Source organism: Leptonotus elevatus, chromosome 10 (genome assembly GCF_054856555.1).
Source record: "Leptonotus elevatus isolate MCC_2025b chromosome 10, RoL_Lele_1.0, whole genome shotgun sequence".
NCBI lineage: Eukaryota > Metazoa > Chordata > Actinopteri > Syngnathiformes > Syngnathidae > Leptonotus > Leptonotus elevatus.
Genome location: NC_141248.1, coordinates 9,756,437 through 9,863,093, shown reverse-complemented (window position 1 = coordinate 9,863,093; position 106,657 = coordinate 9,756,437). Strand labels below are relative to the sequence as shown.

Here is a 106,657-nt window from a genome sequence, read left to right as displayed (position 1 = left end):
ACAACTTTGACCATTAACGTTACATCTTACATGTGTTATGTTGATTCAAGTCACCCGAGTCTTCCCACCCCCAAGTAAGGCCAGTATCCATAAAACAAAGTTTTACAATGTTGGTTTAAGAGGGAGAAATTTGCCAACACAACAAACAAAACAGATCAACCCTATTTTTTGAAAGACAAACACCAAACCTTACTCTTTGTTTCGTTTTTGGGCCAGTATGCGCCTACATCTGAGTGTCGATTGTCAAGAACATGTTGACAGCTAAGTACACGACACGCTGACTGAAATGACCTGGACAGCCCCCTTTTCATTCTGCTAAGTCATTAAGCCCACCCCCTCCACCTCATTACCTTCATAATGAAGCATTGTTCAGAAACAAAACTGAGGCCAAGAGTACAGCGAGGCACGTCCGTATTTTGGGACCAATCTGGGAATCCTCAGGGGATGAGAGAGAAGTAAAGCAGTACAAGTTGAAGAACTAAAGATCACAAGCGAACAGTGAGTTTATTACTTTACTAATAGTTATTTTATACTCCATGGAAAACTTGAAAAATTAAAGAAAAATAGCAGTTATATGCTAGTGTTTAATTTATTTTATGTATTGCCTGTTGATTAATATAATCTGTGTTGGAATGCTTATCATTTTACAGTGTGCAGACTTTATAGGATTAAAACCTGCCCTACTTTCCATGCAGTGTATTTTTGCACAAAAATTCCTTCGGAATTAACATGATACATTGCTGCAGATTGGTCATTGCCAGCTAGTGTTATGGAGCTGAGGTAAAAATTACGTAACAATATTAACAATATTTCTGGCTGTAATTGTCTTCAATGGCTCTCATTTACTTTGGAACGGTTAAAGATCTGTCTGCAAAATATTGGCTCATACACAACTCATATAAACACCATAACCACTTTGACCATCTGATGAGATCCAGTGCTATAAAATATGCAACAAAGTCGCAAACATGCACATGTCGCAGCTTTTTTGGGAATGTGTTGCAAGTGTCAAATTACAAACAAACATTGCAATTGGGGTTTGTAATACCTCCCTGACAGTATATGCCATTTATGTTCTTCTATTGGATCTCACTAGATTGTGAAGTTTGTGGGCAGGGGGCCGTTATTCTTCTGCTGGTCACAATATGTTCAGTGGGGGTATTAGTTATTGGTTGTGCCAGTAGAAGCTTGGCTTTTTTTTTCAAACAGCATTCACAGGTTCATGTCACGTTTAAAGTAAACATTCCTCTGGCCTTCTGACCAAACTGTTAAAAATGCCTCTTGGGCTCAACAATTACAACTAAAAAGTGACTGCTTTGAATATTTCTACAAGCAAACACTGTAAATGGAATTTTAAAAATGTAACATATAATAAAATGAAAGTTAATGGAACGTTGTACTTCAACGTTGCAATCTTGTTTTACAGGTATTGTTCCTTGTTTCACAATAAAACAATACAAACAGGTTGTTTTAAATACACATGAAGGAGGTCTCTCAAATAAAAAAGGAAACGCTTCGTAGTCATCGTCGGCTGACCTTTTCAGACCTCTGAGGAAGGAGATGAGATCAGTGGACCTGATTGATTTCCAGTGATCGGCAGATCAGGATCCCCCAAATTAAGGGAATTGGGGTCAATATTGATCCCAGCTGATCAATTGGTGCACCTTTTTAATTAAGCCTGATGCCACAGTAAACATCAAATAGCTAGAAATACTGCTAACGACTGCTGATAAAAGTTGTCAAACCCCACAGACCATTTGAACATTTTCAACATGGAGCAAACACAAATAAATGATCGCTTACCCAACTGTATGTAGTCAGTCTGGGATGGTATAGGTAAAATGCACGTGGTGCCGTAGGATGCAACTTTTTTTTTTTTTTTAATGGTCCTCTCACCCAGGGGTGGGCAACAGAAATGCTGTAAAGTGCCAACAGTTTTGATCAGTGCTACTCAGGGGCCACATAGGACCATGCACTTCCTAATAAGATGTATGACACAAATGCTACTTTAAATACGGACAAAATACGTACATATGTGCAAAATATGTATGGTTAATATATTTCATTTAAAAAAAAAATACATTTGATTGCATAAAAGAGCCAATATGAAGCTAACAACAACAATAAAAGGACTATTTTGCATTAAAAATAAATAAATTAATACAAATTCAGCGATGGCACAAAACTACTAAACAGCAAGCCAACATTAAGTGCAAATTAAGTCTGTGCATTTTTCCTCCCACAAAAATCAACTCACTCAAAATGTTAATGAATTATTATTGAAGTACTTTGTTTGTCCTGCATATCATTACAAATCTGCCCAAAAAATGATTAGGCATACTTACTGTATGTTGTAGTATAGCAATATAAGAGGCAACGTAAGTGCAACTAAGACATGTCTGCCATCTAGTGATGAATGGTGTTATTACAACCAAAAACTACCAAAGATGCATATTTGCAGTTCTGCACCCGCAAAATAATTAGCATTTTTTATTTTTCCTGTTTCTTTTTTTTTCTTGTTGCAGGATTTTTTTCTCCACTTTACCCCCAATTTGAGTGAAAACTTATACTGAATATTTATCAGGGTTTCCTGAAGATTTTCTGGAGTTTGTTAATTATTATTATTATTTTTTCCCCCATTTTTAAATTATTATTTTTTATTAATCAAGGGTCTGCTAGTTGCCCATCAGCCTCTATAGTTCAACGTTCAATGAGTCAAATAGATTTATTTAAACGAGGGAGGGGTGCATGACTTACTGGTGATTAAAATGTTTATTTGAAGTATGGAGATCTATTGATCATATCAGGAACATTTATAATGAAATTTTGAATTTAGTATTGATAAATTCAGAGCCTTCACTAGGGTTGGCAACTGAGAATTTTGTTGGGGTGGTGGCACCCACCCATTGCCACCCCGCATATCTGCCAGACACTGACACAAACTCAAGAAAGAAAAAACACACCCAGTCCAATTAGAATATTAACTCCTTTGTTATGCATGCAGGTGATCCCCAAGTTTGAGATGAGGGTGTCTTTGGCATCTTTGATGGCATCTGTTGCTTTATCCCTGGTCTTCCTGGATCCCTGCCCTGGCGCGGCAGCCCCCCTAGATGAATCAGATGATGGCCATTTTGACCTGGAGAACTATGACTTGAACAGTATAACAGACTGGGACAACATGGAACCCAACATTTATGGTGACAATTATGATTATGAGGACTTGGACCAAGAGGTAAGTGGATGGTATCAGTACAATAAATGATATTATTGACCAAGGGTGCAAGGCAAAGACGGGCCCAAAGGTCACGTATGACCAGCGGTGCGCCAAGCTTGCGAGATGCCCCTGGCGGAAGGCCATTCTTTTATGCTCCGAACAGCATTTTGTTGACAGGAGTTGGAGAGCAGAATTTTTTTTTAGCTTGATGCCACCTCTATCAAAAGAGAATAGCCCTTCTACATAACAAACAGGCAATATTTTCACTGGCAGAAACCCCCCCCCCCCCCCAATTGTTTTTTGTCAATAAGGGGTGCAGACCTAAGATTCATTTAGCTTTATGCCCCCTCGATCAAAAGTAGATGAACTTTCTACAAAGCTGACGAGTTCCATGGTCGTGGCCTTAGCAGATTGATATAACGTTTTGAATAAAAATACTATTTTAAGAAGTAGGGTAAGAAAAGTCAAGTCATACTGTATACAATGCACACTACAAGTACACTGGCCAAAGGCCTATATTCATTCATTCAGTGGCAAGTACAAATGAGTCGTGCACATTGCCCTACTTTAGGGTTTCCCAATTAGTTCTCACTGAGGGCCAAAATGATGTCAAGGTTGGTGAGGATATAGCCGTACCAGCTGTGCCTGAAGCAAGATACGCCCAGCTAGCCTTATCTAGCACCATCTGATCTATTCACAGCATACCCGTGGAAGACTCTTAGGGCTTTTACAAAGTTGCCAGTGAAATGATAAATGCACCGGATTTGACGAGGAGAGTTATTGGTGCACCTACGCAGAGGATTTTTGCTAACTTGCCAGGAAACAAAGATGCACATGCAACCGACTGTTGCCGCTTTGGACGTCACCCCACGAAGAAGGATATCACAATAATGATATGAAAATGTTTTTTTGTTCAAGATTTGCAAGGCTTTTTTTTTGTACACAGACTCCATAGTTTTAAGATGTGTTGCTCCAGTGAGCAACCAGCAAGTACTGTAATACAATAGTCAATCTGTGAGAGAATCATTGGGTACAAGAAAGTCATCTTAGCACCCTCAGTCGGAAGAGCTCTTATTTGTTTGAAATTATAGTAAGAAAGAAATTCAGTATAAACACAGTTTGCTAGTATTATTTAATCATACTAACAAATCAATGAACACAATTACACTTGACTTGCAGATTGAAGTCGAGACCGTAGCAGCGGACATCCACCAGTTAGGCAGCCAGCCAAGAGTTAACCACCATGAGGAAGAAGTGACTCTGTCTCCCTTGCCTCCATCTCCTGTAACACTGGACTTCAAAGGATCCGGCCTATTTGGACCAGAGACTGGACTGGGTTTGTAAAAATACTTTCACTTTGCTTATTTAAAGGTTTATTGCGGAGTTTAAACTGCTAATGTTAAATATTTTTCTACATCATGCATGCTCCACCAATGCCAAGATGAGTAGAAAGAGCCCTAACCTTTTAACTGTAACTGCGCCTTTCAGCTTGTATCTTCCCTTCAGTACAATTTCTTGAGGGTGCGGAGGGGTGGAGTGGTGGAGGGTGATGTCATGCTCGTCCCCACAGATATGTAGTGTTTTGTTAGCGTACAACACAATTGGGATGGAAACTGGGGGGAAAAAAAACAAGAAGAGGCTTCAAGTACAGCCAAAACTTCATCTCAGACTTCAAGAATTTTTTATTTTTTTTTAAACGGGGGAGCATATAAAACGGCAGATCGGAATGGATCACATCACATGTAAACAGGTGACCAGAGATCTTCATTCGGAATGACTAAAAAGTCTGCATGTAAATCCGGCTGTAGAGGCTGCAAGTTACACTTTAGGCAATGCATCTTTATTCAAATGCACTCACCCATAATTGATTTGATCGACTTGTCCTCTTCTAAAACAGTCTAAATATGTGCAGGAATGCCTACCTGCCTTCTGTGTGTATGTATCGGAGGGAGTGTATACTGTGATGACACAGGCCTGAAACAGATACCACCCCTGCCCAAGGACACCAGCCATTTTTACGGACGGTTCAACAGCATCCGACACATCAAGAACACTGACTTCATAAACCTGAGTGGGAAACAATTTGATAACAACCAAATCTATTGTCATTCTAATACAATTGCGCATATTAAAAAAAACAGTATTTTTATTGTATTGTTTTACAGGTAAACTTCAAACTATTGACCTGACTGGAAACCAGATTTCTGAAATGGATGAAGATGTATTTGGCTCGCTACAGCAGCTCCACGACTTGTTGTTAGCTGAGAACAACCTGCAGGCCTTGCCAGAACTACCAGTTACCTTGAAGCAAATCGATCTACGGAACAACAGACTGATCAGCCAAGGGATCCATTCAGAGTCCTTCAAGGTAGATACGAGGTTGAACAGCAGACACAGTCATGTCAAATGCAGCAGTTCATTACAAGATCAAACATTTTGACATAGTGACACAGTGTCTATACATAGTATTCACCGACGTCACGGGATCGCGACAACTTCCCAGCGGACTCAGCTCTGTTTGTTTTGTGTTTACACCGAATGTTCTTTTGTTTTTGACGAATGTCACCCCTAGCTTCCTCTAACCTTACTTGCGTAAGCAAGACGTTTGAGGAAGATTTAGCTTTACACTCTTTTCAGCGGTACACGTTGAAACGTTTGATAAGTGGAATTGATTGGATTACAAACATTTGCCGATAGTGCCCGGACAGGACTACATTGCAACGTATGCTCTGAGGTAAGATGGCTCTCAAAACACGGACATTCTTGCGTCTTCTGTACTTTTGGCATTTATAGGTTGCTATGTGCATGTATCAATTGTGAATTCGAGGTGAAGAATCTCAGCAAGTTAGCTAGTTCCCCGACCGCGCTAGCTATGCTATGCTATGCTATGCTATGCTATGCTATAGCTATGCTATAGCTATGCTATAGCTATGCTAGCATGTTACAACAAAAACTACAACAACAACATTGTTTATTCATCACTTATTTCCGTACACTTTAACAACAATTTCAACTTTTGGGCTGCTGGGAGAGGAAAATAAGAGACCTTAAGGAGGGTATTTGGAGAGATCTCAAAATCGAAGGTGTTGACCACCAGATCTATTTTTAGCCAGAGATAGCCACAGCTAGCAGCTCACATATATCACGATCGCATTATGGTATATATATTTTTTTTTACCATATTACAATGACACTTACCTTGATCAAAATGGTCAGAACACACTTTAGTAGACTTAGTCGGTTAGAAATCCTTTCGATGTATCTTTGCAATTCTGGACACCTCTTTGTCTGTTCCCGTTTGACATTCAATGGACCCATGAACGTCATACAGCACAATGTGGGGCAAATGACGTTGTGTGAATACAATCTCGAAGCTTCGTTTCACATCTTTGTCCGCATTGTGAAGTGGTTCGTGAAAATCCGGAATGAATGAACAAATGAATTAATCTAAGTAACTTGTAGTAAGCAACACGAGCATTTGCTTCCGTTGTCTCGCTGGCCGTTTGCCCCACCAAGGGCCTGCTGGGTCAATAGGTGGGGGTCGGTGACGTCATGTGAATACATTCTATTGACCCTTCAAGTGTGATGTCACGTTTGTGTGCCGCCCATCCTACAGGACAGGCCGCCAACGCAAGTAAATGAGAAATCAATTAGTGAGACGTAGAAAATAGGTCAAACAGCTTCTAAATCTGCCACAAATGTAATGGTAAACTTCTGCGCGGCTTACGATTGCTCTAATCGAGCAAACAGAGATAGGAAATCGTTCTTTCGTCAAGGGAATTAATTGGGTTAAGAGGGCCTTTTGGGTTCATTATGCCACTGAGGCAGAAGATGGTGTTTACGGTTTACTGTTAAAAAAAAATATACATATATATATATATATATATTATTATTATTATTATTAATAATAATTATTAAAAAAAATAATTTAACTAAAAAAGAAACAATTTTTTTTCTAAAACTGGGGGAGTGAGCAGAGTTTGTCCAAGTCGTTTGGTTTGATGTCAGACATTGTGGTGGTGGGGGTGGGGGAGACCCGTATTTGTTCACACAAATCCAAGTATAAAAGAACGACTCTCTCAAATCCTGCGTCCGTTATCCACTGCCAGGATATGTTTGCTTCTTATAGCCTTCATTTTTGTGGCATGGTAGGATAGCTTAGTTATCTCTCCTCTCACTGATTAGACGTCTTGTGAGACGCTAATTGTATTGATTTGTGTTGTAAGTGTAGAAAAAGGTTTTAGGTCCTGGGGGAATATCGCCGGGATTTTCGGGTTCAGAGACTTCGTAAGATGAGACCAGATATCGTGAACTACTGTTGTATTGCTGTTTTAAAAGTGTATTTTTCCTTTATACAGGATATGAGCCAGCTGGAATTCCTCTATCTATCTAATAATAATCTAGATTACGTTCCAACACCGCTGCCATTGAGTCTCAGAGTGTTACACCTGCAGGTAAGAACACAAATGGAAGTATCTGAAAGTATTTTGTACAAAAAAATATTTGTTTTTATACTCTTTGTTTTCCTCTAAGCTCCGTTTATCATGTACTCACTCTGAGTGACTGTTTTCAAGTGTTATTTTAAATAAATAAATAAATAAATAAATAAAAGTCTGACACAAGTCAGTACTTGTGTGACCTATGGTGGAAGAGATGTCAAGAGACGAGCTGTATTTGGCTAACTACTGCCACCTAGAGGCTTGGCATGCATCTCATTGTCCTGCCCAATTTGCGGAAGTGACATCGCCAGATGGAAGCGTACTCTGATTGGATAGGATTTGCGAAACTGTTGCCACCTTAAGGTCTGCCATTGTCATAAATGTACTTAAAAATGCATGAATGCAGTTAGCTGTGGATGTTTTCTTTTCTACAAATGTGGTGGTGTGGACAACTTTTTTTCTACACTGGGAGGACGGAAATATCCGTTTAAAAAAAATACCCTGCTACGTGTGTACATGGCCTAATTCCTCGTTTGTAAGGTGGCTGTTATTTTATCTATGAGCACGAAGAATAAGCACATTACTTATTACATCCATTCTGGTTTGTGCACACATGCATGTCATCCCCCTCCTTCCGGGCCTTTTGGAAGCAGACAATGGTTACCAGCTGGCCAAGTGGAGTACTGCGCACCTTTGGCGGTCGACGTGGGAGGAGTTCGACCACACCATGGAGAAACACTTTATAAGATACGGATTAGCAGACCTGGGCGGTGGTCCTCCTTTTTAAAAAGGGGGACTGCAGGGGTGTGTTCCAACTGCAGGTGGAGCATACCTCTCACTCCTCAGCCTCCCTGGTAAGGTCTTTTCAGGGAAACTGGAGAAGGGGGTCCTTTGGGAAGTTGAAGTTGTCTCGGATTTAGGTGTGATTTTTGTCCTTGCTCTGGAATAGTGGACCTGCTATAATGTCTCAGCAGTCTCCTCGAGAATGCATGGGAGTTTGCCCAACCAGCCTACAAGTGGTTTGTGGACTTGAAGAAGACATTTGACCGTGTCCCTTAGGGAGTTCTATGGAGGGTGCCCCAGGAGTATGGAGTACCAAAACCCTTGAGATGAGCTGTTGGATCCCTGTATGACCGGTGTCGCAGTTTGGTCCACATTACCGGCAGTAAATCGGATTATCTTCCATTTAGGGTTGGACTCCACCAAGACTACCTTTTTTTTAATCACCGATTGTGTTCATAGCTTTATTGACAGGTGCAGCCGAGTCGTTGATGTTTCTTGTTTCTTGCAGACGATGTGGTTCTGTTGGCTCTCGCTGGAGTCGTTCACAGTCGAGTTTGAAGTGACTGGGATGAGAATCAGATGAATAAATGTGTTGAGCAAGGTTGTAGCTATACGTATATTTTATTTCATGAAACCATGACTGGGGATGGTATGATAAACTATGACTTCCCAGCCGTGTTGTTTGCTTGCTATAGTCTGAAAATAATGGATAGAATTGACATTGATTTATCCCCTACAAATAGTTGGGGTTCCACTGGCACTGTCCAAGTTACATTAATTTAATAGTATGGTTGTTGGATTACATTAATAACTACATTTTTAAACGGGTAATAGAAACTGTATCAGAATACAATTTAAAAGTAAGCCTCGTAACCCTGCTTATATAGCATAATGTGACCATGTATTGATAGAAATTGTATTATACAATACATTCATACCGTCTTAAGTCTTCTTGATTTTTTTCTCTCAAAATACATCAAATTGATGCTTTTAACTCTTTGACTCCCAGCCATTTTTCACCGTTTCCCGGCTGTTTTACTGGATTTTGACTGATTTTGCAAGGCCCACAGAATATTGTGTTGTATTGCTATAAAAACATGGAACCTACCGAAAGAAAGATTAGAGTTTCTTCTTTCATCAGAAAAAAAATAATTTTTATTTGTTTCCGTTTTGTAGCATTTAGCATTAGAATATATCTAAGTATCATCATTATTCACAAATCTATTTAAAATTCTGAGGAACCGAGGGTTTTTTCAACAGTTCATTTCCTATGCTCTGCTGTCACCTGCTGACTGTTTGTGTAATATCTAACTATTTCTTTTCACCGTTCTTTGCAGTTGAGAGGCTGCATCACAGCCTTTTGATCCAGCATAAAAAAACCATTAAAAAAGTATTTTTGACACTTAAAACATTTAAAATAGAACATATTTATATGTTTTTGGCAGGAAATGAGTTAAGTATGATTTTTGTTGTCAAAGTTAAAGCGTTAAATAATTAATAAATCACAAAAAAATATCGCATTAATCATGTATTAACGCAGATTAATCACACTATTATTATTTTTTACCACAGATGATCCTTTAGCTCGACAGCGGATGGTTACGTTAAAAGTAGCACAGATTGTGTTTGAGCAATAAACATAACTACATCCATTTAAGTATTTAATAAATGTTTGTGTATGACATTCAGAATATTTGTTCATGTCAAACTGTTGGGGTAATTTTTTTTACCATTTGAAATTATGCAAGTATCTAACTGATTAGACAAATAGGAGGATGATCATGTGCAGTGGATCACATTTTTGAAGACGTCCTCATAACATTAAATGTTGGCAAAATTAAATAACAGGTGCTCTTTAAATTAGACATGTTGATAAAAGAAAGCTTTTTCATTAAGCGATTAATCGTGATGAATCACAATTCTAAGGTGTGATTAACCTGACTAAAAATTTTTTTTGCTTTAATCCATGCGGATCGACGATGACGAAAGGGTGTCCTGACTGTTGACGATTGCTGAATGACAGACGGTCAAAATTCATTGACGCGCCCAACTCTAGTAAAAATAATGTCTCTTTGTATATTTCAATTAGGGCAATAACATCCAATCCCTGCATGAAGACACCTTCTGTGACAGCCACGACCGTTACTTCATTCGGCGCAACCTGGAGGACATCCGCCTGGATGGCAATCCTTTGAACATAAATCTGTTTCCACAGGCTTATGTCTGTCTGCCACGCCTGCCTGTAGGAAGTCATTCATAGGTACTGTAAAAAGGAGAAAATGAATTGCTTTCATTTGTATGTGAATGTTGCTTTGTTTGTGAGTCCTAAATACCATATATAGTATAAATATAGGTATTTAAATTTGATATTGACGGACCACGTTTTTGCTGAAAACCTGTTGCAGCTGACGATGTGCCATGTGAGCGAAGTCCCTGGGCATTAGTGAAACCTTAACACACAAGTTCCCCCATTTTTTGTTGTGTATATATATATATATATATACATACACACACACACACACAATGCATATGGATGATTGTTTGAAGTGAATAAAGATGTCTTAACATTCAATTTGTCAGCTTGAGCATTTCTCTTTCGATATGTGAATTCATATAACGGCACACGATAATGCAAACAAGATGTATTACGTTTCTTTTGAATGCAGTTGTATTTAGAATCTATTTCAACGACACATTTCTAGCTCCTGAAATGCAGCCGTTTGAGTGTCACATTACTGAGCTGCAGCTGTCTGAAGACTAACACCTCTGGTGCAACCATCCAAGAGCCGTCCCTCAGAGCCGGGTCCGAGACAGGCTTAAAGTGTGTCGATGGCTCAGCTAAATGGCTAGCCTCATGTGTATGTGTAATTTGCACACTGCCCATTTACATTGCCTCCTTACAGACCCGACAAACCTAGTTGGTAAAACTATAGTTAGCAAACCAAATGGAAGATGGAGGACACAGCCTTGCCTTCGGTCTTTGTAATCGTAAAGATTGTTTTTTTTTTTAAATTAAGATATTTGATGGGGAAAATAATCAGACAGGTTTATATGGAGCCGTTATCCAATTAGAATGAATCAGAACGGAATGAAAATGGTCCATATAAACTCCTCAATCAGAATGTAAATCAAATAAAATCGTTAAAACTATCACAACTACTGTGCTAAATGACGAATGAACTCCATCTTGATAAATTACGTGATCGATGTCTACGTATCTCACGGCTCAACAGATTAACAGAGCGGAGCACGTAAATGGCAGATCAGAATGGATCACGTCTAAGGAGGACATATTTAAAAAAAATAATAAGTGTTCCTTCACTATAATGCGGTTAATTTTTCACGGCCTCGCTGTTTCTCTGATTTTTTGTGTGTGTGCAATTTTGCAGGCCTTTTTTTTTTTTTACAGTAATGTACCTATTTTATAAAATTTATGAACGTTTGAACATTGAGAATGTTTAAACAAGAGAGAAATGTGAGAACATGTAAATACCTAGATGAGAAAAGTGTATAAACTGTGTATTGAGGGGTTTTAGAACCTCAAAACATTTATAATAAATGTAAAACAAAGCTATAACTACTTCGCGAATTTCATTTATTGCGAGTATTTTTTGGAACCTAACCCCAGCAGAAAACGACCCCGTCGCGGCTCGAAGCGAAGCCTAAACAATAGTATAAATGACACGTGTTAAAACAGCTAAATAGACGCCAATGAGAACGAAAAAGTCCACGTTGTACTGGGAAAGCCTGCAGGTAAAAGAACGCCAGCGGTATGATGCAAAAATTGGACTGATCGCTATACATTGAAGAAAGAAGATCACGCCAGCCACCGGATTACATACATGGATACCGTGAACTACCTAATAAATGCGAAGAGTGCATAAACCTTTGAACAACTAAAAGCATTTCAATATGTGGATAGTAAAGCCAAAGCTACGTCGTAGCTAGCTTAGCTTATATGCACTTATGAAAACTATACAGTTGTGCTCATTAAAGTACGCTGGCATAATGTTTTTGCATGAGGATATGAATGATAACAGAAATGCCCTTTTTTCACTCTTGGTAAGTAGTTGTGTGAAGCTATTTATTGTAAGGGGGCACGGGGTATTGTTTGTTTACTACTGAGAGATTTAGCATGCAGGCGCTAGCCTGGACAGGAACGGACAATGTGCACAATGTAAACATCCTTAATAGGAGAAGAAACGTTAAAAGGAACCCAGACTGTAACTACAAGTTTGACTTATATTATTTATTTGGTTGTTTCTAACATGACTATGAGATTCATTTTTCAAAAATCATCACCAGTTCAAAACATTTTGTAGAAACTTAATTTGGATATTATTTATTTATTTACGTCGCAACGCATTCAGTGCATAGTGACGTAGAATGGCGGTGTTAATTTGTTGTTAATGTTAACAGCTGGTGCCTTAACAATAAGTGGGAGGGAATATGTTGTGTATTTTTGCTGACATCCCATGCAGTGCGCAGCGCCCCCTGGGTTATCTGTGTGTAATGACGTGATTACTCTTGGAAGTAAATATCATACTCCTCCACGAGGACTTAACAGGCAGCTGGCTCTCTGCCGAGCAATGTGAAACGCCTGTAAAGAAAGCCAGGTAAACCTCATAGCCTCGTTCGGTGCGCAGCGCCGACCGCACCGTGACTTCTGCTCGGAAAACCAAAACATATGGTGGCTGCACGACGCGTTGACGTCACACGGGAACTATCTATAGAGGAAATGTAACGTGTGATTGACGGTGTCGTGTTTGTTTTATTTTCCAGCTCTTACGGTGTAAGAGGTTAGACACTTCCAAACAATAACCTCCCTCCAGATTATATCTGCACATATGTCATGTCACCTCATGCGACCACTGCCAAGTTCATTGTCTATATTTATTCTCTTGACCAAGCAGCTGTTCAGTCGAGCAGTCCTCTACAAGTAGACGGGGCAGCTATTCCCCAGACACATAAAGATGAGTGGCAGCGCTGCATGAACTTGTGGAATATCACTTTTAGTTGGAAGTAAAAGCCAAATTGTTGCGATGGCAGACAGTAGCGGTCCACCTTTATCGTCCTTCATCATGGATGAAGAAACTCTGAAGAGAAAACAGAAGGAGAAGTTGAAGAAACTGATGGCCACGGGAGGCAACCCCAGGCCTGCTCGCTCTCTCCTCTTCTTGACTCTCAGGAATCCCTTCCGTCGGGCTTGCATCAGTATTGTGGAGTGGAAGTATCCTCACTGAAAGGCAAATGGATCAAGCAAATATGATGGCTCTCTAATTGCATAAGTATAATTGTGAAATGCATTTATTTCTCTTTAAATGGTAATCATTTATTTTTTTGTGTGAAAAGAGTTTGTGAGCAGGAATTTAAAAGAGTTACATTTCTGTTTAGAATACAATAATGAAGAGGAAAGGAAAAGATTACGGTTTGCATTTTCTTATAAATGACGTTCAGACCTTTTGAAATCATTATCCTACTGGCCATTTTTGCCAACTGTGTGGCCCTCGCTGTGTACTTACCCATGCCTGAGGAAGACAGCAACATCACCAACAGCAATCTGGTGCGTCAGCATGATTGCACGTATTTTTTTGTGTATGCTTGCTGCATGTTTACTACAATCTTGTGTTTTCAGTAGTTGGAAAAACGTCTCCCATTTTGCTTAGTCAGTTGGGATTTCATCTCTTACCTCTTACTTAACCCTGAACGCATCGTTAATTTACCTGATCATAATTCATTGGGCCGTTAAACTAGTGGTTCTATACATTGTCAAAGTTTATTATGTACAGGTGGCTTGGTGAGCATTCACATCAAGGAGTCAAACGTTTTCCTGCCAGTTTGCTATATAACTTGTACATTTATATTGTCAAGTGAAGGAACATCTTTATTCCCTACTCGTGGTGGGCGGATCGATCAAAATGTCGATATTATCGATACCAAAATAGTATGGATATCGGATTGATACAGGCACTGTAATATCGATCTAGTAGTTCAGTTTTAATTTGGCTCTTCTATGCACTGCTGCGGTTTGTTCAAATAATAACAGGCATGTCACAGTAGCCACAGGCAGATGTACCTCCCCCACCCCCCACGTGTTTTGCTCATGTGCGTCACGTGACTCATTTTTGTAGTAGATTCCATGAACACATACAGTATTATGCTTGATAAATATTTTTTTTTATATATATGTTTTATGTTTTATATTTGTTGTTGCATGATAATCTTTAACATCTTGTTTATTTAGGTTGAAATAGAATTGATGAAGGCAGAATTTTTCATTATTTTTGGGTATTTGTAGTTACTGAACAGTATATGATAAAGTATTTGTTTACATTTATTTTCCTATGATCACTGTGTGCACTCCGTAAGAAAGTAAAAAAAAAGAAATTTTTTGTTATAGTTGTAATGTTTCTGGGGAGAAAAAAACGTTGATATTTTGTATTTATCCATGAACTTTGTCCTAATTGTGTCGTTTGTTTAAAAAAGAAACAACACAATAACACTTTAAAAGTTTAAAAGTGATTGTGAATAAGCAATTCGATGATACAGCTACCTTATATAAAACAATAATTGGATACCATAATTTTCCAAAGGTATCAATATCAGTATCGGCGATACTGGCCCTGTATTTTCTTGGTATCGGATTGATACCAAAATTTGCAGTATCGCACTCCACTATTTCCTACATGTTGAAACAGAATGGCATATGCAGACTTGTATTATAACATCTAATAACTGTTGATGAATGAAACCATTCCATAAGCTAATAGAATTTGTAGATAAACGCTCCTCATTATTATAAGTATGCTATTATTCAGTTAATGATAGTGTAGTGTAGTGCTTCATTTCAATGGCAGCCGTGCAGGTACGCGAGGTTCACTTCTCACTCAATGACTCTGTATGTGCTTTGTCATTGATGTCCAATTACCTATGCGGGTCTGAAAAAGAAAAGCAAAACAAAAAATGAACGGCAGTATTTTTCAAACTATTTTATTTTGAACCATTAAATAAAATTCCATGGGTGGGCCACCTCACAGCGTAAAAGTTATGGGCGCTAATCTTGGCTCGGACCTGAGGCTCTTATGCTTAGTGTTTACATGTTCTCCATGCGCTTTTGTGGATACTCTCACATTTGCCTAAAGATATGAATGGTTGCCTGTCAGAATGGTTGTTGTTGGAATGTGCCCTGTGGCTGGTGATCATTCCAAGGGTTACGTCAGCTGGGATAGGCTTCAGCTTCCCCGTGACCCTGAATAGAAGATGAAAATGTATGACTAGGTGGATGACATTACATTACACTGAGTACAGAACATAACAGTAAGTCGTGACATACTATTTTCAAATTATCCCTTGGCCTTATACCATAAGATTATCAATATTGGCTACATGAGTAAACACCATTTACCATTTATAGTGTTTACTTCATCCGTGCCCTGTCTTTATAATATAGATTTATACATGACCATTTTCTTTTCTGTATTTATGAAATAAGACTTGTGGCAACAGCATTTTGCACTACCATTTTATGGAACAAAAACTCACTAGATGAGGCTAATAGAGTCTGAGGTCTTGTTAAGCATTGATCATTTCATAGTTTCCTAATGTCAATAAAGTGCTGAGGTATATCACGATATGGAATCATTTTGACATTGCTGTATGGTGACACTCCAATGGCTACTGTAAAACTGTTAATTAGAATACAACGTTATGCAGTTGTGTACTTCAATCATTTGTCTTTAAAATTGTTATATTTATAGTCGCAGTGGAGAATTGGTGTGGCACAAAATATTTTCTTCTTACTAGAGAGGGCGTAACAGAAAATAATTGAGAACCACAGTATCATACACAACCGACTAACTGTAAAGGATTTGCGAAAATAACTTTAAAACTAATGCTGTCAGATTGAAAGCAACTTTCCTTATGGGATTTACAACAAGCTGTTGAGAGAAAGACGTTACAAAGTGGCCTGTCATGCCCAATGGCCATTGATCCGTGGTTGGTTCGGATCAGGCCCCACGGTTCGGATCGGGCACAATCCGCGGATTGTTTTTTTGGGGGAAAAAAGCTAAACAAAGTGTGCATTCACAGTCGATACCATTCTGACATGTCAAGAATATGTATACTCAACGTAACGCACTAAGCATAATTTCAAAATAACGTTTACCAAATACAGTAATACATTGACGGCAATGTAAATAGCATTAGTACACTTTTACTTTGAAGTTGGCCCACGTCGTGGCGTGATGGCTAGCTTGACTTTCCTTTTAGACCGTTACTTTATCGTAGTTGATTGACATTGTAGTTGCCACCAACATCAACATAACACTATCCCGAACTTGTGTTCAATCGCTAATTTAGGACGCTCAGAAAGCGCTAATTAGTTACGCCGTCAATGTATGACCGGCAATTGACTTCCCTTTTTGACGTTTTGGTTTACATTATCAAAGTTTTTATTGAAATTGCATTTTATTTTTATACCAACATTATCATAATGCCATCCCGAAATTTTATTGCTAACCCTAAGAAACCGGTAGTTAATTACGGCGCCATTGTATGATACGGCACAAGTCTCCGACGTTAGTGGCTAACAGCTAGTGTTATCATTAGCAACGAGTGCCTGGCTGGCAACAGTAAATGAGTGACAGCTGTTACCTGCCTTAAATTGTACTTTGTCTTTTTCATTAAAAACAACAACAACGATAACTAGAACTTTGTCTCACTTATTGTTTGCTCATTAAATCAAATAAATAAATAAAATATGCTAAATGGCTATATTTGACATTTTGAGTTCAAAATGTCAAATATAGACATTTAAATGTTAGGAACACAACTTTAAAGGTGCCGAACGCAAGTTACTGAGTTTTTTTTAGATTTGCGACCCCTCTGGCGAAAAGCGGAATGGAATCCAGCAACGTGCACGCGCCAAGAGTGCCGAGACGTTAGTTAGTGGTAGTTTTATTGTGCATTGCTTATCATGAATAGACCCGATCGCATTTTCGTGACGAGGTCTTACCTTTTTAGCAAGAAGAAAGCAAGCTGTGGTTCCCCTTTTATCATCTTAGGTTTTTCCACCTACTCCAATATTAACGCTGCTCCAATATTGTTTTGCCCTTTTTGCCACACTAGACAGTGTTATCCTTTCCTGCTCGGTCTTCTGACCGTGCCCGGGGGACGCAGGGGCAGGGTCGATTTTTCCCTCGGTTAGAGTCACATCCGCAGGGGAGATTTTTCCCACAGTCAGAGTCACCTCCGTGCACAACTCCCGTCGCATGTCGCCAGACTTTCGGCCCGATGGTCAAACAAAAGGAGCCATCAGGAGACGGAGAGTCGCACTGCAGTTTTGATTTATTATTATTTTGACACACTTTTATATCCGCAATCACACACACATGTCCTTCCATGGACTCATCCACACACTCCCAAAAACTTCCGCCTACCCAAAGCTTCCACGGAGCGAGAGTGAGAGTTTGCACGTGCCTGACAGGGAGAAACCTTAAAGTTTCGGTCCCGAACCCCGGATCATTATTTCACTCTACAGGAAAATAGGGGAAACAGCCATTGTGCCACAGTAGTTCTTCCTGTCCATTATACAATTCTTAAAACACGTGTGGGTGAAAAATATGGTTATTTTAACACTCCAATTTGCGTCAATATTGTGACAGGCACCTTTAAGCCATTAATACCATGTTACTTTATGTATCGACTATGTATAAAATAAAAATATATATGCCTCATATTGCACTTAAAGTTGTGTTCCTAAATCCTAAATGGCCATATTAGACATTTTGAGTTTTTTTAATTTATTTTTATTTAATGGGCAAAAGTGTTTTACAAAATAAATGAAGACAACGTACAATTTTTCTTTCTTTATGTATTTATGTTTTTGCTTATTTGAAAAACGATTCGATCTGAACTGTGACTTTTGCGATTCGTTGCTGTCACTGGCAGTACTTAATCTCTCCTGTCCTGTTAATGGGGGCGCTAATCCCCTAAATGGCGGTAAAATAGGTGGAAGTAGTGGTGAAGAACTGGTGTCTCGACTGGTGTCTCGACACTATTGGTGAAGAAGAATACAAGCTTCCACTATCACTCGCATATCGTGATATATTGGAGGGAATTTTTCTGACAATATATAGAATATCGTAGATACCGTGTATCTGGATATTATTGTTATCGTGGGCCACATATCGTCATAGTATCGAATCGAGAGTTACCCGTATCGTCCTACCCCTAGTATCTGAGTATGTGATATGTTGATTGTGTATGTTATGTGCGTGCACAAGTTTGTCAAATCCAAATATTTATTATTAATCAAAACAAGCTGTTGTCATGAATCAAACAAAACTAGCGAATCATTAAAATCCCGAATCACTTTCCAACAATATACAATAATATTACAAGAATACTGTACATTTCCTGTGCAGGTGGTAGTGCTCACTAATCTCTCTCACTCAATGAGAGCAGACTTGGCCCAATTTCAACCAATTGTATTGTATTAATACACAGTATTCCAACAAAATGTGCAATTTAAATAAATAAATAATCAACTTGTTAGGGTGACGGGGACAAATAAAATGTTAAACATTACAAATCGAATACACCATGTTGGGTTTGAAAAAATAGGCTATGCATGACAAAAGTACAATCGGAGCTATACATTTTAAAATATAATGTGTGATTACATTTACTTTGATTCAGCAGCATCCAAGGACAAATATACAAGGACAGTGTTGGGCTCATGTTTTATCCCTGTGAAGGGCAGTGGGATAAGTCAGTGTGTTATGTATCTAAAATAGACTGGTATCATGCTAGCAGTGTAAAAGAAGAGATTGCATGCCTTCACTGTAATGCAAGAGGCCATAAAAACATTCCAATACAGTGTGGGTTTGTAAATGACATGAATACACAGGATCGAATACAATCAAGTTAGGAAAAATAAAACAAGTAGGGCACAGCAATGCACAATGTAAATAAACTCAGGAGCAGAGCAACCTTCAATGTAGTTCATGTGTATATATATTAGGGTGTCAGGTGATTAAAATTTGAAATCATACCTAATCGCACGGGGGGTTAAGGGGTTAAATCACAATTCATTTTATATCTGTTCTAAATGTACATAAAATATTTTTAAGTTTTCATGCTTAGATTTTAAACTAATAAAAATATGACTGCATCTTTTAGTCATTTCTACAATATATATATATATATATACATACACATATATATATATATATATATATATATATATATATATATATATATATATATATATATATATATATATATACATACACAGCAGGGGTCCTCAACCAGCGGGCTACGGACCGGTTCCGGGCTGCGGCTGGACAGGCAGTTGAAAGAAAAAAAAAAAACGTACTCTACTTCCGGTTAATTGAGAAGCCGAGGCTTAAAAATATATTTTTTTGAAAAGTGACCGGATTCTGTCTGTCGGACTCTTGACATATGTCAAAATACTAATTATCTCAGTCGCGTAGCGCTGATGCTATTCGACAAGTTAGCAAAATGAGTAAAAAACAGACATCTTTGGAAAGTTTCTTTGCAACGGAGAAAAGGACCAGTGATGAGACAACACATGAGCTTACGACCAAGAAGAAAAAGAAAGGTGCATGGACTTACAGCTACAGGTGATTCCCACGCGTGATGGCCCGCTCTGCGGCGAGAGGCTCTTAACTTAGCGTTATGGTGAGTGAGTTACTCATGGACTTTAGATTTGTTCTGTGGAGTCTTGTTATGTTGGCGCATTTAAGGATGGCGCTGCGAATATTGTTACATAAAAACGTGGCTTCACATTTATTGTTATATCTAAAAAATAGTTTTTGTGTTGCTCGTATCATTCATAAGCACTACCACAGTGACCTCACCATATTAAAGCGTTGTTGTTACCCTTGTTATGGTGTTTGTGCTCCTAGTATAAGTACATACAAATACATAGTAGATGTGCATTTGTTGTTGTAGCCGAATAGCTAAGCATTTTTTTTTATTAAACAAATACCTGTAGAGCTTTCAGGGTTGTAACTTTATTTTATTTGTTTATCTTCTAACCTTATTAACAATGTTCATGCTTTTTAAAAGCTGCATTATTTTGAGTCAAATGCTCGTGATTCTGTGAAGCTAGTCAAACACAGCAAAAAGAAAAATAATAAATAATAAAACGGAGGGGTCGGAGGGGATTGTATATTTCTCAAAATGCTCTCCGTTATCCTTGCTAATGTCCCCAGAATTATAGGAACATCACTGATTATGTTCATAAACATGGCACACAAAACAAACAAGTGAACTTACTTCTAAATGCCGTACAGAGCGGTACACAAAGCGGCAGTGGCAACCCGATAGAATCAAGCAAATGCTTATGTGGCCCAAAACGGCTTTCTTCTCTTCCACTCTCTGCTCAAAAGTTCCCTCACTCGATCTCCTCCCGAGATAGCAAGCGCGCGCAGGAAACAAACTGATTTACCGTAAAACTATTCAATGAATGGGAAACTAGCACCACCCATTGGCACAAACAGGCAATACATTGGTGAATTGTTGTTTAGTTACCTCTTTTTCACCTGGCTACATAATTGATTGCACACTTTACCTTAAACGTCGCAAAATAACATTACTAAATAAAACCAAGTTTGTGTACAGTATGTAGAGTACACAACCAATATATTTCTGAAATTCTGTTTTAAAGTTTGCCTTTTGTTTTGCATTGATCAATCTAATGGAGTTGAACTGATTGAATAACATCGAGTCCGGGGCTTCGGCCTTCCTGGGTGGAGTTTGCATGTTCTCCCTGTGCTTGCGTGGTTTTTCTCCGGGTACTCCGGTTCCTCCAACATTCCAAAGACATGCATGGCAGGTTAATTGAACACTCCAAATTGTCCATAGGTGTGATTGTGAGTGTGGATGGTTGTTCGTCTCAGTGTGCCCTGCGATTGGCTGGCAACCAGTTTAGGGTGTACCCCTGCCTACTGCCCGAAGCCAGCTGGGATAGGCTCCAGCGCCCCCCCCCCCCCCCCCCCCCCGCCCCCGAGACCTTTGTGAGGACAAGCGGTTAAGAAAATGGATGGATGATTGAATAACTCTCACAGTGCATGGACAGAGCACTGGTGTTTAGCAGACACTATAATGCTTTGAGTTTGAGGATGTGGTTGTTTTGATTTATGCATCGTTTAACTTTGTCATGGTTGTTGTCTTTGCAGGAAAGCCTGGAATACATTTTCCTCATCATCTTCTCTGTAGAATGTTTCCTGAAGATAATTGCCTACGGATTTCTTTTTCATGCAGATGCTTACTTAAGAAACTGCTGGAATATTTTAGACTTTGTTTGTGTATCAGTTGGGTAAGTTGGTATTTTTCCTGGGTCTACTTACAACAATATGAATAGCATCCTTTGGATTTTGCATTAAAAAAAAGAGTTTTTCCCATGTTGATTATTTTTGTTTGAAAACTGTGATGTAGTATATAATTTAATTAGGAGAATTGTGCTTTTTATTTGGTAGGTTTCCCTGCATAGGTTGAGGTGTATCGAAATGATCCCTTGATATTCCAATTGTTAACACGGTGTCAATCTATTTCACGTAACATTTGTTGCTATTTCAGACTCTTTACTGTGGCTGTGGATGCTATTAATCATATCAGTGGAGTGGAGCCCGTTGTTGGAGAAAAAGGTGGTGGTTTTGATATGAAAGCTCTGAGAGCTTTCAGAGTCCTTCGACCACTTAGGCTCGTGTCTGGAGTCCCAAGTAAGCAAACACTCTTTCAGAACAGAGTACTGTTGTTGTCGTCACAATGACAACAGCAGACAACATTTTTCCGCAGTTTTCAGAGCAGAGATTTTTAACCAACGCACATCTGAAATTCATGGAATGCCATTAAGTGGCCTACTTATCAGGTCATTATAATAGCCCAAAAAAAATAATAAAAATAAATAAATACAAAATTCCACATTAGTGCAATGTATATTGTTTTGTGTTTTGTGTAGTATGAGTCCATTGAAGGAACAGGAAGACCAACAGTTTCTGGATGAAGCGATTTTATGCTTAGCAGTCAGCATTATTATAGGAGACAGTGATGGACAACGTGAGAGTGCTTTCAGTAGCGACTAGAAAGAAGGAAATGTACAGTGAATAGTTTCCTGAAGGAGACGTTTCTTAGATTGGTTTTCTTGAAGATGGCATTTGTCTTAGTGGAGCAGTCGTTGACTGAATTTATGTACAGCGGTCCCTCACTACTTCACAGTTCACTTATTACGATTTGTATTCGGGTCCAAAATTCATACATTACGGGGTTTATCTTGGGTTGTAACTCGCTTTTGCACAGGTTTTTCATAGATTATGCACTACTTGATTGAGTAATCCAATTATATTAAATAGGTGTGAATAATGTAATTTATGTGTGTAGTTAGACATAAGTGGTTTGATGCTCCGAGTGTCCAAAGTTTTCTTTTTAAATTTATTTTTTCAGTTTCCTTTTTTACTTGCCACAAGGACACTGAGGGCCAACTCCACTAAGAATGCGCTGCGTCTGCTAAGAGTGCTAAATATTGCTACACAACTGCACCCGCAGCTTGCTCCGTGTTAACGTCCTATTCACTATTGCTCCAATTATATACCAGCGCAAACACGCCCAGTTTGACAGCTGAGAGCAAATTTGCGCCTAATTTACCACACATGGCAATGGCTTTGCGCCAAGAACACGGCAGTATAGTAACAGTTGCGAAAGGAGATGACATTATCAGAAAGTGAGGTTGGACCGAGGAGGTCCAAAAACGTTTTCCTCATTTAGCGCCATTAAGCTGTATTGAGCGGAGAGGACAACGACAACGTCATTTGTTCATTCATTTAATGTCCATAAAATACAAATTATTCGTGTGATCATCTTTTATATTTTCAGAGGTTGACGTGGGCATACAGTAGAGATGGATTTTCATATAGCATAAGGGAGTGTTAATGCATCTGTCACGTGAAAATAATTTCAAAATGACCCGGCTGGGGACTGAACCCTTGACCTCCCAGTCTCAGGGCCGGACACTCTATCAATAGGGGGGGGGGGGGGGGGTTGTAGCTGCATTGGTCTTCTCCATGACACTGACTACGTTTACATGCAGTCAATATTCGGGTTAAGGTCAGAATTCCGGTTTCTGAAACAATCGAGGTAACACGTTCACGTGGCGGACAGAGTTACTCCAGTTTACATGCTCATTTGTTTTGGATTGGAACACCTCGTTCGGACCGCGACGCACGGACAACGTAATTACGTAAAAAATTTCATTTCCGCTTTTAACTTACTATACGTTCAATAAAAAAACATATTTATGTCACTCTCCACGCTACATAAAGTAGTCAGTTTCCTCCTCGCTTCAGAAGTGTGGTTCTTTGCTGCAAGCGTCACGTTTGTTGACATCGGCTTGAGTATTTCCGGTGGGTTACACGCCAGAAGCACGGACTTATATACTTGTACTTATTGTATGTGCATATAGGCACAAACTGCCGTTTTCGCCGTAGAGACAGAAAAATAACGTGGAAACTGAGCGGAGAAATGAACGCATTCAAGGGAGGGTCCTTTACCGAGTAGGACGGCGCTGCGCATACAAGTCGTTATACAAAGACCGAGATTCCTTGCGAATACAAATAAGCGAAAAAGAGGAAAAGGAGACAAAAATGAGGTTGTGAGCATGCACATAACGAAAAGCAATGCCCCGCTGATTCGAGGTATTCCGATTGCGTTTATATGAACCAGTATTCCGATACCCAAGGGGCTTATTCGAGTTTTTAGATGGTGTTCACATGGCCTTTCAAAACCCGAATATTGCCAATTTTCGGATTTTATAAGGGTTATTTCCTGCATGTGAACGTAGTTACTGCTGCCATCATTTGAAATTCTGCAAGAGAGCCTTCCACAGAATTGAGGAAGCGCCAAGTTTACCTTTCATGCAGCTACGTTGTTTGCGTCACTCAAACGGCGTGTGGCTATTAGCGCTGGATTTTTAGTGAATTAGACGCTGTTCATCAATAAGTCTCATTTGCATAGAGGTGGGCAATTTCCGTGTATGCAAATGACCTCGTTTACGTACCCGCAAAAACTCCCGGTGCACCGGGGTGCAATCTGGTTGACAGCGCAGTTAGTACTGAATTTTTCGCATCTGCGCGTGCTTTGTGGATCACATGCTCCCCGATTGCTCCATTTATACCGGTTAGCGCCATGCAAAAGCTACATAAACCTTTAGTGGATCTGGCCCTGACTTTTCTGTACACGATTCTTAAGAAATTAGCTAAAGTCCAAACTCGCTCACTAACCATTGCACAACACTAAAATAAGTGTGAATGACTTTTTGTCTGGGCAGCAAAATTAGTTGATTGTAAAATGCATTTTGTTTCTCCTTAGGCCTGCAAGTGGTCATGAACTCCATCCTGAAGTCCATGCTGCCCTTGTTTCATATAACCCTACTGGTCTTTTTCATGGTTACCATCTACTCTATAATGGCTCTTGAGCTATTCAAATGTAAAATGCACAAAACCTGCTACTTCACAGGCACTGGTATGCTGTGGTTTTTTTTTTTTTCATTACAAACATACAGTGATGTCAGAGGTAGTTTTCTTGTATCTTGTGAATGTGCATAAAATCCACATACTTAGCTTTATAGGTATGCTCAGACTATTGCTTTTACCAAGTAAAATGATAATGTATAGAATGCCTGCTACCTTGACAAAGCTTTTTTTATTACAAATGAAAGTACTAACCTACAGTAAATCTTGCTGTCTTATCTATGCTCAGACATCATTGCTACAGTGGAGAATGAAAAGCCTGCCCCGTGTGCCCAAGCAGGGAATGGGCGTCGTTGCTCTATCAACGGCACCGAGTGTCGAGCCGGCTGGCCTGGCCCAAACCATGGCATCACTCACTTTGACAACTTGGGATTTTCCATGCTGACTGTGTACCAATGTATCACTACACAAGGGTGGACTGATGTCCTATACTGGGTAATATGTCATGGTCTTAAACAAGACTAGTCTGACGTTGTAGTGTGTATACTTTGTTCCATTTTTGTCTCAAATATGACACAAAGCAGGGATATGTAACATAAACACCAATAAACAGGTGAATGATGCGATTGGAATGGAATGGCCCTGGATCTTTTTCACCACACTCATCCTGGTCGGTTCCTACTTTGTGCTAAATCTGGTTCTTGGTGTACTTAGTGGGTAGGAACACATTTTGCCCTTCGAGTTTTTTTAATGATTATTATTCAGGACATTTTATATGTAATGATCTTCGTCTTCTTTATCACTAGTGAGTTCACCAAAGAACGAGAGAAGGCCAAGTCCCGAGGTGAGTTTCAGAAGTTGAGGGAGACCCAGCAGCTGGATGAAGACCTGAAGGGTTATATGGAGTGGATCACCCAGGCTGAAGTCATGGATAATGACCATGAAGGACAGAGTAAGGCCCACTAAACAAAGATGAACAATTCAATACTGTAAACAAATAATGGACACATACTAAACTTAAGTGAGCTAAACTACAATTTTTTTACTATATTAAAGCTGTATTGCATGTAGCTTCAGTCTGAGCTGTTGCTTTGATATGATGTAGTCCAGAGATCTACAAATACAATTTGGAGGGGTCCGGTTGACAAGGGAATTCTCAGGGTAATTGTTTTGTACGTTTAAGCTGCGTTGAATATATTTGGTTCGGGAATATATCCATTTACAAATATAAAAACAATTAAAGCCAATGCCATGCAACAATAATTGCTTAAAAAAATAACGTTGATCAGTTTGAACAATTATATATGGGGTGAAAAGAATTAGCAAAACATTTTATCCTGCTTTTCATTTACATTTTACAGAATGTCCCAACTTCATTGGAGTTGAGGTTTATCTCAATAAGAGTGAAATAAGATTCCAAAGGTGGCTCCTTAATGAATGAACTTTTCAAGATTCATAATTATGTCTTGTTGTTGCTATTAACAGATAAAAAAAAAATCTGTTAGGAATACATACCCTGTTGGAATACACAAACTGACGTTCGATGTTGGTACAAGATAATGAATTTGCAACTTCTTTGAAACCCTACCCTACTCAACAGAACCTGTTTTCAAATATATTTTTATACTCAGAAAGGAAGTTAATAGCTCTGGTGGTCACAGTAACCAACTACACTAACTGTATGGAAATGCATTATTCTATTCAGGTTTGCTCCCCGCTGAAAATGGAGGATCAGAGGCAGGAAGTGTCGGTAAAATGGATACAATGCAGTTGATAATGTATTACTAGTAAGTTTTGTTTTGTTTTTTATTCCCATCAGTGGCGGCTGGTGGAGTTTAGGTTTGAATTGTGTTATGGTTGAGGTTAGGGTAAGGAATAAGATAAGATAAGATACACCTTTATTTATCCCAGAGTGGAGAAATTCACAGCGTTACCAGCAGCAATACACATCACACATCATATATAAATAATATGTATCACAAAAAATACTCATGTAGCCAGAAAAACACAGTAGTGCAAATAGATGGCATCATCATCACATTTGTTACATTTGAAATGAAAACATCACAGAATAGAATAGAATAGAAGGTCCCTAAAAAGTATTTCGCACCCCGAAGGACCTCGGTCTACGTAGCAGGTATAGTCTACTCCAGTCCAGTCCAGGTTCCTATTAAGGTGAACACCCAAGTACTTGTAAGAGTCCACTATCTCAATGTCTACTCCCTGGATGTTCACCGGAAAGGGGGTGGGTTAAATAACCTTGAGTCAGGCGAAAATCCACCACCAGCGCCTTAGTTTTTCCTGCATTAATCCAGAGGTGATTTTCCTCACACCTGGCCACAAAGTTCTTGTTCAGTTCTCGGTACTCTGTCTCATCTCCGTTGTCGATGAGACCAACGATGGCAGCAGCTGACCACTGGTGTGTGATTGTGTGCGTGAATGGGTAAATGTGAGGCATTGTAACACTATATGGTGTAGATAAAAGCGCTATATAAAAAGCAGTCCATTTACCATTTTAACGTGAGTCTATGAGAAAACGTCTTAGTGGCCAAAATGGGAAATGCATCACAAAATGAGACAACAGATAAATCAAATGACAAATCATTTTACTCATTAACAGTATGCTATTTATCCTGCTTATCTAAAAAATAGATATCCGAATATATTTCCAAGTAGTCTTCTTATATTTCATTTATATTTTACATTTTTTGTTCATTCAACTAATTAGCAGGGGGTTGCCCTGGCGCTCTCTAATGACCAGCCACCACTGATTTCATACCTATTTTTTTTTTTTTTACTCCTTACTTACATTACAATTGAGTTACAATTTCTCTAAAAAGGTTTTTTCTCCTTCCCCTTCACACAGTAAACTGGCTCGCAAGTGGAACCGCTGGTTACGTCGTAAATGCCTAGTGTACGTTAAGTCCAAACTTTTCTACTGGTGGGTGATTATGCTCGTCTTCTTCAATACGCTAGCTATTGCAACAGAACATCACAAGCAGTCTGAAAGGCTTTCAAACTGGCAAGGTAAGACCGCTACTTCCTTAACATTTATGTACGCAGACAATGTGTTTCGTTCCAAAAACTGATATTTTCATTGTTGATTTAGATTGGATTAATTTCAACCATGGATTTTAACCCAAATATCTAATTGATTAATTCTTGTCATTCTTGTCTTCTAATGTTTTTCTTTTGGGCATTACCTATACTGTGGGCTGAAACGACATCCACAATGATCAGACAACGCCAATAATCTACTGCTGTCCATGTTTTCCCTGGAGATGTTTATGAAGATGTACGCTCTTGGCTTGTCTTCGTACTTCATGTCACTCTTTAATCGCTTCGACTGCTTTGTCGTGACCACTGGCATTATGGAGCTCATCCTCGTACAAATGGACATTATGTCAGTCATGGGCATCTCAGTGTTGCGCTGCATTCGTCTACTACGCTTGCTCAAAGTCACCAGGTAAATTATGTACAGTACTTTGCATTTGAGTAATTTTCACTTCACTGAAATGATTTCACATTTTACACATTACAGTACAGTACTTCCCGATTAGTTGATTGCAAAGGCACGAGTCTTTATGGACATGCACAAGATAATTGACAGAAAAAAACAATGGAAGTAGATTACTTTTAGTCAATTTAATTTGTGTCAGGTTAATAAACTCATTCACTCCCAGCCATTTTCACTAAAGCAACCCCCTTCGCTCCCGGCTGTTTGACTGGATTTTGACAGATTTTGCAAGGCTCACGGAATATTGTGTTCTATTGCTATAAAAACATGGAACCTACCAAAAGAAAAATTTAAGTCTCTTCTTTCATCAGGAAAAAAATATATATTTGTATCTGTTTACGTTTTGCAGCAATTAGCATTAGAATATAGCTAAGTTTCATCATTATTCACAAACCTGTTGAAAACACTGCTTGTTGCAAATGGCCCTGGACGATCTCTTATACTCTCCTGTCACCTGCTGGGCATTTTTTTTGTAATGACTACCATTGCTTTAAACGGCCTCTTCAGGTCAGAAACTGCATCAAAGCCTTATGTATACTCTAGCATAAAAAACAAAAACAAAAAATCGTTACGTTTTTGGAAGTGAAGGACAAAGTATTTAAAAAAACACATTTATACGTTTGGGGGTTTGAATGAGTTAAAATATTTGAATATATTTAATATTACTGGCCATAGACTTTTTATTTTAATCTAGATCAATATCACCTCAATTCTGGAGTTAATCTCGATTAATATAGATTAAAATGTTTCATTTGAATTTTGATGAAAGCAGCATGTGTTACCGAAATAATGGAACTGATAATATTTGATCAAACTCGAAGCACAGGGGTGGGGAGCAGGGTGGAATTTTCATTTTATTTCGTTTTGAGTTTTGTTTTTTAAATTTAGTTAGTTTTAATTAGTTTTCAGGGTGGTTCTGTTAGTTTTGATCAGTTATCGTTAAAAAAATGCTTTGTTTTAGTTTAGTTTTAGTTAGGTTCGGTATTAATGTTCTTTTTTTTAAATGTGTATTACTTGTGCGCAATATTCAATAAACACCATGGTAAAATGAAAAAAGTAACACATTTCTTAACTAGTGTTGCATTTCAGATGATTTACATGAAAAAGCAGGCGAGCCGAGCCATTGGAGCCAAAAGTCAAGCTCGCAAAATTGTCGCCTAGGGGTGACGTCATCTGAAGGTGATTTTCTATTGGCTGCAGTTAGACGACATCACTTCTGTGTGACACACTTTCAAACGTTTTTATTCCGTATAATATCGAAATAAATATACTTAAAATCAGATTTAAAATCATCCCCAAAGGCTCATGTATTAAATTGATTACCAAAGATTAAAACAAATGACTTTTTCGCTATAATTATACAATTTAGTTTCAGTTAGTTTTCGTTTTTTTCAAAAGCATTTTCCTTTTTATTTTATTTTGTTAACAAATTAAAAAAAAAATCTTTAGATTTTGTTAACTAAAATAACCTTGGTGGGGAGGCATCATGACTTCCCCGTGCGATCAGCGCCCACGATGGTGTACATGTTCTTGCTGAGCTTGCATGGGTTCTCATTGGGTACTCAGCCTAGTACAAAAACATGTGTTAGGTCAATTGAACTACAGAATATGGAAGTCATCAATCAGTAAACAATTTCCTGTCTCAAGCAAATACAATGAAATTTATAAGTGACTGCTTTTACCTGAATAACTGTGTTGTTGATCTGTGCTTGTATACTTTAGAAACTGGACCTCGCTCAGTAATCTGGTGGCTTCCCTCTTGAACTCAGTCCGTTCCATTGCCTGCTTGCTGCTGCTGCTATTCCTCTTCATTGTCATCTTCTCCCTGCTGGGTATGCAGGTATTTGGAGGAAAGTTCAACTTTTCGGACCAACCTAAACCGCGCAGCACTTTTGATAGCTTCCCTCAAGCCCTCATAACCGTTTTCCAGGTACATGAAGAATAGATTATGTTTTTGCATTTCATTTTTTGTGGGCTTTATGAGAATGGGAGTGATGTGGGTTCTCCTCTTTGTGCGAATCAGAAGCCTTGCTGCTGAGTCCTAACCTTGCTCTGCAAGATGAATTCTCGCAGTATTTGTGAGGTCACAAAATCCCGAGAATACATCTTGTACCGATTTTCACCGATCCGGACCAATTACAGGGCAACATTGTGTTTGGGATATGCAGCTGTGACAAAACCAGGAAGCGCGGACACCCGTGGGAAACAAACATGGACGAATAGACGTTGCAATTAATTCTGTTCTTGCAGAATTACTCACCGTTTCCTTGTTGAATGTTGAACAGTTAGAAGCGCTTTGTGCATTTTTTGCTGGTAAAGATGTTAGTGCTCCCCCTACGACGAGAACGAAGATGACATTTTAATCTGCGGCCGTCAAAACGATGTTAGGTAGACTGCACAAGATGCCGCATTGTCCAATCAGCTCTAAGTACCTCCTCTACAGAATGTCCCGCCTTTCCCCAGCAAATCACCGTGGAGCAGTCCCAGATTGATATTGTGGAGAACTCCCTTGAGTGAGTCACAATCTCAATCTGGCTATTGCCAGGTTAGCAGAGTTCTGGGCATATTGCAAACGGGTCAGCTACAAGCAGTTACTAATGAATTTATTAATGCTGTGTTCGAGACATGTCCTCATCAGAAATAACTCCCAGATTGCGCAGATTTGTTTTGGCTGAGGAGCTCAAGTCACCCAGGTAATGGTTGTTGTGTCTGAGATTTGGAATTTCGGTTGTGTAAGGCTTGGCTAAGCCCACATAATTTGTTGCCAGCCATCCGGTTAGGATCTGGGTGAAAAATGGGGGTGAAGTTTGAGGTTTTAAAACAAACAACAAAAACTCTGTTTATCTGCAGATGGGCTGGAAGTGCATTTGGGGTTCTTTGTTTAGAAAATTAATAAGTGGGGGAAGATGGCTAATGGTATTTAATGTAATGAGTTGATATGTAACAGGCCCGTTGCTGACCTTAGGCCAATGTTGTCATGGAGATCGATTCCCCTATTACTGATAAGGGTCATGGCCGCACGCTACTTACCGTTTCATTGATTACCACCCCTAACTGTGTTTCAGATTCTTACAGGTGAGGATTGGAATGCTGTCATGTATGATGGTATAATGGCACATGGGGGACCCAGCATGCCTGGAATTCTCGTCAGCATCTACTTCATCATCCTGTTTGTCTGTGGAAATTGTATCCTTTAAATTTGCTTACATGTATCTCATACATAATTATACAGCCAATCATGAATTTACTATGTTATATTCTTTGACTACAAAATTATTCAGTCATTCTTCTAAACGTCTTCCTGGCCATTGCAGTTGATAATTTGGCTGAGGCTGAGTCTTTAACTTTGGCACAGAAGGAGAAAACAGAGGATAATATGCGAAAGAAAGCTCTCAGGTCAATCTACCATAATGCATGCACAATAACTACAAAAGGGAACTGTTCAGCACATTCTTAAATCATTGCCATGACCAAAATTACAGTAAGTGCACAAACAACAAGACCAATGGAAAAATAAATACTTCATTATGTCGCAAAGCTTGACCAATGAGCTACTATTGTAGTACCACAAAGTGATGTACTGTAAAAGCCCTTACTCCAGACATGTTGCTTTGCTAAAACAGCTATGTCAAGTCAAGTTTATTTGTATAGCCCTTATCACAAATAATTCTCAAATAGCTTCGCAAGCCCACAGATAGCTATGATTAGCGACATCTACTGATTTCAAACCCCCCAACTATCCATTAATCCATTTTCTATACCTTTTTTACCTGGATGGCTTGTGAGTAACTGGGACCATTCCCAGTCGGGGTACACCCTGGGCCAAGGCGAATGCAGAGCACATAGAAACAAACACCCAAATTCACCATCACATTCACACCTATAGTAATTTAGAGTCTTAAATTGACAGAAGCATGCTTTTGATATGTAAAACCCTCCACAAAAGCACAGAGACAACATTTAAACTCCGGGCAGATTCAAATGTTGATCTGCTCTGTCTGTCTGTCAGATATGTTTATCCTAATGGGATATTAAAACTAGGAACGTAGGAAACTTAATACAGAGGCGCTTTAAGATTGGAATGAATTGATTTGCGTGATTTCCGATATCATGAGTCATCATTCAGCCGTTTCTATATAAATTGAAAGTGTATACTTGAGATACAAGCATTGTAAACTGGCAGTAAACTCAATTCACTTCACAAAAACAGCATTTTGGCAGATACATCTAGTGAAAGAAGAAAAAAAAAAAGAAGAAGAGGCTTGTTTTCAACACTCCCAGTTGAAGTTTTCTTTCAAACCAACCCCCCCAAACAAACCAAAAACACTCAGTTTAAGTTTATTGGTGTGCTAATGCTAGCGCTAATTAACATCTCTGTGTTGGTTTTACAGCCCTTAAGTTTAAGCAACTGGTATTACAGCATAAACAATACAGCAACACATGTAAACTGATAAGCAAAAAATACTCACATATTCTTTATGTTTATAAAATAAAATTTAAAAAAGACTAATATTGGTGCCATATTTAGGAGTAGACCGAACAACTGGGACCTTCATACACAGTACTCCATACCCATCCCTTATTATGTCCCTGGGTGGGCAAGGCAGGATCACCAGTGGCCATTCAATGTAATTAATAATGTCATTACTGTTTTTTTTTATTTAAAGTAGCCTACAATAATATAGAGTGCAATTATTATTATTTTTAAAAAAAAGTAACTTTTTTTTTTTTGCGGAGACTGGAACAGATTAATGGCATTTCTATTTCATTGGAGAAAATTATTTGAGATACGAGTGTTTTGTGTTATGAGCGTGGTCATTTAACAAATTGCACTTGTATATGCCACTGTACAGACACGTGATTTCACTCATCATAATTACATTATATGGCATTTGTCTAAGATGTAAGCAACTAACCAAATTAGCTAATCAGATTAATCTCCTGATTTATAGAGCCAATTTGCCCAACAAGACTTCTGAAGAAAAAGCTAATCTTGCAAAGAAACTAGCTGAGCAAAGAGCCAAGGGCGTTGAGGTCATGCCCACTACTGCTAGAGTAAGATTATGTATTTTATTTTATTATCAAACATGAAAATAAAATAAATGTATTTCACTGCTTTGTGCATTTAAACCAAATTCTTAACTTTCAGCTCAAAATTGATGAGTTTGAGTCAAATGTGAATGAAATTAAAGACCCCTTCCCTCCAGCTGACTTTCCTGGTAAACACAATGCTTTCTTTTGTCATTTTTTGTCATATCCCCCAAATTCTGAGCAGCACATGCTAATCCCTGTCTTCGCGTTGATTAGGTGATGATGAAGAAGAGGACCCTGAGATCCCAGAAAGCCCGAGACCTCGTCCAATGGCTGATCTTCAGTTAAAGGAAGAAGCAGTACCAATGCCAGAAGCCAGTTCATTTTTTATCTTTGGACCACAAAACAAGTATGATGTGTTGATTGCTGTTTTACGGAAATTACAAAAAATATATAATTTTAGACGGTACTTTTACAAATAGGGCTGAACGATAAATTGCATTTGCAATTAAATTACGGTTAGACGCGATTATGTAATCGTGAGAAGGTGTGATTTAAATGCACATTGAAACAGAGCAGAAGGATGGAAAGAGGGGGGAGCAGGAACGTCACCGCTGTAACTAAAGCTTGGCGCCATAAGTGCACGGAATTTTGGTGAATTTTTTTTTTGTCACATGGCATGAATGTCACATGAATGCACTCACTTTAGGGGAACGCCTTCCAGTATTTTTACTCATCATAGGGTTGTTTTGAGCTGTGTTAATGATTATTATTATTATTAATCACTAATAATAATAATGATGATGATAATTAAGATAATAATGATAATAATAACATTAATATTAATAATACATTGTATTTACAAGTGCAATTCAAGGCCGTCAAGGATGCTTATATATTAAAACTATAAAACAATATTATTACAAAATATGCAACATCATAGAAAAATTGATACAATGATTAGAGTGAGTAGGCGATCTTTCAGAAATTGGTTATAAGTGAATTTGAAGATAGGTAAACATTAAGTTTCAAAGCTGTCAGCATCATGGGGAGAAGAGTAACTGAATATATTATATGAATACACTTTTAACATTTTCGGGGAGATGTCAACAAGAAGTGAAATTATTAAGTTGAGAAAAGTTGTTTGGTGTAGTAAAGTCCACCTTTTGAGGTCCATTTGTAATCCGGTGTGTTCTGTGATCTTTCGTCAGTCCATAATTATTAACTGGGCTCTGCTTAAAGTGCCTACATAGAATATAATTGTTGTGAATATGTGGTTTTAGAAAAATCTCATTCCATAATGTTGAATCTGAGAATTTATCAAAGTCTTTATTTCTAAACCCCCTTTTTAGGTTCCGGAAACTCTGCCATCGCATCATAAATGCAACCACGTTCACCAACATCATCCTCCTTTTCATCCTTCTGTCATCCGTTTCTTTAGCAGCCGAGGATCCTATAGACCCAATGTCCTTCAGAAACCAGGTGAAGAATACTATGCATGTGTAGTCAATGAAAACAAGATAATTAAAAAAGTTTCATTCACACTTACAGTATAGAATAGCATAGAAGTTGCAATTCATGTGAATCTTAGGTGTTGGCGTATGCTGATATAGTCTTCACTTCAGTGTTTACAGCAGAGATCGTACTCAAGGTAAAGATCATCAAAATTCATTATTGTTGATATAACGTTTGGTTCAAAAGTGTTTAATTGCTCTTTCCCATCATTTGTTGGGCCCATTGCTTTTCAGATGACAACGTATGGTGCCTTTCTTCACAAAGGCTCTTTCTGCCGGAACTCATTTAACATTTTGGATTTACTGGTTGTCAGTGTATCCTTGCTCTCAATGGGAATGGAGTAAGTGGATTCCAAAAACTTCAATGACAATGACATGATGACATGATGGGAAAGGTGGGACCTTCTGACTGTGAAGCTGCTAATTACAATGATATATTTCTAGTTATGCATAAAGTGTATTTTGTACACAAAGCGATTCACATATTTAAAAATACAACATATAATGTAATGTACAGTGCGACAATTTTTTTTCTAAACTGAATGAATTGATAAAAAAAAAAAAATCTTTCAAAGACTTCAATTATAAGCACGGGGAAGGAGGGGTCAGGTTGTGGGGAGGGAAGCATAGTCTCGCTAAATACATAGTAGATTCCCCCAATCTGATGATAAATCAGTTGAAACTCCATTAGCACAAAACTTTTCCAAGATATGTACTCTAAAAATGTCAAAAAATGTATTGCGTACATTTTTTTAATCCACTTTTCAAGGATTAATATTTCTAAAACTCAAGTTTTGAACCTGTTCAACAGTATATTATGATCTACTGTATCAAAACAGAAACAGCAATACAGTGATTAAACATTGTATTTATTTATTTATTTATTTTTAAAGAGAAATAATTAGTCTGTCTACTCTAACATCACGAAGAGCTGTAATGCAGACCTTCAGTCACTACTCTGACTGATGAGAATTTTCACAATGAATTTGCTTATTTTATACCAAATTTTCAGGCGTCTCACTGGGCTTCTCTGAGAAGTCAGCATAGCATTTATCCACAAAAACAAATTGTTGTATTTAGTTAACAGGTTAATTGTTATATTTTAAGATGTAAATCTTTATTTTTGTAAAATTGAAAAATCATGGATAACAATAATAATAATACTCAATAAAATGTCATTTTTTTTCTTTTCAAGTTGCTCCTACATGTCTGTGTATTAACCATTACAGAAACATAAGTAAAGGTTGTTTGATTTTTCAACCTACCTAGATCCAGCGCCATCTCGGTAGTTAAGATTCTAAGGGTGTTGAGGGTACTTCGACCGCTGAGGGCCATCAATCGAGCAAAGGGTCTCAAGGTATGACATTTACTGTACAGTATATGACTGGATGGCAAAGTTAGTGTTCTGTGTTCATGTGTGTTTGAGGTACTGAGGAATTTGCTGTTTGATTTCCAGCACGTAGTCCAGTGTGTTTTTGTTGCTGTCAAGACCATTGGAAACATTGTGCTGGTTACTATGCTACTTGATTTCATGTTTGCCTGTATTGGAGTTCAGCTTTTCAAGGTAAGCATATAACAGGGAATAATACCATTCTTTAACTGTAGTTTTACGTGATTTGCTGTATGTCAAAACCAGACAGTATTGGTCAGTTGAAAATCCTTTGTACAATACTTTACCAGGGAAAGTTCTATTCCTGCACTGACCCAGACAAAATGACTGAAGAGGAATGCAAGTAAGCACATTGATGTTTGAAATAAATAAGCAATGATATAAAGATAAACAATGGTGAAATGAGATTTGCTTACTAAACGGAAGCATAACCTATCGATGCTTTGACATGCTATGAATGGTTGTCATAGTCAGAATTATTTCTCCACAGTTCAATGTACTGTATGTGTTTAGAATAATACTGCTGATTGATTATTTCATTTAACTGTCTCTTTCCCTTTAACTTTGTTACTCAGAGGTTGGTATATAAAGTATCAGGAAGGAGCACTTCATGAGATGGAGGTCCGTCAGAGGGAATGGACCAACTCAGAACTAAACTTTGATAACATCTTCAATGGCATGCTGGCACTCTTCACCATTTCTACATTTGAAGGATGGCCAAAGTGAGTCATGATCATAATCTGACAAGACTATGTTTAACATGAATAAACACATTTACTGATACACACAAAATACAGAAATAGTTATTCCAGAAATTGTGGATCAAAATTATTCATCATTGACAGACCTTGAAGTAATAGTTGTTCTTGATCGTAGGAGTGCAGGAGCTCTTTCTGAAACTCTTGGGCTAAGCAGGAGTGGCTTGACTTGCTGGCTCAAGCCACTTTCCCTTATTTGCCACTTAAATAAACCAACATGCATTTTCACAGTGCATAACTACACACAATAGACTTGAAGACCACCGCTTACTGCTCTGCTGGCTGCAATTTTGCCTCCTTCTTACTAAACATTATTTAAACCACTATCCATCCATTAAGTCAGTCAGTTGCAGGGCACATATTGCATGCAGTCAGGAGAATGTGCCGATATACCATCAGAGACATCTAAACCTTCACCTCCGTTTTTGTTTACAAAAAAATTACACGTCTTCTAACTTGAGAACATTTCATTCAGAGAGGTGCCAGCACCCAAGATTGCGTTACGCTCCCTGCACCAACAGTTAGACATGGTTCCAGTATTTGTAAAGTTTGGTCTACTTTCAGTCACCAAGTTTAAGACGCATCATTGGCCTGGTGGACTGTTCAGCATGGCGCAAAGCGATGCTTATGTAGGAAGAAAGATGAGGATACGCCAGATTTTAAGCTCAAACGTAGCTGTGGTGTCTATGAATATAGGGCCCAGGCAATTAATTGTAAGGATAGTTTGTTTGTCAATATTAGCAAAATATTGAGTTGAAATGCACATGGTTGGGAGTTTCTCACCACTTAAATAAACCAACATAGTTTTCTCTCTTTGTATGTACTGTATGTGTGTTTGTTTGTGTCTGCACTTTATTTTGCTTGTTTCCATTCAGGATCCTTCACAAAGCCATTGATTCAAATGTAGAGGATAAAGGACCAGTGTACAACAACCGAGTTGCCATCTCAATTTTCTTTATCATCTACCTCATCCTTATTGCCTTTTTCATGATGAATATATTTGTGGGTTTCGTCATCGTTACCTTCCAGGAACAAGGAGAGCAAGAGTACAAGGACTGTGAGCTGGACAAAAATCAGGTATGTTTAGCACATTAAAGTGTCACTAAATTAAATTTGTACTTCCAAATTGACGTTTGAACTGAATTTTTTTTATGTTTATCACAGACAAATTACATGACATGTAATTGTTTTTATGTGATGTTTTAACATTTATTATCTTTTAAACAGCAGCTTGTTTTAAGTATGTATAATTGTTAGAGGCTTAAAATAGGCTGTAAAATAATGCCAGGCAGTGAACTTATTAATTATGTTTATGTGGATTATGAACTTGTCCTGATCTTCTTCAAATTCTCCAGCGCCAATGTGTGCAGTATGCTCTTAAGGCCCGACCACTACGGTGTTATATTCCCAAGAACCCTTACCAATATCAAGTGTGGTACATCGTCACCTCCTGCTACTTTGAATACCTTATGTTTCTTCTTATAATGCTCAACACCATGTGTCTAGGAATGCAGGTATGTAAACAACACACATCATAGATTCGGAAACATGTTCCATTAATATATCTGCATTACTCCTATTGTATACACCATTTGCCTAAAAGCAGGAAAGTTTGGCGATCTATATGCAAGGGCCATTTACATTGGTCAGATTTCAATGACTGTGAGACCTAGAAGTGTGGACCCCCACTCCCATCAAAGGTGGGGTACATCGAGTCAGAGTGGACACTGGTCTATGCTCCATTGCCGAGGCGACTAACCAGTGCTGTGGCCGTAAGGCGTTTGGTGCCTATTGTGGCGGAAACTCCCGAACCTGTTGTTTTTTTTGCCAAAAAGGCTAGTGGGACTCCGGAGGCAGCTCATGGGTACTGGATGACCAAGTGAAACACACACAAAGGTTTTGGCGCAGCCATGTTCAGTGAGGTCGTGGGGAATGACTTCCAGCTGGCTTCTGGAAATTCTGGTCCACTATCCAGCGTCCCAGAACGGGGAAACAGTTTACCACTGAGTATGACCTTGGGACATTGTGAATCAGAGGAGAGAATACTTCAAAGATCCCCTCAACACCGACATGCCTTCCCATGAGGAAGCAGAGTCTTGGGTCTATGAGGCAGGTTTTCCTATTTCTGGGGTTGAGGTTACCGAGGTGGCTAAAAAGCTCCTGGGAGTGGATGAGATCCGCCCAGAGCTCCTAAGGGTCTGCATGTTACATGGTTTTCCTGGTTTACATGCCTCTCTCCTTTTTGATAAGGGTAAGGGTGGGTTCCAGCTACAGAGGGATCACACTCCTCAGCCTTCTGTCCCTGGTAAGGTCTATTCAGGGGTGCTAAAAAGGAGGGTCCATCCGGAAGTCGAATCTCAGATTCAGGAACAGCAGTGTGGATTTTGTCCTGGCCGCAGTACAGTGGACAAGCTCTACATCCTCGACGGGGTCAGACTGCATTGGACGTCACTCAACTAGTCTACATGTGCTTTGTGGAAAGGAGTTCGAGTATGTGGTACCAGACACCTTAGTACGGGCTTTTTGATTCCTGTATGACTGATGAGTTTGGTCTGCATTGCCGGCAGTAAGTTGGATATGTTTCCAATGAGGGTTGCACTCTGCCAAGGCTGCCTTTTGTCACCAATTCTGTTCATAACCTTTTTGGATAGAATTTCTAGTCACAGCTAAAGAGTTAAGGGGTCAGGTTTGGTGACCACAGAATTACGTCTCTGCTTTTTGCAGATTAGGTGGTTCTGTCAGATTCATCAAGCCTTAAACTCGCTGAAGCAGCTCACACCTGAGTGTGAAACAGCACCCCCAAATCTGAGATCATATGATATTCAGTCGGAAAAGGTTGGAGTGCCCTCTCCAGGTCAGGAATGAGATGCCACCCCAAGTAGACGAGTTCAACTTGATCAAACTACACTCCTCCCCTCTCTTATGGTCACGAGCTGTAGGTTGTGACCGAAAGAACAAGATACCGGATACACGCAGCCGGTCACCCAGGAGGAACTCAGACTCTAGCTGCTGCTCCTCCTAGAATAGAATTCCAAAGTCGTCATGTTGTATAAACGTTGAACCCCGCATAATCTTGGTTTGTCCTGCGTGAATTCACCTATCCACAGATTTTTTTTAGGGAGAACCTGTCCTTTGTTATTCATTGGAAAAGTGACTTATTTTTGGCTTCAGGCCAAAGCATCAACCTTTGGCACCATCTGGTGATATCTTGGTGACAGGGAAGTCTATTGAAGTGAGTTGAGGAGTTTCTTTTAAATTTGCTGTACTTAATTGGAAAATACAATCCTCGTCAAAGGGGCTCGTCAATTACTTGCGGATTTTTGCACTTTGCAGAACAACTTGGTTTCTTTCCCTCGCAAATAGCTGAGATTCATCGTACTGTATGAGAGCAAATAATTGTTATTCACCCCACACCTTAACTCCTCTTGACAGTTCTATGTTTGTACTTTGACCCACAGCACTGTAACCAGTCAGACCATGTTACACACCTATCTGACATGCTGAATGTAATTTTTACTGTGCTGTTCACTGTGGAGATGATCCTGAAACTGATGGCCTTCAAAGCTAAGGTTAGTACAAATCAATGACATTGCACATCACAAGGGATATTGTATTGATGATATGGCAGCAATAAGCAGATATAATTAGTGAACAATTATTTAAAAAAGAGGCTTGACATTGTGTATTGCCACACAGAGTTCAAGTTTATTGTCAAACTAAACATAAAAAAGAGAGAATTACACCATCTTTATTCATAGACATAATATTCCTTACAGTATATTTCTTATTGATATTATTAGTGGCGTACTAATAAGATGAGAGAAGAGTTGAGACGTCGAGGCTTTCAAGGAGCGGCACGGTCTGATTATTATTATTATTTTTTAAATAAAGTACAATATTATGTTGTACAAATTTTCTTCATCAGAATACATCAGCATGTTTTGTTGTTGTTGTTGTTGTTGTTGTTTTTTGGGGGGGGGCAGATTAATGGCATTTCCATTCATTACAATGGGTAAAGACGATTTGAGATATGAGTGTTTTTAATTAAAAGACATTAAACTCATATTTTACTCTCCATTCACTGATAATCCAACATTCTGGTTTTCTCACAGGGCTACTTTGGAGACCCCTGGAATGTTTTTGACTTTGTCATCGTCATTGGAAGTGTTGTGGATGTGACTCTGAGTGAAATTGATGTGAGTGTTACCCATTTTTTTTAATGAATATAATGGTTTGTCACTTACTTCATTACATAATTATTATAATTCTACTGTTTATAAAGCAGTATTATACAGAGGTGGGCATTTCTGTCAATCATCAATTGCCGTCAATAACGATGCCCACCTCTCACCAAGTGCTACCAAATTTTCGGTAAATATTTTATGACGCGAAGCTTCACAAAAATACACGGAATGAGAAGGCCTGTCTGTACTTACCTCAATCGACGTACGTAAACCTGCTTCAGTCGGTGCTCAGTCCGTGTATTTTTTCCCGTGGCTTTGCGTCATTGTGTACTCGCCGAAAGGTGGGCATCGTCATTGACGGGAATTGACAATTGATGGGAGTGCTCACCTCTATATAAAGGTATTAATGTTAAACTAAAATGGAAAAATGTTTGCCTATATTCTCTGTTTTATTCATCACCAAGTAGTTTTGTTCTTGTGTTCTGGTACAAAATAGAAATGACTGACTGAATCTCCAAACTATTTTTACTGTAATGAAATTTCTTGAGAATCAACACCACCCTTTTTTTTTTACAGGCAGCACTGGTGTCCTCTGGAGGGCTTTACTGTCTCCATGGCTGTGATGTAAATATATTAATGAATGCATTGTGATTGCATATAGACTGATAAACTCCCATACTATATATTATTATGTTTAAAAATCTGTATATTGTAACTTTTATGGCTTGTGTACCCCCAAATGTTTCTGTCATACCATGAGTACCCCTTTACTCTTGTGTGTGTGTGTGTTGCTACAAAAGTAGAACTTAACACAACAGTTGATTATTAAATGAAAATCATTTTATTAAATTTTTAGGCATTATTTTTACCTCAAACGTAAAAATGAAAATGCTTTGAAAATAAAGTGCAGTGATAGCTATAAATAAATTTAAATGAATACTAATCAGAATAAAGAATAAACCTGCCCTTACTCTTACAGCCGTTCTTATATATATAATTACCAGTTAATTGGAGGCAATTAACTTCAAAGAGGAAGCTGTGAAATGTGCCCAAACTCTCTTGGATGTCTAATATACAAAATATTAGATTATTGAGTATGACCCTGAAGTGTATATTGTGGCTGAGTTGATAAAACAATAAATAATAACTGAACCCCCCCCCCCCCCCCCCCCCCCCACATACACACCTTTTTTGTTGTTGTTGTTGTTCCAGGAAGTGGATCCAATGCAAGCGATTGCGGTGAGTTTGAATCCAATTTAGTTCGGACTGATGAGTGTGGTTGACTGTTGTGTTCCTATAGTTAATATCCTTACTCTTTCCCTCTGTATAGTCATCGGAGAATATGAGTGTGTCAATCACATTCTTCAGATTGTTTCGTGTTATGCGTCTGGTGAAACTTTTGAATCGCTCTGAAGGAATACGGAATCTGCTATGGACCTTCATAAAATCCCTTCAGGTCAGTTTAACCCTGCTGATAATGTTAAGCCCCGAAAGTTGATTTCTGAGTTTTATAAACTATTTAAAGAAACCAAGAAGGTAAAATGACATCTGGATAAAATAATGAGAACCACTTTTAAGCTCTTAATAAAAAAAGCTCATCTGAATAATTAGAAAATACAGTGTTGTGTAGGATTCTTCAATGCACAAACAAGGTCAACATATCTGCATAATGTTTTAACATTATATAGTAACTCATTAAATTCATTTAGCATTCAACTTCAATGTTTACATTTATAAACAAGAGCTGTAACGGACTAATGATTATTGAGGATTAAATAGTTCTACTAACATAAAGAGGGCTCTATCTTTCTGGATTGTGGCAAGAGACCGCAATACCTGGGGAAAACCCACATAATCACGGGGAGAACAACGTGAAAACTAATGTGCTGAATTTAATCCGTACCGTCTTTGCTTTTTTTTTTTTTTGTGGTCCCTTTGTTGCAGGCTCTTCCCTACGTGGCCCTGCTCATTCTAATGCTGTTCTTTATATATGCTGTTGTTGGAATGCAGGTATGTATAAAGATATCTTGCACATTATACACCTTATATATTATATACAATACAAAAAACAAACAAACACTCTTTCAGAAATGGAAGACGGTTCTCACTTTAATGTGCATTTTCTCTCCAGATTTTTGGCAAAATTGCTTTGGTTGATGGTACATACGTCAACAGGAACAACAACTTCCAGACATTTCCACAGGCTGTGCTGCTGTTATTCAGGTTAGTGGAAGTTGGAAAACAATTCAGTTTGGAATGTTGAAGAAGAGCTCCATATATACAGTATTATTGTGAATTATAATTAAGAATAAACACTAACTCAATTTGAGTGAAATACGTGGAATGAACTCAACTCCATTGTGTATGCAATGTGAAATGTAAACGATGCACACACGCAGGTTGAAACGGGCATTTGAGTCTCTCTGCGTAGGCTTCTGCCTGGTGATTCGACCCTAGATAGAAGAATGAAGAAGAAGAATTTAAAACAATAATGTAGCTAAATCTGAGAGAAACCCCAATACAGGCTGCATGAACAAGGCATGTATACAGCTGCTGTGGTCAAAGTGACACCCTAGTAATCGAGCTTAATCTATATTTACTTACAGTTGCGTTTTATAATTTTCTCACCCTGACCTTTTTTTTCTTGCTGGAGTTCAAAGTGTAAGACACATGAGAAAAAGTCACCCTGTAAGCATTTTTAAGAACGAGTACAAGTACAAATAATATGATTCCAATGATTACTTTGGTAAAAACGTGATGAAAAGGCATCGTAATTTAAAAAATTATTTTCGTGAATTTTGCAAGCCGTGCCAGCTCACAGCCGACGCACCCTTTTTTGACCCTGTGTGTGTGTTTGTGAGACGTCATTGGACTAAGGGGTCGTCTTCACTCTTGACTCTGAAGTTGGACTGGCACAAAATAATCGGGCCTTCACATTTTCACTTAAGCCCACCGGCCCGGTCTGGCCCAGCCCGACTCCTGCCTCACATGCAGTTCTGCCACGTTTGCGATCTATATTCGAATTGGATTACTGAACTAGTTCCTCTATATTGTGGGTCAGTCTCTTGGGGTAAAATGCAGGAAAATAATAATAATAATAATTAAAAAAATATATATTATGATAATAATCTGCCCTGTATGCCAGATGTCCAGCCCTGGTTGGCGATGACAAGCTGTAAGTAAATTGGCCGCTGATTTTTTTATTGTTTAATTAAAGCAGTCTCACAGTACACAAATGCCAAAGACATATAGTAGTGTTTAATGCAGAAAAGTCACACAAAACATGCCTCCCAATTTGATTGATCTTGCAAGACATATTTCAGATTCCGATGATGTAATACTGACAGCCTAAATTTAAATGTAGTGACACAAGTGAGGAGTGAGCTTTACCATCTTCAGAGCTGCCAAGTGTTATGGATTGTCTGTGCTTTGTTATTGGAATTACCGGTGCTCCAGTGACGTAATGCGTCACCGCTCATCAGAGGCGTAAATATCGACAGTGCCGCCAGTGCAACACACTGTGGTCCAGAGACAGCATAGGGGCCCATGACAGAAGAAAGAAAGAAAGAAAGAAAAAACGTCCAGAGCTTCATTCAACATTCAAAACTAACGCTGCTCATTCATTAGCAGCAAAGCTAGCCGGTAGTAGTGGACGAGTCCTTGTGGCTAACGTGTTGATGCTAACCCCAATCGCTGCTATTCATATAAAAAATGCGGAAGAGAAGGAAAGTGAGGAGTTATGAGGAATTTGAGTGAGATTTACAGCGACCAAGCATTTATTCCGCCAACAAAGTGCCATAGCAAATTATTTGCTTCTGAGATCGAAATAAAGCCCCAGTTGAATAACCACTATGATGTGACGTCTCGTTCATTCATTTTCCTGTTAATGACGCTATTAAAGTCACAGGACTGAGAGGTTACCGGTTATAAGTAGTCAACTTGTCTGTGTTTGTATGTTAACATATTAGTTGTTATCTGTTCATTTTCTTTTCTGAATGGCTTTCAATCGGTAGCAGATTCCATTTCATATGTCCATCTTTAAAAACGCATTTCTGGGGAACCGAATCAGGTTTACACCATTCTCCCGTCGCTTCGAAGAAAAGCCAGCAGCCCGACGACATAATCAGAAAAAACACAATGTGGCTTAATGTAGTCGCAGCTGAGAGCCCCGTTGGAATTTCAGTGCGTAATCATTGCGACATGTATATTATAGTGTTTAATACAGCATATTAAAATTTGTACAAATCGCATCCTATTAACTTTTAAGTACTTGCTGAATTGGTATCACCTTTTGAAATTATACAATAAAGTAGCCAAAGACATTGCAATGTGAATAAAAATGTCTCCTGAAATGAGCCGTTTCTGTTATTATATATTATATTGGAGATGATAGCATTTTTACTTTGCAGATGCGCAACAGGGGAAGCATGGCACGAAGTGATGCTCGCAAGTATGTATGGAAAGAAATGTGACGCCAAATCAGATTACCTACCTGGAGAAGAGTTCACCTGTGGATCCAACTTTGCCATCATTTACTTTATGAGTTTCTACATGCTTTGTGCGTTTCTGGTGAGTCGGTGGGGGGAAAACAATCACCTAATCACACATGATTCAGCCATGATGTCTGTGTACAAGGTATGACTTTGCTTAAAGCTCACTCACATAAAGATGCCAAATGAGGTGTTTTTCTTCTTCTTTTTTTTTTTTTTTATCAATGAAATGTCAATTTATCTTGACATTGCTTTATCCAATAGCTCTAATGGCAACATTGCCCATATCATTAACAGATTATAAACCTGTTTGTTGCTGTCATTATGGATAACTTCGACTATCTGACCCGTGATTGGTCAATTCTGGGCCCTCAACACTTGGATGAGTTCAAGAAAATATGGGCAGAATATGATCCAGAGGCCACGTAAGTTTGCTTGTCCTTGCTTACTAATAAATATGATTAAAAAAAGTAATGTACACATAAATAAACTGTAGATTATTATTATTATATATATTTTTTTTTACACAATGCTTTCAGATAATAGATTGAACATATTTTTCATCATACCCTTGTGCTCTATACCAGCAGGAATTGGCAATAGCATCCATTAAACTGGTCACCAACCAAAAAAAAAAGCCACAAAAGACTCACAGGGCAATCTAAAGAAAAACAAAAATACATATGTTGTAGTGTTTTTGCATATTTGCAGTTTTAGAAAAGAAATATGTTGTATTTCATTCAATGTTGGTGGAGTGTTTGGAGCATCCACCTCGTAGTTGGTGTTCGGGGTTTGAATCCTGGCTGTGGCCTTCCTGTAAGAAGTTTGTTTGTTTTCTTTGTGCTTGCAAGCTTCCCACGTTTCATAAACGTGCACGTTAGGTCATTTGAAGACATTCAATTAGTGTGAACATGAGTGTAGATGCTTGTCTGCTGTGCCCTGTGATTGGCCGGGACTAATTCAGTGTTAAGAAGTATAATAGATGGATTGATGGATAGATTGATTCACATTTTAACTTGTCCTTGTATTCTTTTTTTTCCCCTTAGGGGGCGTATTAAGCATCTGGATGTAGTGACACTTCTACGGCGAATACCCCCGCCTTTGGGTTTTGGCAAGTTTTGTCCTCATCGTATTGCCTGCAAGGTACAAACATTGAACAAGAAGATACAAACGTCACCCGTAATGTAGTGTCACATGAAAATACTCTTTTATTTGTCCAAATAGCAAGTCCGTACTTGTGTCACTGTGGTTCACTACACTTGCTCTGGGTACGGTGTGTACACACGCAAACACTCATACACAATTTATTTTGTCAATGATTGGCTTACCTTCACGAGTCCACTATAGTGTCCTGTCATTGACTTGCGACCAGCCCAGTGTCTGAGTCTAGCTACTCACCTAAAGTCAGCTGTGATAGGCTGCAGAAAACCCACAACCCTCAAAATTTGAGGGGTCAGATGTACTTGATTTTTAATTAGAGCTGTCAAATGATAATTTTTTTAAAAATCAGATTAAATACACCTTAGAATTTTGATTAATCATGATTAATCACTTAATTAAAAATGCTTTTTGTCAAAAAAAAAAATCCCGCCAAATTTGAAGAGCACCTGTTATGTGTTCTTTCTACATTTAATGATATGAGGATGTCTTCCACATTTTTTGATCCACTGCAGACTCTCATTCTACTCTTTTTCTAATTAATTAATTACTTGCATATTTTAAAATGTTATTCCCTCATCTTTGCACCTTAGGTTGAATCTCAGGTGGTTGTTAAAACGGGCTTGCGTTTTTTAATCTTCTCCAAACGGCGATAAGCTGTGACACATTGTTGCCCGTACTTTCCACGTAAATTGTTAAAAAAGTTAATCTTGTCTACACATCCTTTGGTTTTTCTTTTTTAAAGTCAAAAAGGTTTTCGTTTACCTTGACTAGTTTAGGCGTTTACTGCCACCTTCCTCAGAAGCTTTCAAACTGACAGTTGTGACGTGTCTTCTTATCAGCTGATGTTTCTGGGCGTAGCCGACGTGGCAATACTGTCATGTGACGCTCCACGCCGACATAACTCCATGTAACACAACGTACGTGACAGTATGCCGCTATCTCCCTGAACCGTATGAAATGCTTATTAAATAAGAAAAAAACAATAAATGAAGCAAAATTGCGAGAAGGCAAGTTTGCTGGAGGTCAAAATGAATTTCGAGGACTAAAATAAAAAACAATTTATCAGTATCCACCATGTTGATTGTTTACTCTCGGATCGAACGCTTTCAGGTCGATACTGGGGAAGAAACAACTTGGATAAAGCTGACTTCCGACCATCCTCAAATGGAGCATATGTCACTGGGTTGGCCTGAGAATGCCTTGGGAAATTAAATACAACAACTATACTTGGGCAGTGATTCTTTTACGTACGACTAGAGGGAATCTGGGTACATTGCAGTACATATTCACATTTGGAGCATAACTGATCGTGTGAAATGTAAGACATGTAACATCAATCACATAGAAAATGCAAATTATATGTGGTTGAATTTATTGTTAAAGTTTGCCTGTTGTTGCTGATCTTATTTTAGCTTAGCTTAAAATGCATTCAGGGTGTGACACAACACAACCAGTTATGACATTCATATAAAAATAAAGAATGACTTCAGACAGAAAATCATACATCTACTCCTTGAAATAATAATAAAAAAAAAATTTAACTGAGAAGAGTCACTAGAAAACAGTAATAAAACCGGTCTTTGTGTGTGCTTTTTCCTTCTGCTGCAGAGACTCGTCTCCATGAACATGCCACTCAACAGCGATGGAACAGTCACCTTCAATGCAACGCTGTTTGCCCTGGTTAGAACTGCACTGAAAATCAAGACAGAAGGTTTGTGTCTTTTTCTTCTTTTTTGAAAGAAACAATTTACTATAGGTGTTAGGGGCGTAATGGTATTGTAAATAATGCCGTATCTCGATTTCAAAATTGTTCCAATGCCGTGGAGTTTGATTGTATCAAACGCCGCTGGTGTACTACACATTGACTTTCCAACTGTATGGAAGTGAAATAAAGTGAAATGCCCTCTGCTGTCAGCTTGAAAACTACACCACGAGGCAATCTGCGGGAGGCTACAGAGTCTTGAGGGCTCATCTCATTTCGCCGTGTTAAGAGAGGGAGAAGCCTACGATTCTCCTCCAACTTCTCAATATGTTCCGCAGCATTACTCGGTCTGTTCAGCCCAGCCCTTTTTTCAACCCTTTAAAAGCTTCACTCAGATCGAGTCTATAGTGCTGGTAATCTGAGTGAATACCTGTTGCGCTCAGGCTGTTGGTTCTTGATCGCCCATAGTTTGTTTGTATGTAATGCGGTGGTTGTTTTGTTTTATCTGCCTTGTCTCCCGCTGGGTTGCATCCATGCAGACTGATACCTTGCTGCTATCTTTGGCAGAAGGTTTGAACTATATTAACATTAACTTGCTAAATTAAGGTCACATTTTCACATCAGAGTCCAGTCGTGACTAGTGAGGTGGATCCCAAAATCACGGGCAACAGTGAGGGCGTAATAAAGATTTATTACAGTCCAAATCGGGTAAATAACAAAACAACGCTGGTCCAAGCCAGGATACAAAAATGGGAAAATACAAAGCGCTTGCAAAAGGTAAGGTAACAGAACACCGCAAATAACATTTTAGGGACTATAAATAAAAACGTGAGAAAACAACAGTCAAAAAGGCAAAACACGTAGCAAAACTTACGCAGCAATTAAGATGAGAGTAGAGCAGAACTATCGCGAAAGGTCTAGAAAAACGCACTTGACTATGGCTGTAAGCAAGGAGGAACAATAAAAAGTTACCGTTCAAAAGTGAGCAGTGGCTGATTGAAGTAACAAAACATGTAGTGCATTATTCATCACTGCATGTCAAGGTTATTAGCGTTCATCATAATCTAAATCGCTGTCCAGGATCAATACAACTTGCATATATTTCTATTTTGTACAAGGCAATGTAAATACCGTTCATTTATTATTTCATTACCTTTCCCCTTTCTTGATATGACTGTGTTATTGTCCAGGTAATTTTGAACAAGCCAACGAGGAGCTGAGAGCAATTATTAAGAAGATCTGGAAGCGAACTAGTATGAAACTGCTGGACCAAGTCATTCCACCAATAGGAGGTTGGCATCAAGAGCAAAGCTCTTTTTGTTTGTTTGTTTGTTTTTTAAAGCCAGATTTAAATAATTTGTTTGATGCATTCCATTTCATGTTTGTTGATTATTGGGGGGGGGGGGGGGGGGGGTGTAAGTGTTTTTGGTTATTGGTATACAGACAGAAGAATGAACCTCTTCTGTCTTATTCTTCTCTTTTCTATCAGATGATGAAGTTACTGTGGGAAAATTCTATGCAACATTCTTAATCCAGGATTATTTCCGGAAAATGAAAAAAAGACAAGAAGAATATTATGGTTACCGGCCGACAAAGAAAAATGCAACAAATGAGATACAGGCAAGCAGTTAATTTAATTGTATGATTTATTTTTTTCAGTTAATATTAATTAATTAATATTGTTAAAGGTGAGTATTCGGCTTTATTGTTTTATACCACTATTAATATTTCTTTTTCAATGGCTGAGAAATGTGTCTACCATATTTTGTATTCATGTTTTCCTTTTGGACACATTATTACAGGTTACATCGATCACCTCACATCATTAACATCCAAAAGAAGGGCTGACGTGTAGAAGCCATGGCTTATTAGTATCCCGTCCGCATCGATTCTTACTAAACGCATCAGGCGAGCGCATGTCATGCTACAAAACACAAAAATACACATGTTCAGGACTGAACTTTACCAAGAGCATTTACTTATCTTTGTTGTCGAACTGTTTCTATTTGCAGGAGCTTGCGTAAGGCGTCTAATAACTTTCCTCACCCTGCATTATAATCAGTAAACCTCTCCTGTAATAAATCAAATGATTGTGCAAGGACTAAACAAAAGAGCCTAAAACAAGGAGGTGCTTTTGTTGGAATGTTGCTGGTCACTGCAATATGTTTTCTTATACTTTAAATGACCAACATAGCATCACCTTCTTTGTAGCCATTAAAATCCAATTTAAAATCATCTTAACAACATGAAATGTGCATTGGTGCCATAACTGCAGATATATCTCTCAGGCAGGACTTAGAAACATAGAAGAGGAAGCCGCTCCTGAGCTCCATCGGACCATCTCTGGTGATCTGCTGAATGAAGACGAGATGGACAGAGTTACTGATGAAGCTGTGGAAGAAATCTTCAGGGTAAATGTGCAAGATGAGTTAATAAATGAATTGTGGGAATGAATGAAAAAATTATCAGTATCTGAGAACTGGTGGGCCTAAATAAATAGTATAGGCCCACGAGTTCTCACATGCTGATTTTATATGTGTAAATCTGTGAAAGGCCTTTAGAGATAAAAATTGGATGAAATAATTATAAATATGGTTAATAAGCATTATTTTTAATTTCATTGTGCAACAATGTAATATTTTTCAAACTAGCTGCAAGTGGCATGTGTGACTTACTGTAAATAAATGTGATAATATGTTTTCCAAAACAGAGGCAAGGCAGTCTTTTTGGTAACCCTTCTGATCCCTTTGCCATGGAGAGTGATGTGACCAGCGGCAACCAGGCTACAAGTCAACGCCCACTGCAAATGGCGGAGGGAATCACAAACAACAACACTAAAGGTGTGTATTCATACTTGCTTTGAGTGAGTTACAATTTTGCAGCACAATACAATTATTTGGATTCTGTAAAAATAAAATAAAAAATACATGAAAATGATCAAAAGCAGCACTGTGAGATTTGTTTGAATTTCAGTCTGGTCCATAAATATTGGGACATCAAAAGAATGCTCACCTTTTTGCCTCTAAACACATTGACGCACGGCTGATACGCTGTCACGATGTTGTTTTGTGAAAGGCGGAAGAAACGTCTGAAAGGAGCAAATAACTTTCAAGTAACTTTCGAACGAAAGCGGAAAATAAATTGATTAGACTAGTGATTAGGAAATTGGAAAAATATGGAATCAGAGGAAAAGTGCAATTATGGCTTATTGACTGTCTTGCAAACAGAAAACAATATGCACAGTTAAGTGAAGTCAAGTCAGAATTAATTATTAAAGTAATATAGAGAGTTCCCTAGGGATCAATTCTTGGGACAAGATTATTCATTGTGTATATAAATGATACTGCATCTGTAAGGTATCACATTTGCCAATGATACCACTCTGGTCATGATTTAACTGAGCATGTGGAATTAAACACTTTGAAACGATGGCTTGACATCAACAAATTATCCTTAAAAATAAATAAAACGACATTTATATTATTTGGATACCATCAGACCAATAATCAAATACAAATCATGATCAATAATATCGAGTTAGAAGGACTCAAAATCATTTTGGAGTCTATCATTATTAATAAATTATGATGGAAGCTGCATGTAAACCACTTTAAGACAAAAGTATCCAAAGACACAGGATTATTACAAAAAGTAAAATAAATCTTTACATTTGTTTTTCAGTTGTTTCCTAGTCCCATATATCAATTATTGGGTAGAGGTCTGGGGATACACATACAAATCAGTAACAAATATTCTTGATTTTGATTCTATGATTCTTATTTGGCAGAAGAGGGCAATCAGGAAAATTAACCTGGCAGATAATCGTGTACCGACCAATAATCTTATTATAAAATCACATGTCCTTAAATTCTATGATCTGGTGGTTTTTCAACTGCTCAGTTTATGTTTAAATAATAATAAGAAAAACAAAAAAACACAACAAATGTGAAACAGAGATGCATCTTGTAAAAATGAGTCTTGATTGTGAATGTGCAATGAAAGTATCTAATTTAAGAGTTTCAAAAAGATCTACAAATGCAAGGCTATTACATAGTTATTAAAAGGTGGTGTAGTTATATAATTAAAACTATGGACAAAAATTTGATTTCTTTATGCAGATTTTTGGGTATATACACAGTTTATTATCTGGGGGTACTAAGGTCTGGAACGTGAGATGCCCACTCAAAATTAGTCACACGTATATATACTGTATATACAGTCAAGCCCGAAATTATTCATACCCCTGGCAAATTTTAATTTAAAGTTACTTCCTGGATTGTAAATGACACAGGTGAGATATTGTACAAGAGGCATCACTGTGGAAAAAAACACGTCTTGGCTTTTATTTGCATTTAAACAAAAAGTGGCACGTCCAAAATGATTCATACCTTTAGCAAACTGTCGAAGTCTATGGGGAAAATCCAAAGTTTTAAACTATTTCCTAATTATCCTGATTGATTAGGAAACACTGTTTAAGTCAACTCAATTTCAACAGGTGAAAAACAGCAGCTCTCTGCAGTAGGTTTGTGAACCGTCATGGTCTCCAGGCCACAGGAGGACACTGAGGGCCTGCATTTGCGCACTGTGGCTGCTCACAAGTGTGGAAAGAGTAATAAGTCCATGTTGAAATGTTTTGAATAGGGGTTATTGATTTTTTTTTTTCATGGCTACGAATATAACAGCATTCCTTAATTGCGCTAAATTTCATAACGCATTAAACTGACAGTCCTAATATACAGTTGCCCCGCGGGGAATTGGGACTAGACCAGCATGCCTATAGCAGAAAGCTACATATAATTGACACTAATTATTAGAGATGTAACGATATCCAAACAGTACAATGCGATAAATATCACGATGTGAACCTCACGATACGATAATTATCACGATATTGTGGCGAGGTTGACAATATAAAAAAAAATCAAAAAAATCACGATACTGTGTAAAAACTCACAGTATTGCCAGAAAATTTTGGGAATGTATTTGCTTATATGACTGATTTGTATGATAGATAATCACCGCAGTGGCCAAAACATTCCTAATTAAAATTAAACTGCACTAATAAAGTAACCACCAGAGGGTGCTAAAGCTACATTAATGGAATACAACCTCACCTTTTTAACCGATGTGCTGCTTTCAATAGCGTTCAATATTGCAATATCACAATATTGCAGTTATCATTACATCCCTACTAATTATATACCATGATTTTACTGGTTCAGCGCGCTTGGAAAAAGATTTACCTCCATGTGGCCCCTGAGCTACAATGAGTTTGACCACCACTGCTCTAAAATGAAGAAAAAGAAAAAGACAATAACGATGACTATCATTTTTTAAATTGGGTGTACGCAAAAAAAATAGTCCTAGCTGCATTTGCTCTTAATTCAAACAAACAAAATCAATGAATGGAGCAGGGGCCTGGTTTTTTTTTCTGGGTCACCCTGTGGTGTGGGATTTTCATTCCCCAAGAGACTTAAGTGCAGATTTAGAGATGCAGTTGTTGTCTTTGACCGCATGTAGCAGCTGTCTCGTTCCTCAGGCCCTTACTTCCTTACTTGCTCACTGTTCCCTGAACTCATTTACCACTTGATATTTTATGAATATTTCAGTTTGTTTTCGACCTCAAATGTTGTTGTTTTTTAAACCTCTGTTTTGCATGTCTTTTTACAGATACAGCTGGGAGGAATGACCCACATTCAGCAAATTAAGCAGCATTTCTTTTAAGAACAACACTGAAGCAAGTTGCAATGTCAGCCTTTGTGTGGATACTACAGTGAACAGCTTTATTTTCTGGCCTATATGATGTACAAAGTGGGGAGCAATTGAAAAATGTGTTTCCTCGGGCAATTTGAATCATAGAGTGATGAACACTGTGACTTAACTTTAAAGTACACTTTGTCAGTTTTTCAAAACTTTTGATTCATTTAGCCCTCCAGAAGTTCACGTTCTTTGGTTGTGTTGGTTATCAGCTTTATATAATAACTCGTAATAATTATATTAATAAAGATTTCATAAACAACTAACAACCATAGGCACAAAAACATGTCCATCTTTTTTTCCCTTCACCAATGCAAAAAGTTTGGTCTTGCCAGATTTGAGCTCTTGCACTCAACACAAGACACATATCCATCCATCCATCAGTCTGATATATACAGTAATCTGGGTCAGGAGCGAAACCAGAACTAGTGATGGGAAAACGAAGCTTCATGAAGCACGTGTGATGTTTTTTTAATATATATTTTAAACTCCTCTAGATGATGCTCTTGATTTAAATATAAAGGTTAGTGCAATGGCAATTGATTAAAATTCCACCTTTTTAAATTTGAGTTGAATACACCGGATATAAAAGGAGCACCTTCTGATAATGACCTATAGCTTATTTATGTAATTTGGATTTGAGTGTACATAGAAGTCATTTTGTGGAAAAAGCAAGCACTGTGAATACTTTACGGATGTACTGTACAGAATATTTTTGTTTTGCTTTATTTTGCCAGTTTTGCGAATAATAATAAGGAGGCCTGCAATCTATGACCGTGTTTACGGTTTTGGAAGGTATATGTTCCTGCTGTTGCACGTTTTTCCAAATAGAATTGTAAAAACCACAGGATTCAGAAAAATCCCTCATCTCCAGAGATGTCGCAAGGCCCTGAGCTGGAAACCTCACATTGGCCCATATAAATGACAAACGTTACAATGGCACTGCTTTAGACACTGCAGTGACAATGTGTCAGCAATCACAAGGCCACTTACTAACTAACTGACTGGTGGCTCCTCCTGAGACACGGCGAAATTGGTTCATTTCAACAACACACCTTGAAACCATCAAGATTCGGGAATCTCTGACTCTAATATGTTAACCACAAAATAAAATAGATCTTTGCTTAGCCATTGTCCTGCTTTTCTTTTCTATTTTCTTTTATTTATTTATTTTGGTGGGAGTGGTCTCTGGTCCTTGCAGGGGGTCTATACCCTTGCACCCTGCTCATCTCCTGCCTCTACAGTATATGTGTTCAACATAAGTCACTAGCTCAATAAAAGCGCTTCAAGAAACATACTAGTTTCAACAACAATAAACTACCCCAATACACAAACCTATCAATATTATTTTGTTATGGTATATGGGTAGTGTGATACTGCTGTAATTCCACTAGAGTGCAGTCATGATATACACAAAACAAAGACAAGGCAATCAGTTGAGAACTTGTGCATAAGGCTACTTAAGTAAATTATAGCAAATGTATACATTTCCAGTACATTAAAGATCAAACAGTAATCAACAATTCATTTAAATATATATTTAAACTCACTGGCGCAGATTATACAACGGGGCGAGGGGGGGGGGGGGTATGGGGGGACATTAAAATATTTTATGCTATCTATACAGTGCAGGCCATAAGTTTGGACACACCTTCTCATTCAATACATTTGCTTTATTGTCATGACATTACATTGTTGATTCTCACTGAAGGCATCAAAAACTATGACGACTAACAATCACATTTGGAGTTATGTACTTAACAAAAAAAGGTGAAAATACTAAAATAAATACATCAATAAATAGTCACCCTTTTCTCTGATTACTTTTTGGCACATTCTTGGGGGTGAAGTGTTCATATGCCGTAGACGCTCTTCACTGCCTCTTATAGCCTGGGAGAATATCGACCACAGCGGGGAAAAGGCTCAACTGAGCTGTGTATAATGAAGGCAGCAAAACGTGTGCTCGCAGGCGCACACCGTTAAGCAAAAACCCTTTGAAAGTGGAGGGGACGGTTCGTGGTCTTCATGAGGGGGACATGTCCCCCCGTCCCCAGTACCATCTGAGCCCGTGTTTAATCTGAAATTCAGTAATTCAATCTAAGGATAAGAATGAGAAAATTCATGAAGCTTATATTCAGTCTTGTGCAAAGTCTTCTTTGAGTACATTGACTACAATGCAAACGCGCCTGCCAGCTTTTGATTTGAATGCAGCATTACGAGACTGTTATTTACGGCTTAATGTGTTGATGCATTCAACTTAAATACTGAAATGGACAGCGATTTTCGTTTGTTATTGAAACGGTTTAGGTTAGTTAGGAACCCTTTTATTTAGAAGGCGAGATATCACATGAAGTGTTGTAAGAGTTATAGTGTTTCAATAAAGTATTGGTTAAGTTCAGCTGCTGGATGTCCGTCATTTATTTCACCGTAGCGTCGATTCACAGAGCGTGCGTAAATGCCACAGCCACTACATCATAGATTTCCTCTGTTGTGGGGGTGGTCTAGAACATAAAACCCCACCATTATTTACAGCGGGACTACTATATTTGCTTTGTGGAAATATACAAAAGTAGCAGTGGCTGAAAACCTTTGCGCTGTACTTTATGTGAGGATGTTACTGTCTGAGGTGATGAAATGTAGCTGTGAAAATCATTATCTGCTTCCTCTTGTAATATTCTGTTGGCGGTGACATTTTCTAGGTGAGTGATACATTTGGCCTTTCAGGATGGGACCACTTTGGGTCCTTGCAATTTAATTAGGGAAAATTAATTAAGGCATGGCCTTTTTCCTCTTTTAGCTTTGAAATATGTTTTGTCTATAACAGACTTCTAACCACAAATGTCGGGAAGAATAACACGTATAACATGCTGCTGCCAAACTCAAGCATTATGTCTGCAGTGTGATGATTAATGATGATTGTGATGATTGAAAATGCTATGCTGTTTTGATAGTTGGTTGGTTGACATTTGTATGTCTCAAATGACACCTCCCCCCCCCTTACTGGCTATCCATCAAAATGTCTAATTACTGAAGTCCCTCTGAGGTGTATGTCTGTGCGTGCGTGTGCGCTCTGGTCTCGAATACCTTACAAGGACGCGCCTCCATTTGTCACCAATGAGAGCGGATGTCCCCACACGGCGCGAGGACCCACATGGCGAACCAATGAGAACGGACGTCCCCACACGGTGCGAGGACCTTTCGTCTCACAGCTGCGCGTAATGGCCAATCAAACGAAGTGAGTGCTGCTTGGAAAGCTAGCTCCACGTGGAAGACCGACCGCCGCCACACGTCAAGCAAGTTGCGGCCTTGTGAGCGCTTTCTCCCGGCAACAAGGAGGCTCTTTGACGCGGTGAGTTTGCATGGATGTAAACCACATAAAGGGAGCATTGCTGGTTCAAAAATAATGATCCAACGTCCCTGTCGATCCCCACAGGTCATCACCTCACCGCCGCCTCCACGACCCAACCATGCCTCTGCCTTTCGGTAGCCAACGACGGCAGCAAGCGCCACTATTGCCTCTTCTGTCAAAATCCCTATGTAAAAATCGCTCGCCACCTTAAAAGCGTCCATGCGGATCGCGACGAAGTAGCCAGTTTCGTGGGTCTTGCAAAGGCGACAGATAAGATGCGCTGCGTAACCGAGGCAACTATGAGCACAACTGCCGGATGTCGGTGGCTGGCGCAGGTCAGCTCGTAGCCCGGAGGAGGCCAAAGGCCGACGTCGAGCACTTTAACGACACACATTGTATTTATATTTATATGCCCACCTAAGCCCGAGCGGCTTTTTCGGGTAAAAATCCACTCCAGTCCCTACATGCCTCGCGCCCCGACAACCACCGCAGGGATGTTGCCAGTTCTAGGGTCGCCGACGCAGTCACGGAAACGGTCATTTCCGATAAGCTCATTTTGGGTCTCGGCAATCTCTGGCTCGCCAAGGGTGAGACCTCGCACAGTAACATCACACATGTGAGCGCTAGACTGCGTCAGATCGGCCAGTTTGCACTCCGGGCGCTGCATGTTGATCCAGAAAGCAGCCACACAAACATAATCGACCCACGGAAGTATATGTTGGTGGTCGAAATAGCCAAGATAACATGTGACTCGCGAGCCGCTCCAATCCAAGTTCTCGTCGCCGGCTTTGGTGTCAAATTTCTGGCACATTTTGAAACATGCCAGCCAGATATTAGGCGCGTGGGCGCTCATAGCCGGTGATAAAAAAAGTCCACCGGCGAGGAACCAAATTGCGCAATATACATGAGGCGATGTGGCACCCGTTACTCATTTCTACTGCCCGCCGGAACTTGAGCGAAGCCGGTCGCTGGAAAAACGTCACAAAGCTGCACGCCTTCCTGAAAAAATGCCGTTTTGTTGCTTAAGTTGTTATATATCTTTCTATACCACTTATCCTCACTATGGTCAGAGTTGCACTGGAGCCAATTCCAGCTGACTTGGTGCGAGAGACGGAGTACAAACTGAAATGGTTGCCAGCCAATCAGAAGGATACTGTATAGATCAACAACCAATCACATTCCGTGAAGGAGGAAGGATATCAGAGTACCCTGAGCAAACCCAAGTAAGCATGGGGAAAACATGCAAACTCTACACGGGAAGACCGCTCATCTGTGGCACGACATGTAATTGGAATGGGGGCTCAATACAGCATTTTTTTTGTTGTTGTATGGAAAACGTATGTCAAAGATGAGCAAAAGTGGCACACAAAAACAAGTAACAGAAACACACATTTTGAACAACTTCCAGGATTTCCTGCAAGAGCTTGAGGGTAAGTTAACCAATGTCTACTTTTAAAATAGCTGGTCTTTTAAAATCTTATAGATGTTACCAAAAACTTGTTGTAGATACAGTTGTGTTTGTAAGATGAGCACAACTGTATGGTGAGAAAAAAAAAAGGCTTAATGTCGATAAAATCTAAAATACTGTGGCAATTGATTTTTTTCAGAAGTTGAAGTGGACATGAGTACAGATGTGCATGTCAAATTTGGTGACAATTTATGGCTTTTTCTACATGTACAGTGGTGCTCATAACTTTACATATCCTTGGGGATATGTACCGTAAACTTACTGGATAAGCACCACTGTAATAATAAACTTCTGAGTTGCAGAAAATAAAATTACTGACATATTTTACTTTATGCAGTGTTAAGTTTGTCATCCCCCTCTGAAATAAGTTTGCATCACACAGCTTTAATCAGACTTGGCCCACTAAGACCTACATACTGTAAATTCATATCACCTCACTGTTTGTGTCAGGAACAGTCACACCAGCATCTTTTATTGTCAGAAAGACCAAATTTCAAGATTACAGTGCACTTGGACCATTATTGTTTTGAGCGGATGCCTGACCACAACATTTGTTATCCACTTGTTAGTGCATGCGCATGCACTGTTTGATTTATGATGAATTCAAGGAACATATGACAACAGCAATTAAGTGTGGCAAATGTTTTCATAGGATTTAGATGGACTTAATTAGGGAAACAGGAATGGGAAGTGTAGAAATAAGAGGCTGATGCTATGTTATATTAGGGTTTTAACGTTTTCCATGTTTGGAAGGTTACGTAGAAAGTAAATGTTATTACTGTTTTTATATACAGTACAGTACTGTTAGAGTGTGTTTTTTCCCCTTGTAAAAAAACACTAAATTGGGAACAAAAATAAATTTCAGAATTATATATTGATGTTTTGGTTAGCTTTTTGTTTCAGCTCGCTTATATCCATGTTGCAATAATGTGATGTTTTCCACATTGGCAGGTTATGTGGAGAGCAAATGTTGACTGGTTTTATGCAATATAATACTGTTGAGTGTTTTGTGAAAATACCACTATTTGTTGTTTGTGCATTTTTTACATGTTTTATATTGGCCAAGAAGGTGTTGATATAAAGCTGATTGATGTTTTCCTTTTTATGTTCGTGGTGGGTCCTGAGGGTGGGTCAGTACCTACTTGCATTGGTTCGTCTATTTCACCAACAGATGCTTGTTGTAACACATATTGACGGGTGCGTTGTTCTTGGTTCTCTTTGAAAGAGTGTTCATAAGTTATGCCGCGTGTTTCATTACCTAATTCAAGCAGCCCAACTTCCAAAGACGTTGCTTCTGCTATTGCAGCTTCTTTTTCTTGTTCTGCCCTGAGTGCATCATGGGTAGCTTGTAGACGTGCTTGTTCAACCTTTATCTCTATTTCTTCTTTTTTTTTGCATATGAGGCTCTAGCTTGAGCTGCTCCAGCCTTTGTTTTGGCTCCTAATAACTCCATGCTTGCTCTTGAGCTTACAGATGATAACGATTTATTTGAAACAACTGCGAGGTTGTCATTCATTGTGGACTTTTTTTCAAACGTTTTTGGTTCATATGTCCAAGAGCTATACTGCTGTGTAGGCTTCTAGTGCCTGTCTGCACTTTACTTAGCTCTTAGGGCTCCACGTGAGGTCTTCTTCAGCTCTGTTGTGGTGCCGTATTTTCACTGTCAAGGCCTTGCTAGTTGAAGGGCTACCTTATCCAAGCAGCCAAACATTCATAAACAAACTCCACCAGGGGGGTATTCTATCAACGCAGTTAAAGAAAGCGAGGCTCGCGCAACGAAGCGAGGCCGGAGTGAACACCATCTCCGAAAAAAGCGCCAAGTCGTTCCACTAACCCATTCCAGCCGCGTCAAATCAAGGCTAAGGTAAGAAGCCCTGGTGAGTCGATAGGGGAATTGCCGATCAAAAAAGAGCAAAATAAGAGCGGTGTACTTTTTTACAGAATGAACAGAAGCTACTGATGGAGCTGTACGAGGAACATAAGACTGAAATCAACATAAAAGGAAATACTGCTGCCATCAACAAGGCGAGGGAAAAGTCATGGCAAAAATTAAGTTACTATTGTTTCATGTTACATGTGTACTTCATATAAATCGTGTCATCAATTATCGATATAATGTATAACACTTCCAATTGACCTACATATTTTTGTCAGGATCTCAGCAGCCAAAAGAGATCCTGGCAACAAGTTAAAGTGAAATATAAAAATATCCTCCAGAATAGCAAGTAGTCTATGACAACATGCATAATTTTTTTTTTTTTAAAAAAGTCTAAATGGATGTCGAGCTGTAAATATGTTGTCCGCCATTATAGCCGCCAGAAAAAAGACTGAGGCCACTGCTACTGGTGGGGGACCTCCACCTGCTGCATTAACACCAGCAGAAGAGAACATTTCAAAAGCCTACTAATAATTATCCCTACTGCAGGATGTGACTGGAGGAACTCCATCAGCAAGGAGGGAAGTATGTAACTATTCATATTACCAACAACGACTAAATACTCGGCTACTCTGACACATCCTCTGTCACAGGATGTACGTTCCATATCCAAGAGAAAACTTCTACTTTTAATAGAAAGTGAGAAATTGAATATGGAATACAAAAGGTTGAAAATAAAGAAGATAAAGTTGGCGATACGGGAACTACAGAAGTACAAGTAGAAATTATGACACAGAAGGACATGGTTTGGACTGTATTTAATGTTTCCATTCACAGCTTCAACCAAATGTGTAAATAAAAAAGAATAAATCAAGTCAGGCACGTGTGTTCATTACAATTGTATATTTCAAATCAAGTGGGGAAAAAATGGATAGAACAACAAGGTAACCTCAATTTACATTAACTGAAATATGTGTCCTTGTAAATTCCCTCACTGTCATCCCATCCATTGTCCCCTGAAGAGCTGGGTCAATGTCATCCCATTGCTCCTCCACTTGCATTCTGGGCTGTCTCTCCCGACGTATAGTTGCAATATTGTGCACGACTGCACTACCCTAAGGCCTTTCAGGCACTGGAACCTGCAGGGATTGAAGCAAAAGATTTGTGTGCCTGAAAAGTTGTCTAGGAGGAAATGTGTATAATAGTATGAATTTAGCAGCTATGTCTGAAATCTGGAATGCTGCCTGAAAACTAATCACCGAACCTGGACTTCAGTTGGCCAAAGCTACTCGCATACGACATGTACAGTAGACCTACATTACCAATTTTAATATCGCCAGGGAAGGTGATGAATATGTTGAGGAACTCCTTCAGAGCCAGGCATACCCTGCGTATCTCCCGACATACAGTTGCTTTGCCAAGACCTTCCGCATCACCCACACTGTGCAGGAATGTCCCACAGGCAAAGAACCGCAATGCAATGCAGACAGAATGCACGGTGTTTGGGGCCTGACTGCGGCGTGTGACCTTCCTCAAATGAGGCTCAAGCAGACTACACGGGTACACTACACTGTGCCTGCTCAACCGGTACCTCTCCCACAGGTAATCATCAGGGAAGTCCAGTTAGTTCTTCCTGTCCCTGAACACCCTTGGGGCTGGTAGTTTGAATGCTCGTTGAATTATCTGAGCACCTTCTGCCACACGATCATATAAGAAAGGGACATGCCATGGTTGGCAGAATGGAAGTTGGGTTCTCGCTGTCTCTTCTTCCTCACTCTGTCTTTCTCACTGTCTGTCACTGTGTGTCTGCTACGCTGTCACTGTTTCTTCTGTCTGTATCTCTCTGTGTGGTCTCTCTCTGGGATGCACTGCTTTTACATGGTTTGACCTCAATTAATTCAATTAACATATGGCGGGTCGCCATTGAATGTGGGTGGGAAGGCATTTTTTTAATGTGACTTTATTGTTTTTACCTTATTTAATGTAGAGCACTACTAATGATAATTAGAAGGTCTCTTGGAGTTACATTTGATGTGTGACTTCTATATGAATTAGTTTAATTAAAACGATTGATTTTGGAAACAGTGAAAGTGGTGAGATATGATTGTCATGGACTTTTTATTTTTATTACATGAAATAAATGATGCAAACACACAAATACACCTTACAGAACACTCTTTTTACATTTTTTTTTTTGGCACACAACTAAACCAAGCTTGACAGTTAACCTGCTCCGGAGCAGGTTAGGTCTGCAGCATAAATTTCCATGGTTACTGAGTGAGCATTCACATAAACCATATTGATGGAATGGAGCACTGACTTAAAATGAGCCAGGCTTTTCTGCGGCATAAATTACTATGGTTCCAGAGTGGGAATTTATATAACCCACCTTGATGCAACAGAACTCTGATAAAAATGAGCCGGGTTGAGCGAAATAAGACAGGCTTTCCCTTAATCCAGATTGATGGAATACCCCCCTGGAATGTGGTGCTCATGGGAATAACTAAGCGAGACGTTTGGACAAGAATATTGTTAAGGGTTTATGTGATGGAGGACCCAATTGCAGGTAAGCAGAGACCAGGAGGCAAAGGTTAAGTGCAAAAAAGGTATTGTCCTTTAATTAAACAAAAACGAGAAGGCAAACAGAAAACTGGCAGGCAGAAACAAACACAACAAAGTTTAAAAGTCCAGCATGGCAAGACGTGGTGAAACATGACACACAACAGCTACATAGACAGCAACAAACAATGGACCGACAAGGACTGAACAAAAGACAGGAGACAAATACGCCAACACTAATTGGCATGACGAGACACACCTGGGCAAGACACAAGTAGCTGAGGGCACTGATTGGTTGACACACGAGGAAGGCCAGGCAAACACAGGTGGACCACATGAAGCTTGACGAGACAAGGGAAGGACACAGATACAACATAACAAAACACTGATTAAATTAAATTAAATTAAACAAAAACCCAACCTCACAGAACCGAAACATGAAAAACATAAGAAATCTGTTTTGAGTCACATTGTTCCAATCTTGTAGTCAAACAATGAATAACTACCAAGTAGTTCACAGAGTGCCACAAGAGTGCCGTTTTTGTGGGTGCTTTTGTGAGTTTGAAAGCTCTATAGTGCTCTCCGTATTCCGTTGGGTTTGAGCTCCGCCAAATTCGTTTTTTATTTGAAAAGTTAAAAATACCAACCACAGAGCGCTTACATAATGGTGCACACTCGTGTAAAATGAAGATTTGGTCAACTTCATAAAACTGGGGTAATCCACCGAGTGAGTGCTCTATGAGCCATTCCCTTCCTTTAAATTACGCCCTTGGTTGTCACACGTGCAAGGTGCACAGCATGTGAATCAGGAAACTGCTGTCTAATGACGAAGAGGTTGCATTCGAAACCTCAAGGCAGACTTTTTCCGGATTGGAGAGCTAACTTGGTGAGCAATCATCATCTGATGTTTTGAGGCTAATGCCAGGGGACCATTCTTGAAGCACTTGTGTCTGATAACTTCTTATAAAAAAAAAAAAAGTTTTTGCTTTTCCTCAAAGCACATCAGCCCCAGCCCAACAAGTGGTCCGAACAGCTGAATCATCTGAGTGTAGTGTTCAAATAATGGTGTTTCAGTAGCAGTAATTTGATGTCAGGGGAAAATTATTGGAATTTCTGCCTGTGCTTTATGATCTTTTGTTCTTAAAAATAAAAAAAATAAAACAGCCAGCAAACCATCACTAGGCACAGGAGCAACAACAACCTCTGTCCTTAAGATGCATGGGAACGTGCCATGTAGGCTCATGTTCATTTAGCTGGTCCAATCAAAAATGGTAAGAATCAATGCCAGCTTCATTTTTCATTAATATTTCTGTCCGCCTGCTGTATTTCTGCTGGAGAAACTTCAAAAAGGCGTTGATCAGATCACCTTGTGTGAAAAGTTTGCTATATATGACCTCTTTTAGACAATAAATTACTTCTATTGGGATTATACCCTTAAAGACATAATGTTGATGAAAAAAAGAACGATTTTTGGGTGAAGATGCATTCCCTTTGAACTCCACAACAACTTGTGCACGTCCATATCTTGTGCTTGTTTGACATGATCCTGATGAAGCTCCTCGGTTGTCAGACTTAATTCACGACACAACAGGATGTGGTTGAAAATCTTTCCTGTACAAAATGTGCAACGGTATTCCGCTGAGAAAGTCTCCATAAATCCTGTAACATCCCGGGTTGTCTGCCACTATCGCGAACAAGCAAACCTTTGACTGATTCACCTAACAGTGGGATTCAAAAAAATAAATAAAACCCTGCTCCTCAAGCGTCTTCCGAGACTGCAGAAGAGAGGTTCAAAGACTTTACCATAACCATACATTTTTGCATAAAACTGCCAAGTAAACTGATGATAATGAGGAATGGAACCCCGGAGACAAGTTAGCCAAGACCCAGTACACAGAACAAAGCTTGTGTTTCTTTAGTGAGGTGCCAAGGGGGTTACAGGTTTCAAAGTCATCCACATACGGATTTAGCACAACCCTTGGCTCTTTTCCTGGGAGAAAACAATTCTCCTTAAATAAGGAACCACCTTTGCAAATGCAAACAGTCTTTATATACAAAAAAATATACCAAGTAAGAACAGAGAGCAGCATTCAGAAGGTCTCGAAGGAGTGTTTCCTCTAGGATTTTTTTTTCAGCAGCAGATAGATATCACTGACTGACTGTCTGTCTGTCTCTGTCTCTCTGTCTCTCTCAGAGAGATTTTGAACATTAAAAATTCAGTTCAAAATCGAGGCTTTGATTGTTTAGTCTTTATTTGTAATTTGGTAATTCGCTCCACTGATTCTGCTCTGTCAGGTGTCAGCCGTTGCTAGTGGGTTGGAATCATTGAGGGGCCTCACAATTATGTGGGTTATGATTCGTGTATAAAACAATTACTTGATGCATTTCTGAAATCTATGTATATTGATGCCCTTTTTACAATACACATTTCTATTTGTCTCACTAACAATAATAATATTATTATTAATAATATAAAATAAATACTCAGAGAGCTCATAGATAGCACGCGTTGGTTCTTATACTGGGAACTCTGTGATGTTAAGTCGTCGATTTTTGTGAACATAGCATTGTAACAGGCACTTTGAACTTATTTTGTTTTCATCTTTCACATTGCATTTTGTGTTGCCCGTGGCAACTTCAGAGTAATCTTTCTGTTACAAACAGTACAGAAAGACGGCGTTGTCTTAGCTAAGACTTAGCTTGAGACTGCATGCTTCAGCCTCAATAGTTGTGAAGTCTGCTTTTCTGCACATTTTATTATCCTTCCACCGCATATTGTAGACCCTTTTGTCTTGATCTGGAAGATATTGTGCGTGTATTGCTCCAAAAACGCTCACTGACATGCTCTGGTATGTTTATTTACATTGTAAGTGTCCAGAAGGATGTCGGACCCGTGAAGTTGTGAAAGGTCAATCACAGTGTTTTAAATGAACGCGATACAAATACATAGCTTTAATTTTCTTCCAAAACATTGAGTTTTTGCATGTGATTGTGTTGGATATACTTTTAGTACATTTTAATTCCTGCTCTTTTCTTTTTTTTCCCCCCCAGTTACCACAACTGAGTGAGTATTTGAGAAGCTTCTGTACATTAGCTGCCAAGCTTATGTGACATCTCAAATTAGCTATTTGCCTTTGAAAGCATTTTGTCCAAACACTATGTGTGTTCATGTGTGGGAGAAAGTGATGACAAGTCACACATCCACGGCCACTGTGAGTCATACATCTTAATTAAGAAGCTAAGCAGCAGCATGTTCCTAATAGTGACATGAGACAAGTCACCGTCACTGCAAGCAAATAAGAACACACGATGATACATGCATGCATGGATGCATTTATGAAGCATGTGCGCTTTGTGGTTGGTCACCTGAGAAATGGTTCACTGCGGCAAGCCCAAATAGGTGCTCTGTTCCCGGTGCACGCGTCCCTCTGAGTCTGGAGCTCATCCTAACGTTCCAAGTTCTTCCCGCGGCCCCACTCCAAGTGGCTCGGGAAGGTGGCTTGTGATATAATTAAGCGGCAGGAAGGTCTGGATCCCGTCAGGCCTTTTTCCCCTCTCCCGCCGGACTTCACTGGAGCTCCAAGCGGGGGGGCTTGCCCGAGATATGCGGACGGTCCGCGTAAACGCTGTCGTAAACAACAGTGCTGCAAAAGCATAAGCAAGCTAAGGAGGCTGCGCAAAACGACTACGAAACGGCTGTCCGCCATTGTTGTTGACAGGTTGACGGTTCGCGCGCAGTTACGCGAGAATTGGCGCATACGTCATCAATGTGCGACAATGCGTCTTCATCGAGCTGCAACCATTACATCATCACTGGAGGAGTATCCTGCATATGGTGTCCAGACGGGCGCGCACGGGCCGCATTTTGAAATCTTTCCACTCTCGAGCCCGGTTTCAAGCTCTGAAAATGCGCCATTGTGTGGACGAACGGCCTAAATGGTAAAAAATTGAAACTGAATTTCATGTGGACGGGGACAGGGACTGGGGCAGCCTGCAAATAGCAAAATCCTTGTATAATTGACGCCATTAAAATAGATGTTCAGATAGGTTGATTGATTGATTGATTAAAGGCCATGTGAATTTATTGATTTCAAGAATATTTTGTAAACAATTACTTCCGGTTTGGGGTACGCACATACTAAGTAATTTGAATAAGCAAGAAAAAGGAAAATAACCTAAGTAACATCAAATGAATAAATATCCATCCATTAATCCAAATGAAAAGAAAAAACACTTTTTTAACATTATTATTATTATTATTATTATTCCATCCATCCATCCATTTTCTGTACCGCTTGTCCTCACAAGGGTTGCGGGGGTTGCTGGAGCCTATCCCAGCTGGCTTCGGGCAGTAGGCGGGGTACACCCTGAACTGGTTGCCAGCCAATCGCAGGGCACACAGAGATGAACAACCATACTCACAATCACACCTATGGACAATTTGGAGTGTCCAATTCACCTGCCATGCATGTTTTTGGAATGTGGGAGGAAACCGGAGTACCCGGAGAAAACCCACGCAAGCACGGGGAGAACATGCAAACTCCACCCAGGAAGGCCGAAGCCCGGACTTGATCTCACAACCTTTGCACTGGGAGGCGGACGTGCTAACCAGTCAGCCACCGTGCCGCCATTATTATTATTATTATTATGTCACTGTTTTACTTTTTTTTAATCTATTTTTGACAATTCAGTGTTAAAATATTTATACAATTATCTGTGTTCATGTGCAATCTCTCACAATTCCCTCTTTTTCTCCTGGGACAAAGCCACTCTCATCAAATTGTCTCTCCCTCAGCTCGCAGGTTTCCTTAACACTTGTAGAAATGACCTGACACTTCTAATCTCAGGTTATTACCGAGATGTGCCAACATTCTGTCTCTCCTTCTCTCTCGCTCTCTCACACACGCTCACTCTCTCACAAGCGCGCACACACACGTGCAAGGAAATTTTGAACATGTTCAAAGTTTCCTTGCAACAAAGGCGACAACTACGAATAATTACGAACACAAATGCAACATATTCCGAACTCTGTCGAAATCTGACGAAACGTAACTTTCTCAATGTTCGTAACTCAGTGGGATACTGGCTTTAGGGTAAAAGGCTAGGAAATGCATTATGTCAAATTGTCACTGAGATGTCCCCACTAAAATACAAAGACAAACGTGTGTGTGTGTGTGTGCGTGCGTGTGTCAACATATTTTAGTTGTAGTCTCATTTCTGGATGGCTTTTGATGGTTGAAGGTGCCGATCTATGTCTCCCGTCGTTTTCCTGTAAGAACACATCCCCGTGAAAGCGAAACAGGCTCACGCCGTGATATGTTAATAGTAATCGTTTACATACTACTGGTACTACTGAACTCGTACTGTAAACCAAATGCTAAGAGCATCAACTGCCGCATTCTACGGGTACTACAAAACTTTTGAATCATGTACCAACTCTTAAAGTCTTTCTCCAAGGTTAATGGCCTCCCTCTAGGCTTTAACATTCCCCTCGTAGCCCCATAATGTTCACTGTTTAGGCCTGGGGTACAAATATATTCTATTCAAACTGCTCCAAAGGGTCCACTAAACCACAACACGGTGTTTGTGCGTGAGAGTGTGCATGTGTGTCCGTTGGTGCCTGTGTGAGCATGGCTTTATAGTGTCTTTATTGTTTTTAACACCCATTGGTATTTAGTATTCTCTCTGCCATGCGTCCTTGCATCCCTGATTCTTTCATCCTCTGTGCTTTTCCCCTCCATTCTTCTCTTTCAGATGAGAATACAAATGCTTAATGGAGAGAGGGTGAGCAGGTTTTTTTTTTTTAATAAGAAATGGATTATTGATGCGTTGGCACTAGCTTGTATTATTTAGTGCAGTAATGTCCAAACGTGCTCTGCCATACACACAGAGGTGTCAAAAGTGTTAAATTTTTTAACGCAATAAGAAGTACAGTATTGGGAATAAAAAAACAAAACAAAAGTATCAAACATTTTACTTCAGTAAAAGTATTTTTTTTTTAAGTTTCCAAACTACTTAACTCATTTGCTCCCAAAAACGTATAACTACGTTCTATTTTAAATATTACAATGCTCCCAAAGACTTATTTATACAGGTTTTGTTTTGTATTTTATTGTTAGAGCATACAGAAGGCTTTGATGAGTATAAGAGATCAACCAGGGCCATGTTGCAAAAAGCTCTTTTACCAGTGTTTTAAACAGGTTTGTGAATAATGATGAAACTTAGCTATATTCTAATGCTAATTGCTGCAAAACTGAAACAGATAGAAATATACTTTGTTCCTGATGAAAGAAGAGACTCTAATCTTTCTTTTGATAGGTTTCAAGTTGTTATGGCAATAGAACACAATATTCTGTGGGCCTTGCAAAATCAGTCAAAATCAAGTAAAACAGCCGGGAGCGAAGGGGGTTGCTTCAGTGAAAATAGCTGGGAGTGAATGAGTTAATGTATAAATTATAATAGTAAAATTAATGCAAGGGTAAAACAAATTCATTAAAGCGCAAGTCAAGTCAAAAATGTTATTTTTAATGTTCTGACGTGATTATAGGGCCAAAAAGCTTGGGATATATATATATATATATATATATATTATTTTTTTAAATTTTTTTTTTTAAAGGACTGTGATTAAAATGTTACGTTGTTTCAGCCGCATATGCCCATTGAAAATGTTAAAATAGGCCTACAACACAAATACACTAAAGCGCCATATGTGCTACTGAGCATTAGCGTCCGTTTCGTGGCTGATAATGATATGATTACTACTGTTAGTCGCCTAAAGTAATCTAATGGTACAAAAAGCCAAACTTCAATTGCGTGTCGTTACTAACCTTTTTTGGAAGGTAAGTGTATATCCAAACGTGGCTACAGGAATATATGAGGAACAGATGTACAGTAAAATGATAACACTGGCCAAAAGTAATTAATTAAGTAATTGGCTAAAGTTGAATTTCAAATTTCACACAGTCAACCAAACAGTCAGGTGAGTGGACTCGGCTCCGCGTGTGTGTGTGTTTGAAGATACCGTGCATCCAGCTCCTATATTTTTCGTAGTACCATATCGTATTTCATTGACCTTAATTTGCTGTTTGCGAGCATGTTGTTCGTGTGTGCTGGAGACCTCCCGCTATAAGACGCGCGTGCCATGCTTTTGGACCATAATTGTGGCTTTGCGAGTGTATACACATGTTTACACCATGGTTGAAATCCTGATGGGTCCCTCGACACATAGTATGAGGTAGCCTCTGCCCTGGTTTCCATGGCAGCAGCTGGCTTTATTACTCTCACTTTTAGCCCTCACAAACACACGCGCCTGTCAGGGCTTCATTGCCACCCCACCCCGAGGCGTGCTTTGGAGCAGTTAAGAAACTTGTCAGGAATGAGAGATGGCTGATGTGTGGCTAAATGAAGCGCAATGGACAAACCATCACACAATTTCACACTTGAGTCGCCTCTGGCTCTTCTACTGCCTGACACACACAATCGTGCATACACACACAAACAAAGAAGCATGGTGAAATGAGCTTGAAATGAGAACCCCGGCGAACGTCGATGGAGCCATCCACCGTCTATGTTCCACGGGAACCATTCTTAGATCAAAATAATCCAGTTCAAACCAGTCACACAGTCGCATTCTACTGAGCCTGCAGCATAACAGGCTCGTGAAGTTCTAGCTATGTGTCTTGCGTTACAGCGGGCTCCATAGCACAAATATGGCAGCATACACACATTGCATGTTGTCATTACTGGAAAAATGCATCATTGGAGAGGATTTGTGATTTGGTTTTTGGCGGTGTGAAGTAAAGCTCGCTCATCAAGTCAATCATTGCTGACCTTGGGATCTCGATACAATCACCGGAATTTGTGATTTACAAGATGTTTCTTCATTGTTCTTAAATAATTTTTCTAAGAAATACTATACAGTAAATTCTGTAGAGTAAATTAGACCAAATACACTCAATTTTAGAATAGGCTAATATCTGCACTTGGAAGAGAGTAAAATAAAGAATTGGAAAGAAAAAAAAAGGTCACTCAAGGGTTGGGGAACGAACTCACGACATTCAGCGTGGGAGACTGCCACACTACCACCTGAGCTATGCCACCCTACTGTTTGCTTATCTCCAAGAGATAAACATTGTTTTTGGTCTCTCGGAGTTAGGAAGACTCCAGCTGACACAAGTGATATCTTAACACACAGCAGGAGCTGCGTGGCTCAGGGAATAGATCGGCTCACTCCCAAGCTGAAGTTCGGGAGTTTGTTCCTCAACCCTTGAGTGGCTTTTATTTATTTTGGTCAATTCTGTATTTTACTCTCTTTCAAGTGTAAATAATACTTTAGAACTGAGTCTATTTGGCCCCTCTATAATTAGAGTCTAATTTACTCTACAGAAATTGTTAACAAGATTCAAAAGAGTTGTCCTCAATGGATATGAGAGCTGTTAAGTTTGCAGTCATTAGTCAGGTTTCCATCCAAATGTTTAGAAATTTTTGTGCAAATTTTGTGAAAATGCGCAAAACGGACATGCGACTTATGCCCGTGTCCATCCGCTCTTCTTTTGTGAATATGCGCCACGAGATGACGTTGTAGAGACGGAACTTTGGGACAATGGGGAGTTCCAAGTGGGAATGTTGGTTTTGACGGACTGAACGGAAGTTGTTTGTCTTGGTGACTTCCCTCCCGCATGTAAGTGAAGTGTGTCGTTACATTGAGAGCTGATGTTAATAAAGCCATCTAAAATTGCATTAATGTTTTTTTATTGAATTAATTCGTCTCCCCAAACATATCTTACTTTATCATCCGCCGTTTATTGTGACTACAATCGTGCGTGTGACGTATATCCGGTCTTGTAGTCGCTTCTTCGCAAAACCTGTTTCCATCGCCAAGATGCACATTTTCTTTTTTTCAATATGCTTCAAAAACCACCCCCTCCAAGCGTAAAAACTTTTTGGCGAATTTTGGGCCTTTTTTCACATTTCTGCCGTTTCTTTTTTCGCAATTCTTGAAAATTCGAATAAAAATAGGTGGATGGAAACCCACCCATTGTTTATAGACAACCAGTAGCCAAGAAATACCATAATATCTGTAATTCCATTTAATTATCTGTAGAAATATGCTTTCAATCACTCAACAACCTCATCGTGCACAATGAGGCTTATGCCACAGAAGGGTCGGGACATTTCATCCAGTCCAAGTACTCTCATGCCACACAGTCCCCATTGCATCCGGGTTAAATATTTCTCTCTATCAGATAGTCAACATTATGGCATGCTCCAGAAGAAAAATGACAAAGCTGAACATTAAGCAGACAATGACCACAACTACTGAACATTGCTGTGTGCCTTTGTGTCTGACCTCTGCCGAATACAACAGCTTGGTTTGTTTCAATTTGCCACAGATGAGGAGATTCTATAGCGGTGCATCGTCGCCATCCGCAGTGACAACAACACATCCCAGAGGAAAGGAGATCTTAAACATCTCATTTACTCCTCTTAGGTAACTGAGATTTGTGTGATACCAAACTGATGCTAAGGTGTATTGCTTCTGTGTCTACTGTTGCTCCTAATATGCACTTAATTTCAATGTAGTCCCCTTTTGAGGTTTACAAGAAATTTGTTAAAGCTCTTATATATTTATTAGGGGTGTGCCAAAAAATCAATTCTCATAAGAATCGCGATTCTCATTTAGTACAATTCAGAATCGATCTTAAATGTCCCAAAATCAATTTTATTTAAATTGTTTTATACTGTCTTGCCTTTGTCTGTGTGTGCCTTTATTTGGAGCGCTGTTCATGTGTACCCGATTTGGCCACTTAGGGGCAGTGTGGTTCCACGCAGTCTAATACACTTTTAAGTTGTAGCCACTTTAGAGAGTAGAAGGAAAAGGGTTTTTTTGCAGTGTGGAGACAATCTTTTGAGTGATAAAAGTGCCGCGAGTAGCGCGCTAGTTAGCATTAACGAGTAAGACTGGAGTAGATCATTACAATTCCTTGCAAATCTATAAATTGAAGCAATAATCATTGTCAATCAAATCATTTTGAATAAAAAAGAGCTCTTAATCGAAAATCGATTCTGAATCGAATCGCAGGCCCAAAAATCGGAATTGAATCAAATCGTGAGACATTCAAAGATTTCCACCCCTAATATTTATGTTTCTCAGTCTCAATTAGGGTTTTTTAGGCCAAGCGAATTGGTGCCCTGCTCCCAAAATAGAACCCCATGTCAGTGGTGTAACATCATGCTGTGATCGCTTTGTTAGAGCCATACAGTATTGAATGTCCTGCCTTTCCCAAGAAGATCACATTGGAATGCTCCCAGTTTGATATTGTGGAGAGCTCCATTGAGTGAATCACAATTATCAATCAGTGGCCACCAGCCACTTAAATCTTGTTCTCGTCCCCGGCGCTGGTATCCAAGGTCGAGCACATTTTGTCCAAAGCTAGTCAGGCATGCGGGCACTCATAGGCCGTGACAAAGAAGTCGAAGGCAGACTAGGGTTGTCACGATACAAAAATTTCTAACTCGATGTCGATACCCAGGAAAATACTCGATACCATTTCCGATACCGCGGAGATAAAAAAAGACAATTACTTTAAAAATGCATTGAAAAATATTTTTGGATTAACGTGAAAACCCAACTACAAATAAATAATCAATTAAATACAATTATTAAATGGACAAATAAACACAATTAGAAATAACACAAATGAAAGAATTCCTCACACAAAAATTACCATAATGACATATCTGGTTGTCTGCGGTAAAAACAGACATAGAATAGAAACAACAATAGGAAAAATTTTTAGGTGGTTAACTATTAAAGTAAGCAAAAATCTGAACAATATTTTGAGGTAGTAAAACAAGTAAATAATATTTTTATGTGTGTGTATATATATATATATATATATATATATATATATATATATATATATATATATATATATATATATATATATATATATATATATATATATATATATATATATTATATTGTTTTCCACAATTGTTCAGCCCTATACCAGATTGTAACATCAGGGGCATTCAAATTGGGAGGTCCGACTGCATCCAGGCTCTATTAACAATCTTTGCAAGATCTAAACTAAGTAAACACTTGGTTTGTGTAATGACGCATCGGCAGAATAGTTTCATTTTTATTTGTTTGCTTGCCCAAATCCATTCTGCTCAGCCCTCCAGCCAGCCTGCCAGAAGTCTCTCTGCATGCTGCCTGTCCTTGCAGTCGCTCAATCTGTGGATCCTTGTACTTCATCACCAGTTGCCAACACCTCTTTAGCAATAAACTCGAGCCTCTTTACCACAACAGAGCTGTAACAGAAAAGCTGGCATTCGACCATCTTCGCCTTTTACTACGATCCCAGGGAAGCTGAAAATATTGCTACAACTGTATTTTTTTAAAAGTAGTATAAAGAAATACGTGCACACGCATGCACGCGCTTTGTCTGCCATCACTCTCTTCTATTAGGATTCTGTTCAGGGCCGTTTTCCATTTGCATGCGTGGGAAGGAAAAAATCATGAATGGTAAGCAACCCAAAAAAGTTTGCGCGTGAGTGTGCATGGGTGTACAAGAGGAGGCGGCATGCTTGTTGAATCACTCCCTCGAACCGTCCACCTTTCTCTGTCAATCTGATCTAGTCATCCTCAAGCACGTTGGTGGTATGTCACAAGGACAGCCTCCATGATGTTTCACAATACTTCCACCTGCCTCTTTCCGTCATTCCCCGCCTGCTACCTACACTTGTTCTGCCTCCCCCATCTCTTTTTTTTGTTGTACTCCTCTCTCCACGCTTCCATCTCCTCCCCCTCCGCACGCCGCGTGTCACCGACACAAGATAGAAAGAAAAAAAGTGACCGCAGATAAAGCTAATAAGAGGAAAGGAGCGGCGTAAACCACTCCGAAAGGAGACGAAAACTGGAGCGAGTTTTTACTCGAAGCCCCCCACATGCGTCCGACTCTTCTTTCATGGAATATCCCAGAAGATGAAGGTTAGCAAGAGGGGAGAGCTGGAGAAGGCTTCGAAAGCACAAGACTGATAAGATTCAGAGGGCAGGACTTGCCTGAGGAGGGTATGCGCACACACACACACACACACACACACACACGCACGTTAAAAACTCAAAACCAACTTAGATACAAAACGAGCATGTGCGTCTCTTGCTTTCGGGTATTGAACTGCTTCTTATTCACTCATGCTGCTTTGTTGTGTCCGCAGGCTCTGGTTGCCACTAATTTTAAGAGTCTTCTCTGGGCTCAAGTAAAAGAGGGTTTCTTTTCTCTATACTTCTTCTCGTTCTAATGAATCCCCCCCAGTGCAGATTCTCAAAGAGCCTGCCTTTCCCTCACTGACTCGGTCTATCTGGGTCCCATACATGTTTTCCACTCTTCGCATCTGTCTTCCTTTGAGAAGCAAATAATTGGATGTGGAGATTGGCTTCTCTATGGTTCAGCAAAGAGGACCGAAGCTGCTTGTCACACGTGGACACGCGCGCACGCACACCTGAAACTCATGGTGTGTGCGCACGTGTGATACTTTTCTTATGCACAATAACGAGTATGATTTTTGCTCCAATGTTTCATTATATTCGACAAAGAACTGTAGAAGAAGTTGAATTTTAGAGTTGAAGTATTAACAGAGCACAGTGTTCTCATGGTGAGCACATCTGGCTCACAGTTCTGAGAGTCAGGGTTCAAATCTGATCTCCCCATGCATTTCAGGTTAATTGAAGACTGTAAATTGTCCTTATGTGTACATATCAGTGCGAATGGTGTTTTTTGTTTATTTGGCGAGCAAGCAATTCCGGATTTACCCCGCCTCTCCAGCTCACTATCAACCCGAATGAGGACAAATAACATAGAAAATGGATGGATAGCTTTTGCATTCGGATTTGTTCAGATTGTTAGGATGACTTCTAAGGGGCACTTTATACTGAACCCTCTCCAACAAAAGCAAATGTGAAAGCTTTGTTGGATGTTTTATAAAGTGCCCGCATCATTTTAAGCAGTGAAAAACGCTCATCTGAAAAAGAAAAAAAAGGACCTGTCCGTTCTCAAGTACTGGTAAAAAACGCGGGGCAGCTTTTGCCTGCGTGCTTGTCAACATAATGAGCTTGATCATTTTTGCTAGGGATGCACAATAATGCTATTTTCAACCAATTGGGGAGAACCGGGGCTAGTTGTATCACGGGTAAGTTGTCACATTGCAATTTTTTTCTCCACCAGAGGGCGCAACAAAAAAGTGGAATACTAAGTTTTCTTCATATGAATGGTCAGGGGTTGTGTCCTGTCTGAAAAGAGAATAGCACATTGTGAGCTGAGATGAGTGTCAGTTATCTGTTTTACACAACTCAAAGTAAAAAAAAATCTGCTTCATATATTTTGAAACAGGCGTCGTACACAGACAAATTCTAGCAGCAAATCATGTGGACTCGTTAGTGGAGAGATTCGGGCATCTTGACATGCCGCAGTCACTGCTCTGTTTTAAGCTGACTTTAAACTAGAGCAAGAATTAGTCAACATGGTAGTTTGGGGCAACTTGTCTCAGTCATTTTGGGGTTTGTTGTCACAGATGCAAAGAATGGGCCAATGAAAAATGCACCTGTGGCAACTCAGTTTATGTATGCCAGAATTGTTCTTCAGACATTAGAGTCTGAAGAATGAGGAATTAAATTAGCATTGTTCTGTTTCATTGTTTAAAAATGGATTTTACACTCCCCTGCGTGCAAGGAGACGCAACAGCATTTGCACAACAGATTGCCTCTTCGCGTGCTCCACTTTTTTGCAGGCCGTTTTTTCCGGGGAATAGCAAATATATACTGCAGTGTGTGTTGCCATCAAGTCTAATATCAGGATCATGCTACGGTTACGTTACGGTGGTGTTACGTCTGGCTTCCTCATGTCCTTCAGTTGCTATACCGGGTTGTAAGAGATGTTCTGATCCATCTTATCCACTCCATTCATGGTGGCATCGTAGTCCAGAAACAGTGTCTTCTCCGTGATCAGACTGTACCCGCTCCTCCGATGAATATGCATTGGACTCGGGGTACTCTTCATTGTCCGACAAAATGTCCGCATGTGCAGCTCCGGCGTTAGCAGCGCTAGCCGGTGATGCTTTATGACGTGAGAATAAAGGCCGCGTCCAACTGTGGCGTCAACCTCGGGATTCACCATCATCATCATCATCAATGCATTGGTCGATGCTTTTCGACAACTCTCGAATGTCCGATTGTGTAGAAGTACCCGGTCGGTTATTGTGCGCTTTTTCCGGCGTTAGCAGCGCTAGCCGCGCTAGCCGCGCTTAGCCGGTGAGGCTTACTACGTGATCATAACGGTCGCGTCAAGGCTTCCAACTTTGGCGTCAAGCTCGGAGTCATCATCATCGTCGACATCAATGCGCTTTTTAGTATTGATCGATGCTTTCCGTCTTTGAAAAAAATGCTCAAGCGTGAGCTGCTTGCAACCGGTTGCTTGATCAGCCATTGTGGCTTCATCAGCCATTGTCTCCTCAAGACTCTAGCTCCGCCTCACGTCTTCTACTGACGCCCACGGTGGGGGGCCCATCCAACCTTGTGCAAAGAGAGTCATCGCTGCCATCTAGGGGCCAAAACGAGTCATTGTACTAACCAGATCTGCTTGATACTTTCAGCACAGCTGCCCAAGGCTTTCCTCCACCCGTTTCCCCAAAAAAATAAAATAAAACATAGTGAACGTCTTTTAACGTCCTCGGCGCCCTTCCGTAGGTTTATGCTAAACGTTTTATAACGTTTATGGCGGTCAAAGAGTTAAAGCCGATCTCGTTTGTTTGTTTTTCCAGTTTCCATCACATTTGTGTTGTACGCTAGCTAACAGAACACTATATGTCCGCGGGAATGAGCATGACGTCACCATCCACCCCTCCAAGCCCTCCGCACTCCCAAGAAACGAAGAACACTGCGCACTGGAGGGAAGATTCAAGCTGATAGGCCCAGTCACAGTTAAAATGTCAATCTTGTACAGTACTCATCTGGGCATTAATGAAGCATGTATGATGTAGAAAATCCATTAACATTTTAAACTCCGCAATGCACCTTTAAGTAACTTTCTATATGTGCCCAGCAAGTAACATACGAGTTAAGCGTGTTGTCTTCCATCTATTCTCTATTCCACTTATCATCACTCGGCTGGTGGGTCAGAGATGACTTTTCAGCTAAAATATTTCTCTTTTAGGAACATGAATAGCTTGTCTTCTTTTTGAGAAACTATGCAACAGTAACGGTTTAAATAATCGGATAATTGTTTCTTATGCCATAAATACGGCAGTTGTGATTGCTTTGGCTCAATATTAAGAGCCAAAGAGATGCACAGAGAGGTTTGCCTAACAAGTTTGACATACTGCCAAAAACAAATTCATCTTCTGGTAAGAGGTTGAGATGCAATGTATTTGTTTCGATACACTTCTGTACTGATGAATCTGAATATATGCGAATAAATCTGAATATACAAGCAGTCACATGCCTAAAATACTACAAGACTATATTAACGCAGTTCAAGTCAGTTTTATTGGATTATTGGATGGTGGGGTGTGGTTGTGGATAGGGTTGAGTATCGATTCTAATTTCCTCAATCGATTTGATTTGGACTTTTCCCGATTTGATTCAATTCACTTCAGTTCAATCCGATATCGATTTATTATGGAACATAAACTCTTTTTAAACGTCAAGGACATGGTAAAAAACTCCACAAACATTACATTTTAATAGTGAAGTAAATTTTGCGGATGAGTATGAATAGCCCTGACTGTTTTACTCTGTCAACTTTTATTTTACCTTTATAGTAGAGTGTGCGGACCCTCACACTCCACAGTTTCTTTGGGGAGGGGAACAGCGGTGGAGGGTGACGTAATGCGCGTCCCCGCGGAGTACCGGACATATGGCGCGCACTTAAGATCGTGCACGTACTCGCACGCGCACCATGAACGAGCCTGACACAGAGGCTGCAGTTACGCTTTGGGCCAGAGGTGGCAGTTGTGAGTAAAAAAGTGACAAACTGCACAAAGATCTTTTAAAGTAACACGTGTTATAATCACTTAAGTGTTTCACAAACATTGACATCAGCAAGGCTGAGATGAAAATATTTTCGTAATTCTAATTTAATAATTGTAAATATAAACTAAAAAGATTCTGAATTGTCTTAAAGTGCAATAGGTCAGGTTTTCCATAAATGTAAGAAAATACTTTTAAATTCGTGTGAACAGTACATTTCAAGAAAACAGTATGATACAAAAAAATCATCCTTTAAAATTCTCTTTTCTTAAGAATTAAAAAAAAGATATTTAAATAATCGATTCATGATTTTATGAACCGGTATTGAGCTCGAAAATGAAAATCGATTCGATATCGATTACTCAATTTTTTAAACCCAGCCCTAGTTGTGGACGAGGCAAACGGCCCGAAAATGCACCAGCCATTCAGGAAAATCCTAAGATTCTCGATGGCCAGTACCTTGAAATAAGACCAGGTATCAGCTCGATATCGATACCTGGCTTTGATACTCACTTCAAAGCGTACTGGACGTAACGTACTGAGATACCTTTGAAAATATTATTGGTGGAGGTATTTCCCCAGACAAACTGAGCGAGTAAGAAAGAGAGCGAGAGAGGACATGAGATGTCTGTGAGGAACAGACAAGCTGATGGAATAGAGAACTCACACCCAGCAAGAGTTGAAAGATGCTCTTTCTGCTCGCACAGTAGGTGTCACGATAGAAGGCTCTTGACACACGCGCACGCACGCGCACACATCAATAAAGGGATGCTGTCTCAGTCTTTTGTCCTCTTACTTTTTGTTGTGCCACTCCTGTGCCTCATTATTCTCTCTCCTTCTCCTCTTCACCTTCCCGCCCAATCCCCTCCTTCCCCTTTCCTTTCCTCCTACTCCAGCTGCTTGCCTCCTTCCAGTCCAATCTCATTGTCCTTACACACACATGCGCATCGCGAGCGTTAGTGCATGTGTCTGTGCGAGGACAGAGGGTGCAGCCGGTCCTTTTAGCAGAGCGTCACGCTCACGTCTGAGGTGAGTCATTGCTTGTTTATTCAACTTTTTCGCCGTTTTGCGTGCCGTCTATAAGTTTGACTTCAAGTGTGCATGTTGCATGTCTATTATGTTACACAGTGTGAACAATTATTGTTGTTTTTTTCTTGAACACTATTCCCTTTTTTTTGAGTGTGTTGATTATGTCTTTAATATTTGCATTAGCAGAGGTTAAAGGGGTAGAAAGTGGCTATTTGCTGGCTGTTGAATTAGATGCGACAAAATTGTGCCTTGGCTGTGTGCGCGCGCGCGCGCGCGTGTGTCGCCAGAGGGTGCGCTTGGCTTGATCGGCACGTGCCCTGCTTAAGAATGACTAACTATAGCGCTTATTCCAACCTGGTTCATACTAATTCTGAACATATACAGTATCCTTCAAGTTTAGGTTCCTCTTTTACCATATTTTTAGTTCGGTCTTATTTATATCACTCCAAACCATAAAGCTAAAACTGTGTATGAATTGCAAGTACAGGTATTCCAGTTAATCATCCAACTGTTTATGATGCCAAACATTTTCTTCTCCTTGAACTCTTTTCTTTTTCATGTGTTCTCTCTCTCTCTCTCTCTCTCTCTCTCTCTCTCTCTCTCTCTCTCTCTCTCTCTCTCTCTCTCTCTCTCTCTCTCTCTCTCTCTCTCTCTCTCTCTCTCTCTCTCTCTCTCTCTCTCTCTCTCTCACCCGCTCACACTATACACATTCCATAGCAGATTTAAATATTCCCCAGCGGGATTTAAGAGTGAGCAGAAATAGATCAACTTCTAAATCAGGACCTCAAGCTCAAATCAAGCTGGCTCACCACCGTCCCTTTACAGCCAGAAGCTTCAACACTTCCAATCCATAAATATGATAATAAAAATTAGGTTTGTGGTCATTTACACAGCAACTGTGGGGGATTACTGTGAGGTAGCATTAGTGAAACATTGTCTACAAATTTGCTTCAGAGCTGCACATAGAAAGTAATTCTCATTCACAGCTGCATGTTACTAATGAGAATTTTCCGAGCCCACCATTTTTTTTAAGTGAATAAAAAAGTCAAATAGAATCTGGCGATGTTATACAACTGCCTCCAGCAGCCCCTGAAAGAGATGGGAAAAGTGGTTCACGGCAAGAGGAATGCTTTTTCATAGTGTGCGTGAGTGTGCCAATTAGGTAGAGTGTGAGAGAGAAGTGTGGAAAATTATCAAAATGAATGTTTAAAAAATGAAGTTGCTCCATTAAATGTGAATGTTACGTGGTACCCTGCTCTGAGGTAGTAACAGGATACCCAGGAAAAGATCAGTCCACACAAGTCACGTCACATTTCGACCGATTCACCTGTTTTATCACCTTTCACACTTTGAGAAAGTACCAGTCGTGTATTTTCCCAATTACAGGTGGTCATCACACATTACAAACGGTCCAAGAGGCTGTGAGTTGTTCATAAGTCAAGTTCCAATAAAAAAATAAAGAATACATTTTTAAAAAATGACACAAATGGGGGAAAAAAGAAATTATATTCAGTATATAGAATATATACTGTATATAATTTCTTAGTCATATACTGTACTATCTATACATAAATAAAATGGTAAAATGTTGAAAATTAAAACAATGTGGTACAATATCAACACCTTCTTAAAACAATTGGCTACGTCATTTTTTTCAGATTTTACAGGAAACACAAAAAACTGTGAAACCATTTGCATCATGAGGAGATGATTTAGGGAAAAAAAGAATATATATTTTTTGTGTGCAAAAAATGACAGGCAATTATTTTAAGAAGGTGACGATATCATTGCTGTCTTTGCATATTGATAATGGGGGAGCAAGGAAGTTGGCATAGTGTTGAACTGTCAACCAAGATAGCATTTAGCAGCCATCACAACCACAGGTCACCAGATTCACTAGCGATCTTTCAACTTTTTTTCCTTCCTTTCCTTTTTCTCGCTCGAAGCAACGCCAGTGTTGAGTCACCCAAGCAATCAAACTTACACAAGACATGTAGCGCATAGCATTAACAATAATTTTACCATCCATGCTAAATAAAGTTTACTTGCATAACGTTAACTTGCATGGAAACGTGCAAATCACAGTGCAAGTGCACGGCGAGTGAGAGAAAGAGGGAGAGAGCCAACGAGACAGACGAAGAGGGACAAAGAGAGAGCTGAGATGATAGCATGGTGCGGTGCTGCTCTGCGAGGTTGTGGCATAAATGGGAACTGCAGTAAAGTATCCTAATGTATGATGTGGTGTACACTTAAAAATATAAATTTGCGAGCGCAAAATGGCATTTTATGGACATTAGTCAGCGTTTGCTCACATCTGTGAATATCCGTAAGTCAGATGTTTGTAACTAGAGGACTAACTGTACTCTATTAACCCATCCCATCCTTTTTCAATACCACATACGGAGCTGCCAGCTGCTACAGCGTGTCCGTATTTTGTTAACTTTTGTTATTATTGTCAATGTTAGCTTGTTATGCCGGTAACACTGATCTGGATACTAAAAAATGACAAAAACATTTATTCAAACAGGTTGAAAATTAGCAAAAATACTTTATTACTATTACTTTAATACTAATTGCTGCGTTGATCTGCTCAAATAAAGTTAACCTGAAGCTCACAAAATGCGCAGTGGAAGCTTGCGGAAGAGTCCGACGTTAGCCGAAAGCTAAAGCTAACAACTAATCCTGGTCGCCACTTGACTGATTCAAATTAGTTGTGAGGAAGAATTATAATGTCTATTAATGCACAGACTACGACTATGTGCTAACGAGAACGAGAAACACCGGCTCGTTGAAGCGTAGATAATGGTGTGTCATATTTTTAAGGATTTGTTTTTATTTGTTTCTATGTCTTTTAGCATTAAAAAGTTTGAGGAGCCGCTATTTGTTGAAGGATGAATATTCATTTGTGCAATTGCAATGCAATGCCTTGATTTTAGTGAAGTTATTAGAACTAGTCTCAGAACCAATTGTACTAATAAAGACATATAAATTGTTCTGGAAGTAAATTCCTATAGGTTGACAGCACAGTGCTTATACACTTCAGGGTCGTGGGAGCTGGAGCCTATCCCAGCTGACATTAGTCAAAAGGCAGTCGGAGTAGAACGTTGAGAGGAGCCAGTTGAGGTGGCTTGGGCATCTGGTTCGGATGCCTCCTGGACGCCTCCCGAGAGAGGTGTTCTGAGCATGTCCCACCAGCGGGCTTCCCTCCTAAAGCTGATACCCCCACGACCCGACCCGGATAAGTGGTAGTAAATGGATTAGTGGATGGATAATAAAGTCCACAACAATGAGAATTACAGATTTTACGATGAGACAGAGGAAGACCTGTGACAAAGTCTAAGGTGATACTGTACGTGACCAAGGGTGAGAGGGAATGGGAAGCGGTTGTAGGAACAAGCAGGAGGATGACAAGAAGACTTATAGGAACAGACAGAACAGGCAAAGGTGAATTCTTGAATGTCCTTAAGAAAACCTGGCCACCAGAACTTCTGGAATATGAGGAGCTTACTCCAGCATGACACACCTTCTTTCATTCATGTACCTATGGTAGAATCTCCGGTGGCAATTCCGTTGGGACCAACAGCATGTAATCCTCAGCAACCTGAACGACCCTAGCAGTGTTGGCCACTGGTTTCTCCACTTTCCACTGTGCTGCCCACACAACTCGGCCACAGACAGTACTTTAGAGCCTTGACAAGATGTCTCGCATGACATTGCGGCAACCATTTCGGTCAGTTATGGAGATATTGAATCTGGTGCATGACATGAGTTAAATCTATGAGCTGAATGGAGGTAGTCAAGGTGCTTGGTGTCAGCGAGGACCTGCCATGGGACGGAGGCGAACTTCAACCGGTGCCTCCACTTCTGTAGTGCTGTTACTAGCATTAGAATTGCTTTAAGATGGACTGAGATAATGCAGATTTAAGTGGACTGGGGATTTCTGGGACAAGATAGCCCCTCACATCTCTATGACAAAGGATTAAGATGAGTCAAGATCGGTAGACCTGTGAATGAGCGCTTAAGGCAAACTAGGGTAGATTCAGCTTCTGAGGTTCACACAATCGGTGCTTCATTGGATGTAAGCTTTGTCAGAGGTTCTGCCATATTAATGTAATACTTATAGAAGTTGGCAAATCTCTGCTAATGCTTTCTTGATGTAGGACTTGGTCAACAACAGCCAGGATCTTGGCTGGATCCGCTCTTGAGTTGACTTTTCACCACCATGAACCCTAAAAATTGAACAGGCATAACATGAAATTCACACTGCTTGGCTTTGAAACTCTACTGGTTCTTAAGGAGGCTTTGCAAGACTAGACTAGCATGTTGGGTATGCTAGCAGACACTTCAAGTAATGTTACGGTCCACGATGTCAGTGGCCGTTTGTTTTATTTTGGTGTGGACTGTGTGAGCGCTTCTCCCTGATTGGTGGCCATTGTCTTCAACTCCACCGATCAGGGCAGGGGGAGCGCTGATTGCTGTACTGGCTTCAGGTGCTGGACCAGCTGTGGCCACAGTTCAAAAGGCTGGTGGTCAGGCTGGTTGCTGGTCTGGCTCTTCGTGCGTGTTTGTTCCCCTTCGTTCATTTGTTTAGTTAGCAAGTTCCTATACTCCACCGCATATGTTACATGCCGGGTGGCACATAATTGATGTTTGGCACGGATAGGAAACATGGAGGAGGGAAGTGGCGGAAAAAGGGGCACACTGAAACCAAATGGGTGGACATGAGACGGGCAATTACACACGAGTGGGGCATGACACGACGAAACACACAGCACTATACCTCAACACAGAAACTGAACTGGGAGGGCGCAAATGCTCCCGAAAGTCGGGCCACTATCCCGACCTTCCAAACTGCCCGAGTGCAATGTCGAATGAATAATAAGTGTGACGGATGAAAAGTCATACGAATGAATAGTGGACTAAAATGACCTCGACTGGTTTACTTATGGCCAAAATTGCACTTAAATAAAAGGAGAGCGGAATAAAAAACCACAAGAGGTATAGGGGCTGGCTACAAAACGAAGGGAGGGCAAACACACACAAACAGCCAGACCAGCAACCAGCCTGACCACCGCCTTTTGAACTGTGGCCACTAATGACCACAGCTGGTCCGGCACCTTAAGCCAGTATGGCAACCAGCGCTCGTCCCTCGCCCTGATTGGCGGACTGAGTCGGAGACAATGGCCACAAAAAAAGCAAACGGTCACGGACGTCGTGCACTGTAACAGTAAAGAAAACACAACGCGTCATTAACTAGACTTTGAAACTTTGTCTGGTGAAGTCTGATGAATACTGTGTTGTATTGAATTGAATGAAAGAAATGCACTGACGTTCTGAAATGCAAACAAGGTAAAGCCCATAGCAGAGAGGCCACCCTATAGAAATTCACTTCCAGAACAATTTATCTGAATTTCTATGTTTTTAACATTGCGTCAAAAACTCACCAATCAACACTTCAAGCATACTTTGTGGTATTACTCCTACTGTATTCCCTTATTGATTAAGATGGACCCAGGCCGAGCTCGCCTGCTCCTGTTGCCCTCCCACTCCTGTCTACGTAGATTCCCTACTCAAAGCAGTACATTTTAAAACGGAGGGAAAACTGAACCCAAACACCATGCACTGCAACCCCGCGTGTTGCCCAACACAAAGCAACTTTTGTTGTTCATTTTCAATTTGTTTGAGCAGTTAGTTAGTGTACACTCATGATTTTCTGTCTTTTCCCTTCTCCTCATGTATGTGTGGTTTTATTTCCCAGGGCAGCTTTTCCTTTCTGCTACTTTATCATTGCCTCCCTCCTGTTACTTTGTTTGTTCTTCCCATGCTTCATGCTCTCACTATCCTCTCCTGCCTCTCAATTACACCAATCCCTCGAGGTGAACCTGCAGTATATGTGCAAGCTTTAATTGACAAGTGTGTGTTTGTGTGTGTGAGAGAGAGAGTGCAAGAGAGACAGAGAGTGCACACATGCAACATCAAGATATGTAAACGACCTATCATTCGCTAATCATGTCGTTCACTTGGACATTATGGTATTCAAAGGAGTGAAATCGGCTATTGGAGGTCAAGCCTCAGACAATCGAGATGTGCTTATCGGTACATTTCTAATGTGTTTTCACACGGAGAATGCTAAGGAGTGTTCCGTATACACTCCTCATCATCATCATAATTTTCACTGCAAGAGATACCCGATGTCCTCCTTCCCCCAACAATGCTCCATATTTGGCAGCTCGTGCTCCTCTGGGAAGCAGAACATTTCTGAAGAAGCTGTGTTGATGGTCTAATTAATTAGTATCTCCAGCATTTTGAGTATCCTCTTCATTGATGCCCTGCTGTCACTGAGAATACAGAATCTTAGCTGAAATTGAACATATTTAAGAATATTCCTCTGGATTTTATGACATATAAGCTATTGATGATGCCGATCAGTGATCAATGAATTTGGAAAAAAACGATAACCAATTAGATCAGATTGTGGAGCAATGTATCTATGTATAACTAACACCAATCGAAATGCGTGAGGAAAAAAATTACATTACAGCCGATCACCAAATATAATCCGATCCCGATCCAGCTGATCAGATCAGTGCGCCACACAATAGGCCTCCTTTTAGGTCATCTACTTTTTGTCACCAAATTGCTGGAACGCCCAGGGAAGCGTAGCGCGTCTGCCAAATTCACAAATTACACACACTGAACTCGACCTGCCCCGACACGAGAATTAAGATGCAACAATTTTTGGGCCCAGAACAGTCTGCTTTCTGTTGCCAGATGCGCCAAGGGCATGGCGTCAATAGTCAGGTTTCCATCCAATTGTTTAGAATTTTTTAAGCAGATTTACTGAAAATGTGCAAAACGGACATGCGACTTATGCCTGTTTTCATCTGTTCTTCTTTTGCGAATGTGGGTGGCGGTATACACCATAGAGATGTGATCCATCAGTAATTTAAAATAGGAAGTAGAAAACCAGGAAGCGACGGTGCCGTGCGATGACGTCGTATGAGTTTGCTTTTGCCATTCTTGACACACCATAGCGTTTTTTTGCTGTTTTCCATCTAAAATTGCATTAATATTTGCTTCTTTAATTAATTCCACAAAGATTTCTGCATCGTCCCCCCCAACATACCTTATTTTATCGTCCGACATTGCTTTGGGACTACAAACGTACGGTATGTGTGACTTAATATCCGGTCAAAAGGTGCGATGTGTATCCGGTCTTGCTAGAGGTTACTCGCAAAACCCGATTCCATAGCCAAAATTTGCAATTTCCTTTTTTTCGATACGCTTCAAAATCCATCCCCTCTAAGCGTAAAAACGTTTTGGCGAATTTTGGGCCCTTTTTCAAATTTCTAGCGTTTCCTTCCAGTTTTATTTAGGCATTTCTCGAAAATTCGAATACAAATTGCTGGAAGGAAACCCAACTAGTGTCCGCCGGAACACTTAGAGAGGCGCAACACGGCACTGAACAAGGCAGATTAGACTTGCTCCGGTGCATCCATCTTTACGCCAAGCGCGGGGGTGCAATAAAATGGCCATGACAACGGAATTGGGAAGGACAGGAGTGCACGAAGGCATGGCAGACAAAGCTAAAGAAGTTTGTTAGACCTAAGAGGGGATTATTTTGAAGGGAAAAATGTATCATTTTGGATATTAAATAACTATATATCTATTGTGATACAGGTTTCTGACACTACTTGTGCATGGTGTGTGTGTGTATTTGTGTGTATATATATTAGCGGTCTAGGCGGTTTACATTTTTTTATCATAATTAATCACATGACTTCAATAGTTAACTTACAATTAATCGCAAATGTTATATCTGTATTAAATGTTCGATAAAATGTATAAAAAATAATAATTTTCTCAGTTTCATACTCTTGTTGACATAAAAGTGGAAAAATGTTAAATTAGTAGAATTATGACTGCATCTTTTAGTCATTGATACATTAATTTCATAATAATTCTTAAAATTGAGTTAAAATAAAAAAGTGTGATATTGATTTGTGTTGAGGTCCTTTTTCTGCCACTAGATGGCATAATTGCATTTGTAAGACATTGGTGAAAACTCACTGCATTTTCTTTTCATTTTAAGAGCTATCTAATCTTTAGCATGAAGTAACTTGTGAAATTCTGCACGTTTTTAAAATTGTAAAATACAACTCGGCCCCAATCTCCACAAATATATGCATTATTGTTAAATTTATTACTGCTAAATGTTGATGTGGACGTGTCTGCTGCGTTGCGACTGGAATTCATCATTTAAAAAAATTATTGCCGTTAAAGGAACTTTAAAATAACTCAAAATGAATGCACTCATTTTGACACTCCCAAAATATATACAGCACACAAATCCACTGACTTTTAAAAAGATGAGTTTGCCCTTATATGCTTCACCTCCATCTGTCTCTGACGTCTCTGCTCTGACCTTTCATAGCACTTTTTTCAGGCTTTGTCTTTTACACTCCTTCCTATGTTTCAGGTAATGTGTAGAGTTGGGGTGAGAAATCTCTCAGCTTTGATAACTTTTCATGTGTATCTCTCTCATTGTTGCCTTTTCACACTTCACAGTTCATTGCCTTACAGAATCATTATCATTCGGCAAATGGATAGCTCCACAGAGGAGCTCAAGGTTGTCCAGGCAAGAGTAAAACATTTTTAATAGAATTTACCCAATAAATGTAGGGTAGCAATTTGCAGCCACTTTAATTGGGCAAACATAAATGATACATTGTGGTTAAATATCACATTATATCCGTAATTATGAAATACTTATATGTTAAATATGTTTACCTAACATTTATGATTACATTCTAAAGCCAATTACTAATCATAATTGGGTCAAATATACTCACAATTTCTTAGTGTACTGCTTAAAAAGTAATCACTATTGGTTACCAGTGTGGGCTTAACTGAAAAAAAAACAGCAACACATTAATAAATGAAAATGAAATGATTTTTTATCATAAATAAATAGCTCAGACAATCTTCGTGAATAAGAAACCCAACATAATAAATAACCTACGTAAGTATGTACATTATTTACGTACGTAAGGTACAGCGGTCACTCTATCGTTACGCTACAGGAAGAACCGCTCTTCTTATCACTACTACACGTCGTACATGGCTGGGAAGCAGTGTTTTAAGTGGAAAAAAATAAGTGCCGGTTCTCCCCTAGGACTTGTGCTTAGGACCAATTTTGGCCACTCGTGCTCAGTAATTAGGCTGTTGCTTTCAAATTCTGTAATTTTTCCGCTGAAAACACTTATCAGTGAGTGTTTTACGCCAAGATCCCTGTATGGGATAATGAGAGCCTAGCAAAGAACAAACCTCCACTGGCCGATGATGTCACACAACGGCAAATTCAATCGGACAAACTACATTACACCCCATTCAATTAGAGTGAGAGAGTTTACCCTTTGTTTGATCAATCATTTGCTGTCTAAATTAGACAGGTACATTTTAGATGATTTTTCCCACTGAGCAAGCCGACGTAGAAACAACCTAGCTTCTACGTGCAGGGCATACGTAGAAAAGACGTCACGTTTGGGTGAAGATTGCAATATCAGATTACGTAATTTTGTCAATGTCATTTCAACGTAGATTAGTGACATATATAATACGTCTTTGCAAAGTTGAAAACGGGTTCAAAACAGGTCGTGTGGACGCCATTTTGACTCTTTATATATACCAAATTGTAGGCCTATATTCAACATTTGACTAAAATAATGGTGTGAAATCATGCATGAAAAATATAGCGAAACAAAAATATAGCATATTAATTTGTGACAATTGGTTTATTGTTTTAAAGGGACTGCAACATGAAAAACAACTTTTTGGAGCTTTTAGCCATGTTAAAATGCTAATTCCTCACCAAAATCATGACCAAAGTTGTGTTTTCCTCCATTCGCCCCTGTATGGGAAATTCTAGGTTATTCTGCTCTCCAAGCACCAGCCCCTCCCAACCTGAGAAAACGAACTGTTGGCACGGTTTGACGTCATTGTGTGCGGCCCCACCCCCGCACCGCCTCTGCGGACTAAACGCATGCTCACTCTCTGAGACCTCCCTCCATGGGATAATGACAAAAGTAGCCTTTATCAATAAACATTCTGTCCAAATAAATTCAAAGCAATCAATTATTCTGCAATGAAATGACAATTGGCTGTCTTAAATCCATTGGCTGACACTGGTGTAAACTACAAGAACCGAGCGGTTTGACTACCGGGTAAGAAAAATAGCCACCGAAATAACATAAGCAATTACATCGTGATTGTGTCAAAGGTAAAATTTCATCATTATATGCCTATAGTTAACTGTGGAAGGGCTTACAAAACCATGGTGTAGTCCCTTTAAAGCAATATGTGTGCTTTGCTACGTGTCCATCGGACGGTTCGGTCCAGATGAATGGCACCGTGCCCTCTACTTCTTTGCCCTCCTTCTCCCACCATGAAGGCGGACATGTTGTTTCGTTGCGAAACTGGGGTATGTCGGCGGAGAGCGGAAGTACATTGAGCATTTCCTTTAAAGATAAATAAAAGTAGTAATTATCCATCCCAAAAATTAGCAACACTTTTTTTAATGACAAAAAAATATTTTAAACTTTATTATTTGAAGCCATGAGCTTATTCATATAGAAAACGCCTTAAAGGCAACGCAACTAGTGTACTGCACACTACAGCTATTTTTCTTATTAAATTTATTAATTTCTACTCTTTAAAAAAAGGAAAAAAAAGATCTTTACTTCGTGGAAATTCACCTATTGCGGGCAGGGGTGGAAGCTATCACCCGTGAAAAGTGAGGGGAACACTGTACCTTAAATGTATTAAGTCTAGCAAGTATTTAGAAGGGTGGGAACCGTGTGGTGTGGGATGGCTTAATGTAGGTGTAATTCCCCCCCCTCCCCAAATTAGCCTATCACCCGCGAAAAGTGAGGGAACACTGCATACGATTTTTAAGACAGTGGAGGCGTGTAAAGTGTGGCATATGCGAAGCACTGAGCTGTGCATTAAGTTTATTAAGCGGATTATTGTGAGAATGTTGTTTCTAATGTTTATTATTATTTCGGGTACTTTTTATTCTCCACACTTTTTTGCCATACAACAACTCCCACATAATACATCCGATTTATACCGTTCAAATTTTAACTTGCTTTAAAAATTCATGCCTTCCTTGGAATATATTGTCTGATTTCACCTTATTTACAGCTATCGCACAATTGAATGTTAAATATCACATTTTCACCATTCATTTTCAATGGGACAGACTTTGAAATTTTTGGCCGGTGAACAGGAGGTGAGGGTTCGAATCCCACCTTAGACAGATTGCAGTTCAAGTTTTCTTTTTATTCATTCATCATTCAACTACAATTAATAAGTTTTAATTTTCACATCATTTATTTCAGTTTATTTCATATGCACTCCGCATGCATTCAAATCTTAGCGTTCAGCTATTAGCATTCTTTAAACTCATTTATGTGTGGCGGTGTAGTTCCTGAACAAGGGCTCATGCATTATTGTATCCTAGACTTTTGAACAGGGACTTTTGAATATGTTTCATACCAGCACAGGTGTGTGTATGTGTTATTTGTGCTCTGTAAGAGAGATTTGGAGGGGGGTCGTTGGGTGAGAGGGTAGCACAAAGCTTTAGCCTGTGGAGAAGACAGAATGCTCCTTTTTGTTAAGTCAATAGGTTCTTTGTCCACCCTGCATGAAGGACAGTTGGTCACACAGACTGAGACTCCATTGGACTCCACAGTATACCTGAACCCGCAGATCATCGTTGTCTCCAGTTCCAGCACACATCAGTTACCAACCTATCACTATCTGTCAACCTCGTCTTTACACTGCACATATTTCATTCATGTCTGTATACATTTCTCTATATCTCAGTTTCCTTATAACTCTTATCTAGTTTCTGAGGGTCTCTGGGTGGGAGGGTTTGATTCATTCGAAACCTTGACAGAGGATGTTTTGTTCTAAACAAGGGAGTGGGAGACAATCCAAAGGAGAGGGGAACCACAAGGGGAGGGTTTATGGGGGCCGGGATAAGAATGTAACAGTTTCAGGTTTTCGACAGGTACCTGGAACAAGTTCAGAATACTCGGACAGCATTATGGAGAAACTGTGGACCTGATATCTGAAAACACAGTGAGGGAAAAGCAGACAGAAACAAGAGGAGATTATAAATTTCATTTTATAGTATCCGGCCTCATAATAAGACCGAGAAAAGATTGATGCTGAAACAGAAGACGTCACCTGTAAGTAGGAGAACATTTGCAGGAATCACTCTGTTGTTTGTTTTTTGGGGTTGTCATTATTCAGAAGGAAAAGGCTGGTGGATTTAAAGTGCACTCTGTTCATTTGACAAAGTGCAAATATTATCGATGGTGGCAGAGTAAATAGTCCCACTGTTGGCTTAGTTAAGAGACCAGCAAGAGTACTTAATTTCCATTAATTGGAAATGTTGAGCGCTAGAGGTTTTGGAATAGCTGTTACACATCAGCATGATTAATGCTCACATACTAGAATGTGGTGTGTGTGTGTGTGGTGGGGGGGGGGGGGGGTGTAATGCTACAAAATGGGGACATCATTCTGACTTTTCACAGACAAATTGGGACCTCACCTACAAATGGGGACATTTTGGAGGTCACCATTTTGCTCAGATATCGTTCTTTTTGAGGGTCAAGACTTGGTTTTAGAGTTTAGTTTGAATTGGGATATGGTTGAGGTTAGGGTAAGGAATGGAGGTAGGCAATCATTGTTTATGGTTGGGTTAGAGGAAGGGCTGGAAAACAATCCAACTTGAATGTTGCAGTGGTTCACTTTCCTAATTTAGGTGCAGGCAGCATGGGTTTAATTTCCACTTAATATGAATGTTGTCTGTCTAGATATGTGCCCTGTGAAGGGCTGAATGCGAGTCCAGGCCATGCGTTGTCTGCCTTTTGCCAGAATTGATCTGGAATAGGCTCTATATCCTTGTGACCCTGAACAGGATGAGCAATAAAGAAAATGGATGGATTTATAGAGAGCTTATTTTACAGTATACAGGAAGGAGACAAGCATTTCTCCAACATCATGTGGCTACTTCCAAAACCCAAGTCTTTACAGTCAGCTACTACCGCAAATAACATCATATGGATGGCAGAAAAGAGGAAAATAGAAATTTCATTGTATTTTGTTGGTGTTTTTACCTCTTTTTTAATGTTTCTCCCTTTAGGCATTATACAGTATAAAGAATATACAAAAACAAAACAAAACAAAAAACAATACTTTAAGGTACAGTTTAATGTACCCCGATACGTTTGCAGTTTTACATATTTTGTAAAAAAAAAATTAAATAAAAAATAAAGGTGTGTGTTTGGGAGGTATTTTCTGTCACCTGTTGAAAAACTCAACATTTGACTGTTTTGTGCAGTAAAAGTAAAATTATTGCTATTATTATTACTATTGTCCATTCCAGTTCCACCCATTTTCCTAACCGTTTATCCTCACGAGTGCCACAGGCATGCTGGAGGCAATCCCAGCTGTCAACGGGCAGAATGGAATGAATGGTACACCCTGAACTGGTCGCCAGCCAATTGCAGGGCACACATAGACGAACAACCATTCGCACCCACAATCACACCTACGCAGTGGTCAATCGGCCTTCCATGCATGTTTTTCAAATGTGGGAGGAAACCTGAGTAAACCCACGCAGGCACAGGGAGAACATGCAAACTCCACAAAGGAATCAAACCCTGGAATCAAACTCCACACCTCGGAACTGTGAGGAGGATGTGTTAATCAGTGCTCCACTGTGCCGCCTGTTATTATTATTATTATTATTGTTTTTATTATTATTATTATTATTATTATTACTACCCCTTGTATAATTTTGATGCCAATAAATGGTGAAGTGAGTTGAGAGGATTCATTTAAACAAAAGTAGTGTTAGCCACCATAAATTGTGCCCTCTATCAGCTATTAATGACTCGTATAACAGTATAAATACCATAGAATCGTATATATAAAGCCATAAAATGGTACATAGAAACTGAAAATTCATTACTTGTTAGTCAAGCAATGTTATCAGCAACACTTTCACTATCAGCCTTTTCAAGCTTAAAGCTATACATGCTAAACTTGTCTTTGTTTAGTCATGTGTTTATTTATGGCAGTGTAACGACAACACAAGTTATATTTCTCAATAGCGAGGTTGTAACGTCACTATTTTAAACATCACATAATGTAGCTTCCCAGTAGCGATGCTCATTTTGTGATCACATATCTTGGTAGCTTTCACAGAAGCTACATTTTCTCAGGCAGTTCTCAACCTTAAATGCATCTCTTACATTTGACATCACATATCTATCCTCCTGAGTTAATTATTAATTAATTGATTGTTTTGTATTTGGAACAAATACTACCTTTACTAAACAGACCGACAGTACATTCTGCTAGCTTTTTTTTTTTCCAATTGGTCTATCACAGTCTGTTTTGTTTTCTCAGAAATAATTCTACTTGGGTGCTGTCACATGACTGTTTCACCAATCCAATGTAACCACATGTGACAAATGACTGAATGTCACCCGTCAAACAGGTCCAGGCAGTCACATGATCACACACAAAGTCTCAGGGGGCCCACACAGAAGCAAGGTTCTCAGTGTGACTAATTTACATGAAGGATGGATGAAGCAACAGAGTGTGACACAGTCAGAAGAGGCAGAACACTCCTGGCCAAACATTCGATCAATGACTTTCTTGCAGACAACGAAAAAGAACAGCTATGCCATGTTCCAGTTTTTCTGTGTGATCTCTGCCTCATGTGCTGTTTCAAAAGCGTGAACAACCAAAGCAAGTTCATTTAAGACCATTTCCTGTGCCTGAATTGATGTCATTTCTTATTGTATGGTGACTTGATAATGTTGTTGGGCATTATCTGAATTTACACATTCCCATTTTATATTTTCGTCAATTTTACACTCATTCTCTGTGTTGTGGAGATAAAAGGAAGGAATTGGTTCTTTCAGGGGCTTACTGGAAACACGACAACGTGCCGGTCAGAGCACAGGCAGCAAGAGACAGGACTCCAGGGTGTGATTCAGTAGTTTTTACTGAATGGATGATTTCTATCAATATACATTGACATGACATGAGTTTGATTGAATGGGCTTTACATTTACTTGAAAGAAAATTGGAATTAATCTTGAAATTGACTTGACATTGATATTGAGCTGCAAAATGAATGAGGCTGAAATTGAGTCTTATTAACGCGTACGACTCCTCTCGCTGCTCCGTGCATGCTCATCAGCAGCTGCGTCGATAGAGTGGACTCCTGCACTTTCCTTGCAGCAGTCGGCAGCCAGACACTCGTTGGTCATGCTAACAGCTAGCCGCTAGCCACTTACGTCGGAGACTTCTGCCATATCATACTATGGCGGCGTAATTAATTAGGGATTTCTTAGCGTCCTAAACCTAAATTAGCGATTGAACATGAGTTCGGGATAGCGGCGTGTTGATGTTGGTCGCAACTCAGTGCGTAAAGGAACATCAACGAGGTAAGTAAAGATGCTTTATAAGATAAACAGGCTTCAACTAGTTGAACTGGATCGCAACTGACTCATCCGGAACAGGAAACGCGAGACATCAGTGCGCGAACGTGAACTCACGTAACTTAATTCAATATAATGCTGAGCCTTTACTACACTCTGATTTAACAAAAGCGAATGATAAGTTATTTGTCTTAAATAACATTTACAAAGAAAATTTTGAACTGCAGCATCCTGCTACAGCGGAGCTAATTGCAAGCTCACTACAAGGCTAGCATGAGTTCCCCCTTCCATCTTCCATACAAAGCATACTCTGATTTACTATTTAAACAATATTAACAATAAAAACGGCTAAACTTGTGACTGGGAGTGGCTTTTTGGTGATGTCACGAATCGCCATCAACATCGTAATTATGTGAGTGTGTATGGGTGAGATGAAAACAGCGAACTGGCCGTTTAGTTTATTTACACAAGTTACACAAGTTTATTTACTCTTGAAGAAAAATACAAATATGGAAGCAAAAAAAAAAACATTACGGGTTTATCAAATAAAATAAAGAGAATAAAATAAAAACAAAATTATAACAATGCAGCGTATACACTGTAACAAATTGACTGTAGAATTTACAGGAAATAACTAGCAAAAAAGTTGCCAGCTAATTCTTGTAAAATCTTAGTACATAACTATTAAAATAAAATTAAAAAATATATATATATATATATTTGTATGTGGCCCTAATACACCGTTGTACATTTACCAGGGAGGAGGAGGTTTAAAAAAAAAAGGCATACTTTCATTCCAACATGTTATATGCATTGTTGAAGGATCACAGAGACGTTAGTCTGTTTATTGACAACAAAAGAAGCTACTGTATGGCCATATAGTGAACAAAAAAATATGTAATAAAGAGCACATGACAGTTTTAAATCGCTTGCTAGTCCAGTATGTAGTTTTGTCTGCTACTTTTTAAATGTTATTATAGCTTAGCTTATTACATTCTCTGGTAGGAAGCTTTCATGTTAACATTAATTTCATGTTGAATAAATTGTACCTTACTTTTTTCCAAGTAGCTTTCCAACACTGCTTTGTAGCTGCATGTAGACTGCTTTGCCTGCCTCTTTCTCTCTCGTTCCTTCTCCGTGTTAACATTGACTCATCAATTTTCATCCAATTAATAATACAGAAGGTCTGCAGGCTGTTGTTTTCATTTTTGCTGTATCTCCGCATGCCTGCGTTATAAGCCGCAGGCAAAAACACACCACAGCACAACTGAAGTGTGGCTTTGGATTGAGTGTTTCGGGAGTTGTAGATGTTTGGAGGATACACGAGAGAAAAGAGGGACAGCAGACTTAGATGTCTCAGTACTGTTGTAAATCCTCTTCAGGGCCCTGTAAGCTGTCAGACACGCTGGGGCTGTTAAAAGCTGAGCGCTCCTCACTCCTGAACCTGCATGCAAGAAAAAGTTCGCTCCTGCTTCCACTGCATTCCCGTCTCGCTGCTGTGTTTTATGGCTTTCTATTCCTATGTGATTTACTCTGGCATGTCACATAGGGTCTTAAGCCATTGGGTACAGAGTGGGAAGTCTTCACACAAATGACTAGATGAATATCTGGTTAAAAGAAGGGCATGAAAAGTTTTAATAACATACTCTATGCGCAGTACATGCATGGCCGAGGACATTTTGGTCACTGCTCATTGGCTAGCCAAAACCGATCTCAGCTAATTTCCCACAAGAATCCGAATGATGCTTAATTGTTTTTGTCCCTAAATTCACGCGCTTGCATGTAACGCACACACCTCGTGTTTGTCCTGTGCCTGTGTGTTTGTCATCCACTCTCTTCCACACACATTGTGTACATTCCCCCATGTCAGGCTTGCTGGCACTGCTGACTCAGGTTGGTATTTAATGAAGCTCTCAGTTTCACCTTGTGTTTTCTAATCTCTGTTCTCATTTGGGATTTGCTGGTTGCACACTCGTAAAAATTGTTAACGCTGGGAGTTTAGTGAGCCTTAACACTCCCCGGGGTTGTTTGTGTGCATGTGTGAGAGACCAAAGAGACATCCAATAAATGGAGTGTATGCAGAAAATGTTAAGTAACATATAAGAAGGAAAAATAATGAATTCCCTCTTTGTTAAATTGATGCATTACATCAACAGCCATTCCATAATTCTGCAGTGAACGGTGTTGTATGTCAAAGTATGGAAACTGTCCAATGTATTAAAAGCCACTAACTTGCTCTGCATTGTGGTTTTGTGTAGACAGCATCCCGTCTGCTCCATTTTTACTGGATCCATTTTCATATCAGGAAAACATACATTTAAAATACATTCGACCATTCATAAGCACATTAGAATGTGGTGGCTTCTCCAAACTCAAAGTCAAATTACTGTACTCCAAGTTTGGGAAGAGCATTCGTTTATTTACATCTATCAAGTAGAACGAAGCACAAATCCATTCCAGACATGAAAAAAACAGTAATTAACCAAACCATGCTATCAATACCAATAAATAAATATTAAATAAACAAATAAATAAATGGCCATTACTACAGCATGCATGTCTGCTCAAGGTTTATCATTTTGTTAAATACTATTAAAAATCTTCTGGGAGTTGAGCATTTGATTTGTATGCAAAGTCAGGATTCACGGTCAAACAATGGCCTGAATAAAAGCGAAAAAACTAACACGGACGCGAGCAGACGAGTCCAAAGGTAGCTGAAAGTGAATTTCGATAGGCTGGCAACACGGATTATGACATTCATAAATCATTTTTGAAAGTCATCAGTGCAAAGTTAAGTGAATCACTTGATATTCAAATGTAAATTGTATGAATCATTATATACTTTACTATCAGACCCTATCACCACTTTGAAAACGTGAGGCGTAATGCGAATAACTGATGAAAAAAAAAAAGCCAAGGAATATCAAAACACATGCATAAAATAATTTGATAACAACCGAATTGAGGCTTTTACATGAAGGAGTGTTTCAAATGTCTCGGTTTTCCTTCAACAACTGAGATGAAACGTCACTTCTATCACTACTAAAATGCCTGAGGACTTCCACCCCTTGCTTTCTTCCATTTCCCCCAAGTGGCCATTCAAAATGATTGACAACCTCTCATTTCTCTCTTCCCTTATATTTCAGGTAGCCTTTTGAAAAATCGGGATACGTTCACTACATTTCATATCCCCACATACAGTATTGCCCCACGACAGAAAAATGTTTTAATGTCATATTTTCTTCTTTCTCCCCATCTCCCATCCCTCCTCTGAACAGGTTTACATGACAGCAGGAGATGCCCTTCACCTGTCTCTGCTTTTGTGGCCTAAACAGCTTCTGCAAAAGACGGAAGTTGAAGAAAAAGCAACAACTAAAGGAAGAGGAAAGAGAGAAGGTAGAACAATGAGAGGATCAGGAGACACATGTGTAACAAGCATTGTTCACCTCAACTTTACTTAAGAAAGGGAAAAAGACTCATATATTGATTGGTGTTAATACAGGATGCTAATGCATGTATCATGGTTTACTTCTTTGCTTATTCCAGATTTAAATGATAATAAGGTGCTAGCTTTAATATGTGCTTCTTAAATGTCCCCACATAGAGTTCTTCAATTAACTGGTCATTAATCCCTTTTTTTTCATTTTTTTCTTTTTGTCATTGTTCTATTGGATTTTGTGTGTGGGGAGTGAAAATACTCGTCCAATTGTATACCTTTTATCACTTGTATTTGCCAGTGCACTATATGGTGACATGAATTCAGCGGGCCCCAGAAATCCATTATTTCTCTCGTCACACCTTTCAGTGATACCCCATTGCTCTTTTCTCGTCCTTAATCGCCAGTCCACACTGAATTGGAAGCAAAACAGCCGTGCCGAGCCGAGCGCGGCACCTCCCGCATCTCCCGTTGATGTCAGTTCGACTTAGTGAAAATTCCAACTTGGTGAGAAACTCGACAGCCATTTCCAAAGTCACCCGTGGTGCACTGGAGCCCATCTTGATTTTCACACTGAGCTGGGCACGATCGAAAGCGGAGCAGCTGTCCAATCAGCAGCGTCACTCAAGTGTAAAGATAGGAGTCAGGGGTCAGAATGAGCAACAGGGTTGGTGTGAATTCCCTCCTCGGGCACCAGAAAATCTCGGTCTCATTAATAGAGAGACAAGTAATTACTAACACACAAAAAGCGCTGCAGGTCCATCGATTAATGTCCTCCAGTGGGAGTGTCTGCTTTAGGGTGGCCATATTTTAATTTCCAAAAAAGAGGATACTCGGCCATACATCATAACTATTTTAATGTATGCCTTCTCTGTGTGTAGAAAATAAAACAAAAACAAACTTTATTTCTATATCTACTATATCTTGCTCCCGCTTTGGAAGCCCATTCCCGGCAGTAAAAAACGGCAATGGGGGAATAAAAAACAAATAAAAAATTAAGAATCTGCCAGTGGGGGGGAACATTTTTTTTTAAAAAATCCGGGGGGGGGGGGGGGGGGGGGCATAGGGGGTTGATATATTGGGCTTCAAAAAAAATCAATGTCAGAAGTGAATTTCCTCTAGCGGATTTTTATATATATATATATATATATATATGTATAGTTGAAGAGCTTTTCTATCAGACCTCTATGCAGCATGCGCAAGCCCCTTCATCATCATTTACTGCCGGGAATGGGCTTCCATAACAGACTGTGCATTTTCAGCTTCATGTCACCTGTTGGAATGTGTGACTTTAGAGCGTCTATTTATGCATCTTGACTGCAACAATAGATTTTCAAGCCTGAAACAAGTGGATAAGATATCCATTTAGGCACTATCGTGGTGCCTTTTCAAAATTCACATGAAGACACACACGCACACACATTGGTAGGTCTCATTAGTGTTTGTGATTATGCACCACACGTCCAGTCAGGCAGTGGAGATGTAATTAACCTTTTCCAGCAGGAAACAGATGCCTGGATGTCGCACACACATACACAAAATGACACACACACGGCCGCTGTCAGGGAAACAAAGCCAACATCACGGTGTCACGGAAACAAAGTCCCCAAAAGCAGTGCCTGCCACTCCGTGATAATCCCCCCCCCCCCCCCCCCTCCCTTGCATATTATATTTAGGGCTTAGAGGACAGATCAGCGCTCTTGTCTCCAGCCGGCCTCTGCTCTTTCATACAATCTTTCAGCCTATTAAAATATGGACATAACGTGCGATTCTGCATTTAATTGCAGATTGTTTACTATTACTCTCACTACAAGCTTAGAAATTCAACAAAGCTGAAGCCATTTCACAGAGTAGGACACCTATTATGATTCGCAATGTTTCAACACTGCTCTAATGAGGAAGAGAGCGAGTAAGGGTATGGGTTGGAAAACGATAGAGAGGAAGACAGAAAAGATGAGAGGGAGGAATGACTACGGAAGAGGGGGTCGAACTCTACTCGGAGCAGTCATGCTAATTGGCTACAGCGGATAACTTTGGAAAGGTGGGGGGTGCGTGTGGTGGGGGTGATGATAGGGTTAGGGAGTGGGATGGCAATGGAAAGAACAGCCTGATCTGCCAACATTACATTCGTTTAATGCTCACTCCATTTCGCCTCATTAATGAGAGAAATGTTCGCTTCAGTAGTGGTGAATGACTTGAAATCACCGCTCACGCCCGTATATTCGCGCACGGCACGGGGGATATGTTCTCCTCCTCCTTTATGGATCACAGCAATGCTCAGGGATTGTAATTCAAGGACAAAAAGATAAAAATAGAAGGGTGGTGCACGACTTGCGCGGCGGTGGGAGGAGGTGTGTATGTGTGAGAGGTTACAGTGAAAATGAGTCCTGTCGCATTAGATTTGGGTCAAGAAAGGGGGAGACGAAGAGGTGAGTATTACAGACGGTGGGGAGATTCATCACTTCCTTCACCCTGCGTCTCTCCCTCCTCTCCTTTGAAACTTCATCACTTTCTTTTCTTTTTCACACACGCACGCACACACCTACATAGGAAGAATATAAGGGGGAAAGACTGTAAAGACAAAGGACCAGCAGCAGGGAATAAAAAGAGCAGAAGAGAGAATATATAATGGCAGAGAATGAGAGGCCAAACCTCAAGCTAAAATACATCTTAATAGAATATTTATATATGCAATTCCATTCCTTTTTGTCGTATAATGAGTGAATTCATAAGTGCTAATTCAAGCTGAAATGATTGCGTGTGTGTTTAACTTTCAAATTATGTGTGCAATCATTTGTGGCTGTGAAAATGTGAGCGCTTTTCATCTGAAAGTGGAATCTTCTAACCCATGAATGCTAGTGCTGGGCGGGGGGAAAAATCATGATACAAGCCATTTTATATCACTATAACAATATACCACGATGTACAGTGGTACATAAGTCGTTCCTGTGAAGTGTTCAAAGTCCGATTTGTTCAACCTATGAAACATTTTTTTCCCTTAGGAAATAATGTAAATGCAATTAATCTGTGGCCAAACTCCAAAAACTGAAAATTTCTATTTTAATTAATTTCTAATTTAATTTAATTTAATTTAATTTAATTTAATTTAATTTGAAAACAAAACAGAAAATAAAATGTTAAAGCTTGCTTTAGTTCAATGCTAAGTTTGTGTATTTTACATTTGGCATATTGCTAGACTACTAAAGGGTCCTCGCACCAGTACTGTATTAAGGGAAGTAGTCACGGTAGATAGTGATACAATGGTGCGATTATCTTCTTCCTTAAATCCAATGTGGTTCCTTCTGTTGTCTTTCTTTGGGCCGTGGCAAAGAAAATTGTCATGGAAAATCAAAATGCACTCGCGAACGTCGGATCACCTCCATACCACCTCCGGGAGTGTTTACGCTCTGGCTCGAAATGAGCAGCGCCTCGTCTCTACTTCCGTGAAGTGTGCATTCGGAATTACTCGACTTGTCTCGTCTACCCGTTCAAGGTACGTTGTAGTGCAGCCAAAGCAGTAGATCAACAGTGCACAACATTCCTGCGTAAACATTGCAGACGTATTCAGCTTAAAACAAACATCCTGAGAGCTCATGGGAAGACAAGTCCAGCGCTACCTGAGCCTCGGCTAAGTTATTTCTGGGATGTTCTGACGCCCAATTCACTGACTGTTGAACGGACGCGGTGTGTTTTCCGTACGGCCGCCGCAAGGAATAGAAAGCATTGGAGTCTGGAGTGTGTCAATTCACACCAGCTAGAGTGTGGTGCATATGCGATGCGGAAGGGATGCGGCGCTGCGGAAGGTATCCGCAAGTGTTCTATTTTTTCCGGACGCCGCATGCGGAACGCTTGCAGATTTTCATGAAGCTGAAGAAGTTACATGAGCCGGACAGGAGGTCGAGCGTCGGCATCTAGGTAGATTTCAAAATAAAACCGTTTGCGAACTCATTTTTGGGGGGAGGGAACCTAGCTAACTAGATAGTATGACATGAGTCGGACATTTAAGACAAAAAACGAGCTCAGATTAAATTAAACATGACAAAATAACACAATTTAAACACAAAACGTACTTACCCATGGTAGAAGTCACAGAAATAATGTCCAAAAACATCTTGATGTGACAGGCAACAGGCAAGTGTGGCTATTGTATACAAGTAGAACTCTATATACACGGTTGTTATTGCGTGAATTTACCTGTCCAGCGTGAACCCCCGTGATCTTGTGGTCTGGTGGGTGCAGATTTCCGGGCATGGACAGCTCACGCAACGCATGCGGTGTGAATTGCAGTCCGTGCGGCGGCCGTACGGAAAACGCACCGTGGCCATTCAGCAGTCAGTGTGAATTGGGCGTGAGAGCATTCAGATTGACCTTGTTTTAGATCAAATGGGTTAACTAAGCATGTAATCATGTTTTAGCGAGCAGTCTGTTAATAGTCAGGTTTCCATCCAATTGTTTCAAATTTTTTAAGCAAATTTACTGAGAATTATCAAAACGGACATTTTGCTTATATTGAGAGGGGACTCCGCTTCTGTAGGTGGCGGTATACACCGTAGAGATGTGATCCAGCAGTAATTTAACAGAAGAAGAAGAAGACCAGGATGCGACTGGGCCGTGCGAGTTTTCTTCTGTAATTTTTGATAAACCGTAGCGTTTCTTTGCAGTTTTCCATCAATAGAATTAATATTCGCTTCTTTAATTAATTCCAAAAAGATTTCTGTTACGCTTCAGGGTTGCTTTGTTGTAAATAGTTATTAATAATTACGTGTTTATTGTTGATGCTAGTTGCTAATTCTCTCCCCACGTAGTAGTAGTCGTAATGTGTGCTCACACACCTCGTTATTTATTAATTTTCATTAACTTTTCATTTTTTTATAACTGTACCTTAAGTTTGTCTTGCATGGCGGTTAATTACTTCCCTGGTTTGTTTCTCACTAGATAATCTGGTTGCTTTAGTACGCTATTGCCACCCTGAGAAAAAAAGTAAACAGCATCCCTTGTTTTGCAGCTCACAATTGCCACAAGTCAGTATACATTGTGGAAATCTATACTTGAAAGATGGATGGATGACGATAGGAATAATAGAAAAAAATTGTATGATATATATTTCTATGTAACCCTTGCTATATATATATATATATATATATATATATATTTACACACACACACACACACAAACACCCCCCCCCCCACACACACACACACACCCACGCCCACACACCTATATAGACACATATTGAGACATTTAAGTGACATTAATATTCACAAAAAAACAATGAAAACACCCTATATATCCTAGACATAATAATAATAATAATAATAATAATAATAATAATAATAATAATAATAATAATAATAATAATAATAATAATAATAATAATAAAGTTCTTCATTGTTGAATATCTTTGTCCTATGTTTTGCATAAGATCTTCTTCTTTTCCTTTCGGCTCGATGTATGAAGACATTTAAGTATAACGAGAGCGTAAATATATGCGATGATACATAAATTACTATTATGGAAATTTTTGAAAAAATATCAAGATACTCTTTTTTTGTTGTTGCTCCTATCGCCCACCCCTTGTGTAAACCTTAGCGGTGTGATAGGGAAAACAAAACCGCCACTGTTAAATAATGTTTCCCGTCTCGATATGACGATAGAGTACAGATTGCAGTAGATTCTAGCATGCTGTGCCAACCTTGGTTTTTTTCCATGCTCATTACCAACACGAACTCTTTCCTAACTAATCTTATCGTGACTTGTGCTCCAAATTCTCTTTGTGATGGAAAAGCAATGCTGTCACTTTCAAGAGATGGCATTTGACACTTGAGAGTCCTGAAATTAAACGGAGCTATAAAGTGTTGTAAAAGTTACACCTGGTATTTTATCATAGTGACTAAAGGCACAGAGATTGTGGATGGAATTTTTGGCACCCGTTTTTTCATTTAACTACAGAATCAGAGCAAGCAGCAGCTCTTTTCCAACAAAATGTTGCATTAAGTTACAGTACATTAATTCTAGTTGGAATATTCACTTTTCAATGACTGAAGTTCAAACAAGATGCGCAATGAGAGAGCGAGATTTTCATTGTGCTAAACAGCTTCAATGACAACTAAATTCAATGAACCAAGCTATCTGAATTCTCATGCACTGAACCGTCTTATTGCTGTCTGCAATGGTTTGTAAACGGCTGGAGAGAAGGAAACTTTTGTAATTATCTAGAAGCTGTAACAGATCTTTGCTTCACACATGTAATGTCAGATCACCATCACCAATGGAAGCTACGGAATATTATCCCTTTATCTCCTGCATATCTCCCACTTTATCCCAAGATAATATGACCAATCCAACTCCCAAGCCCGCAGGTCTTTCTTCGACACTTACACAACAGAAACACACGCACACACACACGCACACACAGCCAGTGGATGTGGTCGATACCAGAGCAGGTATTGAGCAGTGGCTGTGGTCTAAATGAGACTTTGATTTCTCAGGTGGTGTTAGCTCCCTGTAAACCAGAGTGTCAACTCACTCCTCAGAGACCACTTCACCAATCATTCATTGATGGAGCACGTGCGCACAGGCGTTAAAGACCATCGCATTGTGTTTGCGCACAAGAACAATACTTTGCATTACAATGCCGATAGCATTCATTAAGACGGGTTCATCGAGGCCACTAATGATTTTCTCAGCGCTCCATTTGTTTCTAAAACAAGCAAGCAACCAGTTAAACACAAAAACAGAACAATGCTTGAGTTAGTCCGCAGAAATTTTGAATTGATGTCAACTTGTATAGTTCTTGGATATGTAGCGCTACACTGGAAGACATTCAGTCAGAGCTGGTTCTGAACATAAAAAGGACCTAACTGTTTGCCTAAACCAGGTGTGTCCAAAATACAGCCCGGGGGCCATTTGCAGCCCGCCACCTGTTTTTCAGTGGCCCGCAGTTTATACTAAAATT

The 106,657-nt window shown here is 39.5% G+C and overlaps 3 protein-coding genes across 7 annotated transcripts; all 3 read left to right on the top strand.

Moving 5' to 3' along the window:
• The first annotated feature begins 368 nt into the window (after positions 1-368).
• optc (opticin) lies at positions 369-11,008 on the top strand. Of its 4 annotated transcripts, none has more exons than XR_015096212.1 (8): positions 369-498; positions 3,005-3,232; positions 4,394-4,550; positions 5,127-5,285; positions 5,380-5,582; positions 7,573-7,668; positions 8,307-8,818; positions 10,526-10,668. XR_015096212.1 is itself a non-coding variant. In XM_086085986.1 (7 exons), the coding sequence occupies exons 2-7, from the start codon at positions 3,023-3,025 to the stop codon at positions 10,694-10,696; spliced, it is 996 nt and encodes a 331-aa protein (XP_085942112.1). In that variant the 5' UTR covers positions 369-498; positions 3,005-3,022; the 3' UTR covers positions 10,697-11,008. The 4 variants fall into 4 exon arrangements, 2 of the variants coding, with proteins under 2 accessions (XP_085942112.1, XP_085942113.1); XR_015096211.1 differs by having other exon boundaries at positions 8,304-8,818; XM_086085986.1 differs by lacking the exon at positions 8,307-8,818 and having other exon boundaries at positions 10,526-11,008.
• A 2,393-nt stretch (positions 11,009-13,401) lies between these two features.
• LOC147166966 (dihydropyridine-sensitive L-type skeletal muscle calcium channel subunit alpha-1-like) lies at positions 13,402-55,472 on the top strand. 2 transcript variants are annotated; one of them, XM_086086232.1, is made up of 42 exons: positions 13,402-13,666; positions 13,894-13,999; positions 21,642-21,781; positions 22,042-22,184; positions 24,826-24,978; positions 25,216-25,421; positions 25,540-25,643; positions 25,733-25,878; positions 26,632-26,713; positions 27,793-27,953; positions 28,167-28,392; positions 30,166-30,373; positions 31,509-31,629; positions 31,725-31,839; positions 33,396-33,498; positions 33,593-33,662; positions 33,751-33,883; positions 34,827-34,956; positions 35,066-35,125; positions 35,223-35,329; positions 36,258-36,345; positions 36,445-36,552; positions 36,669-36,721; positions 36,954-37,100; positions 38,012-38,213; positions 38,492-38,650; positions 40,595-40,705; positions 41,249-41,332; positions 41,897-41,944; positions 42,533-42,559; positions 42,651-42,776; positions 43,265-43,330; positions 43,452-43,543; positions 45,730-45,889; positions 46,108-46,235; positions 46,857-46,953; positions 48,580-48,682; positions 49,864-49,965; positions 50,163-50,293; positions 50,962-51,084; positions 51,384-51,513; positions 54,344-55,472. In XM_086086232.1, the coding sequence occupies exons 1-42, from the start codon at positions 13,479-13,481 to the stop codon at positions 54,379-54,381; spliced, it is 5,025 nt and encodes a 1,674-aa protein (XP_085942358.1). In that variant the 5' UTR covers positions 13,402-13,478; the 3' UTR covers positions 54,382-55,472. The 2 variants fall into 2 exon arrangements, with proteins under 2 accessions (XP_085942358.1, XP_085942359.1); XM_086086233.1 differs by lacking the exons at positions 13,402-13,666; positions 13,894-13,999; positions 21,642-21,781; positions 22,042-22,184; positions 24,826-24,978 and having other exon boundaries at positions 25,308-25,421; positions 25,508-25,643.
• Positions 55,473-75,394: 19,922 nt separating this feature from the next.
• blacat1 (BLACAT1 overlapping LEMD1 locus) lies at positions 75,395-99,697 on the top strand. The gene is given in 3 exon segments (XM_086087571.1): positions 75,395-75,758; positions 80,606-80,738; positions 99,544-99,697. A coding segment is annotated over 1 exon segment (135 nt). The 5' UTR covers positions 75,395-75,758; positions 80,606-80,738; positions 99,544-99,562.
• Positions 99,698-106,657: the final 6,960 nt, after the last annotated feature.

Bases quoted from the DNA above. Each gene is read 5' to 3' on its own strand.
- LOC147166966 (XM_086086232.1), top strand. From the start codon at position 13,479: ATGGCAGACAGTAGCGGTCCACCTTTATCGTCCTTCATCATGGATGAA. The intron at 35,330-36,257 runs GTAAGTGGATTC...CAACCTACCTAG, and splicing joins TTGCTCTCAATGGGAATGGA to ATCCAGCGCCATCTCGGTAG. The intron at 36,346-36,444 runs GTATGACATTTA...TTTGATTTCCAG, and splicing joins ATCGAGCAAAGGGTCTCAAG to CACGTAGTCCAGTGTGTTTT.
- optc (XM_086085986.1), top strand. From the start codon at position 3,023: ATGAGGGTGTCTTTGGCATCTTTGATGGCATCTGTTGCTTTATCCCTG. The intron at 3,233-4,393 runs GTAAGTGGATGG...CTTGACTTGCAG, and splicing joins ATGAGGACTTGGACCAAGAG to ATTGAAGTCGAGACCGTAGC. The intron at 4,551-5,126 runs GTTTGTAAAAAT...AAATATGTGCAG, and splicing joins TGGACCAGAGACTGGACTGG to GAATGCCTACCTGCCTTCTG.